This window comes from Xenopus laevis, chromosome 3S, assembly GCF_017654675.1.
Source record: "Xenopus laevis strain J_2021 chromosome 3S, Xenopus_laevis_v10.1, whole genome shotgun sequence".
Lineage (NCBI taxonomy): Eukaryota > Metazoa > Chordata > Amphibia > Anura > Pipidae > Xenopus > Xenopus laevis.
In genome coordinates, this window is record NC_054376.1 from 57,261,320 (window position 1) to 57,405,498 (window position 144,179).

A 144,179-nucleotide genomic window follows, 5' to 3' on the forward strand; every position below is an offset into this window, starting at 1 on the left:
TTTTCTGACCCAACCTCTTATAGTACTTGGAAGAATATAGTGTTTTGGATAAAGCACATGGCAATTCATGTTCCTTTTTGTGCATAGCGAGCACTTGTAATTGTAAATGAAATTACTATTGCCAATATTTCACAGGCAATTCTCTGTGTACATTCAAGGGAGCATATTTTAGAGATTCATAAGGTTGCTCTGTGACACTTGGGTACATTACCATGGATATTATGCCGTGACTGGTGGTGTTGTGCAAGAAACTGTAAGGACACAAGATATAGGAACACAGCAAAATGGAGCGATAACCTGGTTTGAAAATGCTAGAGGCTCCTATGGGGTGCCATTTGTCCCAAATACATGCTGTATACAAAACTATCCCTAATACACAGAATGAATGTCTCTCATGTTATATAAGTATTTATGACCATACACAGAGAAAAAAAATATACAAAATACTTATTTCTACTAAAGAATGAAAACAAAATCTGGTTAGTGCACAAAAGGATGTCATTATATCACAAACTCCATTCTGTACAGTTTAACAAGCAATCTGTCTCACAAATGTATAACCTCCATGTAACGGACACACTTATGTGCAAAGTTACTTACAGAATGAATTATGTAAAAACAAAGTTGGACATAATATATCATAATGTAACTAACTAGTGCTTGTCAAGCTAGATTTGACTGACAAAATAGATATCTGTTACAGAAAGCAAGATTTTATAGTACAGGATCCATTCTTTCCACAAAATGACAGTTTTGTTTCACAAAACAGATAAAATAACCATTCTGTGAAGCAACACTGTCAGTCACATTCCTGAACCAATAAGAACAAAGCTGAGGGACCTCAGGTTGAGCTGTAAAAAGAGGGACTGTCCCTCTGAAAAAGGGGATCAGTCCCAAGTCTCTGGCTAAAGCTATTATGTAGTAGTTGAACTATAGCTAAGCTCATTATTAAGAGACTACTACAAGCTAATTGGTGCAAGATTACAGCTAGGAGGAGACATTGGAGTCTAACTATCATATACAAAACTTATAACTGACTCTGAGAGTCAGGCAAAGCAGCCAGACAAGCACAGTAACTTCTGGTACATTTAATACAATATCGCAGGTGGATGTGGCCTGTCCCATTATTGCTCTCAGCTTAGACAGGAAGAGGAACAGGCGTTAGTCATAAGATAATGGCAAAACAGCAGGATTGCCCTTAACCAAAATGGCCACACAAGCAGGTTACTACAATAAGAATAGCCATATCACCTAAAATTATCATATTTATATAAGTTTTGCATACTTTTCTTTCTCTACAATCATTATAAGTGCAGCATTATATTTCTCTCTGTTTATTACTATGCAGCACAGGGGACATTAGAGGGTGCCCTCTATAGCAGGCCAGATACTTTGCCTTAGCCATGTGGAGCAGAGCTGGCCACTTCTCATCTTGTTTGTATATGGCAATAAGCTTTGTTCTTATTGGTTCAGGAATGTGACTGACAGTGTTGCTTCACAGAATGGTTATTTTATCTGTTTTGTGAAACAAAACTGTCATTTTGTGGAAAGAATGAATCCTGTACTATAAAATCTTGCTTTCTGTCACACATATCTATTTTGTCAGTCAAATCTAGCTTGACAAGCACTAGTTAGTTACACTATTATATATTATGTCCAACTTTGTTTTTACATATTTCATTCTGTAAGTAACTCTGCACATAAGTGTGTCTGTTACATGGAGGTTATACATTTGTGCGACAGATTGCTTGTTAAACTGTACAGAATGGAGTTTGTGATATAATGACATCCTTTTGTGCACTAACCAGATTTTGTTTTCATTCTTTAATAGAAATAAGTCTTTTGTATATTTTTTTTCTCTGTGTATGGTCCTAAATACTTATATAACATGAGAGACATTCATTCTGTGTATTAGGGATAGTTTTGTATACAGAATGTATTTGGGACAAACAGCACCCCATAGGCTCCAGGATTTCTGCATCAATAGGTGTAGCTTCATTCAGAAATGCGGGGCAATAAAGAATGAACACTATATGGAAGTACAAATAGTGCCCTGTGTGTGAGCAAACACCTGACTGCAAGGAAATGTGAACAAACGCAACTGCAGCATTGGATGTAAATGACCCTCTAGTCTGTTTAAAAATGTTTGTGCAATCAGTTAAAGCTACAGGAACAGGGAAAGTGTGTATTATTTTGATGAAAAATCTTCAAGAAGTAATTGGTGAGCAAAAACTTACCAATATGTGGGAAATATTATGCCACCGTTTTTTGCTTTCTCTTTTTTTTTTTTTGCTTTTTCCCTGACTCTAATGGTATCTAGTTTTAAAATTAAATTTTTCGGTCATTATTTTACTAAACATTGCAGATTTTATTTTATGCTCACGCCCCCCAAAATATGGCCTTGAATCAAGTGTGTCAAGTTCACTAATGGACAAGTAAGACTATTATTTCAGCTACACATAAAATACAGGAATCTACCAGTTTACCTGCACACCCCTTGGAAACATGTGTTTGTTCATTAGTGACATATTTCTACATGGAGCAAGTACATGCATCACTGCTTCCTTATTTCAACACTTCAACACAAGAAGGAAGAATTATTCATAATCTCTCTAAGACACAAGTGGTTGCCACTGGTTAAATATTTCCAAAGGCAACTGGTAAATATGCCTACATGGTTTTCTGGATAACCATTTCATCATATCCTTAACAGGAAGATAGACTAAACATCAGTGCTCTCTTACCGAACCAACATTCTCATGGCTTTGCTCGACTGTAAAAGAACCCGGTGCAATCTCGTCCAGAACTGTACACTTTTGGCTTTGATTGGGCTTTTTGGTGTTATGATAACAAAATATATCTCCAATCAATGTGATATTGCGGATATGCAAGATGAATCAGGCAGTTCCAGGAGCCTGTCCTGCAAGGATCATTTATACAAACAAATCAACTTGAGAACAAATAACTCAGGTAAGGCAAATTGCACCAGAATTACTAGGGGTGATTTGAAAGCTATTGATGAAGGATTAAAACTTAATAAGGAGGTCAGTAATGCTCGTGTTAATGAAAGCAGTTACATAAATATGACTAAAGACTGCAGTTACTTTAAGAAAATAAGAAAATATATGCAATTTCCCATGAGCAAAGAAGAAGAGAACTTCCCTATTGCCTATTCAATGGTTATACATGATAAGATTGAGATGTTTGAAAGGCTACTACGAACAATTTATGCCCCTCAGAACATCTACTGTGTTCATGTGGATGAAAAATCTCCAGCTGTATTTAAGGAGGCAGTGAACTCTATTACCTCCTGCTTTGATAATGTATTTATTGCATCCAAGTTGGTCAGGGTGGTCTATGCTGCTTGGCCAAGAGTCCAAGCAGACCTGAACTGTATGGAGGATTTGCTGCAGAGCAAAGTACTGTGGAAATACCTTTTAAATACTTGTGGCACAGACTTTCCATTAAAGACCAATGCTGATATTGTGAGAACTCTGAAATCATTAAATGGAAAAAACAGTATGGAGTCTGAGAAACCATCATCATTTAAACAGACACGTTGGGCGTTTCATTATGAAGTGGGAGATTCTATATCCAAGACAGAAATTAAGAAATCCCCACCAGAGATTGGCAGTCCAATGTTTACAGGGAATGCATATATTGTCGTTTGCCGAAATTTTGTTGAACATATTTTTGAGAATCCAAAAGCTCTGACCTTGATAGAGTGGGCCAAGGACACATATAGTCCGGATGAACATTTATGGGCTACTCTTAATAGAATGCCTGGAGTACCAGGCTCCTCTCCATACAATGATAAATATGAAAAATCAGATATGAATGCTTTTGCCAGAATGGTAAAATGGCAGTTCCTGGAAGGGGACATTGCAGATGGAGCACCCTATCCCCCATGCACAGGAACACACAGGAGGGCAGTTTGTGTGTATGGCACTGGGGATCTATATTGGTTGCTGGAACAGCATCATGTCTTGGCCAACAAGTTTGATCCTAATGTCGACAACATCGCTCTTCAGTGCCTTGAAGAATATTTACGATACAAAACTGTTTATGGAAAAGAACTTTAATGTAAGCGACGCATTGGAGAGAAAATGATCAACCCACATGGCAGACAAAAAATTTATTTTATTCATGAACTGCAAATAATTTCAGGACAAAGACAATATATACTCTAAGCCCTGACCAAAGAGTGAGACTGTCCATCTTTACTCTGATAACAAGTATATTAAATATATATATATATAAATATATGTGTGTGTGTGTGTGTGTGTGTCACTATGGATATAAAATCTTCACTATATTTAATCTCAAGACCTATGAGTATGATTTCTTTCCTTCCAGGTATATCTCTATCTATCTATCAATCTATCTCTCTCTCTCTCTCTCTCTCTCTCTCTCTCTCTCTCTCTCTCTCTCTCTCTCTCTCTCTCTCTCTCTCTCTCTATCTATCATCTATCTATCGTATTTATCTAAGCAAATTATTCGATTTTTTTTAAACTGTAAAACAGTACCATGTACTTGATGGTAACTATGCTGCATAGATCCATATAAGTAACATGATCCTATTTGGTTTATTTAATGTTTAACTGTTGTTTTATAGCAGATTTAAATTATGGTTATACAAATTATGGAAATATCCTCTATCCAGAAGTCACAAGGTCCTGGTCCCAAGGAATATGGTTAATAGATCTTATAAATGAACTAAAAGTGAAAAACTGATTCTATGTTCATAATTCATTAACATTTCTGACAACTGTTTTCAAAGTCAAGTGATGCTACAGTGCCTTTTTTCCTCTTTTGTTATGTATATTTTTTGTATAGGTTTTAATAACCATTTATGTTATATTAACTCCAGGTCACTGAATATGAACATAAAGAAGCTCCAGACTTGACATTCCTTGGTAGTTATGCCTCCTGAAATCAGCAGTGCAGCCGCTCATGTTAAATATTAAAGAATCAGTAACACCAAAAATGAAAGTGTTTTGAAGGAATGACAATAAAATTTACTATTGCCCTTCACTGGTAAAGCTGGTGTGTTTGATTCAGAACCACAACTATAGTTTATCTAAACAAGCTAGTATGTATCCATGGGGGCAGCCATTCAAACACAGGATACACAGCACATTATAGATTAGTTCTATAGAGTTACTGCTCCTTTAAGGTACAAGATAGTACTAAACATTTTCACAGACTTTCATGTGGATTACTGAAGTTCAAACTATTACTAATTGTTGTTTGTTTGACAGATTTAAGTTAGCATTTATGTGTGTGTGTGTGTTTTAGTACTTTCACTAAAACTGGGGACTGTTGTTAAAATGGGGTAAGAAGCCAGTGGTCCATCCCCTTCTTGCTAATATTTATATAATAAAGTCTGTATCAGTGCATTTTGTGGCATTTCACTTAAAGGGGTTGTTTTTCAGTTCAGCTGTAGTTCACAAGAATTACTTTCTATTTTCTATTTGTCATTATTTTTCTAATATTGAAGTGTAAAGTTTAATTTGTCACCTTCTAAAACAGCTCTGGGAGGGGGTTGCCCATTCTTTTACTGTTCTAAATTGATACATTTAGTTGATACATTTGTTATCTTTGTCCCTGCTGAGCAGAAGCCTTGAGTTTCATTAAGGGTAAGGTCACACTGTGAGATTCGGGGAGATTTAGTCACCCGGCGACTAATCGCCTCTTTTTTGAGGCTACTTATCTCCCCAAACTGCTTCCCCCTGCTACAATGAAAAAATGCCTGCGGCAGGGCACTCGCGGCACCTTGTTTTTCTGAAGTTGCCCAAAGTTTCCTCATGAGGCGGTGATTCGGAAAACGAATTGCCGCAAGTGTCATGCCACAGGCGTTTTTTTGATTATAGCAGGCAGAAGACAGGGGGAAGCAGTTTGGGAGATTATTCGCAACAAAGAGGAGGCAATTAGTCACCGGGCGACTAAATCCCCCTGAATCTCACAGTGTGACCTTACCCTAAAGGTTGCTGTTAGACTTGATACAATAGTTGCTGATATTCCTTAGATACTGCTGAGACATGTAGCAACCAATTGTCTCAACTAAATGTAGCAAATTGTAACATTTCAGAATTTGCACCTGGATCACTGAGCTGCCAGACTCAAACACTAGAGACAAAAACATTCAAATTTAGACTTCAATTTTGGAAAAAATGGAAAGTAATTGAAAAAGTCCTTATTTGTGAGGAAAAATCTGAAAACAACTGAAAAATGTTTTGAAGGTTGAGACAACAAACCCTTTAACAGTTCACTTAAGGGAAAATCTATCACATATTACAATGCAAATTTTGCAAGATTACTAGCCAATCAATCTAAGCAATGTTTTTTCCAATAGCAAACCAACTATCAGACTGTTTGATAGACTAAGTCAATCCATTTGATCAAACTAGGTGTTTACCTTTGTAGGGTAGGGGATTTATTATCACAGACTTGCAATCAAACAAGAGAAAGCTGTGGCCAATGTTTTAAATTCATTTTATTGATATTAAGGGGCAGATTTATCAAGTGAAAATTCAAATTTTCTAATTCGAAATTTTTGAGTTTTTTTTACCAAAACAGTCAAATTTGACTAGGAAATTTATTAAAATTCAGTTTTTTTTATAATCCGAATTTGATTTTCTAAATTTATCATACACTGGCCATTTAAGAACTCAAATTCGAATCTTTGCCACCTTAAATCTGCAGAATTGCTGTTTTAACCTATGGAGGATGTCCTGGGATCAATTTGGAGTTGTTTGCAGCCTTCTTGACATTCAAGTTTTTTTTTGGAAAAAATTCGAATCAAATTAGTTTGCTGGTCGATCCTATTCACCCGAGTACCGAAAAATTAAATTTTTCGGCAGTTGGTCGAATTTTGAGTTCATGGGAGTTCAGATGAGTTTAAAATAACTCCAATGATCCTTGATAAATCTGCCCGAGTATCAATATTTATGAAATCTATTGGTGTGATTTGCATGCTGACCGATCAAAATTCTAGTTTACTTTGTACATCAACAGTACTTATCTGAGTGCAATTTTCTCATGGGCTTATCTGACATGCTATAATAATCTGATTTACCGAACCATTGCCCAATCCAACAGAAGATCAATTACTATTGTTGAAAGTGATGGTGTCGTTTTAATCCACAATTTTGAGGATTTAATTCTAAAATACAGATTACAGGATTATTTATAAACATCAATGCACAAAGAATGATGAAGAGATTTCAGTAATGACCTAATGAATTACCTAATTACAGCAGAATGATGGGATGGAAGTTGTCAGATCAACCATTTCAGTTAGGATAACTATAAGGGCATGTACATGTACAGACTTGTGATTTATTACATTTTATAGACAGGAGTGGAGATAAAGACCTGTTTCCCCAGGCTGTTAGAGATGGGCAACTGCACTCACACTGGAACCCTTCCTATATGACGGGAGGCAACTCATTGCAGGATCATACAGAGTGAACTGACTTTCTACTGTTTGCCATATAATGGGAATCATGGGATAATGGGGAAGGTGATTGTTCAAGGAAAATGTTAATTATTCATTTGTCTACTCGTTCTAATAAAGCAGGATATTACATTTGATTTCTCTTTTTTATGTATTTATTTAGATTTTTTAGGTCTTCTGAAGAAAGGTACTGTGTGTATTTACTTGGTTGTGAAACTCTATTTGATGCTATTGTTACACTTCACTGGTTCTCTGAGTGTTTCTAAATGAACAAATATCCCCCAATATTTGTCTATAATTTTCTCTAATATACATATAAGGAGTAAAAGTATATTTTCTCCAGAGAAAACAAACCCAGCCTTGACAGTCTACCCTCAAAGTTAAAATCCTCAATCCCTTTTATCAGTTTAGTTGCACTTCTCTGCACTTGCTTTATCTTATTCATATCCTTCTTAGGGACTGGAGCCCAAAACTGCACTGCAGGAATCTATAAAGAGGCAGGATTATGTTTTCATCCCTTGAGTTAATGCCCTTTATTATGCAAGAATGCACTTTATTTGCTTTAGTAGTCACTGACTGTGCCTTGCACACTTTGTTATCCAAAAACATCTGTACATCTCAATTAATGATTCCCTCAACATACTACAATTTCGTATATAACCTAAGTGCATAACCATGCATTTATCAGCACTGAATCTCATTTGATAGTTTGCAAATCTCCTCTGCAAAAAAGCAATATATAACTCATACTCTGAGGCCCATTTATCAAAGTCCCAATTTAACTCAATATTTTTTGAAAACAACTCCTACCAAATCCACACAGGTTTTTTCACCTTTTTTATTAATACACTTTCCCGAAATGTTTGTTTGCGGGGAAAAAATCGTACGAGGCCTTTGGGTTTGTGCTTTTATATGTCATGTAACTCCTCAGTGAAATAATGTCCTTATATTTTACAATAAGGATTACTTTATTCACTATATACAGTATTTCGCATGACTAACACAGACTGAAAACACTGACATACAGGACTATCTGACCTCTTGGCTTGGATTTGGATTGGTTTTATTGTTTATATTTGGGTTACTCTTCCTCGTCACTTTCAGATTGTTTTTATTGTTCCCCAGTGTGCTGCAAAATACTGTATGTTGGCACTTTATAAATAAACAATAGAAATATTAACATTGTAACATCCTTAACTGAAATAACACAAGTAAGAAATGCAGATATGGTAAGACAAGACATGTCTCTTTTTTTCATAGATTTTCCTTTATTATACAACTAAAAGACAAGAGGCAAACTAAGGAGCACTAACAAGGGCAAAACTGTGCCCTATAGGGGCTCATACACAGAGCACTTCACTTGTACCCATGACAGATGCAAGCTGGGCTTTCTGTTTTGTGGAAGACAAACAAATTTAAGATGCAGAGTGCAACTCAGGTAATGAAAGCATGATGTGCAAATGAAGTCTTTGCTGAAGGACACATACACTCCTGCAATATGCAGCATTTGCGAGTTTTACCAGCCTCAAGCAGACATTAAGTACAAGGCACGGACTAAATATCACTTTATTTCTGATTGCACCACAAGATTAATGCAATTGATTGTAACAAGAGATAGGCAGTAGCTAATACAGTGCAAGAAAAAATTGCTACTTTACAGCGAGCTGAGATAGACTAGAAATTACTGGAGCAAATACAGGATAAAGAGAAACAACATGAATGTACTGTCAAAGTTATAAAAAATTCCGATGGGATAAGAGAGACTATTTGAACAATATGGTTTACCTTTGGCAAACAGAAAGCCCCCATTTCAGCAACTATAAGCAACCAATAAGTATACAAAGAAGGACATATACACGCCACAAACTATTTTAAAACATGGTAAATCAGTACACTTTACCATGCTTGGGGATATAAATACATACGTTACAGATGGGTTTAGCAAACAATTAAAGGATTTAGTGGATGTTGGTTATGAAAATGGGGTTCTAAGTAAATCTGAGTATGGATTTTTGAATTGTGCCAATCCAGTAATCCCCATTTTTCATGTCCTCCCCAAAATCCACAAATCACTGGTCGATGTGAAGGGTCGACCGATTGTAGCCAGCATCGGTGCCCTGAACAAGGTCTTTTCTAGCTACATAGACATTGTTGATCCCCTTGTTCGAGAAACTCTCTACTTTCTTGAGGGATACAACAATGTGCATTAATAAGATGGAGGGTGTGTCCTGGAAACCCACATACATATGGTTTTCAATGGACGTAATTGCTCTATATTCTTCTATCCAACATTGTCTAGGCTTACATGCATTTGACTATTGGCTTACCAATGAGAAATCTGTCCAAGAGATCCAAAATGATTTTATACTAAAATGAATTGAATTTTTGCTACATTCAAACTACTTTTACTTTGATTGGTGGTTTTTATCTCTAGAGATGTGGTGCCGCCATGGGGGCCCCATTTGCCAAGCTCTTCATGGGGTGGTGGGAGAGACACCACGTCTTTGGAGATACATATCCATACCACAGTAATATTATTCGATTTTATAGATATACTGATGACTGTATTGGAATATGGGATGGGGATGAACGGACAATAAAATTATTTATTGGGTACTGTAATGTAGTAATGTAAGGAATACAGTTTACTTTTGAAACACATGGAAAATCTATACCCTTTTTTAGATATTATCGACACATTATCGCTTTTTATCAGTGAACCAGAATAGCATTGAAACTACACTATACCATAAACCCATACCACGGAACACTTTACTACACGCCACAAGAAATCCTGCGTCTTACCTGAAGGGCATCCCTGTGGGACAGTTCTTGCAGCTACGCTGTATATGCTGCACGTAGGATGCCTTTCAGGAGAGAGCTATGGAACTCTGGGACAGATTCATTGATCATGGATACGATATGAAAGACATCAAATCAGCATATGATAAAGCTGTCTCTATAGACAGACTAGATTTACTACGATATAATAACAAAAACAGTAAGAAAAATAAGAACTGTAGGAAAGTAGCGACAGGATCCAGGGCATCTGATGATTCAAATTGCAGTTTAGTACAGTGTATACAAGAGATGCCTTATATACAGTGATGGGCGAATCTGTCGCGTTTCGCTTCGCCGAATAATTCGCGAATTTCCAGCGAAATTCGCGAAACGGCGAAAAATTCGCAAAACGAGACGCGCGGCCCGATTTTGTCGCGCGTCGAAATATTTTGTCGCGGACGCAAGTAAGTGTTTTAACGCGCGACGTTATTTTTGACGCGCAGTGCAATTTCATGAAGCCCATCTTCTATGGGTGTTTTGTTTGTATAACCTTTTTTCACCTTTGGCCCTACAAATAAAAATTTTCCCCTTAGTTTCAAGCTTTGTAGTCTGTGATGATAAATGAACATGGTATCTTTTGCTTTGTGTCTGAATGTGCTGAATTGGATTGGACTCAATGGGAAGACCAATACACATGCGTGTTTCACTTAGTATACTGCTACACACATGCCCTGCATTGTTAGAGGACTCCTATCTTGAAAAAATGGCTCCCATTTTGCAAGTTTCTTAAACTTTTAACGTTTGTGGATTTTTTCACATTACCTCTGGTCAACTGGTAATGGTATCTACTACTACTCTATATCTCTGTTTAACCAAAAAGTACCATCTGTACTTCATATATCTAATAGTAGATTGCTAACACAAGTACAACTAATAAATCTGAACAGATAGTATCTGGATGCTTTGTATCGCAGATAAAAATGAATAAACCATATGTTTATGTGAATGAACCTTATATTTACATCATGTAATTGTAATGATTCTGAAATACTATGTAATGTAATTTTAATGACTCCGATTAAGAATAGTCATCGTTGTGTTATTAGAATCCAAACAATTTCAAGTACCATGTGAGTATTAGTTTAGTCAAATGAAAAATGAACTCAAAATATAGAGATATAAAAAAACTTTTAATTTACAACATAGCACAACGGTGCTGCAATATAAAATAAATAAATTAAAGTGGAGGAGGAGGAGGAGGAGGAACTACCCTCTGCCCGGACTCAACCATGTCCCTGACCTCTCCCAGCTCCTGCCGCATGGCATTAACCTGGTGGACCAGGTTGACCAGGGTGACCAGGAGCTCAGTCTGGTCATAGTAGGCATGTTCTGTTTGTGTGCCTACACTGAGCCCCTGGTCCGGTGGTGGTGCCGCCTGGTGAGGTGGTGGTGCCACCTGGTGAGGTGGTGGTGCCGCCTGGTGAGGTGGTGGTGCCGCCTGGTGAGGTGGTGGTGCCACCTGGTGAGGTGGTGGTGCCGCCTGGTGAGGTGGTGGTGCCGCCTGGACAGGTGGCAGTGCTGCCTGGTCCGGTGGTGGAGGCAGTGCTGCCTCATCAGGTGGAGGCGGTGCTGCCTGGTCAGGTGGTGGTGGTGGTGGTGGTACTTCCCCATCATCATCGGGATCATCTTGGATCCATTCAGCTGGCAATGAATAAATTTCAGTTTGAGTAACACAGCAATTGCATTTGTACAGTATAAATTATACAGGATAAGGTGTCATGTTGTAACTACAGGAAAATTAACTTTATTGTAGTTAAGAAGGGAAACCTATTTATTCCGTTTAAATAAATCTACCTTTATGTGAAGTAAAATTCTTATTAGCCTTGTCACAGGCCTAAACAAATACACATTTGCTCCAAAATACCAAAATAAATAGGAATCAAGTGCAGGGCAAGATTTACATAGTAGGCACCCCTAGGCCCACTGCCATTTGTCGCCCCTGTCCCCTCCCCTTTATTCGGGCAAATTTTTATCATCTGGACAGGAGCAATGGGGATTGCTGCATGGGAAACTATTGTATCTCCTGTGCATCCCCAGTGTTTCTGAACCAATATGGGTGTGGTTGGGCAGCATGCCGCCACCCTAAAATCTTCCAGCCCTAGGCCCGGGCCTTGGTGGCCTTTCCACAGATCCGAGCCTGATCAAGTGGCTTTATTGTAGTTAAGAAGGGAAACCTATTTATTACGTTTAAATAAATCTACCTTTATGTGAAGTAAAATTCTTATTAGCCTTGTCACAGGCCTAAACAAATACACATTTGCTCCAAAATACCAAAATAAATAGGAATCAAGTGGCTTCATTGTAGTTAAGAAGGGAAACCCATGTATTCCATTTAAATAAATCTATTATAATCTGTTTAAATAATCTCCATTTGACAGCTCATTTACTTGTTATCTAACTTGTCTGCAATTATGTCAGTCAGTCAAAGTCAACTGTTCCAATCCTAATTACAGCATTCACTTAAATACATTTTTGCTGTAAAATAGCAAATCATTATAAGATGTTTTCTTTTTAAATAACTCTACCTTCAACCTCCACGCGCAGCTCTTCCACAAATGCGCTGTGGCGTCTTTTGAGATCGCTCCAGATCCTCTGGAGCTCCCGCAAACTGAGTCGCAGGCGGTACTCCCTCCGCAGCCTGCGCCTCAGCCGTTCCATTATGCTCCTTCGGAGCGCCTGGATTCCTCTCACTCCAGGAGGGATATTGTCGTATCCCTCCTGGTGCAGGTACCTGACAAAGTACCTAAGCTGATCCCGATCCATTGTGCCAGGTCCTGCCATTTTCAAAATGCACTCCTACAACTGTAAGCACGGGCGGGGCTATTTATAGTGGCGACGCCCGTTTTTGACGCGCGCACGACGCGCGTCACATGACGCGCGCACGACGCGCGCATGCGCAAACACAGTTTTGCTATGACGCGCGTCGCATCTCGACGCGCGGCGCCGAATCTCGTCGCGCGGCGCCGAATCTCGTCGCCCGGCGCCGAATCTCGTCGCGTCGGCGCCGAAATTGTTAAATTGACTACTGTAACACTCAAATACATTGATTTTTTTAAATAAATTATATTAAGTCACACTATATTTGGTAATTAGGCACTATTAGAAGTAACATTATTCCCCTAGCAATCATGTATTGATTTAAATAAGAGACTGGAATATGAATAGGAGAGGCCTAAATGGAGTAGCAATGACTAACAATACATTTGTAGCCTGACATAGTATTTGCTTTTTAGTTGGGGTCAACTCATTGACCCACATTTAAAAGCTGCAAAGAGTCAGAACTTTATTTGCCAGAAGAAAAAGGCAAATAATTAAAACCAAATTAAAAGTTGCTTAGAATTTGCCATACTATTGCATACTAAAAGTTACCTTAAAGGTGAACCACCCCTTTAAGGGCTTTGCACTGGATCTATGAATACGTTGTGTAAAGTGTTTCGAAACAAAGGATGGCGTTTGTTCTCTTTGAAGGTTATGAACAGCAAACTGGGACAAGACTGCTTGTGAAGTTGAAAGTTGCAAAATAGCAGATGCAGCTGAAAGTGGGATTTAAGATGGACATCATCTTGGAATGAAATTACTCTTTCCATTAAGCAAACTGTGTTGTCTCGTTTATTTAACTCAAGGACAAAAGCATTCATAGAGGACAAATTCCATCTAAATTATTGCTTACAGCATGAATTTAAGTAGAGTTTATGGCTATGTTTGCGTCACCCAGGGTTGCCAGGTTGGTTGGTTTCCAGTCAAATTTACTGGGCTGATGGTTGGGGCCTGTTTGGGCCTCTGTGTAATTTGAATGCCAGGGCCTATTTTGACTCCCAGACCAGACATGGCTTTGGGGCTACCATTAAAACATTTCCCTTACTTTTAAGCTTTGTACACAGTGAAAAATGTATATATGCCATGTTTTGCTTTGAAATCAATGGGAAGAGCAATTCGGAATTTCGCACCTATGTTTCACTCAGTTACTGCTACACACACATGCCCTCCCTGTAAACATTTTTAGAGCACTCCTATCATTTCAAATGAAAGAATAATGACTGAGGCACAGGACTTTTGGCCGCAGTCGTTTCAGGGGTAATAATAGTGTGAATACATTTGACAACCAAGCAGTAAGCATTGTTGTAATCAATTGTACTAGAGCCAGAAGAATTAAATGAGGCAGGCCTCAACCCGAACAAATTAGCCCACTAAGCAGCAAAAATAGAAGCAACATAATTAGAAGCCATGTTAGGCCTCAACCTCCAGAAGAAATTAGCCAACAATGTGGCAGTATTCAAAGGAACATTTTTAGAAGCCATGTTAGGCCTCAACCCAAAGAAATTAGCCAACAATGTGGCAGTGTTCGAAGAAACATTTTTAGAAGCCATGTTAGGCCTCAACCACCAGAAGAAATTAGCCAACTTAGCGGCAAAATTATAAGCAACCTATTTAGAAGCCATGTTAGGCCTCAACCCAAAGAAATTAGCCAACAATGTGGCAGTATTCAAAGGAACATTTTTAGAAGCCATGTTAAGCCTCAACCACCAGAAGAAATTAGCCAACTTAGCGGCAAAATTATAAGCAACCTATTTAGAAGCCATGTTAGGCCTCAACCCAAAGAAATTAGCCAACAATGTGGCAGTATTCAAAGGAACATTTTTAGAAGCCATGTTAGGCCTCAACCCAAAGAAATTAGCCAACAACGTGGCAGTGTTCGAAGAAACATTTTTAGAAGCCATGTTAGGCCTCAACCACCAGAAGAAATTAGCCAACTTAACGGCAAAATTATAAGCAACCTATTTAGAAGCCATGTTAGGCCTCAACCCAAAGAAATTAGCCAACAATGTGGCAGTATTCGAAGGAACATTTTTAGAAGCCATGTTAGGCCTCAACCCAAAGAAATTAGCCAACAACGTGGCAGTGTTCGAAGAAACATTTTTAGAAGCCATGTTAGGCCTCAACCACCAGAAGAAATTAGCCAATTTAGCGGCAAAATTATAACCAACCTATTTAGAAGCCATGTTAGGCCTCAACCCAAAGAAATTAGCCAACAATGTGGCAGTGTTCGAAGAAACATTTTTAGAAGCCATGTTAGGCCTCAACCACCAGAAGAAATTAGCCAATTTAGCGGCAAAATTATAACCAACCTATTTAGAAGCCATGTTAGGCCTCAACCCAAAGAAATTAGCCAACAACGTGGCAGTGTTCGAAGAAACATTTTTAGAAGCCATGTTAGGCCTCAACCACCAGAAGAAATTAGCCAATTTAGCGGCAAAATTATAACCAACCTATTTAGAAGCCATGTTAGGCCTCAACCCAAAGAAATTAGCCAACAATGTGGCAGTGTTCGAAGAAACATTTTTAGAAGCCATGTTACGCCTCAACCACCAGAAGAAATTAGCCAACTTAGCGGCAAAATTATAAGCAACCTATTTAGAAGCCATGTTAGGCCTCAACCCAAAGAAATTAGCCAACAATGTGGCAGTATTCAAAGGAACATTTTTAGAAGCCATGTTAGGCCTCAACCCAAAGAAATTAGCCAACAACGTGGCAGTGTTCGAAGAAACATTTTTAGAAGCCATGTTAGGCCTCAACCACCAGAAGAAATTAGCCAACTTAGCGGCAAAATTATAAGCAACCTATTTAGAAGCCATGTTAGGCCTCAACCCAAAGAAATTAGCCAACAATGTGGCAGTATTCGAAGGAACATTTTTAGAAGCCATGTTAGGCCTCAACCCAAAGAAATTAGCCAACAACGTGGCAGTGTTCGAAGAAACATTTTTAGAAGCCATGTTAGGCCTCAACCACCAGAAGAAATTAGCCAACTTAGCGGCAAAATTATAAGCAACCTATTTAGAAGCCATGTTAGGCCTCAACTACAAAAAAAGATTGCCGACAATGCAGCAGTAGTGTCAGCAACAGCAGTAGGAGCCTTGATAGACACCCACCAGACTTTTGCCAAATAACGAGGCATTAGTAGCAACAGCAGCGGCAGCAACAGTCATGTTGTAACTTTTAATCAACTCTATATTAGAGCCAGAAGAATTAAATGAGGCAGGCCTCAAACAGAAGACTTTTGCCAAATAACGAGGCATTAGTAGCAACAGCAGCGGCAGCAACAGTCATGTTGTAACTTTAAATCAACTCTATATCAGAGCCAGAAAAATTAAATGAGGCAGGCCCCAAACAGAAGACTTTTGCCAAATAACGAGGCATTAGTAGCAACAGCAGCGGCAGCAACAGTCATGTTGTAACTTTTAATCAACTCTATATTAGAGCCAGAAGAATTAAATGAGGCAGGCCTCAAACAGAAGACTTTTGCCAAATAACGAGGCATTAGTAGCAACAGCAGCGGCAGCAACAGTCATGTTGTAACTTTTAATCAACTCTATATTAGAGCCAGAAGAATTAAATGAGGCAGGCCCCAAACAGAAGACTTTTGCCAAATAACGAGGCATTAGTAGCAACAGCAGCGGCAGCAACAGTCATGTTGTAACTTTTAATCAACTCTATATTAGAGCCAGAAGAATTAAATGAGGCAGGCCCCAAACAGAAGACTTTTGCCAAATAACGAGGCATTAGTAGCAACAGCAGCGGCAGCAACAGTCATGTTGTAACTTTTAATCAACTCTATATTAGAGCCAGAAAAATTAAATGAGGCAGGCCTCAAACAGAAGACTTTTGCCAAATAACGAGGCATTAGTAGCAATAGCAGCGGCAGCAACAGTCATGTTGTAACTTTTAATCAACTCTATATTAGAGCCAGAAGAATTAAATGAGGCAGGCCTCAAAGACATTAGCCGCAAAATTGTAAGAAAAATATTTAGAAGCCATGTTAGGCCTCAACCAGAAGAAATTAGCCAACTTAGCGGCAAAATTATAAGCAACATATTTAGAAGCCATGTTAGGCCTCAACCAGAAGAAATTAGCCAACTTAGCGGCAAAATTATAAGCAACATATTTAGAAGCCATGTTAGGCCTCAACCACCAGAAGAAATTAGCCAACTTAGCGGCAAAATTATAAGCAACATATTTAGAAGCCATGTTAGGCCTCAACCAGAAGAAATTAGCCAACAATGTGGCAGTATTCGAAGAAACATATTTAGAGGCCATGTTAGGCCTCAACTACTAAAAAAATTTGCCGACAATGCAGCACAGTAGTATCTACGATAGCAGTAGGAGCTTTGATAGGCCCCCACCATAAAAAAATTTGCCGACAATGCAGCACAGCAGCAGTACTACTAGGGCTAGTAGCAGGCTACAGCAGCAGCAGCAGCAGCAGCAAGGGCAGCAGGTGCAGACAGATGGGGAATGGGCAATACTACTGAGGAGGAGAGTATGGGCAGCAATGGAGAGAGGAGGCTAAATCTGAGGAGGAGAAGGAGGAGAGGAGGCTAGTCTCTGCTGTCTGCAATGGGCACTTGGATATCCCCGCTTATCCATGCCTCATTCATTTTAATGAATGTCAGCTTATCCACGCTGCCAGTGGATAGCCGTGTCCGCTTCTCAGTGACCACCCCACCTGCGGCACTGAAGACACGCTCTGACAGGACACTGGCAGGGGGGCAAGCCAGCACCTCCAGAGCGTACTGTGCCAGTTCTGGCCACTGGTCGAGCCTCGAGACCCAATAATGCATGGGGTCATCATCAGGGCGAATGGCATCCTGCACGCTGACTGACCCCATGTAGTCAGCCACCATATGCTCCACCCGCTGCTGGTGGTGGCTTTGGGTGCTGACTGGGCCTGCTGCTGGCCGTTGAGGCTCGAAAAAGCTCTTCCACACACCCATGAGATCTCCGCCCTTGCTGCTGCTGCTGCTGCTAGGCCCCCGTCTCTGCTGGGTGTGTGGAGTAGTGGAGGCCTGAGAAGTGTCAGACTGGGGGAAGGCCTCCACTAATTTTGAGCACAGAGCCTTCCTCAATTGACCCATCCTCCTCTCTCTCTGGCTGGGTACAAGGAACTCCCCCACCTTTCCCTTGTACCGTGGGTCAAGCAAAGTAGCCACCCAATAATCCTCCCGGTCTTTGATAGAACAGACCCGGGGATCACTTCGGAGGCAAGTCTGCATATGGGCAGCCATGTAAAAGAGGTGCCCACGACCAACCTTTTCTTGACTGCCCTCCAGATGCAGCAGGTCATCTGGCTCGACCTGCCCCTGCTCTGTACCCTCCCAGCCGCGGACAATAGCTGGGGTGGTTGGGTGGCATGTGCCCTGCTCCCCATGCTGCGCAGGCACCCAGTCCTCCTCTCCCTCATCCTCCTCATCGGGCACCATTTCCTCCTCAGCCCCCTCTGCCTGCCTACGGGGCCTACTCTCCTCCTCCTCCTCCTCAGGCACGTCACCCTCCTCTAGCAGCCCATCCAACGTGCGCTTGAGGAGGAACACCAGGGGTATGACATCACTAAGACACGCATTGTCCCTGCTAACAAAGCGTGTCGCCTGCTCAAAGGGGGCAAGTACTTGGCAGAGCTGCCTCATTTGCTGCCACTGCTCTGCACTAAAGTACCCCAAATCCGCCCCCTGAGTACCCCTGGCACTGTGCTCCAGCAGGTAATTGCTGACTGCCCAGCGCTGCTCTACGAGGCGCTCCACCATGTGCAGGGTGGAATTCCAGCGCGTCGGCAGGTCACAGATGAGCCGGTGGGGTGGCAGACTATGCTGCCGCTGCATCCGTGCCAAAGACGCGCTGGCGGTGGGGGACCTGCGAAAATGGGCACATACCCTACGTACCTTCTCCAGCATGTCACCCAACCCTTGGTAGCTCTTGAGGAAGCGCTGCACCACAAGGTTGAGGACATGTGCAAAGCAAGGCACGTGGGTCAGGTGCCCTAGGTGGATGGCGGCCAGCAGGTTGCGACCGTTGTCGCAAACAATGTAACCTGCTTGGAGCTGGCGGGGAGTGAACCACCGCTGCACCTGAGTCTGGAAGGCAGCCATGAGCTCAGGTGCAGTATGACTCCTCTCGCCCAGGGAGAGGAGTTGCAGCACAGCCTGACATCGCCTGTGCTGCACTGAAGCGTAGCTGCGGGGACGCTTCAGGGGTGGCTCATCCATAGTGGAGGAGGAGGAAGTGGACATGTGGGGCTTGCCCTGTACCCCACGGGGAGGCACCTGTAGCCTGAGGGGAGCGCCCCGGCTTGCACCCTCCCCAGCACTCATGAGGGTGACCCAGTGCGCTGTGTAGGTTATGTACCTCCCCTGCCCATGCCTGCTGGTCCACGTGTCAGTGGTGCAGTGCACCCTGCCGCCAACAGCATGATCCAGCGACAGGGACACATTATCCACCACCTGCTGGTGGAGGGCAGGGACGGCCTTCCTGGCAAAATAATGGTGGCTGGGGATCCGCCAGTTAGGGGCAGCGCAAGCCATCAGCTGTCGGAAGGGGGCTGCTTCGACTAGCTGATAGGGCAGCAGCTGCACTGCCAGAAGCTTTGCCAGGCAGCCATTAAGCCTCTGCACTTGGGGGTGGCTGGGGGAGAGAGGCGTCTTGCGGGTGAGGAACTGGGGGAGGGAAACCTGGCGGGACAGGGGCCGCATTGAGGAGGAGGAGGCTGCAGAAGAGGCTGAGCTACACAGTGGCTGCCTCCGACTGTGAGCCCCAGAATCCTCTTCCCTTGCTGCAGGGTCTGGGGAGCTAGCACCTCTTCCCTGAGGAATGGGAGGAGGTGGACAGGAAGCACCACTGCCACCCGGTGCCCTGCCACTTTGGTGCTGCTCCCACGTCATCCTGTGATGACGTTTCATATGGGAACTTAAAGCTGATGTTCCCATATGTGACCCTGCCTGCCCCCTTCGAACCTTCTGCCGGCAGAGCTGGCACACTGCTACTGCCTGGTCCTCTGCATGGCACGTGAAAAAAGCCCACACTGCTGAAGTGCGGGCCACTGCCTTGCCTGCTGTGGAGGGTTGGGGATGGTCCCCACCCGTACGCCCATAGGCTTTGGACCTAGGCGCAGTGCTGCCCTGTTGCCTGCCCCCCCTAGCAGTGGTCGGTGGAGCCGGCTCTTCATCCTCATCAACAACAAACAGTTCCCCCCCTGAACTGCTGCTGTTATCCTCTGGAGCCGGCTCCCAGGGTCTGTCCCTGTCATCATCCTCCCCCAGACCAGACCCTGCCTCATACATGGCATCAATACCCACATCCAGCATGCTGGTGTCTGACCCCACACCAGCAACTTGCTGCCCTGCCATAAGGGGACCCTGCCCAATATCCCCTACTGATGTGGGCTGTGACATGACCTCCTCCTCTTCATCAGACATGAATGCCCCCCCCATTCCTGCCTGATCATCAAAAAGATCCTGGGTGTCTGGGCCCAAGTCCACCTCAGGATCAAATAAGAGGGATGGGGTGTCATCCCACACTGAGCTAGCAGGTGATGCCACCTCCTGCCGCTCACTGGTGCCCGCTGCAGACGAGGTAGCCTGGGTCAGCCAGTCTACCACTGCCTCTGCCTGCTGCGAGCGTATGGGTCGCGAAGCAGTGGCAAAAAAATCTGGCACAGTCCTACGTGTGCCAGTTGCCCCACTGCGACCCAAAGCCACCTGCTGCTGTGGCATTTGCTGCTGCTGCTGCTGTTGTTGCGGCTGCTGCTGCTGTTGTTGTTGCAGCTGCTGCTGCTGTTGCAGCTGCTGCTGTTGTTGTTGCAGCTGCTGCTGTGATGGCAGCTGCTTTGATGGCAGCTTGTGCTGCCACTGATTTACAGTGCCCAGACTGGGCATGGCACATGGGCTGGGCTGTTGTGGGGTTGGATGCCGACGGCCAGCACCACGGCCTCTTCCTCGGCCACCCCTCCCTATCCCACCCTTCTTCCCACCACCACCACCACCAGCACCCCTCCCCCCTCTCCCACGGCCCGTCATATTGGGCAACTAAACTTAAAAAAAAATAAATATATATAAGGGGGGGTTTGGATATTTCGGGGAAGGAAAGGAGAAAAAAAATAAAACCCTCAACTAAATCCCCTCAGCAGAAGTGTGCACCCACAAGGAGTACACACACCAGCACAGACAAAGACAAAGACAGTTAGCCCTAAAAAGGGCTATTGGGTGGTGAGCAGGCAAGCAGAAGAGGGAAAACAGTAAACTGAAATCCACAACCTCCACTTGCACTGACTCAGAAAAAAAAAAAGCTCTCTACACAAACTCCACTAGCTAAATCACACACAAATCTCTCACTATCCTGCTCTCTCTACCTCTACCAGAAACGCCACGAGTAATGGCCGCCTCTGCAGCTCCTTATATAGCCAGTGGGATGGCTCAGGGATGGCTCACATCTTATTGGCTGCTGTGGGTGACGTTCAGTTTGTCGCGCGTCTTTTTGTTTTGACGCGCATTAGCGGCGTCGCGGCTCGTTGCGCGACGAAAATTTCGGCGCGCGGCGAAACGAGTCGCGTGGCGAATTTTTGGCGCAATTTCGCGAAAAATTCGCCCGCGGCGAAACGCAGAAATTCGCCGCGAATTTAACCATGGCGAATTTATTCGCCCATCCCTACTTATATATACAACGCAGTGTCTGTAGACATTGGGGCATATTGTTACAAGATCTGGTTTTAAAAGAGACCTTAGGCCAATTTGCTTCTTTTGTTTTTAGGAAAGGGAAATCGCTAGCATCTTGGCTCTCTCCTAGTTTATATCAATCCAAGGAATGTAATTCGGATTCAACCTGGTTACGGTACAAATGCACCTACAAATGTGGTCATAACAGATGCAAGGCATGCAATGTACTCAATGTCTCTTCAGTACATACACGGGCAAGGATTACATTATCAAACAATATTTTAATTGCCGCTCGAAGGTGGGTTGTTTACCTGGCTACCTGCACATGCAGAGCCCAGTATGTGGGCAAAACTACATGATGTGTGGGGGTCAGATTTTTGGAACATTTGTCGGCTGTTGAAAGGGGTGACACTAAATCAGCCATTGCTAAACATATAATAGAACAACACAATAAGGTATCTAGGGTGACTTTTCAAATAACGGACAGCCCAAGATACAATGGGGCAAATTCACTAATCGCCGAAGCGCCTAACGCTAGCGGCAATTCGCTAGCGTTGGGCATTTTCGTTAATTCGCAAATTCACTAACGAACGCTGGCGTAAATTCGCTAGTATTACTTCGCACCCTTACGCCTGGCGAATTTTCGCTACGGACGTAACTACGCAAATTCACTAACGCAGTGTACTAACGCAGTGTACTGAACGCTACCTTTTACGCTAGACTTCCTTCGCCACCTCAGACCAGGCGAAGCGCAATAGAGTAGATAGGGATTGCTTTAAAAAAAGTTCAAATTTTTTCTAAGTCCCAAAAAATGCTGGCGTTTTTTCTATATTATGGATGATAGGCTGAAAAAGATCGAAAAAATTTTTGGGGCTCCCCTCCTTCCCCCCTACATTTCCTAACTCATGGCAACTTAACTATACAGTGGGCACATGTGTAGGGCAAAAAAAAATTTTTATTTGATGTTTTGAAGGTTTCCCAGGCATTTGTAGTGATACTACGTATTCCTCCATTGAAATTTGAATTTGGCGCCGTATGCAAATTAACCATCGCTAGCGTTACTTCGCTTTGCTTAGCGAATCAACGCTAGTGCAACTTCGCAACCTTACGCTACCCCTGTGCGCAACTTCGGATTTTAGTGAATTTGCGGAGCGCTGGCGAAACTACGCCTGGCGAAGTGCGGCGAAGTCCGTGTCCTGAGCATTTGCCTCGGCCACTGTAGTATATTTGAGCCAGAGAGGGCTTAAGCTCTATAGTTTATCTGAGGCCTCAGGATTCCAGCGTAAGGTAAGTTGGAGAGGGGAGTGGTCAGAGAGGGATTGGGGTAGGTACCGGATTTGGTCAATTACAGGTAAGAGCTGCTGAGATACGAGGGCCAGATCTATCCTTGACAAGGTTTTGTGCTTTGGGGAGTGGCAGGAGAAGGTTCTTTGAAGTGGGTTTTTCCACCTCCAAGGGTGTAAGGCTTCTGCCCATGTGGTGAGCTTAGTAAAGGTGTGAGGGTCAGGGCTAAGTTTATCCAAAGATGGATTCAAGCAACAGTTAAAATCACCCAAAATACAAAGGGGGCTAGGTGGGAATTCAGAAAGTTTAGACACAATTAAATCTAGGATTGACCATTAGAATGGGTTGTTGGCAATAAGGTCTAAATGGAGTTTCAGTAGTTCAAATGGCATGCCTTTACGAACTATTATGGAGACCCCCCTCAAATGAGATGAAAAGGTAGCGTGAAAGTGCCATCCTACCCATGGTTTCTTAAATGCGAGAATTTTTAGCCCAGTGAGGTGTGTCTCCTGGAGGAGAAGAATAGAGGGAGATATTATCTCTTGAGATAATTAAACATTAAACTCCCTTTAAATTTGGAGTTGAAGCCCCTCACATTCCAAGAAAGCATCGATATATTAGCCATAGTGTAAAGTTGTAGGTATATGCCAAGCCAGAGGAAGTGTACGTCAAAGAGAAAAACATATAAATTACATCATGCTTAGCTACCATGCCTGCCAAAATAGAGTACATAGTCTGTGAAATACATTTATACACAAACCCAACATATATACATCCCCAACCCTCTCTACTCACCCCCCAAACTCGGGTGAGTCTATTACCCATAACAATCTAGAACTGTAGTGAGGGGGGGTTATCCCTAGACATCTGTTGAAAAACAGTCCCTTTTCGGGGGTCTAGGGTGGTTTTTGGCCTTAGTAACTGCCTGCTGATGGGCTCCGAGCTGAAATGTTGGCCAGTTGCCCCGTAGGAAAGGCCAGGTATAGCCCACACCATATGTTTTCCGGTCCAGGCCAGGGAGGAAAAAGAATGATACCATTAGGATATGAGCAGCATTATATAGATTGTAGGTTTGTAAGCTGGTTAACAAGCCCTTTAAGTGAGTTGCATCTCCGCTTTTGCAGCGAATTAATCATTTGTTTCAAATTAATTCTTATCTGGTTCTAAATTCTTCCATTTTTTAGTCTGTGTATTCTAGTGTAATAATGAATGAATTACATACTTATATACTTATGTAAATTATCTATAGGACATTAACTGTCAATTGTATGACATTTTGAGTGGTACAAGTCCCTTATTGAATCGCTACATGTGTTTAGCATAATATATATGTTCAGCACTGCAAGGGTTATTGTCTAGCACTGCAAGGGTTACTGTTTTTAGTGGGCGTGTTATTGTCTTTTCAAATGCTCACGTGGACTAAGTGAAAATTGCTGTTGAGGAAGTGGATTCTGTCCACGAAACGCGTCAATCGTTAGTTTGTTGGCTGCTCCATTCATGCTTTTTAAGATTTTCTAAATAAAGCAATGGTTTTACATACAGGTGCTCAGTGCATAGAGTGAGTAAATTAACACTTATGCAACAGTGAATGAACATATAGAATTTCTTATGTTAAACTCAAGCCTCTGTATTTCTGTAAAAATATGTTTAGTTTTCATAACCTATGCAATATATTTTACTCATAGACTAGTGCCTTTTTAGCTTGTTGGGGACAGAGCCACCTTTTCTTGTGTTTTGCTTTACTATTTTGTTTGTACCTGTATATGCATTACTATTATTACTACATAAGTATTCTTATGTCACAGCAGAAATTCAATGGAATCATATGTTTTCTACTTATCAAATTTATTTCAGATTTTACTTTTCACTTGTATTGACATCTGCTTCTTTTGCTCTCTTCCTAGTGATTTGGAGAAAATGGTTTTGTTACTCTATTAAAGGGTGCCATTTACTGTATTTAATGATACATTGCTGTAGATGTCGATAATGTTTCCCAGAGATAATCTTGTTCCAGAAGTCATTAGTTTTCTCAGCAAACCGTTTAGCATGTGTGGTATATTCTAGTTTGTTTTTCTGTGCCTAAAGCAGAGAATGTTAATCTTCAGCAAGACAAGGTTAATACTGTAAAGACAAATATTGCACAAGCTGAAAAATGCATGCTTGCTTCCTTGTTAACATGATGTCACAAACGGCAATGGCTGTTGAAATATAACATGCAGAATAAGATAAGATGATGGAAATAATCAGCAAAGTGCTGTGAGCTCTACCAGGTTATCCTGGAAAAAAGAATAAAATGAGTGCTTAATAGCTGCCCAACTGCAAATATAACTTTAGCACACGTGTAATAAATGAGTTTTATATTCTTCAAGAGGAAGGAGTTTGGTGCTAAATAGCACAGTCACTTTTTATCCTTTCCTCAGGGGCTCATATTCTAGCCTCATGCCAACCATGCCTACAGAGCAGATGCAGTAAAGCCCTAACATCATTGCTTTAAAGCTACAGTTGAAGAAATACAATACACTAGAAATTGTTGTTGAGAACTGCTATTTATATTTCCCAGAACAGCCAATTTGTCAACAGCAGCTTGTATTACTATATGGAAAAATAAGGTATTTTGTTGATAACCAACTGAGCATTTATAGAGAACACAATAAAAGTAAGGTCTGCTTTGAAAACATGCATATTATATGTTTCAGGAAACATCAAATTGGATACAAATATCATTAGATCACACAAACTCCTGCTTTGATCAAAGTGCAAACTGGGTCCCCTGATGTGGATGAAGGCCAAGCAATTGGTTTATTACAATAACTGTTTCCACCTGAGCTACCAGGTCTGCAGATGCCTGATATAACCATCAGTAGGATTATACGCTGATGAGATTTTATATTCTGAACAATTCCATGTAATGCAGTCAGACTGGATTTTAAGAAGATTAATGGTCTGCAGTTGAGTCAACAAACAAGCAGACTGGATACAAATGAGTATAGTGTGTATTATAAAGATGGAATTATTATAGGGTAGATATATCATATAAACCAGAACAAAATGATTCAAGTAGTTATGTATCTTACTCACCTAGTAGGGATCATACTGTATATACTGACAAAGTTTCTATATAGTATGGAGAATACTTTGCTAATATTTTATTGTGTGCTACTACTTTCTTTTCTTTTATTGTTGAAACAGAATTTATTTATCATGATGAATGCTAAAGCTGCAGTATTGTTTTATTATTGTAAAAAGATGCTTTGTGATCACTGTGGATTCTGCAGACGAACCATAGTACCTAGATGGACACAGAGTAAGGAATACAATGAATGGAATCATACCTAAATTTATTTTATAATGACGAGGAGATAATTTATCAAGAGGTTATATATCTATATATATATATATATATATATATATATATATATATATATATATATATATATAGTCAAATACAAGAGTCCTCTGCACTCAACCCATTATCAATATATTTAAGACAGAGACATTTTGTGCATACTGCTACTAAAAAACGCCTTACCCTTTAAACAACACAGGGATTGTTTGTCCATATATTGCAATATATTTAAGCTGGCCAACTACGTCAAAGTCATCCCATATCTGGCAAGTCCTATGCTCAATTTTATCTGATTCATTAAGAATTCAATTGCTTAATTATACATTTTACAAAGGGACTAGGTTTTACCTGCAACTTACTAGCTGCTTTCAAAGTAAACCTCCATACTTGGCTGCCCTTTTATTAGACACCATTCGCCCACCGACAAATCTTCTCTTCTTCGAGCGACTAATCTCTCTGTAATGCCTTCCTGACGCTAGAATGTGAATCATTGGCGGGGTGGCACTTGGATCACTTCATTTTTTGAAGTCGCCTGAAGTTTCCTCGCGTCCGGGAATTTACATTCTAGCTGGCGGGAAAGCATTTTGTCGAGATTAGTTGCCTGAAGAAGATGAGATTTGTCGCTGGTCGACTAATCTCCCCAAATAGCCATGTGTGCCACCATCCTTAGAAGTAGACCAGCCAGAAGAATAATGGTGTTTTATATCAGAGAAGGCTATGGGTAACTGGTATTTACTCAACTGAAAGTGTACAAAAGATTGTGTATTGGCCAAGACTGGACCAGGTAATGTTCTAGTGCTTCAAAACTTAGGATCTAGGTTTCTTTTTTGAAGATTATTCCCTATGAAGAAAAACAGGGATGGAATTCCAGGGATAATACACAGCAAGACAGAAAGCTTTCAAATAAGAGGTGGCAGCAGGTGTGGATGGTGTGAAAAGGTGGTGGCTCTGACAGAGGAAGAGGAACGGCCAGGAATGTACAATGAGACAAGTGAGGAAACATTGAGAGGAGTAGATGAGTGAAGAACTTTGAATGTTAGCAGATGGATTGGGTATGCTATCCTTTGCTTAACAGGCAGCCATTATAGAGATTTTACCAGGGAATGAACAGGTTCCCACATTGGATAGAGTAGGGGGATTCTTAAAAATGTATTGCAAGGGAGTGAGGTGAGGGTCTGGGACACAGGTTTAAACCAATACTTTGCCAATAATGCCTCAATTTAATCTCCATACAGAATTATTTTACTGAAATGGGAGTGGGAGGACTGTTTTGTGCAGAGCCCTAACTTTAAAGGGGTTGTTTACCTTCAAACAACTAGTTGTTTTCAGATAGATCACCAGAAATAACGACTTTTTCCAATTACTTTCTATTTTCTATGGGTCACCGTTTTTCTAATATTGAAGTGTAAAGTGTATTTTTTCACCTTCTAAAGCAGTTATTGAAGGGGGGGTCACTGACCCTGTAAACTGTTCTAAATTGATACATTTAGTTGATACATTTCTTGTCTTTGTCCCTGCTGAGCAGAATCTCTGGATTTCATTACAGGCAGCTGTTAGAATTGATACAATAGTTGCTGATACTCCAGAGATGCTGCTGAGAAATGTATCAACTGAATGTTGCAAAAACAGTTTAGAGTCTGCTCCTGAATTACTGAGCTGTCAGACTTGAAAAAGACTCTGGTGAACAATCTGAAAGCAGCTGAACTGAAAAAAGTGTTTGGAAGGTGAACAACCGCTTTACCTCAACTAAGGTTAGAATGCTGATTTTGAGCCAGACCAACATCAGTGGCCAATACTCTTGTGAGTGAATGGAAGCATTTCCAATCAACTATGTTCCAGCATATTGTGGAAAAAATGTTCATATTTGTGGAGGGTGAAAAGGTGGTGGCTCTGACAGGGGAAGAAGAGACGGCCAGGAACGTACAATGAGATAAGTGAGGAAACATTGATGTTATGTTATGCTCACGAGGATCCAATCCAGGTAAAAAAAGCTTGAAGCACAAAAAGAGACTGTTCTTAGCAGAAATTCAAGTTTGGCATAAATTGTCCCAACTAACTTGAAGATAATAATGTTCTGGGTCAGTTTTAATGGTTTGACACAATAGATTGCTATAAGAAGGGGTTGGATGATCCCAACATCAGTTGCCAATACTATTGTGAGTGAATGGAAGTAAATCCCACCAACTATGTTCAGCATATTGCGGAAAACTTTCCCAGAAGAGCAGAGGTTGTTATAGCAGCAAAGGCAGAATTAACTTCATATTTGTACCCTTGGTTTGAGACCAATACACCAATAAAGCAATGCTTAAATGACATTTAGATAAGCCAGAATTAGAATTTGCAGCTGGTTCTTATCTTCTCATCAAGCTTAATAAGTCTGGGAGAGTCTCATGTTGAGAATAACATTTATTAAAATATAGTTGAGTGGGCACAAAAGACAGGGACAATGAAGAGGAATGTAATTAGAAATTCATAATTGCTTTTTACCTAAAGCTTATAAAGCAGATAATAGGTTAGTTGTGTGATCCCGAGCTCATTCTGTATCATTGGGGGGTGGTTAATATGACAGACTCTTAATTAACCTAAATTGCGTTTTAAATGTTGCCTTGCAAATGCATTTTATCCTCAGCAATGTAAAATGATAACATGGGAACAGTTGGTTTTGATAAAGTGTAAAATTACACCTATAGTATGTATGTATGTATAGAGAAGCTTTTAGAAAACCAATATTTTAATAGTAAATGGATATTAGAAAATCTCACAAGCAAACAGTTACATGTTTTTACTTTGCTGGAGTACAGTGGCGTAACAAGAGCCCACCCCTCACACGCTAAATGAAAATCTTCAGGGGCCCAGGACACATAACTTCCCCCACATGCAAGCCTCGCTTCCCCAGAGCATGCTCTCGCAGAAGAGCAGTGGGAGGGGGAAATTCAGTGCTACAGAGGAAGCCTAACCCCATGGTCTTGACCCCCTGTTCCCAGGCCCACCCATGACTGTGAAGTCTGCTTCCTCTCTAGTTATGCAACTGCTTGAGCATTAGTGTTAGTTTAATTTTTATCTTTCATATAGAATCAATGTCTTAATAGTAAGTGCAATCTCAAGAAGAGCTTGCCTCCTTATTAAAGTGGACTTAAAATGAAAATAAGTATTTAACTGTAAGGACCATCTGGGATTTGAACACTTGGGACTGGGGTTGCTGGACTTTAAGTGCATAGTCGGTGCACTTACCAAGTGAGCCACTGGAGGCTCTTGGGGCTGGTCCTGATCCTGTTATAGTGATCCTGTATCTTGTTACGTTTCCAGTTGGTCTCCTCCCTTCTTGTTACCCTCATGTGTTTTGTGTTCTCTAAGGGCTGAGTCATTGAATGTATTCTGTTCCTGACCTAAACCTTGAATGTGTTTGAATCTGAATCTGTTTGGTTTTGTTCCTGAATCTGTTCCTGGATGTTCCAAGTTCCTGAATCTTTTTCCTGTGTTTTTGTTCCAGCTTTTCATTGCCTGCCTGGTAAAGACTTTATTTTTGACCTGTTCCTATTTTGCTTCAGTTCCATTAAATCCTGTATATTTCACCATGCCTGCTTCAAGTATTTGTGGCTTCCACCACACGCACTACCAAGTGTGAATTTAACTCCTGTTGCAGCGGTTTCCCGCTGTGAACGTTACATTAACGATGAGCAGATGGTGGTATATATTGAAGACAAGTTATTAGACCCCACTCCCCCAGTAATTCTTACCCCAGACTCATCTTCTTTAAAAAAAAAAAAAAAAAAAGACAACTGTGCTAACTGTACCAACTGTTTTGTAAAGTTATTTTTCTTAAACATTGTTAATGCAACCAATCAACCATTATAAATTAACTAGAAAGAAAGAAAAATCATTTAAATAATTAAGATAAAGATCAGGAAAAAAGAAAGAGGAGAATAGATAGAAAGGATGAGGCTGAAGGGAAGAAGATCAAAGTTAATGTTACTTTGTATTACAATGTAGTGCAATGTCCAAGTATTAACTTTTTATAGAACACGATTACTGTTAGTGTCAGGGTTTAGTACCTACAAGAGTCAAATATCAAGAAATGTATCTGTACATCCTCTCAAGATATAAGTAGTTTTGTAGAATGGTAAAATTGTATCGTTGAATAGACAGCACCACACATGAGGTATGTTGTTAAAAGGCCTTTATTCCAAAAGAGCTTGGTTCAGGACAGAAAAACAGCAGCTGCTTTTTTTCTGTCCTGAACCAAGCCCTTTTGGAATAAAGGCCTTTTAAGAATATACCTCATGTGTGGTGCTGTCTATTCATTGATTTCGTTTACAGAACAGGTGGAAGTGGCCAGTTCAGACTAACACCCTTAATCTAACATACCCTAAGGGTGAGTGCTGATTTCTAATCCAGATTGGTAAATGTTATAAACAGTTTCTTTCCATTCCTCTAGGGTGGGTATATCAGGCTTATTCCATTTAAATGTACCAAGTGTCCCAGGAATAGCGACTAGTATCGTTACAGTAGGAATAGCTAGTAGCGCCCCCTTGATACTGCCTTTTGTTCTCCTTTAATTGATAATGGCAATCCCAGAACCAACACACCAATGTCCAGACAGGGCAGTGGTTTCCAAACTGTTGCACTACCCCACTCGGGGGGCCCAGACTGAAGGGCTGTTTGGGTGAAATTATGTAGGGTGTAGGGTGAATACCTATGTGCTCCCCTACTTAAGCTGGCCATAGACGTGGCCACAGGGTTTTTGAACCTCTGCATCAAAGTAAGTGCAACCAGGCCCGGTTTTGTGGAAAGGCCACATAGGCCCGGGCCTAGGGTGGCAGGATTTTAGGGGGGCGGCCTGCTGTGCCAACCACACCCACATTGGTACAAAAACACTGGGGATGCACTGGAGATACAATTATTTTTTAAATCCCCATTGCTCCAGTCCAGATGAGGAAAATTTGCACAAATAAAGGGGGGGGGGCAAGGGCCGACAAACGGCAGTGGGCCTAGGGGCGCCCACAATGTAAATCCGGCCCTGAGTGCAACTGTCAACTGAATGAATGCAACTAGTTTTTTTTGCACCTAGGGAAAGTAAAAGAGCCCTCTGATGTTACTGTAAACTAACGGATAGAAGAAGATCAAATAGCTCCAGCTAGTATCTTTTACAATGCAATGCAGTTTATTTTACACTACATGTTTGGGGCCAAGCCCTTTATCAAATGGACAATTACACCCACATTTTACTTCATCATTCTTGGCACACCAAGTCTGTAAACAACATCTATAACTTTATTTATTTCTATTAAGTATGTCAGCTAATCAGATCATGCAGCTTTGTCTTGCACGGATCACCATTTGTACTATCACCATAAACTCTTGTGATTGACTATACAATATATAGTCAATATGGGTATTCAATATGTGTATATAAAACAAAATATACTAAATTCTCAGCTTAGGGTTTTGTGGAAAAAAAAATGGCCTTCCTATAATTTTGTAGTTTTCCTCTATTAATAACATTGCCTTCAAGCTACATTTTTTACTGGCCAGGTGAAAGCCATACTCTGTTCTCCTCAGAACTTTTTTTTAAAACTCATTGAACAAACAACTCACTTATGTCCACTTAATTCCTAACAACCACCTTGTTACTCTTTAGCTGGTCTTATCCAAGTGAGTAGCACATGGAAGATAAATGGTGACCCGGTAGATAGTACTTTGAGGGCCCACTTGATAGCATGACACTCCCTTTCTACAATGTTGTAGTTTTTCTCAGATGGGGTGAGTTTTGGCTCCTCATTAACTACTTGCAACAGGACAGTTCCTAATGCAATGCCTGAGGCATCTGGTTGTAGCACAAATTATCTCAATTTCTGGGGAAATCAATTCTGGTTAATCACAAAGAAATGCTTTCAACACCTGAAATGCCTTTTAGCTTTGGGTTTCCATTTGACCCTCACAGATTTATTACCCTATGTTAAGTCATATTAATGTGGAGTTTCTTAATCATCCAAAATCTAAGTTTAAAGTTAAATGTTCCTGTCTGTGGTGTTTCAGCTCAGTAATTCAGGTGCAGATTCTGAACTGTTACAATTTAGTTGATACATTTCTCAGCAGCATTTCTTGAATATTAGCAACTATTGTAACAAGTCTAACAGTTGCATATAATGAAACCCAGAGATTCTGCTCAGCAGGGACAAAGATAAGAAATTTATCAACTAAATGTATCCATTTAGAACAGTTTACAGGGTCGGCGACCCCCCCTCCAATAACTGCTTTAGGTGAAAGGTGAAAAAATACACTTTACACTTCAATATTAGAAAAACGGTGACCCATAGAAAATAGAAAGTCATTGGAAAATGGTGATCTATCTGAAAACGAGTTGTTTGAATGTGAACCACCCCTTTAACTTCCCCATGTATATAAATCACTCCCATCCAGTGTCCTTTTAGTTTACCATGGTCTACAAAAAACCTACATGGTTAGCGTGAACTAGACTTACTAGAACTAGACCACATTGCCAGTCTATCAAAGCGTTAACACTGCAAAACTGCTGTGCAGATAATGAATGTGGCCCGGTTGCACCCTCCATTGGTTCAATAGAAACGGGTCAGTTCTCATAAGTACCTCTTTCTCCTCTTTATTTAAAGGAACAGTCTTTTTCGTTGTTTAAGGCATCTTACTATTCCTCTGTCTGGAGTGTCCTGTAAATGCATCTTGGAGTAATTCCTCCATAGCGTTGTGTCTTTCCACCAAGCATATCAACTGTTCTATTTGTTTTATGTCTCTTTGCCCAACCCAACACTGGATCTTTGCAGGAAGAGATGTGATGTACAGTATTCACCAAATGACACTCTCTCCACAATCACTGCAGGTGTTGGTTCCTCTGGGTATAGCCATTTCATTACCAGGTGACTAGGATCATACATTTTTGAATTTGCTGGCAGTTCAGTAGAAAAAGACTAATTATAAACACGCTGTAAACTCCTAGCCAGGACAGGATCTTAGCTTTCAGTTTACCATAATCCTTGGCATTCTGTTCACTAGGTCATCATAGACTATTTGTGGTTCCTCTTATAATATGATGCAACCACTTCGTCTCACTTCTCTATTGGTAGCCTTTCTCACTCTGCGGTTCTTTTGAACAATATTACCTAAGCCTTAGTATGAACTGCTTAGGTCAACTTCTGTAGAGAATTCTATACAGCTTTGTAAGCAGGTATTCATGCCTGGACCAGGGTAGCACCACCATGTGTTTTTTTTCAGCCATGACCAGAATATGTAAATGCATGCTAAAACCAAGCTTTGTATTGATTTAAACCTTCTGTAGTATATTGGATTCTTGCTGGACTTTTAACTCTCTTATTGGAGCGGGAGAACTTTAGGAAATCAGTCAGATACTCAGGGCCTATGCAGACATGCAGATCCAAGATCCCAGGGAATGTTTCCTTTTTTGTCCTGTAACTAATGTTATTGTGTATATATATATATATATATATATATATATATATATATATATATATATATATATATATATATATATATATATATATATATTTTTTAATATTTATATTAGTGAATAATGTAACACCAGTATAAGGATATTATAAGTCAAGCCAAGCAGTTCCATGACCATATAAAAGCACAAAGCTAAAGACCAAGTGCTTTTATACAGGTGGAATTCCAAGGTGACTTCCAACATCCTCATATTTTACAATAGGGCGACATTATTTATTATAATACACAAGTTTCACTTGTCATGAGAAATGACATCACTAAGCACCGTCATATATAATTTGCATATATATATGGAGAGAGTATATATATATATATAAAACAAACAAGGCAAAGTTGTGCTCCCCACTAATTTTTAAAACCATTAGGCGGGTGTGCAATGAGGCTGTGACCACAAAATACATATAGACAAATACAAGATTCCTCTGCACTCAACCCATTATCAATATATTTAAGACAGCGACATTTTGTGCATACTGCTACTAAAAAATGCCTTACCCTTTAAACAAAACAGGGATTGTTTGTCCATATATTGCAATATATTTAAACTGGCCAACTACGTCAAAGTCATCCCATATCTGGCCAGTCCTATGCAGTTGAGTGCAGAGGACCTCTTGTTTTTGTCTATATATATATATATATAAATGCTTTGGGTGTCCGCACTCGATCTCCAGTAGAACAAGGGGGAAAGATCAATGTTCATAATATGCAGTAGTAATGGATCAGCACACTCATTTTAGAAGTGAATAAAGTGTTTTTATTGGTAACACAGCATTGTTATCTGACCTTTCTCAAGGATGGTGTGTACATAATGCATCAAACTTTAAATAAATAAATTTAAAAGTTTGATACATTTTGTACCAATAAAAACACTTTATTCACTTCTAAAATGAGTGTGCTGATCCATTACTACTGTTTATATATATATATATATATATATATATATATATATATATATATATATATATATATATATATATACATACACACACACACATATAAATATATATATATATATATATATATATATATATATATATATATATATATATACACACATATATATATATATATATAAAATGGTCATCAGCATATACACTACATGCCTTTTATTTTCTAACTGACTGCAATTTACAGAAAGGTATTACACATACTTATTTTTATCTGTGGAATAAAACACTATTGTATTAAGTATTATACATGGAATATATAACTATGTATTTCAACACATAATTTTAATATTATTGATGATAATAATAATAAGAAGAAGAATGAACATTTAATAACGAAAACATTTTACTTCCTGAAGCAGACAAAATGTGAGCTACTGTAGATGGAAACACCTTATTTCACATTATTTATATTTACTCATTATAAATATAGACTCATATTTCACATTTCTCCTGCTTTGATGTCAAAATATTTTTACTGGAGCTCACTTTGATTTTAACAAGGATGTCAGCAGGATACAGAAGGCTGCCAGCACCTGGCAGTTGACAAATCTCAAATAACATAGTGAGTCAGAGAAAAATGTTTACACTTGTTTCACTACATTTAAAAGTAAGTACCAACCTCATCCTTATGGAACCATGGGTATCCTGCATATGAGTTTGTTTCTTTACTGACGATCAGTCTATCAATTATGCATTTGTCCATTCTAGTATATCAGTGGACATTTGGGTTTTCAGTTTATTCCCTGACTTGGCGATACAACCTTTGCTTAAAGGGACCCATTAATCCCTCAAGGTCACAGACACAGGGAAACTTTGGTTTATATTTTAAATAAATTTCAAATTATATAGTTGTGTTCAGAATAATAGCAGTGTGTTTAAAATAGTGAATGAAGCTCAAAATCCTTAAAATAGCGTTTATTTCCATATATACAAATGCATTGGGAACACTGCACATTCTATTCCAAATAAAAACATGTATCAATTTTGTGTTATTCCTTTACAGAAAGTGAAGAAAATATTATGCCGTTCCAAAACAAATGGTGTCTACATTCTTCTTTACAAACTCAAACATTCACTGTATCAACTGAAAAATGTTTCAAGAATTCCTTTGTATCACTGAACTAATATTTAGTTGTATAATCAGTGTTTCTGAGAACTGCTGAACATCTGTGTTACATGGAGTCCACCAACTTCTGGCACCTGTTACATTCCACAATTTTTTTGCATATCTTGGTTTTGCTCAGAAACAGCATTTTTGTCACCCCACAAGTTTTCTATTGGATTAAGGTCCAGGGATTGGGTTGGCCACTCCAGCGTCAATCGTGTTGATCTGTAACCAAGATGTTGCTCATTTACTGGTGTGTTTGGGGTCATTGTCTTGTTAAAACTGATCCACGATCCCTGGTATGTGATAAATAGGCCCAAAATGAGAAATATCATGCATATCATGTTGCTTGGACCACCAGGCTTCTCTGTCTTCACACTGTACTATGGCTTGAATTCAGTATTCGGGGGTCATCTGACAAACTGTCTGCAGTCCCTAGACCCAAAAAGAACAATCTTGCTTTCATCAGTCCACAAAATGTTGAGCCATTTCTCTTTAGGCTAGTCAATGGGTTATTTGGCAGGTTGTAACCTCTTCAGCACATCTTTTTTTTGTGGGGGCTTCTTGCCAATAGCTTGGCTTCACATAAGAGTCTATTAATTGTAACAGTGCTCACAGGTAACTCTAGACCTTCTTTGATCTTCCTGGAGCTGATCAATGGCTGAGTCTTTGCCATTTTGGCTATTCTTCTATCCATTCAAATTGTAGTTTTCTGTTTTCTTTCACATCTTTCAGGTTTTGGTTGCTGTTAAAAGCATCTGAGATCATTTAAGCTGAGCAGACTATCATTTTCTGCACTTCTTTATATGTTTTCCCCTCTCCAATCAACTTTTTAATCAAAGTACTTTGTCCTTTTGAACAATGTCTGGAACAACACATTTTACTCAGATTTCAGAGAGAAATGCACTTCAGCCATCGGGGGGGCACAGGGGGTACAACTGTACCGGACCCATGCCTGAAGGGGGGCCCGGCTGTGCTGCAGTTTTTGAAATAGCCGGGCCCCCTTGGCATCGCCAAAGCCGTGCCGCCTCTTCGTAAGTCCTGCTGAAACACCGAAGGCCTGAACTCATGAAAAGAGCCGAACTGCCGACGATCCAAAGCCGCAAAAAGACCCGAAGTGATGAAAAGAGCCAAACTTGAAGTCCTGGAGCCACGAATTCAGTTGTACTGAACACCAATGTGTTTTTTGTTTTTTTTTTTTAAATCCTAGACACCAATGTATTATTGTAATACTTTACAGGCCCCTGCCACAAATGTTTCTTTTTCACAGAATGAATGACCTCACTAATTGAACTCCCCACTTATATTATTTGGAACAAGCCTCAATTAATGATTCAATTACACAGAATCAGCAGCATGCATGTCATGACTGTTGAGTTTGTTGGTTTTCTATTACTCTACTACACCTACTAGTAAATTATTTGCCACAAAGAGATATAATTTCTACCTAAAACAGTGATTAATCAGGTAAGTGATGTTGGACTTCTGTTATTCTGAACACAACTGTATGTTGTGAATGTGTATGATAGATGTAGCATGTGTATGATAAAAAAAAGTGAACCAAGCAAAAATGAGTTCATGATTTAAAAGGCACTAGAAGCTCTGTTCTTTAATCTGTCATTTTACCATATTATTATCCAGCATGGTAGAGGAGTTGCCCCAGATAATGACATACATAACCAGTTACTGTATAGATAGGTGGGTGGAGGGGTACTCTGTAGGCAAGGAATGGCTGTGCTGACTGCCCTAGTTATTGTTCAGGTTACAGAGTGTGTCCCCATGTCAGGTGCAGGTTTAATAATTATACAATTGGTTACAAATTGGCTGCTGCTGTGTGGTAGAGAGGTGTAAGGTCCCTGCTGTGTCAGCGTTGCGCCCTGGTCGGTGTGGTCGCAGGTGCAGTAATCAGGCAACTGATGTGCGCCTGCGCGCCGCATCGAATGCGGGCGACGGACGCCGGCGCGGAGGCGCGGGCGACGGTCGCTGGCGCCGGGGTGTGCGCGACGCAACGGACGCGCGCGACGTAGCGGACGCGCGCGACGTAACGGACGCGCGCGACGGACGCACGTAACGGACGCGGTCTGATGACGTCAGTTGGCGCCAAACTAGCGCTATTTAAACCTGCTCCAGTCTCTGCTCTGTGCCTGGTTATTAGGTTTATAACTGAAACCCTAGCGTTGATACCTTCCTGTCGATATTGTGTTTGACCCCTGCCTGTTCCTGGACTCTGATTCTTGCTTGTTGCCTAGACCTTCTGCCTGTTTACCGTTGACGATTCTCGCTGCCTGCCTTGACCCGGATATCCTGACTACGCCTTGCCTGATCCTTCTGTACCTCGTTTAGTCTCACTGGCTACTCTCCACACCCCTGCTCCCCGTTTCCAACCTCGGGTGAGTTAGCGGGTGTGTGAGGCGCTTGTGGTTCATTGTCTTCTGTTCCTACTCCTTCTACGTCTGGATCATACTGGTAAGCCTGACACTATAACCAGGCCATGGATCCAGCTGAAGGGGCTTCACCGCTTACCGTACTCATCCAACAGATGTCGGAATTGACACAAGCAGTGAGGGAGCTTCAGAGCGGATATACCCAGATGCAATCCCAGCTGAGGGCCCAACCATCCACCGCAAGCCAATCCACTGTAGCTGCTACCACTTCTGTTGGTCCCACTGAGGTACAAGTTCTCACCTCCGAAATCTCGGAACCTAAAGTTGCTTTTCCCGAAAAATTCTCTGGGGATCGGAAAGCCTTCCGTAATTTCAGGAGCAGCTGCAAACTCCTTTTTTCTCTGAAACCTCACACATACCCCGATGAGAACACACGAGTAGGGGTTATTATTACTTTTCTGTCCGGAGAACCCCAGACCTGGGCCTTTCGTTTAATGGATCGACGGAGCCCTGTATTAGCTTCTGTGGACACTTTTTTTGATGCCATGGCGATTCTCTATGACGACCCTCATAGAGTCTCCACCGCTGAAGCCGCCCTTCATGCTCTCAAACAGGGAACTCGTCCTGCGGAGGACTATACGCTTGAGTTCCGGCAATGGTCCGAAGATACGGATTGGAATCCTGCGGCCCTTAAGCACCAATATCGTTTGGGTCTTTTCCCTGAACTGAAAAACGAGCTCGCTCGTACAGGAATTCCAGACACGCTGGAGGGTCTCATCACTCTTGCCATTCAGCTCGACCAGAGACTCAGAGAGCGCAGAGAAGAGGAGAAAGCCGAAAAGGCTGGCCTGATACCTCATACCTGGGTTGTACCTACCGCCCCTCCTCCAGTCCAAGTACCTTTTCCCTTGCCTTCCTCTGCTTCAGATTCGTCCTCGGAACCGATGCAAATTGGAGCCATCAGGTCTGCCCTCACTGCGGAAGAACGCCTTCGTCGCCGCAGATTAAACCTTTGCCTCTACTGTGGCCAGGCCGGTCACTTACTAAGGAGCTGCCCAACCCGTCCTACGGGTAAAGACTTTTTTAGTAAAGACTTAAAATGTTGTAACAAACCAGTACCTTTACTGACAGTCTCTCTCTTTCTGCAGTGGGGAAGTCAAACAGCAAAACTCCAAGCCATCCTTGATTCCGGAGCAAGTGGCTGTTTCATGGACAGTACGATCGTTTCCCAACTCCAGATTCCTCTCCAACCTAAGAAGAATCCCATTTCCCTTCGGGTGGCTGATGGTTCCTTAATTACTTCGGGCCCAGTGGTGCAAGAAACCATTCCTCTTTTTGTTTCCCTCAATAAAAAGCATTCGGAAATGATGAATTTAGATGTGGTCACGTCTCCTCTTTTTCCTGTCATTTTGGGGTTGCCATGGTTACAAAAACATAATCCATCCATCAATTGGGCCACAGGGGAAATAACCTTTCTTTCGCAATTTTGTCAATCTAAATGTAGATTCGAAAGTTATCCTTCTTCTAGTCAAGTTTGTTCGTTATCCTCCTCATCCGAAGTTCTTCAAATTCTTCCTCAAAGCTATCGGGAGTTCGCAGATGTGTTCAACAAGAAAGGTGCCGATTCTCTACCCCCTCATCGCATCTATGATTGCCCAATTAATCTTTTGCCCGGTTCCCAAGTACCCTTTGGTCGTATTTACCCGTTGTCCGAACCAGAACTAGCTGAACTTCGCTCATATCTTGATGAAAATTTGGCCAAAGGTTTTATTCGTCAATCTTCTTCTCCAGCCGGGGCAGGGATATTCTTTGTCGAAAAGAAAGATCACTCATTAAGACCCTGTATTGATTATAGAGACTTGAACAAAATAACGATCAAAAACCGATATCCTCTTCCTTTAATTCCAGAGTTATTCCAACGCTTAACGGAGGCCAAGATTTTTCTAAGTTGGATCTGAGGGGAGCATATAACCTGGTCAGGATACGTGAGGGAGATGAGTGGAAGACGGCGTTTCTTACTCGCTACGGCCACTTCGAATATCTGGTGATGCCGTTCGGCCTTTGCAACGCTCCCGCAACATTCCAGCATTTTGTCAATGACATTTTTCGGGACTTTCTTGACATTTTTGTTATAATTTATCTGGATGACATTTTAATTTTTTCTAGTTCCTTAGATGAACACAGGATCCATATGAGGAGGGTTCTTGCTCGCCTTCGCACTCACCAACTCTATGCCAAAATTGAAAAGTGCATTTTTGAGCAGTCCTCTGTTGAATTTCTAGGATTCTTTATTTCTCCTCTAGGCATCCAGATGGATTCAAAGAAGATCTCGGCAATCCTCGACTGGCCAGCTCCCACATCCAGGAAGGCAGTTCAACGCTTTATTGGTTTCGCAAACTTCTACAGGAAGTTTATTAGAGGTTTCTCTCAGACTATTCTACCAATAACAGAGCTGACTCGCATGAATAAGAAATTTTTTTGGTCCTCTCAAGCCCAAGTATCTTTCGAAAACTTAAAGAAACTTTTCACATCAGCTCCTATCCTTTGTCATCCTGATTTATCCTTACCATTTGTTCTGGAAGTCGATGCCTCTGAAGTTGCGGTGGGCGCTGTTTTGTCCCAAAGATCTGGGATCCAAGAGGAGCTCCATCCAGTAGCTTTTTTTTCCCGTAAAATGGCAAAATGTGAATGCAATTACGATGTGGCCGATCGGGAACTACTCGCTATTAAACTGGCACTGGAGGAGTGGCGGTATCTTCTGGAAGGTTCCAAGCACCCTATTCTTATCTTCACCGACCACAGAAACTTGGAGTACCTTCGTTCCGCCAAGAGACTGAGACCAAGACAAGCGAGGTGGGCTCTTTTCTTCATGAGGTTTAATTTCCACCTTACCTATCGGCCTGGATCTAAGAATACTAAAGCCGACGCCTTATCCCGTATGTTTACCCTCGATGACGAAATACCTTCTTCTCCTGAAACCATCCTGAAATCCAACAATTTCCTTTTACTACAGCCGACCCTTCTTAAACAGATCCAGAACGCTTCCAAGTCCATCATGGAACCAGCCCTCGTTCCTAAGGGAGGATTTCTTCTTCTAAAGGACAAGATTTTTGTTCCTGAGGAGATGCGGTTGGAGGTTCTTAAAAGTATACACGACTCCAAATTGGCCGGACATCCAGGGGTCAAGAAGACTATTATCGCAGCTAAAAGATCGTTCTCTTGGCCAGGATTAGCCAAAGATTGCTTCCAATTCGTTTCTTCATGTGAAATTTGTGCCAGATCTAAAGACTCTCATTCTAAACCCTTTGGCCTTCTTCAACCCCTTCCTGTCCCTTCCCGTCCCTGGAGCTCTGTTTCGTTGGACTTTATCTCGGAATTACCACAGTCTGATGGATGTTCTACCATAGTGGTATTTATTGACCGTTTGACCAAGATGGCTCATTTCAAGTCCTTGCCCAAGCTCCCTTCCGCTTCCGAAACTGCAGACGTTTTTATCAAGGAAGTTGTTAGGCTCCATGGTCTTCCGCAGGAGGTGATATCGGATCGAGGCCCACAATTCACATCTCAGTTCTGGAAAACCTTGTGTGGCGCCCTTCAAATTTCTGTTTCCCTTTCTTCAGCCTTTCATCCTCAATCCAACGGCCAGACGGAACGAACCAACCAGACTTTAGAACAATATCTGAGGTGCTACTCTTCTCATCTTCAAGACAACTGGGCAAACCTTCTACCTCTTGCTGAATTCGCTTACAATAATGCTCACCATTCATCCATTAACCAGTCTCCTTTCTTTGCTAATTATGGTCTCCACCCTTTAACCTTTCCTTCTTCTATAGTGGCTGATATTCTGGTTCCCGCAGTTCAAGACCGCCTCAACTTCCTAACAGACAATTTTCGGAAACTGCAAGAGAACATGTCCAAGGCCCAGAAGAATTTCAAGTTATACGCTGATCGGAGACGGAATAAAGACCCAGAGTTCAAGGTGGGTGATCGAGTCTGGTTGTCTACTATTAATCTTAAGTTATCTTCTCCCAGCAGGAAGCTCGGCCAACGTTTCCTGGGTCCTTTTTCTATTGTTCGTCAAATTAATCCTGTGGCCTTTCAGTTAAAGCTTCCTGCTTCTTGGCGTATTCATCCGGTGTTCCATTCGGCTCTCCTGAAATCTGCTTCCACCTTCCAGTTTCCAGGTCGTACGACTCCTCCTCCTCTCCCAGTTCTAGTGGATAATCAAGAGGAATTCGAGGTCGAAAAAATTCTGGACTCTCGTATTAGAGGCAGGCAAGTACAATACTTGGTGGGATGGAAGGGCTATGGCCCTGAAGAGAATTCCTGGGAGCCAGTCAAGAACATTCACGCTCCAGATCTGTTGAAAAAATTTCACGAAGAGCATCCTAACAAGACCGCTGGTTGTCGTGTCCTGAGGCCACTCCTTGATGGGGGGCAATGTAAGGTCCCTGCTGTGTCAGCGTTGCGCCCTGGTCGGTGTGGTCGCAGGTGCAGTAATCAGGCAACTGATGTGCGCCTGCGCGCCGCATCGAATGCGGGCGACGGACGCCGGCGCGGAGGCGCGGGCGACGGTCGCTGGCGCCGGGGTGTGCGCGACGCAACGGACGCGCGCGACGTAGCGGACGCGCGCGACGTAACGGACGCGCGCGACGGACGCACGTAACGGACGCGGTCTGATGACGTCAGTTGGCGCCAAACTAGCGCTATTTAAACCTGCTCCAGTCTCTGCTCTGTGCCTGGTTATTAGGTTTATAACTGAAACCCTAGCGTTGATACCTTCCTGTCGATATTGTGTTTGACCCCTGCCTGTTCCTGGACTCTGATTCTTGCTTGTTGCCTAGACCTTCTGCCTGTTTACCGTTGACGATTCTCGCTGCCTGCCTTGACCCGGATATCCTGACTACGCCTTGCCTGATCCTTCTGTACCTCGTTTAGTCTCACTGGCTACTCTCCACACCCCTGCTCCCCGTTTCCAACCTCGGGTGAGTTAGCGGGTGTGTGAGGCGCTTGTGGTTCATTGTCTTCTGTTCCTACTCCTTCTACGTCTGGATCATACTGGTAAGCCTGACAGAGAGGGATGTTTTGGAAAAGTGTAAAAAAAAAACAATTAAAGCTTTGTCTATATCCAAATAATGACATAAAGCAGTTACAGGGTAACTGGTGCTTACAGAATTGAAAAGAAAAGTACTACGTAACTTACATGCACTCAATCCCACTGGTACAAAACCTGCTCTTTTTACAGGATGTTTTTAACCTTTTGCTGCCATCTAGTGGTCTCATGCTGCCAGCTAAGGTTTGTGGGTTTAAGGTATATTTTTCTCCACAATCTTTGAGCAGCTGATGGGGTTGCTCCAAATAAAACTGGTAATGCCCATTTACCATTTATGGGAAAATGCTCCAAAATGGGCTCAAAGCACCTGTAGCATTGCATACATTTATGCGTGCTGCATATCAGGATACCCTTAAAGGAGAACTAAACCCTAAAAATCAATATGGCTAAAAATCCCATATTGTATATAATGAATACAGTATATATTGAATTTATTGCACCAGCCTAAAATTTCTGCTTGTCAATAGCAGCAATGAACCAGGACTTCAAACTTGTCACAGGGGGTCACCATCTTGGAAAGTGGCTGCAACACTCACATGCTCAGTGGGCTCCAGGGCCGGATTTATATAGTGGGCACCCCTAGGCCCACTGCCATTCGTCACCCCTATCCCCTCCTCTTCATTCCTGCACATGCACTAATTTTCATCATCTGGTCAGGAGCAATGGGGATTGGCGCACCGGAAATTTAAAAAACTATTGTATCCCATGAGCATCCCGAGAGCTTCCAAACCAATGTGGATGTGGTTGGGCAGCATGCCGCTCCCCTAAAATCCTGCAGCCCTAAGCTGAAGCCTTTACACAAATCCAGGCCTGGTGGGCTCTGAGCAGCTGATGAGAAGCTAACCTTAGTGGTCGTTCCAGATTACCAAGCAGAAAATTAGGTTGGCCCGTAATACAGTATAAGCTGATGCTACGAGGCTGATTATTAAATTCTGATGCTAGTTGCACTGGTTTCTGTGCTGCCATGTAGTAATTATCTGTATTAATTACTAATCAGCCTTGTATTGTGACATTTCTATTCTATGTGTACTGTATATTGTGAGTTGGACCCTAAGCTCAGTGACAGCAGCACAGAGCATGTGCAGTGAATCAGCAGAAAAGAAGATGGGGAGCTACTGGGGCGTCTTCAGAGACACAGATCTTTACTGCTAAAGGGTTGGGGTTGCCTTGGCTGGTACAGAAGCCCAAAACATAATGTACAACATATCTAGCCTACTTCTTTAGTTAAGCTTTAGTTCTCCTTTAAACCCCACTAGCTTTTGCAGCATTCAGACAAAGAAGTAGCAGAAGTCAAACACACAGAAAACCCTGTACTTATCAGCTGCCTATGGTACCTGTGAAGTATAGGGCTGTACAGTGCCTGACTGCTCTAAACTTGTACTGTATTCTTACTCTGGCACAAGTTGTACAGACTATTGTCACACATGCTAATTCTTCGGTCCTAAAGGGTGCAGTTGTGAGACCCTTACAGCTCTTGAACATAAGACAATGGTAAATGAACCCTAATACTTTTGATCACTGATGCTGTGCAGCTATGCCCCTTTATACCCAATTCAAACTCTCCATTTCTCTCTGGTTTCTAACTACCGGGTGCGAGCACAGAGGCTGATGTGCGGTAGCCCCCCTGACCCATGAACTAAAGTTCATTGGACGCCAGTAAGGCAGCAGCAGGTGGACAGCCAACTGCAACAAGGGGTGTCTGGTGTACACAAGGCTTGGTGGGATGATTTTTGGTGGGGTGGGCCAGTTGGTCTTTGGTATGTCACTGCGGATTTCTATTTACAATGTGAGTTTGTGTGTGTAAATTAAAAACACTCTAACATAGGGAAAACAAATCATAATATAAATCTACACATTTTCATCTTAAAAGGCACCTAAGATACATCTCTGTTGTTGCAAGTACAGTAAATAGGATTTGCGTTGAAAATGTATTCTACCTAGGCTTTCAATTAAAAAATACATATACTACATACATATATATTATTTCCTTTATAAAGCATTAACAGATCGTTTTATTTTCCTTAATAACCTTACCCCTGTAAATCAGGAGAAATAACGTTTGTCCTGCTTAGTTCAAGAAAAGAAAAACTTCTGCTAAATTTGGCTCAGCATGAGTTGAAAACTAGTTATAGTCCCCCTGCAGGCACTATGTAGCAATTGTATGTAGTAATTAAACCCCTAAATGTATGGTTTAAAGATACATTTATCTTTTGTTAAATAAAAGATTATTAGACATTTACCTTTTGTTAAATAAAAGTTTATTAGACATGTTGAAAAAAAGAAAAAAAAAAAGGCAACTTCACATTTAGTATTAAAAAACAAAACAAAAACGCTTATATAGGAAGCTTTGTGCGCTACATGTACATAGAAAAAGAAATCTTTTGAATCTTGAGTGAATGCTGTAGGATAGCTTCTTTTGGCTGTATCACTGAAATAAATAAACAGTCTTGTCCATGATTTTCTTGTAAAGGCCAGTGACCAACAGAAACCATTTGGAGAAATGTTCGGTTTCTCTTACTCTGCAGTGTTTGAACCGGTGTCTATAAAAAATAATTCAATTGAACAGATGAAATTGTCATAATAAAGAAAGGTATTCACAACTGCAACTTTCCCCATTGACGTTGCACATATTTATAAACATTAATATATTTATCACAAGTTACACCTCCCACGTGTTATAACTTCCAAGGAATTACACTGAAACAGGACAAAATGGCGGTACTCTAAAGGAAAGATCACTGCCTGGCTTGTCTTTTTAAGTGAATGGCATCCTGGCTGGGAAAAAACTATATGGCAAGTGTAACAAATTAACACCTGCCAGTATTTTAGGCTTTTCTTATCCAGAATCAAAGGTGCCATTATTCTATAAAATAAATAAATATATATTAAATAAAAAGATAAAACTGACTTACTTTTTCCATCACAAGCGACAATTTTAACTTTATCCACCTTCACTAGGTCAGTGACCTCTCTGAACTCAACGTCGTTCAACACAAAGGTCCAGACGTTATCACAAAACCTATAGGTATTTAAGGATCCCTACAAAATAAAGTAAATGTCAGTTCTAATTTTCTTTTCATTACAGAAGCAATCACCAGACTCATAGAACCTCTCCCTGTAAATGTTTGAAGTAGCCAGCAGGAGGTATAATGAAACTAAAGCTGCCATACATGATCAGTTGGCTTGGCCACTCTGCCCCATTTGGCCACCACTTCTCCACAAAAGCTCATGTGTGTATTGTGTCTTGTTGCCTTTTGAGTCCCTAGCTGTATTTAGGAACATCAACTACTAGAAGGTTATTTATTAAAGTCCGAATGCAAAAAACTCAAAAATTCTATTTTCTTTTACTATAAAATCCGATTTTTAGTGGAAAAAATAAACTTGAATTTTTCATGATTTATTATACTCCAAGGATGGAAAAAGTCAGAATCCAAAAATACTCCATCTCCAAGCTGTCGGGGTACTGTATAAGTCAATGGCAAAGGTCCCATTTCACAGATATCATGGTCTGCGCTGAGTTTCGGCCAAAAATCCGAAAAAAACAGGGGTTTCAATAGATTACACAAAAAAAAGCCTTTTGGGGCATAAAACCTGTTTTTTTTCCCCACAAAAACCCAAATTTTTTTCTGAACCAATTTTATAGAGCTTTTTTCGAACCAATTTATAGTTTTTTTGCAAACATTAGTTTTTATTTGCCGAACCGATTTTATCGATTTTTTTTCTAAACTGATTTTATCGAAACTTTTTCCAAACCAATTCAATGGAGTTTTTTCAGTGATAATTAATGTAAAATTGTGGATTCTAGTTTGGGCTTTTTTTTTTTTACTTAAAAAAATCAGATTTTGAAATATGAACGCCTTACTGTTTATGCATGCTCATTTTAATTATGTCCTGGTGGAAAAGGAGGGAGAGGAGACAAATAACCAACTTTTACCTCTGTCTTAGGCCACATATCCTGGGACAAATATTGGCATGGCAGTTATTGTATGGAGAAAGTGCTAAGTGACCTTTCTGTGGCTTAAGCTCCCCATAGACGCAACGATTCTTCTTGCCGAATGACCGATTTTAGGGAAGTCCGACCAATCCTTCAAAATTATCGTGCGGTTAGTGGGATTCAAACGATCGTACATCTTACGATTTTTCCGCCAGGTCAAAAAATCTTTGTCGGTCTCAGTCAGGGGTGCTTCGCCAATGAGGCGAGTTGAGGCTGTTGCCTCAGGCGGCAGCACCCCACCAGGTACCAGGGGCAGCAAAAATGCTGCTCCTGGTACTTTAAGAGCGAATTTCCGGGGGAGGGGGGGCAGCAGCAACTGCTGCTGCCTCAGGCGGCGGAGGGGCCAGGATCGCCCCTGGTCCCAGTGCAATCTATCTATGTTTGCAGGGCCAAGCAGGCAGCTCCCCTTTGTTTTCCTGGCAAATTGGTCTTTTTAGTTGATGGTAAATTCGTACGATCGTATGATTGTTCTGAGAAGATCGTGGTCTCACGATCAGGATCTGATCTTTTAAAAATCTCAACATCTATGGCCAGCTTAAGTGTCCTTGCTTTTAATAACACCAATTAGGACCACTCCAACTCACCACCACTTGCTTTTAATAACTTGTAAAGAAGGCTTACAGAATACATATAAAACAGAAGACAGACAGAAAAGATATAACTAAAAACAAGCTGAATGTATAAACCCCTTAGTAGATAACACTATAAATTCTCTTATTTGTTGACCTCTGTATTGTCATTGTGTTTTGCCTTCAGGTTGCCACTCAACCCATAAACTTGGGTCCTCACAGAGGGAACAGGCTCGAGTCACAGGCTAGAAATCTAATTGTGTGTTTGTGTGAATGTGAAAAAGGTAATGATTGTAAACTGGTTCCTACATGGGGTTCAACAAAGCTGCAGAATATGTTGACACTAAAAATACATAATATCTTTAAAGCTCTGGACTGTAAGTGAAATTTAAAGAGGACGAAGAGTCGAAATATGCCGCTGTTCCCCTTGTTGTGAGGAAAGCTGTTGTAAAAGTGCTTGGACTGCCAGTCAATATTAAAGCAATAAGGAAATATATAAAAAGAAAACACAATTACTGATCATCCAGCAGCCATCCTGAGACAACAGCAACCTAAAAGCAATGTGTGAAAATGTTCTGATGGGTGTACAATGCAAAGCTGTGTGTTTTATCATACAGAACTCACCCATCACACCCTTTAACCCAGTCTACTCTGAAATGTCCTGTATCTGAATTTCCAACAAGCATCTTGTCCGAAGAGCTTTCAACACTTTAAGACGGAGGCCAACCCATGAACAATGTCAGTCAAATCTCTACTGCTGCACTTGTGTTTTAGATAAGTTTAGCATATAACCCTTACCCTGAAGTTGACTCTGTTTCTGACCCGTTGTGCCAATGCTGAATTAATAGCCTTGTCAAACTGTAGCAAAACCTGAAGGGCTAGTTGAGGGTTGATCTGCTGAGACTGGAAATAAAAAATATTGACAGGTGGTTAAAAAAAAAAAAGAGAGAGAAGTATTTCTGAAAAAAGCATAAAGAAATAATGACAACTCCTAAGGCAAAAGACTATTTTTGTTAAGAAATTATTCACTAGAATTTCATAATATTTTAAGAATATGAAAACTAAATAATGGGGTCAAGAAGTTTGGAACTGCCCTGCTTTTTATACAGCTTTATTAATTTAAACCTATGAATGCAGCTCTGCATCATTCTGAGCTACTAAATGACTCTCTCTTTGTCAAATTTCACAAAATAGAACTCTATATAAAAAAACCCTATATAAATTAATATATAATTAAACAAAAAACTATATTTGGTAAAGTATTTGAAAAAATAAAAATCCAATAACATGTCTGCATGTGGCAAAATTAAGTGAATCCTTAGGATTATAATAATTTGAAGGTGAAATTAGAGTCTAGTGTTTTCCATCAATGGGATGGCAGGTGTGAGTGAGAGACCCTTTTTTATTTAAAAGTCTGATCAAACATATTTGTGGATGTGTATATGAATAAAGGAGGTGTCTGGGGACCTCAAAAAAAGAATAGTTGATGCCCATCATACTAGAAATGATTACAAGACTCTCTCTTTGTGGTGGAGTCCGAGTGTTTGGACTCCACCAATCAGACAGGTTGTGTACAAATTGAGAAGTGTTTGACCATCAAACAGAACTTGAACTGCTAGTTAAGCCAACCAAAGCCATACCTGTATTAGCTCATCCAAGCTTTCCTGAAGACTATTACCTAGTGTTGTATTCCTGTACAGTTGATAAGCCATGGCTAATGGAGGTCAATGCAATTGACCATTCACAGTTGTAATTTTTAATAGGCCAATACTGTCAACACTAAAAAAACAACACAAAACACAAGAAGTACATGTTAATCATTCAAGTTATTAACATGTTGTGTAAATATAAACTTTATTACAAAGTGCAGGCACACCTCACATGCAAAGTAGCACAATTAAACTTTGCTAAAATCATAGTAACATAGTAAGTCAGGTTGAAAAAAAGACACACGTCCGTCAAGTTCAACCTTTTAACTTGTTTTTAACCTGCCTGTCAGTTGATCCAGAGGAAGGCAAAAAAAAACCCATCTGAAGCCTCTCCAATTTGCCTCAGAGGGGGAAAAATTCCTTCCTGACTCCAAAATGGCAATCGGACCAGTCCCTGGATCATATTGTACTATGAGCTATCTCCCATAACCCTGTATTCCCTCACTTGCTAAAAAGCCATCCAACCCAATCTTTTTTTTTTCCTGTGCCTATGTTTGTTCAAAATGCAGATAATACTATAAACATGGAGTATGAATACATGCTTTCAAAGAACGAGGCTGTTGTCACAAGGTTAACAAGGACAAATGTTATAAAGACCTATTCTGAGATTATAAGCTCTTTTGTGCAGGGTCGTCTTTACCTCGTGTCAGTTACTGGTTGGGTTTTTGTATGTTCAATGTACATAACCAAGCCCGGACTGGCAATCTGTGGGTTCTGGCAAATGCCAGAGGGGCTGCTGTATGGTTCCATATAAAGTTACCATATAGTGGGCTGGTAGGGGGGCTATTTGGACCTCTGTTTACTTGGAATGGCAGGGCCTATTTTGACTCCCAGTCCAGGCCTGTACATAACTATTTATTGTTTGGGGCTGCGGAATGTGTTAGTGCTTTATAAATACACTATGATAATAATATATATATAATACACAAAAGCCATGAATATCCTGTAAATTATATCCTTATAAACGGTGAGTTCTGATGTCATCAGTTATAAACGGTGAGTAGTGATGTCATTTCTGTCACATGACTCACTGAAACTTGTGTATTATAATAAATAAAGTACCCCCAGTTGTAAAATATGAGGATATTATAAGTTACCGAGGAGTTCCATGACCTGTATAAAAACACTCGGCCTTCGGCCTCGTGTTTTTATATGGTCATGAAACTCCTCGGTAACTTATAATATCCTTATATTTTACAAGAGGGGGTACTTTATTCACTATATAATACACAAAAGCCATGAATATCCTGTAAATTATATCCTTATAAACGGTGAGTAGTGATGTCATCAGTTATAAACGGTGAGTTCTGATGTCATTTCTGTCACATGACTTACTAAAATTTGTGTATTATAATATATAAAGTACCCCCAGTTGTAAAATATGAGGATATTAGAAGTTACCTCGGAGTTCCATGACCTGTATAAAAACACTCGGCCTTCGGCCTCGTGTTTTTATATGGTCATGAAACTCCTCGGTAACTTATAATATCCTTATATTTTACAAGAGGGGGTACTTTATTCACTATATCTTTTCAAATGGTCTTCATTATTTGTTTTGCATGGGTTTTTGAATCATTAGCCTGAATTCTTACCAACATGCAGTTAGAAATGGTCTCTGGTAACCAGGTTCACCGACACTGCCATATAAATCAAAGAGACCTTGAAATGTCGTCATTCCCTTTTTGCATTGTTTATATCTCTTTTCAGAGGCTTTTCTATTCATATTCCATTTTGAATTAAAAATGCTGTGGTTGTTAGGATATTTAAGCCCTAGCAACCAGACAGGCGTTTCGATTCCATGCCTGAAAGCTGCACAACCATTATATATAAATAAAAAAAAAAAAGACTAGCTGCAATGTTCTTAAAATTGTAACGTGTATATAATATTAGAATTTGAGATATATATATATATATATACATATATATATATATATATATATACACACACACACACACTAGCAGACTCCCTGTTCATTGGGGGAGATAGAAGTCTCTATAGTTCTATAGTGAAAAGCAAAGCACTGCACCTATGGAGAATGAAAGGGAAAACTGGAAGCCGCAGCAGCCCACTGTCTGCAAGTCGTAAATTCTCGAACGCCATAAATCGTAGACAAGAAGGAATAAACACGACTCATTATTAGCACGAATGACATACAGGATAAAAGGAAAACGTAGGCATGTATGGAAGCCAGTGACACCAGGCTGAACTTAATAGAAACTGTCAGTATGTAGACGCGCCATTACCTAAACATGAGAAGAACTTGCGCTTATGACCAACCTGATAACAACGCCGCGTCCCTTCTGTTTTTAAAAAATGCCACACAAACCACACCAATAAACCTCTCACATGACTTCTTACCGATACCAGCTGCTCCAACTTCCTTTTTCCGGCAACAACCTCCGGAAATGAATCTAGACTTCCGTCGCGGGTCCGGGCGCTCATTGCGTGATAGAGGACACGTGACGAAGTATGTTCAACTGTGATTTGCCGCCAACAACAATGGTTGGTGCTGTGGGAGCTTGGCAGTCAATGGATTACTGCTTCCAAATGTTATAAATAAAGCTGGAGACACTTGAATTCGCGCAGTGAAAGTTCCAAGGCTAATACCAGTGTACTACCAGCTGTCATTTTTTTTCATACCTCCCAACTGTCCTTTTTTCGGAGGGACAGTGCCTCTTTGACAGCTCAACCTGCAGTCCCTCATTTATACTGGAAAGTCCCTATTTTCTCTGCACTGAACAGCCAGAAAAAGAAACAAAGTTTCTCACTTAATTGGCTTTTAGCAGAGAACCCAGCACAGCTAACAGATGCAAATAAGATACTTTGTAACAATTTTGAGACACAAAAAAACAGTTTAGATAAAAAGAATTATTTTCAAACTTTCATAACCTGCCAAATTTTGTAAAATGAACAGTGGCAGAACTACCGGGGGAGCAGGTGGTGCGAGCGGCAACTCAGGGTCGCCCCCGGCAGCGCGGCGCGCCACTGAAATTTGCGCTGTACGGAGGCAGGCGGGGGCACGGCTGCACGTCACGCACCAGGGCCCGCCCCCTTCTAGTTACGGTACTGAAAATGAACATGGTAATTAGGAGGCATGGCCACAGAAAGGGCGTGGTAAAAAAATTTGCTGCTCTATGTGCAAAAATTTTTTTGGTCCCTTTTTTTACTTCCAAAACGTTGGGAGGTATGTTCTAACACAGCTGAGAGTGATCAAAGTATTCTCTGCTAAACTACAGCACCTAAGGTTATTCATTTAATACAGGGCAAAGTTTATCTCAGTTCCCGCAGCACGTAACCACCAAGTTGATCTTTTATTTAAAGGGTAGTATATATACACACATTTTCAACATTAGTTTAATCAATGCGCTTGTATAGAACATACATTTCCCTATTGTTTTCACATAAGAAACATCTAAAGTGATCTCCAACCAGTGGCTTGCCAGCAGGGTCAGACTGGGGAGCTAGGGGCCCACCAGGGCTACTGACCCAGGGCCTCCCTCCGGCCCCGCTGCTTCTCCGACGTGCAGCATCGCATACAGCATACGCACGCTGTGCAGGGTACCTGCGTGTGCGCACAGCACCGCGCAGTGTTTGTGCGCATGCACAAAATTAATTTTACTGCAACCCGACAAAGTGGGGTCTCGCCACGCCACTAAGAAGAGGATCTGGGCCGGCAGGGCCCACAAGAGCCCGAGGCCCACCGGGTTTTTTCCTGGTTTTCCGCGGGCCCAGTCCGACAATGCTTACCAGCATCATGTTGCTCACCAACCCCTTGGATGTTGCTCCCAGTGGCCTCAAAGCAGGTGCTTATTTTTTAATTCCAGGCTTGGAGGCAAGTTTTGTTTATATAAAAACCAGATGTACTGCCAAACAGAGCCTCCAGTTGGCCACCTGTCCTCATATGGGCTACCAAATAATTAGGGATGCACTGAATTCATTATTTTGGATTCGGCCGAACCCCGGAATCCTTTGCGGAAGATTCGGCCAAACACTGAACCGAATGGGCAGGAAGGGGAAACATTTTTTACTTCCTTGTTTTGTGACAAAAAGTCACGCGATTTCCCTCCCCGTCCCAAAATTGGCATGTGCAAATTAAGATTCAGTTCGCCCAGGCAGAAGGATTCGGCCAAATCCAAATCCTGCTGAAAAAGGCCGAACACTGGATTTGGTGCTTCCCTACCAATAATACACCACAGCACTTATTTGGCACCCCCAGGAACTTTTTTCACATTTGTGTTGCTCCCTAACTCATTTTTACATTTGAATGTAGCTCACGGGTAAAAAAGGTTGGGGAACCCTGATCTAAAGGAAACATTATTCCTTGCTCTAAACAGGGAAAACTTTGTATATGAAACTTAAGTCACATTCTACTTCCTGATCCCAATGAGCAGTCATACAAATTAGATGTCCCCAGAGAAGCCTTCTACATAAATAACCATCTCTTCCCCCAGAGACAGCTTAAGTTTTTAGATTATGAGCAGTTCATTACACAGTGGCTTCTTCTTTGACTTTTCAAATTTTGAAAAACATTTGCCCTGTATAGTGCAAGAAATAACAAACACCATAGATATTTCCTTATTAAAAGTATAGACAAACCCTAGTTATTGGACCACTATTGAAAATGCCCCTTTAAATAAGACCAGTTTGTTTGTTGGTTACTTGCTTAGTTATAAGAACAATTTTACTCCAAGTTAAGAACCTTGTTACACTGTGTCACACCCCCAAGCATGGAGGACATCTTCTCTAGAATGGTTTTAACCATTAAAGTGGCAGTTCACCTTGAGTTTTTAGTATGTTAAAGAATGGCTTCTTTATAAATTTGTCTTCATTCCAGATTTTTATAGCTTTTAATTTTTTGACCTTTTCTTCTAATTCCTTCCAGCTTTCTAATGAGGGTTACCAACCCCATCTAAAGATAAATGCTCTGTAAGGCTGCAAATGTAGTTATTGCTACTTTTTTTATTACTCATCATTCTATTCAGGCCCTCATCTATTTATATTCTAGTCTCTTATTCAAATCAATGCATGGTTGTTAGGGTAATGTTGATCCTAGCAACCAGATTGCCAAAAGTGCAAACTGGAGAGCTACTGAATACAAAGCTATATAACTCAAAAAATCAAAATCAAATGCAAACGGTCTCAGAATATCACGCTCTAAATCATACTAAAAGTTGGCTCAAATTTGAACAACTCCTTTACAGTCGTACCAGCTCAGGTGAAGAATCGTGGATTGTTATAGCAAATTCAGGCAGAAGGGCTGACAGATTTTAATGTATATTCACTTGTTGCAACCTAGCATATTGGCTGTCAGTGGATTTATAATGAAATGATTTATAATTAAAAATCTGACTCTTGCATAGATGTTGGGATGGGGCTATTATTCCTGGTCCTGGGTATTTTAGAGATGGTACAGCATTTTAGTTCACAAGTTTGTGCTTGCGAACTAAGGAAATACTTGAAAAGGGATCATTTTTATATTTGTATTGCAAATTGACACGTTGGGGCACATTTACAAAGCTCGAGTGAAGGATTCGAATTAAAAAAACTTCGAATTTCGAAGTGTTTTTTTGGCTACTTCGACCATCGAATGGGCTACTTCGACCTTCGCCTACTACTTCGAATCGAACGATTCGAACTAAAAATCGTTCGACTATTCGACCATTCGATAATCGAAGTACTGTCTCTTTAAGAAAAACTTCGACCCCCTACTTCGGCAGCTAAAAGCTACCGAAGTCAATGTTAGCATATGGGGAAGGTCCCCATAGGCTTGCCAGCGTTTTTTTGATCGAAGGATATTCCTTCGATCGTTGTATTAAAATCCTTCGAATCGTTCGATTCGAAGGATTTAATCGTTCGATCGAACGAATAATCCTTCGATCGTAGGATTAGCGCTAAATCGATATTCGAAGTCGAACGATTTTAGTTCCTAGTCGAATATCGAGGGTTAATTAACCCTTAGTAAATCTGCCCCTTATATTTGCTAAATAAGTAAAGTCACAGCACCATCCATGTATCAAAGTTTAAAAAGCATTTATTGGTATCTTGGCTCAGCTCTGAGACAAAGAACAACGTTTCAAGTTCAAACTTGAATAAAGGCCGTGTTGGGCCTGAAACATTCTTTGGCTGAACCAAAATACCAATAAAGGCTTTTTAAACTTTGATACATGGATGGAGCTGTGACTTCACTTATCAAGTATTCAAGCCAGTTGGAGTGGACAACTCTGCACAAGCACCCGTTTCTTGAAAGTTTAAAAGGTTTGGGTGAGTGCTGACTAATTGCACTATACTTGTATTTGCTACCCAGATGTCATCTGTGTTGTGTGTTGCCTTGGTGCAGTTAATATCCATTAATTCTAAAAAATGTAAAAATAACACTTCAATAGTTGGTAGAAGTGGACATTTTAGCTGGCACAGAATAAGTCATAACACATTTCCACTTTCCAAAGCATCAGAAGGTGAATGTTCCAGGACAGAAGCATACATGAACATAGGCAACAGGTGTCTCTGTAACATGACCTTACCAGCTCCACACCTACCATCTTGGGCTACATTGTGGCCCTCCAGTGTCACCTGCCTTCCGACACTAAGATGAGTCACAATTTTTGAGCTTTATTAAACACATCTCGAAAACTTTGAGTCCCAATAGCTACCAAGTTGCTTTTAATAACACAAGACCTACTCCTACCCAAAGTGAGGCTTCATTGACCAAATGTGTTTATCGGATGTGCGTCTTGAAGTGCAATCCATTATGTAATTATAATATATATAATAATATAAAATGATGTTAACTGCATTGTTATTGCATTTGGTTGTTGGAAGGTCTCTTGGCCATTACAAATGTATGAGGTATCTTGTATTTCACATACTTGAGAGGGATGATGACAAATGTCCAGTGTCATTATTATTTCATTTCAAAGTGTGACAAATTATTACCTTGTATCTTAGGCTATTACAATTGTGACCACTAATAACAATGTGAAATCACTTATTTATTTTAGTTATTTTTTTTTAATGTAGAATTTTCATTCATTTCTACATTGTTGTTGTGTTTGCCCTTAAAAAATAACGGCACAGTGACACTAGCAAAACTGTGATTTTGACTACCACTTTCACTGCGTTATACTGTACTTTTTATTTCAATGATTGTACCCAAGAACACACTGGATACAAGATGTAGTAAAGTGGAAGTTTTTGGATATGTTTTTAGTTGATATTCAAAATTGTTGTAAAAACACAAAATGTAACAAATAACCTGCAGTTTGGCATAGAAAGAAATTTTTACTCCTTTTAAATCTGGCAGAATGTGTACTTTCCAAAAATATATTGCTTTTTGGGGACAACTATTTCTTCCACAGTGCTTTGAAAAACAGGATATCACAACACTTGTGAATTTTAGATAAATACAAATCAAGAATCTCTATATAACTATAAATATATAGCACTGGCAAGATGGAGCTTTCAACATGTTTGATGTATTTGTCTTTCCCCAACCTTTTTTACCCATGAGCCAAATTCAAATGTAAATAGAGTTGGGGAACAACACAAGCATGAAAACAGTTCCTGTGGTGCCAAATAAAGCATATTATTGGCTATTTGGTGGCCGCTATGTGGACTGGCAGCCTACAGGAGGATCTGTTTGGCAGTACATCTGTTTTTCATGCAACCAAAACTTGCCTCCAAGCCTGGAATTGAAAAATAAGCACCTGCTTTGAGGCCACTGGGAGCAACATCCAAGGGGTTGGTGAGCAACAAGTTGCTCAAGAGTCACTGGTTGGGGATCACTGGTCTATAGCATACAAATATTTTAAGACTATGTATGTAGCAGAAATGTAATTACATAAAATGTAAGCAGATTAATAAATCCTCAAACACCAAAATATCGTTTTTCAAGGTAAACGATTCCCCCCATGAAATTAAAAAAGAAATGCTAAACAATCATCTGCCAGTTAATTTTAAAGTGAAATGCCTTTGGTTTTTATGTTGTTTTAACAAATGTTTTCGTTTTCAGACTAGCTACCATTTAAATTTATAAACATAAGAGCAGAGGATCATTTCTATTTATATATTTCTTTTGGGTCGAGCCAAAATCCTCATTTGAAACAGTTAAACAGTAACAGATTTTATAATCAACACTTTGGGGCCAATTTACTAATGCTCGAGCAACATGGTTTCCACATCCAAATACCTCTGTTTGCTGCCTATTGTATTTCCCCCCCCCCCCCAAGTGGGTTTTTCAAAAGAATAAAAAGCTCAGCAACTAAAATCTCCTGAGCTTTTTATCGGGGGAAAAATTATTGTCAGCAAGCCAAGGTATTAGGATGTGGAAGCTACACACAATTTTAGTATCCGAATGCTTGAGCCTAGAGTCTCAAGCATTAGTGAATTGGCTCCCATATCCTTCTGAATCATAAATAACAGTGTGTATATTGTGGTAGAAAGAACATTTCATAAAATGTTATATTTTCCTTAGTGTACAGTTTAATAACATTTATTTATAAAGAAACCAGGCTTAATAGGCTGTACACACAGATTTGGTTCACAATATTGCATTTGACAATTAGATATACTAGAGGAACAGCAACATCAAAAACAGATATAGATTTTTTCCATTACATAGCATGACACTCCTATTCTTCTAGTATGTACAATTGAACAGTCAAGTATGGCCATAGTTTACTGTAGGGGCAAATAGTGCACTTTATAAAACATTGCTCACAAAAGTAATAAAAATATATATTATCTCTGTCCTTTCCTTTTATGAATATAAATATTTCAATGAGGAACATGCATCCTCCAGCTAAGTTTTTAAGAGTGCATTCTATATACATTTAAAAAAACATGTTTTTATTTTGACATTATAAGATATATAACAAATTGAATACAATGTTCAAGATAGGTATTAAGGTAAACAAGTACACTTTAGCTATTTCTGTTCTATTGTAATCGAACCTGACATACAAACACATTTTGGTTACAGGGATCTAAGCTCCAAGGGTGCTACTCCTCACTGCTAATCATTTCCCTTTATGTATAGGAAACCACTACAAATGCTTACCCTGATAATTTGGTGCCAGAATCAAGGCTGAAGATATATCTATAAATAGCATAGAACATGTGTTGTGAATAGGCAGAAAATAAATGGGGAGCAACTGGAGACATCTTCAGAGGAACAGATCTTAACCGCAAAACAGCTGTGGTTGTGGATTCCACCCTATTTATTCATTTAGCTTTTAGTTCTCCTTTAACCATCAAAGCTGAACTTAAGAAAATAACAGTAGGACTCAAGAGCACTAGTCAAATTGGGGGATCCACAAAAGTTTAACAAAATCTATTAATAATGAAGTCTTGTTCCTTAATAATGAAGTCTTGTCCTCTACAATGACAAATGAGGCAGCTTTCTGCCGGTGCCAAAACTACTAGTATTGCTCATGGCTGCCGAGTCAACGAGAAAGGGGAATATTCTCAATTGTTCTTGAATAATTTATAGCCGTCGTGCTAAATGAACATAAACTTCATATTCTTTAAGACAACTGTATCTGTAATATAAATTAAGCTTTTATGCAAAAGTCTGTTTGGAAAGTGTAATTTAAAAGTGAAAAATACCAATATTGTCACACCAATGTCAAGAACAGGTATTTAACATTACAAACAAGGCTAAATAAAATGAATATGGTGCTTCACTTTTGTGATCAGGTCCAAAACTTGCTAGTCTACATACAGAATCCTGCACTGTTCACCAAACTAACCAGGATGTGCAAAATTCAATGTATTTATAAGTATGAAAAATCCTATTCTAAAAAAATAAAAGGATGAAAAGGCCAAATATAACACTAGTAGCTACAATAAGAGAGTTGGCAGAACAAAAGATACATAAAGGTGGCCATAGACGCCAAACGAGCGGATCTTTCCCCGATATGCCATTAACGAGCATGGCTATATCGGGGGTAATCTGATTGTTCGGCCGTAAGATCCGATTACGATGTGCAATGGGCTCCGGCAGGATCGGTCGGGTCAAAATTAAACCTGACCGATCGACCAAACGACCGATATCCGCCGGACGAAAGCTGTTGGCACTCTCCACACACGATCCGAAAATCGTACGAATCCTCGATTCGTACGATAGGATCTGTGTGTCTATGGCCAGCTTAACACCTATGGCACAACCCCTGTTGTGGAGAGACAGACAATCGCAGTGGTCAAAATGCCATTATCCTCAGATGTGTCACTGACTGGAGCCCAGTGAGCCTAAGACTTATCAATGAAAACTTCCAGGGCAGTAGATAACTTTCAGTTTATGAAAGGGCTACAACCGCAAAGAAGTTATGCTATATGATGCAGCTAAATTATAAGAAATATTGCTTATTTGCATACTGAACGGAATATATATTTTTTTGACCTAGAATGTCTAACTCCAGGTGGAATAAAAACCTAGAGAACTCCAATAACCCTTTTTAAAATTTTGTAATGAAGTATGCCTTAAATTCTTTCAAAGAAAAAACAAGTTTTTCGTTTAAGGACATAACTTTAGAAGATGTTACATGTTAAAAAAAATCACAAATGGTATGGTAAAATTAAAAGAATATTCTGTAAAATACCAGCATTTTGGTTTAGAATCTGAGGAAATGTAATCCCCCTATCCTATAGTCCTGCTGAAAATGGAAATTAGTTGCCCTTAAATTAAATCATCAGAAAATCAAGACATTTTGCTTTTTAACATGTTTTTCTCTGCATCTGAGTTTACATTCTTTAAAAAAAAAAAAAATGTATCATTCATAGATTTACTCCTGCTCTAACAATGGCTTACTTGCTACAAATGAACAGTAGTCTGTCACGTACGTATTGCTATCTAACATTCTATTGGCATTTCAGTTGTCTGATCCTAAAGCCTGAAGCACAAAATAACCATTTTTAGGAGAAAAAAAAAAAACATTAGGCACTGCAATGCATGTCAACAAGATATTCATGAGGCCATAGTTTGAAGTCAGCAACCATTAATTTGGTGTATGCTGAATGCTGTAGAAAATAATACATTTTATAAATTACTAGGACAAAAAATGTCCAACATCTATTATAATATAAGACAGAATGGCCTGCAAGACAATGATTTATTTTTCAGAATTTCACTGTTAATGGGCTATATAGATGTAGGCAGTAACCCAAAGGTTCTGAAGAAACAACTATTTACTGCTAATAATTAATGCTACTTTACTACAATGGCTATTTAATGCCACTTGCCATTTAGTGCCCCTAATATCTTTATAGTTGTCTTTACTATCTTCTGTTACCAAGCAATTTTTGCAAATCTTAATGATTTGAGATATCCTGATATTTTCTGCAGGTGACTAAAATGTATAATTGCAATTGCTTAAGTCCATGAATCTCTTTTCCTATCGCAGCAAATGTTAAGTAGTTTTTGGCACCAGGTTGAATAAATCAAACAAAACAGGACCAGCTGAATCTCAATATGGCAGAGATCATGCAGGCAGAGCCGCTTTATGCAGCAAATATGCAAAAGCAACCAAACCCTTACAATCTGCACTGTCTCCAGTCAGAGCCCCAATGCTCTACATTATATTAAAAATAAAAAGACTGTATATTTATTTTCAACAGTTTTGCCTCAGTACAGATCAGCTCCTCATGTCTAACCGAGTGAAATCTGTAGAATAACCGTTAAGGACAGGTAGTAGATAATCCATAATGATATGCCACAAACTGAAGAAATACAAATTCACTCCTTTTTCTTGCAGTATGTTTTTCAGGTGCCTTTGGCTCCATCTGCACTTACTGCCCACTGGCTTGCTCTTCAGTTTTCTTGTTTTCTTGTTCTTTATCAACTCTGCAAAAGAAAAGAGTCATAACAAGCTGATTTGTAATTCAAAAAATACAAAAGTGAAAATACGATTTCTGACATTAGTATTGCCTATAATGTAATACTATTCCTGGTTTTAGGTACATACTATTTATTATCTCAGCAATGGAAGTTTAAATACGCAGCTTAGAAGAAGTGGCATATTTAACAGTGCAATGCTGTTAATTTGATGTAATAAATAAAAATAATACAAACACAAATTGTTGTGGAGGTTAAAAAAAAAGACAGCAGCGTAATTATAGGGTGGAGCAGACCCTGCAGCTGCTGGGGGGGGGGTGGCAATGTGGGGAAAGATGGGGGTAAATGTCGAGGTTGTCACAACGATCAAGCAGAAGTTGAAAGACAGGAGCAGCACGGTTGGCACTGCACGTCTCTCTGGCTTAGAAATTCAATATACTGCATGTGTGCTGGTGTTAGCATTGGTGCAAAGGCTAAAAAGGACACAAACTATATGTCCAAAAGTATCAGGACACAATTCAAAAACAACATGCCCTCGAAACATTCACTGCTGAGTTCCAGACTATTTCTTCAAGAAACTTCAGGATAACAACTATGTTTTTTTTCTTTTTAACAGAAGCTTCACACATCACTAACATCACTATGACCAGTTGTCGCCTGGAGTGTTGTACAGGTCTCCACCATTAGACTCTGAAGCTGTGAAAAGATGTTCTCTGAAAGGATAAATCTCTTTCTCCATCTGGCAGTTTGAAGGCGAGTCTGGGATTGATGAATGCCAGGTGTACACTACCCATCTGAATATGTAATGCAGATTGTATTGCTTTGGTAGGGAAGAAAGAATGGCCTGGTAGTTAAGGGGTTAAGCTGACTGAAACAGATCTTTTTCTGTTCACCATCATCTCTCATCTGCCTACTGTCCCCATTGTTACAGACAATATCTGCGTTATATCACAAATATATTTATTATAAATGCATCTTCAATTATTAAAAATGCCTTAAATTGCAGAATATTCACTTCTGGGCAGACATCGATTTGTCTGTTGTTTACATTTAAGGCCATGCCAATTGATAACAAGAAGTCCCAGAATATATATACAGATTTAAAATAACATAAAGTGATCATAAAACTGGTCAACTGTTGTTTGTCATTGTTATGTTGGGCATTACATCACTCTTCTGATATACCCTGGTTACCAAATCATAGGTGACATAGGTACTACCCATGAGCTTCAAGCGTCCTATACGAAATACTGTGCGATCATTACTGTAATGTAAATATCAGACACATTGGTTAAAACGGACTAATCATTGTAAAACCCTAAAGGGAAAAATGCAATACCCTTATTAATAAATGCACATAAATCGTAGGACATTTCAATATATCATTTGTAATACTGCACAGTATCATAATCTATTACGTGTTCTTTAAGCACAAAAACAAATGATTGCCAAAATTACGTTAAGCCTTTAACTATAGAATGATTAAATGTTTTGTGGTATGTAGGCTGAATGGATTGTACCTTCCAGTTAATTGATGAATAGGAAAAGAAAAGTATTATTTGAATTGAATGTGGCATGCATAGTAATAGGTTTCAGAGTAGCATTACATTCACGAGCAAGAAAGCTTGTGCAGGGGACAAATTACTGGAGGCAAGAAATGCTTCCAAGTGACAAAATTTGCAGCCAGAAGTTCTCTATTGCACTGGTCAGCTTAAACATAAAAAAACACAGCAAATAGAACATTACATTGGAATTCCAATCAGTGGCAGGCTTGATGCACCACATAAGTAATACTGAAATCTGTGCAGATTGCACGGGGGGGGGGGGAAATAACTGGGTATCAAGCAGGAGGGGGCCATGCAGGACTAGCTTTTGCTTTGCTGAACCATAGCATGCTCAGAATTCAATTTAAAACAATACTATGTTAAAAATACATCTGGATTTTAATTAAACCAGCTTTCCACAGAATAACTATTTGCAAATAGAAGTCTATTCCTTAATATTGCCCATTAGCAGTTCAGTGCTATTACGTATAAGGAGTGCATGTTGATATGTACTAATGCCGAGTAGTTTAATGCAAGCCAACCAGTCAGGGAGGGATTAGTTTGTGCATAGCAAATGGAGCAATTCTGGTGCAACCCATAGAATGTGTGCCGATACCTTTTGTGTTTCTTTTTACATTTTCCTTCGTCATACCTTGGTAGGAAAGAGTTTAATTCAGAAAATCGTCACAATATTGGAAGACACACAAGAAAAATTATCATCTACATGAGGAGGCCCATTTATCAAAGGTCGAATTTTAAATTCATGTGACTGTGAGGTTATTTAAGAAAAAAATGTAATGTCTAATATAACATCGAATGGTTTCTAATCCAAAAATGTGAATAGTTTTCAATTCGTAAGAATCAAGTTTTTCTCCCGAAAAAACCCCTCAAATGTCAGGAAGGCTATTAACATCTACAAATGGCTCAACTGACCTCTGCCATTCACTTAAATGAACTCGGCAGGTTTTAGATGGAAAATATTCAAATTTACATTGGAATCGTGGGATTACAATTTGAATGTGTGAATTTTGACACTCGAAAATTCGAGTTTACTATTCGACCCTTGATAAATCTGCCCCTTAGTGTGAACATTAGACCATATTATGACACACACAGGAGAGAAACATTAAAACAAACAAAATGAAAACATATTTTTAACAGTTAGGTTTATATGGTGATCTTATAAAATGAATATCTAAGAGTAAGGCAATAGAGATCAATTTTCTTAATGTTTTGGACTGCTTTGTTATTAGTGTCACTTCATGTCATCCTTCAAGAGTAATCAAGGGATCAATTAAGACTTCATGACTGCAAAAGTGCATTAGCAAGTTTGCAGTATAGATATGACTAAGATATGAAGCACTAAAGCATTTTAAGATAACCATGGACTCACAAGGGTTAAAAAACAGGGTTTCAAATGACAATGGTATCCCAAATGGCTGTAACGGCTGTTAGACAGCATGATAAATTATGCATGTGACTAATGTAGTAATCGATTCTAGAAAACTGATTTAAACAGACTTGTCAGCTCTTTTTTTAATATGTCAAAAATTATTATTTTGGGTATTTTAAACTGTAAACACACTGTATTTTTCTGTTACTGTATTGGTTGTAGGAGTAAAATGTCACTAACGCACAACAATTGACTTAACCCTGCAAGTTCTGAACGCAACGAATAAAATCAGAACTGGCCATGCACCTTTAAAGTACTTACACGTTACTGTGCACCCCTGTGTAGGAAGTGTACCCATATTGTAAAAAGGAGGCACTCATATGCAACAATGCACAGAGATGCAAGGGAATATTTATAAGAAATCAGAATATCATGTCTCTACGTATTTATGAGTCATATTTTCTGATTTCTTAGTAAATGTATTTTATTGTGCACTTATTAAAACCTGCACACCGACTTGAAGATATGAATATAAATTACTGATAAGACTTACTAGTATCAATAATATTTGTCACTGCAGTTTATAAGCCATACCATTTCCTTGCGGAAAGGGGGACACTTTTGAATCTTGTTTCTTTTTACCAGATTATGCATATCAATGGGTATTTGGCAGAGAAATGTCACTTCTAACATTCAATGTAGCACATAGCTCAACTTGGTTTGCCTTTCGGATATTACGTACAATTGTCTCAAGCTGACTTTTAAATTGCAATAGGAAGACAAATAAATAAAGAACATTACATACTCTTTTATGCATTCCGGTATGCCGACGTACTCCATAGGAATAAGTTCTGCTAATTCAACCAAGCTAAAGACATATTTAATTTTCTGGCAGAATTTTGAGCTAAAAAACAAACAGAATATTTGTTATTGTGGTAGTTACTGTAGTAAAACAATAACTATATGAATTCAGATTGCATTTCTATTACCTAATGAAGGGCTTTGTGATAGCAAGAAGTGTTCTGATGAACCAGGAAGGGTGCACTATGATCAAGGATTTGAGATTTTTCCGTAACCTTTAATGAAGATAGAAACGCATTTGATTAGGCTTTACGAAAATTATTACAGCAGGATTTAAAAACAAACATACAACTGTTGACCTGTAAAGTCATATGATATCAAGGGGCAGATACCGTGAAAAAAACCCCCAAAAAAACATGGGATGGAGGGGAAAAAATGCAGACAAAACTTGTGCGACTTTTTTCTCGAATGCTAGTTTATTTAAGAAAAAAAAATAACAAAATATTCCTGTGCATGTTTTATTTGCAAAAAAAAAAAAAAAAAGTTGCATGCCAGTGAGTATCTCATTGTCCCATTCATTTTCAATGAGGCTGAAAATCTCGAATGTTTTAATAAACTGGGAAAATAAAGAAATTAAGCTGTTAGAGAATATTACCATTAACTTTTCTACAACCAGCTTTTACTTGCCGAGTTTTTTCTGGTGACGTTTTGCAATTCTAACTATTTGAGATTTCAGAATACACTTGCACATTTTTTCAGCGTTTTTTTCTCTTCAGAGTTTTCCCCAAATGAGAAGAAAAAACTCCAACTCCATTTTTAATAACTCGGCCTCCAAGTGTTCCGACTCAGTTTGGCTGCATGCTCAGACTTCAGCCTGATTCTAATCTTGAAATGGGATTCTGCAAACCATTATGGATTTTTGAATAGATATGTACTGCTTTCTGAGAGGCTGATCTTAGGTCAAGGCTGAAACCCTTAATTGTTTTCCAAATGGGCACACATTATAGAAGTCTAGAAGCCATCTTCAAAAACCAATTTTTTTTTGGAATTATTTCAAATAACTGTGACTGAACAGAAACAGCATAACGTGACAAGCTTATATTAAAAACTCCTGCTTAACACATACCTTCTATCAATTTGTTGATAGCATTTTCTAAGCCATCCAAGGCTAGGCATTTTTCTCCGTGTTGTGGCTCCATTTAAATAAACGATCATGTAGTTTTCTGCAACTAACATTTCCAAAGTGCCAATAACGTACCTGATGAATAAGCAGAGATACATCAGGAGGAAAAACAAAAAACAAAACAAAAGACAACAAAAAAGTAGAAAGAAGTATAAACCAAATGGGGAACAAAATCAAAGAGACATAGCAAAAAGGAAAAAAGCTGGTCACAAAGTACCAACCACACAATTCTCAATGTGGGTCCACAACCAAGGAATTATGGCAGTTGCAAATTAATGTGGCTGTAATATGATTACAAAAAATATGTAGCTAAAATCCTAGTTCAATTATGAGCCCCAAATTGCATGCATACGGGGTCACCAGGAATAGGATGTGGCCACCATTTCTTAATGATCTCATTGTTCTGTCCAACATGTGCAATTTGGTAAGTCATATGTGACCAACCATCAAAATATTTTGGTTTGTAGCTGTTAATATTTTCCATTTTAGCTGCACCTAAAAATATCTAGCAAAATTAAATCTTGTGAATTGTGTAAGCAATTTGTACAAATGAACTACTAAACAGTTGTTGCACTCCATTCTACTAAAGGATGTATCCATGTACAGCCCATGCAAAAGCAACTATCTAATGTTGTTTGCATATTAGTTACAGCAGGAGTGCCCATACATTACTAATGCGAGGTCTACTTTTAGTGATATTGTTATCTACATCCATAAAAGCATTGTTAGCATTCTGTTCCAAGGAAAATATTAATTAAAAGTTCATTTCAGAGAAAATGTATATTGTTATATTTAATAAACAAATCTATTTCTTATTTAAATAAACATAATAAATATCTAAATGAAAAGCATGAAATAGGAGGGAGATTTAGACCAGCTGTTTGTTGGCAGTGTCTTGAGATCTATAGATCACCTGCTAAAGGTCTACTGGTAGATCCCAATCTACCTTTTGGGCACCCTTGCGTTACAGGATCACTTCTAAATAATCTTGCACATGCTGATGTTGCATTTCCATGGGACGAAATATTGGGATTGTTACAACTTCCCTTTGTCCCCCTCAGATGTTTGCTCATCGGGTTTTTATACTTGAGTGATAAATCAGTCAAACTAAGTGCACTTATGCTCTGATCCATAGACTGATTCCAGGCCATGCATTTGGCAACTGTGCATTGCAATATTAAAAAAAAACTTGCTTGTTGTTTGCCTGGCTTTCTGGTTACCCCTTTGTATCTGGACTCCTGCTGCTATCTGGCTTCCTGACATACAGTCTCTCTCCATTTCAACCCCTGGCTTGATCTGACTCCTTACTTCTTGTTTGGCCAGCTTCACATGAAAGGTTTCCTTTAATCACCTTCTATTTCACGTATGTGGAAAATGATGTACCCCCTTACATTAAACAATAGGATTGTAGACGTTACTGAAGAGCTACAAAGTCATATGGCTGCAAGCCAAGTGCCTGTGCATGAGTTTTTGAACTTTAAGGAACTTTTCTGATACCCATATATTTTACAACAGTGGGTACATTTGTTTTTATATGACCGAACAACCTAAAGAAACCCGTCACTCATTAAACAGCTGCAGGTAGAACAATGAAATGCAACAATATGCACCTGTATCAGTAGGTAACCAGTCAAAGCTTCCACTGGCAAAGCTTCCCAGTATTGATGAGCCTAAGTGATTTATGTGACTATTGCACCATAGAGCACCACTTGTAACATCACTTAACACAGTTTCCAAGGAGATATATTACAGACTATTCATGGCTTGTGTAATATAATATATATTTATTTTTACTGACATTATCTCAGTTTGTTTAAAAAAAAAATTCAGGTTTTTAATAATTTTCACGGGAATTATGTGAGAGAGAAAAAAAGCATGAAAGTAAAGTCAGAAAACAGAAAAAAAGTAACAAAATTTATATAGTAAAAACGTTAATACTGATTTCAATAGGTACAGAATGTAATACTCACTTAAATAGATTGTCCATTAGGTAGCGGTAATTAGGTTGACTGCTGTCAGGCATAAAGCACACAGCAAACACTATAATTGCATTTAATCCATCTCCATAATAACCTTAAATAAAAATAATAAAGTTAGTGAAGAAAAACTCTTCACATTAAGACATTCTGCAAAGCTCTCTATCCAGATCTTTTCTTTTGTGTAATGAAATATGTTTATACAGTGGGAACAAGTATATTATTTAGTGTACCCCTATTGTAAAATATATTATACATAACACAAGGAATTTCATGACCATTTAAAGGAACAAGGCTGATGGCCGACTGCTTTTATACAGGTCATAGAACTCCAAGGTGATTTCTGATATCTACAGAAAGGACAATAAGGGGTACATTATTTATTATTATACAAACGTTTCAGTAAATCATGTGACAGATGTTACATCATGAAGTACCATTAATGAATATTATAATTACTGATGACATCACCAAGCACTGTTTATATAGTGAATAAAGTACCCCCTATTGTGAAATATAAGGATATTATAAGTCACAGAAGAGTTCCATGACCATATCACAGGTCATGGAACTCCAAGGTTACTTCTAATATCCTCATATTTTCCAACAAGGGGTACTTTATTTATTATAATACACACATTTTAGTGGGTCATGTGACAAAAATGACCACTACTCACCTTTATAACTGATGACATCACTACTCACCATTTATAAGGATATAATTTACAGGATATTCATGGCTTTTGTGTATTATATAGTGAATAAAGTACCCCCTCTTGTAAAATATAAGGATATTATAAGTTACCGAGGAGTTTCATGACCATATAAAAACACGAGGCTGAAGGCCTGTTTTTATACAGGTCATGGAACTCCGAGGTAACTTATAATATCCTTATATTTTACAAGAGGGGTACTTTATTTATTATAATACACAAGCTTCAGTGAGTCATGTGACAGAAATTACATCAGAACTCACCGTTTATAAGGATATAATTTACAGGATATTCATGGCCTTTGTGTATTATAACAATATAATGTACAGGATACTCATGCTTCTTGTGTATGTGCTACTTTTTTGATCCTACTCCTTCCCAGGAGTCAGTGTGTGCTATTTATTTGCTACGGCACGAGATAAGAGCAGTGCTTTATGCATTACAGAGATCTCTGTACATAGTTTTGAGAAATGTCCTTGTACAGATACAGTTACAAAGTGCAGCCCTCACACAAAAATCAAACATTTTTCAGTGCACTACCTCAAAGGTCAATTGTTCCACTGGTTGGAAGGTAAGTAAACATATATACTTATATAATTCTCCACTGGACTACAGTAGGCTCAATGTTTTCAAACACCCGAATCCTCATTCTTTTTACTTTTCTAATTTAATTACACTTATTCCTTAATTATTCTTAATCATCAGGGTTAGAGCACATTGTTAAAAATGTGCTTTCCCACTGTGCATTAAGGTTTGGTATTTTTTTTTTTTTGTTTTTTTTTCACAAGGTAGGACCAAGCATATACTATATACCAATTTTGTTGTGGCACAGAGTGAATGTGTTTTGCCACTGCTGATAAAATTATTACGTAACTACTATTATAAAATGAAATGACTACTTCAGTAATTACTGTATAATAATCATATAATAAAATTAGTGAGTAGTTTTATTGAGAGCAGAAGATTACATGTAAATACCTCTTCTTACCTCCATGGCTAATAACTTTTTTATATGGTTCTATTGCAGTCATATCAACCCTGTGATCTTGCTCGCCAATTCTGAACAAACGCCATCGTCTGCTTTCCTCCTTCTCCTCTGCTGCAGTGTATTCAGGTATAGAACCCTTTGGTAGCACCTCAGTAGTCTTTGGTTTTGGAAGATCATCTGTCAATATAATAAACTCTTATGAACTTACACTTATTAACCTGTTGTGCATTATTTGTCTTAATTAACCACTTTACTCTGGGAATCTGGGAACCAATGGATTGGTTAGATGTCAAGCTATTATTAATCGTTGTAAATAAGTACAATACGTTAACCTCACCGGCCAAACTGTATTATTCTTATTTCCATCCCTTTTCAGAGTGACAAATTTTAGCCAGTGACTTAATTATTTTACGGTCCCTGAACTATACATACATTAATGCTGAGTGCATATCTAGTGTCCACCTCCTTATGACCTTGGAAACGTCACCCCCCTGCACAAATAATGGTATAAAGCAAGCACTTTCCTTTAATGGCTTTACAGTTTCAGCTATACAGCTGCTGCCCACTCCACCAGGGTGTAATCATTACATTATTATCCTCCTAGATCAGTACTTTTGAAATTTTTCCAGCTTCAGTGCAGCTTTACAATCAAATATTTGGTCAAGGCCAATCTTGACTAAAGAATGTGTACAGCTTAAGGAACATATCAGTGTATCATTCATATATACAAGAATATCTTATAATAATACATATTAACCCTAACTGACCTTCAAGTTGGGCTTTCAGGTATATGTAGAAAAGCAAATGGACACTTGTTACCAATTCTCACCCAAAGTGACCCCCCCATTCCACTGCTCCGTGCCCCTTTCCACTCAGGAGAATCACAGCCTTAATTGAGTTATATCATTGAAATTAGTTTAAATAATTAAACATAATAATTAAAAAAAGTGAAGAGGTGGTCCAAAACCAATTGCTGATTCTGCAACATACTTTGGGTCCTTTGAGAAAAAGTTAAAAACCACTGTTAAAACTAATTTCCTAACATTATAAAAACGGTCATAGTCAAGCTACAGTTAATGGATAGTGACAACTAAAATGGATCATTACACACATCTCTAAGCATTTGTTCCAAGAGAGTGTGCCAATGAGAATTATTAAAGCCTCAACATAAAAATGACATCACAGCCTTGGCTGCACAGAGTAGAAAGAGCAATAAGCTTGTGTCTGAAACACAGGTATGATTTTCTCGTGTACGCAAAATAGTTGAATATCAAACATCAGGACACAAGTAGTTTGAAAACAGGAACTTTATTATATATATTATATATAATATTTATTATATATAGTATTGCTATAAAGTAAATGAAGGGTATTCTAATTGATGTAAGCAATTTCTCATGATGAGAAAGAATACTGACAACAGGGGAATATAAACCAGTATCCATGCCCATGTTTCAGGTTTCTCTTCCCATTTGATACAGTTCCCAGAGTCCTAATCAGATGGAGAGTGGTTAGTAAAACAGAACGACTACTGAATACTACTGTAAGTCATTTTGATGGTGGAAGCAGCAGAAAACATACTAATGGTGCATTGCAGCAGCCAAGCAGACAGTCAACTACCAATTAACATGTGGACATGCGCCAAATCAAAAAAGCTGAGAATATACACCAACAAAGCATTCTGGAAAGGATCATACTATATTTGCTGAGTACACTGCTTATTTGAGTTATTCATGATCTGGGAGTCTTACCATAAAGCATGGTGGACCTATCGTTATCTAGTTGTCTGAATCCAAGACTTAGCTGTTAAGAGAAACTATCATCCAGGGCAAGGAATGTCAGCAGCATCAAAAAACAAAATAACAAAAAGGAACCCTTTACCGTGTCTTTATTTAAAGTGCTAAAGTCCGACTGCTTGAATGCATTATTAATATACAGACTGTGGGTGCAGAGATGTTGTCAATGGATGCATTCAAGTGCATGAGAATAGAAGCACGCCTGATTCACAAGACCATTTGCCTTGCAATTTATTAGATCTAAAGTGAAACGTCTTGCATCAAATTAGTGTTAACTAATTCATTCATTAATTATTTTAATTGAGTTATTCAATATCTCGCCAGCAGTGAATTTAACCTTTGCCAACCACAAATCATAAAATCTACTGGGCTGTAGTCAGTAAAGGTATGGGATCTGTTATCCAGAAACACATTATCTAGAAAGCTTAGAATTACATAAAGTACATGAACTCTATTATAATCAAAACATTTTTAGATTATTCCCTTTTTCTCTGTAATAATAAAACAGTACTGTGTTCTTGATCCAAACCAAGATACAATTAATCCTTATAGGAGGCAAAACCAGTTTATAGGGCTTATTCAATATTTACTAGGGATGCTCCAAATCCACTATTTTGGATTCGTCCGAGCCCCCGAATCTGTTGTGAATGGTTCGGCCGAATACTGAACCGAATCCTAATTTGCATATGCAAATTAAAGGTGGGAAGGAGACAACATTTTTGTGACAAAAAGTCCCTTCCCATCCCTAATTTGCATATGCAAATTAGTATTCAGATTCAGTTTGGTCGGGCAGAATGATATGGCCGAATCCAAAACCTGCTGAAAAAGCAGAATCCCGAACCGAATCCTGGATTCGATGCATCCCTAATATTTACAAGATTTTCTAGTAGACTTAAGGTATGAAGATCCAAATTATGTAAAAATCCATTATCTGGAAACCCCCAGGTCCCAAGCATTCGGGATAACAGGTCCCAAACCTGTACCTCTGGCTAACCAGATTTAACTGCCCAGTAGCTGGAATAGAGTTAACTGTGATGGGCAGTCAAGTGGGCAAACACTTTGATTTGGGTCAAGATTCCCCATGGAGACAATAAATGCTGGTTTGGATAATGGCCTTAATAGGTTAATGTTAACAGGAGTCAGTTGTATATATACAAACAGCTGGTAGGCCAGTTAGATGGGTAATCAGATTATCTAATCATTGTTATTCTATTGTTTTTGACATATCGACAAGAAGCATGTGAATAAAAAAAATCTTACCTTCCCATTCAAACTCGTTGCTGTTTTCAGATGCGGTATCCAAATCATCTAAATCCAAATCTCCACTTTCATCCAAGTCCTCAGACAAAATGGAGCCCTCACTGTGATCCAGGTTCAAGCTAAGGTTGGGAGCAGCCAGTTTCTTCTTTGATTTTTTATTGCAGTTTATTTCCACTGGACTTGGAACTACAGCATAAAATAAGACATCAAGATAACTATAAACATTATTTGTTGTAAATGTACATTTTTGTTTTAGAAAAGGGGCCAAATTATTCTGAAACCCATTACAGCAGCGATGAAAAAATGTGGCTGTTTCAGGCCTGATTGCGGGGGCATAGGAGCAGGCTGTGCAGATGGGCCCCTCTCCATAAGTGGCTATTACGGTGGATTTGCGTGCGCCTGAACCGCTGGCGGGCCCCGAGGAGGTACCTGCCCTGGCGCATTCACATCCCCCCACACCCCCAGTAGTTCCGCCACTGGTAACAGTCAGGGTCCAGCACTACTTCTTTTCCCCAACCTTGTGCATTGCTGCGCTATTTAAAAGCAACCCCCTGAGATTAATGCCTAACGTGAATCACAAAAGTGCATGTAGTGAGATTAAGTACTTAAATTTCCCCAATTGTAGAAAATAAAGCAAAGCCACATGTGATTACAGTCACTGTGAAAGAAAATCATGCTGCTTTATGAGATGGAGCATGCGGTGTGTTTACTGAGTGAGACACCATTATTGGATTTCTCTTCCTCCTTTGGGAGTATTGACTCTTAATTTACAAAGCACTAAGTGATTTAGCTAAATGATATGTTTTAGGACTCCTAACCTTTTACAAATCTCCTAGTTAGGTTCCATACATTCAGTCTGTAACAGAAAGGCATCTTTGATAAGAGTTGGTGGGTGAAATGACATTAGATCCACCCTGTCAAACTGTAAAATGTTTTAATCTGGTACCATTCCTGGTAACATAAACGTATTTACTTCTTGCTATGCTGCCACCAGCTTTAAAGGGGTGGTTCACTGTCAGGATAACTTTTAGTATGTTAAAGAATGGCCTATTTCTTAGCAACTTTTCAGTTGGTCTTACCAGTGGTGTAACTAGATGTTACTGGGCCCCACAGCAAATCCATTTTAGGGCCCCCAACATACTGTATTCAGAGGTTGTCCTGTTTTACCAACACTGTATATGTTGAAATTGCTCATTAATTAGGGCCTCATGGGGCCATATGTAGCAAAGATGTGGAGATGGATTCTCCATAAACTGTTGGAAGAGCCCAATAAAAACTTGCTAGATCAGAATTGGAAAGTCTTATATTGGCCAAATGGGGCCCCCTATACCTTCTGGGCCTCCTGCAGCCTCAGGGACTGCTTCCTCTGTAGTTGCGCCCCTGGGTCTTGCGGACCTTGGCAGCAAAAAAAAACTTTTGCTCCACGAGGCTACAATTTTATTGTTATTTTTACTTTGTATTACTTATCTTTTTATATAGGCCCTCCTCTATTCATATCCCAGTCTCTCTTTCAAACCACAGACTGGTTTCTAGGTTTAATTGAAGTAGGAAGCTGCTGAAAAAAAGCTATATAACTCAAAAACCACAAATGATAAAAAATGGAGACCAATTGCAAATGGTCTCAGAATAGCACTCTCTACAACATACTAAATGTTAATTAAAAGGTGAACAACCCCTTCAAGCATCACAGCGGCAGATATTCTCCCCTGCACAAAACAGACCTGTAATGGGGTGTTTTAATTCCATTACAAACTATTTTTAGTTTGCCAAGCCCCCTCCTCATTGATGGTTTTGTGTGTGTGTGTGTGGGGGGGGGGGGGATAACAACAGGATAGCTGTGAAAAGTTATAAGAAAGTTTGTAACCATGAAGCCTGTGAGTAATGAAGGCCAAGGCAAGACTAAGAAAGCACATTTATAGTTACCAGGGAAAAGAAAGCAAGTCTGAAATCATTGTTATTTCACCTTAAATACAAGAGTAACATAAAACAGAGAGAAAGGAGCCTTAAATAAATATATATATATATATTTTGTTACTGAAATATAGTGTATTGCTATCAACTAATGAATGTGCTAGGACTACTAAATGAAATACAACAAGACTAAAATGAAATACAGCAGTAAAGCATCTTAAGGGCTTTGCTAAAGGCACAGTCTAATCAGAATAAATAGTGGTTACTTATGCCTCGAAATAAGTGCATCGTCCTATGTAAAAATAATAGAGTTTCAGGTGGGAACGTTGCTTGCATGGGCAATGAGTTTCAAATGCTGACAGCACATACTTTCTCCTGGGTAACAAGGGCATCACTGTTCTTCTCTATGGAAGGAATTCCAGATATAAACTCAACTGTTTGCTTACACACAGTAAGTAAAGAGCTGGCAGAGCCTTGAGATTTCGCAGTGCAGCAAATCTTGTACTCTCAGGACTGTCAACAGTGACATTAAGAAAAGCTTCCTACCAACCAGACCTCCACTACTTATTTAGTATGCCAATGGTCATGGTCTAGGTGATAAAAAAAAAAAAATATATAACAGAAATTAAAGGAGCAGTATACACCCTTGATCAACATGAATGCAATGAACAGGGCTTGTGCTGAACATACTTTTTGCCTATTTTAATCAGGGAAAAAACTGTTTGTTTGTTTTTTTGTTTTTCTTATCTCTTGAGCTCAGCTGAGCAAAGAGGGAAGGAAATGAAAGCTATTTAACATTTGGCCCTGGATTAGATTATTAGTGGACATATAATCCTTCTGCATAATGATAATATAATAATCTCCCTCACATGGACCAAACATGGAGTATTTTAATTTTCTTTCTTTCTCATCTGCAACTGTGATGCTCCATTCCCTTTATTTATTAAGGTCAAATTTCAAATTCATGTGAGTATTTTTTTTTTAACTTACATGAATTTGATTTTACTTGAAATTCGAATATTTATTAAAAACACTGAATATGTTAAACTCTGACTAATTTTACCGACCCGGTAAATTTGAGTTTTTTCTCGAACTCAAATGTCCAAAAGGCTGCAAACATCTTCAAATTGATCGCTGGACCTCTCCCATTGACTTATACAAGTCGGCAGGTTTTAGGTGGCGAATGGTCGAATTTGAATTCTTAAAGGGCCAGACTATGATAAATCTTAAAAAAATTATTTGAATTTTTTTAAAAAACTCGTATCGAGTTTTGATAACTCCCTAGTCAAATTTGACAGTTTTGACCAGAAAAAAATGAAAATTAGAATTTTCAATTTGACCCTTAATAAATCTGCCCCTAAATGTAATTTAAATGTAACTTTGTCTAGTTTGACCAAAACCACACATGCATATTCCAGGTAAGTCTTCCATAAATGTCATAAAGAGGTAAAATTATGGTATACAGCCATTATTCTGTATAACTAATAAGGATACAATATTAAGAATAGCTAAAACCTGATACATTATTGTAATTTTAGCATTATGGTGGTTTTAGCTGCCCTGAAAACATTACACAAATATTGCTTTATTACATTTGATACACATTATCAGATGAATTATCCCTTAGCTACAACAGTTAATGTATTGTTTAATTTTATTTTTACCAAATGTAATAAACAATACGTGGGTTGCACCACTAGATCTTTAAAAGAACATGCTAGGGAGCACATTAATCAAGTCAGTAATATCCAACATAGCAGTAAAACCAATGTCACTAGACATTTCATGGAGTGCAATAACAGTAACTTGAAATACTTTTCTATACAAGGAATAGAACAGATTAAGACAAGCGTTAGGGGAGGTGATTTTTTGACTAAACTGCGAAAAAGAGAAGTGTATTAGATTTTTTATTTACAAACTAGGCTGCCACTTGGATTCAATTTTACTTTCGATGTGACTTGCTATATATATATATATATATATATATATATATATATATATATATATATATATATATAATACTTTCCGACTATTTGTACTTTGATATTTACATTTTAAACTTATGTATACCCCTCAATATGGAATGTAAAATAGAGTGTTTCTAAATTATTGAGTTGATAGCTCTTGATCTAATTGAAAATATATACAACATATGTGTGAACCTGTGATTGGTTTTAATTTTGGTTGGGTCTATAGGAGCCGGTATTGAAGCACGGCTAAAATTAGAGCACACCAGCGATTGCCTTTGACTAAGTGCTAAGTAAGCATGAAATGCGTTAGGCTCCATGAGAGGTTTTGTTGACATTTTATAACATGTAATAAATTTGTATTTTTTAACTTTAAAGCATGTTTTTGAAGGTTTTTTTGTATTGAATGCTGTTATACCTCTATTTGGTCACTAGGGGACTCCAACATGCAAACTAACATTCACTAAGGTCTATACCAGGGATCCTCAACCTTTTAAACCCGTGAGCAACATTCAGAAGTAAAAGGAGTTGAGGAGCAACACTAGCATGAAAAATGTTCTTGTGGTGCCAAATAAGGGCTGTGATTGGCTATTTAGTAGCCCCTATGTGGATTGTCAACCTACATTGAGGCTCTGTTTGGCAGAACACTGGTTTTTATACAACCAAAATTTGCCTCCAAGCCTGGACCTGCTTTGAGGTCACTGGGAGCAACATCCAAGGGGTTGGAGAGCAACATGCTGCTCACAAGCTACTAGTTGGGGATCACTGGTCTATACCCAAGTAACTTGTGGTTTAACAAATATTGCTTTACATAGATTTGTGACATCAACACACACAAGGATGCTGTGTTCCCATATTAAAAGTACATAAAACATTTTAGTTTCAGTAAATGTCCTATTACTTTATAAGTCCTAGGGGTAATTGAACAACTATCATTCTAAATTGAAGCTTGCTTCTAGACAGGTTGTAAATGCCTGTAAATGCTAGCTGTCGATTATTTGCTATGGGTTACTAAAACTGATGCAAACATTATTGGGTTGATTTACCATTTTTGCAGGTTTGAAAACAAAAGTAAATACAGTAGAACCCCCATTTTACATCCCCTGATTTTAAGTTTTCCCTCATTTTACATTGTTGGATAATACATTTCCCTGATTTTACATTTTCCTGGATTTTACATAATTTTTTTTCTGGTCCGCTGAAATCTGATTGGTTACTTGGTTTGTTAATAAAATCTTGTACCATTACCGCCTATAACCATGACATTTCCTGCTGCTGCTGAAATACTGTAATCAGACCCTTATTTTGAGCAAGTGTTGCCCCAGGGGGCTGGGGGGTCTCAGTGTTAAGCTGGCCATAGACACAAAGATCAGATCGTACGAATCAACGTATGATCGGACTTTCCCATCTCCCGACCCTCCACTAACCATTCAGATCAAAGTCTTTACCATTCCGATCAAATAAGAACAGATCAGCCAATGTTCTGCCCCTGACAGCAATCGTACGATACTTATGTCTCACAACACTAGTGACAGTCTCCCACTGAAAATCGTACGATCGGCAATACACGCAGAGATATTATCGGCAGGCGACAGAAATTTTCTAACCTGTCCGATCGACCAAACGACCGATCTCCGACGGACGAAAAATGTTGGGACTCTCCACACATGGTCCGAAAATCGTACGAATCCACGATTCGTACGATCGGATCTTTGCGTCTATGGCCAGCTTTGGAATCAACAAGCGGTTTGTCAGCAAACAGGTGTGAGAATAGTGAACTCCTTTGGGAAATGTAAACAGTATTCTAATTCGCTTTCTCCTTGTCATCATGTGTACAGCATATAACTGAAAGTGTAAAGGTCTAACATGGAGTAACCAGGAATACACGTTTGTTCTCGGAAGTATGAAAAAGGAAGTTTATTATAAGCAATTTTATTATCTCCATTTTAGTATATACAGTAGATCTGAATGATATCATTAAAGGTTAACTATAAATGTGTTATCTTTAGGTTTGATCTGTCATAACAATGTATTGTCCCTTTAACTGGTTGAGTTCTTTGCAGCAGGAATGTTAAAAATGTAAAACAAATTTAAATAATTGACATCCCCAAAAATACCTAATTAACAATTAACTAATATACATCCCCAAAAATAATACCTAACTAAATATTATACAAGCACTACAGTTTGGGGGCATGTATATAAATTGATATATATCAATGACAATTCCCCCTTAGAGGGAATGTCGACATTATTGTGAAATTATTTTTTGCCTAATTAAAGAAAACATAATTTGAAGTAACTTTGCAATATACCTTAATTAAATTTTTTCTATAATGTTGCGGTAAGTTATTTGTATATGTATTGCTATTGAAAGCTGCGTTTGTCTGTCCCTTTCTATATTCTACCCTGATGGCTCAGACTGTTGATACAATGTAAGACAAGGCAGCTGATTAACAGACCTGTCTTTGCTGGGGAACTCAGAACTTTTGCAACATTGTTTAAAATATAACCAGCTTTTAATAGCAATAAATAACTTTAAAAGCACTTTAAATTTTTAATAAATGTATATTGAAAAGTCGCTTAGAATTATCTTTTCTCTTATTAGGCACATTTTTATTTTGGGGTTGACTTGCGATTTAAGCTGGTTTGGGGAAGCATCATTTATTGTATTTTTTACTTCACAGAGGACTTAAATTATACTAGGTTACAGTCTCTTGAACAGAAAGGACAAAATGTGTTGGGAGCATTAGAAAACTTCTTCCCCTAAATGGTTAAATAAACTTGTTATAGGGAAAAATATTACTCTTTTTAACATGAGCTCATACAGTTGGGAATATATAAAAAATGTGCATGAACGCTAACTGCCAAACACAAATAATATATATATATGATTATAAATATGTTAATATAGCTTCTGGAACTATCTATAGACACACATTTTTTTCCCAAAGACACAAATTAATGTTTCCATCAGGGTACACTAAAAAAGTAAGGGTGCATTGATTTTACAATAATGCATCGGTCCAAGTCCATTACTATATGCCACATATTTTTACAAATGCAAGTGTTTAAAAGAGTACCATTATCATTTTACCGGTATGGAAAGTCAGGAACAACAAACAGACCACAAATAATAGGTAAAGCAGGCAAGGACAGGCAGACAGCATGCAGAAAAAGCTAGGAGGAAGATACTTGCGTGGATTATGAAATGCTGAATAAGGCATACAGTAAACTGACTGATCCAGTACTGGGAAAGCCCAAGCTAAAGCAGACAGACAGAGGACACAGTCAACAGAGGAATACAAAACAGAAGACATCTGAAACACTGTAAGAGGAAGATTAAGAGGGTTAGACTGGATAGTTTAGTGCACAACTTTCCATTGGTTCCTTCCTCTGAAATTGCTCACACTGAATGTGCTTTCCCCAGATAGATGCACTGTGACACATTTCATAGCAATTTAGAATAAAGGAACGAAAAAACCTATAGAAATGTGGAAGAAGACAGGGCAACATAACATATTTTACAGAAGGGGTAACTGATTCATGGAACAGATTTCTAGCAAATAGGTTGGTTATTAAAGTTCAGGACTTTAAAAAGGTAAGTTGCAAGGCTATAGGAAGGACAAAACACAGAAAAATATACAAGCCGTCTCCAACAAACCACTCAAAGCCCCACTAAAATGGCAAGCACCTACAAAACTGAAAAAAAAAGTGCTGCTCAGTACAACATTTACCCCTTTGTTACATTATCTGCTGTAAGAGAAGACTTGTATAGAAATATAGATGCCCAGGGTGGCACAAAGGACCATTGTGTTTTTACGTTAGAGGTAAAAGTCACTGTGGAGTGCCTAACAAACTGGAACCCCAAGTGGTTTTATCAGGAACAATAGGACGTGGATCAAGGCTCTGTAATATCTGTGGTCACCTAGATTAAGGGCAGCACTGACTTGCTTGCCTTCAAAAAAACTACTGGAGAACATTTCAGAAAGAATAAAGATCTTCAAATGGCAGCTCTGGAGCCATTGCTGGAATATATACACTGCACCACAGAGAGAAGATTGACAATTATCTAAAACTTTTTTGAATCATCCAAATATGATTTTACACACAACATCATTACCTGGTCTACCGTCGCTATCACTGCCACACAAGAAATCCCCCTCGATATGGTCATCTTCAGGGAGAGGTCTATTAAATAAAAGTGTGATTTATTAAAAGCAGGGAAATACAATTATTATAATTCTCTACAATATTTGGCACAAAAACTAAGTTGTGCACATAATGTAGTTGACTGGAGACAAAAAAACATATGGAGACATACATACTTGAGATAATGCAGACATCAATGAGAACCCTATATTTTAGGTTACTCATTGGTTTTGTGTATTAAAATAATATAACCACCAAAGGTTATTTACTACCGTGGAGGAATGCAAAAATGTGCCTTTTTGTGCCACAGTCTTTTTCAAAATCACAGATGCTAGGTATGCCATGTAATCTTCACTCTACAGCGTGGGCTCCCAACCTTTATTACACGTGAGCAACATTCAAATGTAAAAAGAGTTGGGGATAATGCAAGCTCGAAAAATGTTGCTGGGTGGTGCAAAATATGGCCGTGATTGGCCTTTGGTAACCCTTATGTGGACTATCAGCCCACGGGAGACTCTGGCAGTACACCTGGTTTTTATGCAACCAAAACTTACCTAAAAACCAGGAATTAAAAAATAATCACCTGCATTGAGGCCATTGGGAGCAACATCCAAGGGATTGGTGAGCATCATGTTGCTTGTGAGTCACTGCTGTACAGTATATGGAGATTAAAACAATATGTACTGCATGCCAGTGCTGCTGACTGAGAGGCACTGGTGTGCCCCTTACTCACTTGCAAAGCCCTTGCTCAAAGCAAAGTAAGTCCACTAGCCTTACAATGCTGTTAGGTTGCAGTACAATGGAAAGAGGCAAAGTAGAATTTGTGTCCAGGACCTAACTTTGTTGTGCACTCAGAGGCCACCAAAAGTCCAGGAGAAGAATGAAGCTTCTGGGGATTCAGGATTTTAAAAAAAAAAAACACCATTGAAGTCACCATTTACTTGAAGCTGAACTGAGCTTAACAAACCACACCTATAAGGTTTATAATACAAAACCCTTGTGGAATATAGTTTTGGAGAAGAAAACATTGGTTACCATGTGTTGCAACCAAACATTGCCTTCCCCATTTGTAATAACTTACCCCAGTTATCACAGTTATCACCAACGAGTGGCTCACGAGCATATCACGTTGCTCACCAACCCCTTGCTTATGTTGCTCCCCAACTCTTTTAAAAGATTGGGGACCCCCGACATACCAGATACCCATTGCCAGTACTCCTGTCAGCAGAAAACATCACCAGCCCAGGGTTCTTCTCAGTGAGCACTACAGATCGATCCTCTTCTTCACTACCCCGGAGCCTACGCATTCACAGTAAGTAAAAAAGCTGGTGTTTTTGTTAAAGTTTGTTTTTACACTGTACTGCGCATGTGCACCCAGGAGAAGAAAGAAGGAAGAGGTGTTTGCTGAGAAGAACGCAGGGCCAGTGTAGTTTTCTGCTAACAGGAGTACCGGCCCAGGGTATCAGGTAAGTGAATACGACTACTGTGTTTATAAATCTATACATTTATACATTTCTTTATGGACTATGGAAATTGATTGATGTACAAAATTTCATATTAGCAGTAAACGGAGCAGTTGTAATGGATTTATATTGGTTGGAAGAACAAATTGTCTCTAGTTTTGGCAAATCAATTGTATACACCTGCACCATTGTATTGTGTGATAGGAAACGCCGGCTACTGCAGCTTTTTTTGTAGCAAACTGTAAGGACTGTGTTATTCAAAAGAATCTCAAGCATAATCACTGGGCCTGCTATTATATTTCACTGGTGTAATGATATGATATCGTCATATCTTTTGTTACATGGCTTACAACAGGCCAATGATGATTTAGCTCTGTGGGACACGTTTTTTGTGTGATTCTGATGACATTTCCCTTCTCTTACCTTGGAAAGTCTTCATCCTGCCATTCCTCTTTAAATTCCACACCTTCCATCCTCAGCCTGGCCTCCGTTGTGGCAACAGATTCTTGTCCCTCATAGGATTCAGCAAGCTTATCTTGGCTAAGAGGAGGCAGATAAGAAACATTACTGTGAGAATTCAATAAAGCAACACAATGAAGAACGGAAGTTTGCAAAGGACAAGAAACATTACATTTTTCCTTTCCTTTTTATAAATTACAGGGTAACAGACGGAGACATGTTAAAGGGAAATTGTATATGTTTTTTAAACTCTGCTTGATTCATCTCTAGAAGTGAATATCTTGCATTTCTACAGAAATACAAATGACAAAAGGGTATGAGTTAACCTTTAAGAAGCATATACAAGTATGGGACCTGTTATCCAGAATGCTCGGGACCTGGCGTTTTCCAGATAATGGATCTTTCCGTAATTTGGATCTTCATACTTAAGTGTAAACATTAAAGAAACCCAATAGGCTGGTTTTGTTTCCAGTAAGGATTAATTATATCTTCGTTTGGATCAAGTACAAGGTACTGTTTTATTACTACAGAGAAAAAGGAACTAATTTTAAAAAATTTGGATTATTTGGATGAAATGGAGTCTATCTGTAATTCAGAGCTTTCTGGATAACAGATAAAGGATCCCATACCTGTACAGGTATTGCCTTACCCTGGCCAGCAGGAGGGCCAGCTTCCAGTCCAGAATATCATATATATAAAATAGCTATAAGAGATTGATCATAAATGTAGCCTGTAGCTTTTCCACTTTGCTAAATTGCTTTTGTTTAATACGGTTAGCTTTTCCACTCTCAGTGATCCCTACTGTCCAACAACCACTGGTGACAATGACCCCTGAGTGGACATACGTGTGATATTTGAGGGAGTCGTGTAGTAACAGGATCTGGTAAGCAGCCAATCAGCATGTAGCATTTATTGGTCTGCTGACCAGAGCAAAACTTTAAACACATGATATTACTCCATAAACTTTAAGATCGACTATTGAAAAGGACTAAGGTGAATGATGAACTATTTCTCCAAGTGTTGTGTAATGTGTTGGTGCTCCTATAGAGGATCATAAACAAAAGGATGGTAATAAAAAATTCTGATAAATCATTATTCTCCTAGGTTTAGCCTTTTGGTAAAGGATTTGTTTCTCTTTTAAGCTTTGTTGCAGTATATTTCTGCATCAACTCCAATGGGGTTATTTACTAAACTCCAATTTTTTCTACAGTTTTAAAAGGGAAAAAACATAATTTTTTGCGTAGAAAAAACAAACATGAAGTTTTCATATAAACCCCAGTGCTGTTAAAAGTCAGAATAAAAAAGTACTCCATCTCAAACCTGCTGAGCTCATGTAGAAGCCAATGGCAGATGTCCCGTTTGCAATTGGAAGACATCATGATCTTCGATGGGTTTCGTACAATAATCCAAATAATTTGTGGTTATTGGGTGATAATCCAAAAAAAAACCCCAGAGTCTTCAGACGTCAAATCCGAAATATAAAACACATACGATTTGGATTTTTTCACGATTTTATTGAATCTTTCCCTGCACCAGATTTTTTTTCCCAGTATTTATTTATTAATAAATACGGTGAATTTCCAGTATTTAATTCCGGGACTTCACATAAGCTTCGTTTATCTGGCCTCATTTTACAGTGAGCTGCTTCAGAAAGGATTAGTGAGCAAGAATTATGACTAGGAATTATGACAGAGGAATTAGACCCTGCGGCTGTAGTGGGGACCAGAAGGTATAGTGGGCCCCATGTTTTGGTAAAACAGGACAACCTCTGCATATTTGGAGGGCCCTAAAATAAATTTGCTGTGGGGCCCAATAACATCTAGTTACGCCACTGATTATGACTTCAAATATGACAAAGGTTTAGGCTTCAGCTGTAACACACAAGTTCTTCTCTTCCATTGTGTTTAATTATTTAGCAACATACATACATAGGCGTAAATGTAGACTATAAAAAGCAACACGATATATATTATTGATCACTAATTGATAACAAAGCCAATGGCCTTGAATACTTTGATACACTAATAAGAGATTAAACCTAAAAAAAACTGCACAGTTGTGTAATGTTAGTGCTTTACAAACCTGTAATTAAAAAAAGTAGGGCAGATATATTTACATAAGAATCAATGGTGTCTTGTAATCATGATTAAAAGGATTTTCCAGCTGTCATTTTTGACAAGATACTGAGCTTAATGGAAGGCTGAAAAATGAAAAACCTGCCTACTGGCTGTAATCGGTAGCAGTTTCATCGATGCCTGGAAAGCGGGATTGTGAGCAAGAAAGCAGATTAATTTGCTGGTGCAACAGCCTGACAATTATCATTTGTACCAATGAAGTTCATGACACTGGCCAAACAAATAAATGTGAAATTCAAATATGTTCCATGTGAACAAAGAGAATCTTTAACAGTACAAAATGCATATAAACGGTTAACATTGACTTCTTAACAGTAAACAGGTCGAGAAAGACATGAATAGCACACAAGCAGGTTTCAGCAGTCACTCACACTTGAGGACATCTCATCATTCCTGTGTTGTATCAAAGACCTGGTCATCTGCTCACCTACTTGACTGGGACAGTCAAAACACTGGGTGTCAGGGCAGGGATTAATGTGATTTACACATTAAAACGTGTTAAGTTTTAATATTTCAAACAACTGCTGGATTTGGAGGAACACTAACCTCCCATCTTTGCAGAAGGAAGAAGAATAGGTATAATAAACTGGGCACTGTATTGGGCATTTGCACGGTGAATATTAGCCTGGAAGGATCTCTGGGAGAGATTACTTGGGCCAATGCAGTTTTCAACAAACAAGAGAACAGGGCTGAGGTAAGCAATTAAAGTGCTGCTTGTTAGTGCTTTAAATAATATAAATTTGATGATGGTACAAAAAGTCAGCTTTGTTTATAGTCCCAGTGCAAAGCTCTGCAATGGTTAAATGCACATCACTGTGACTGCACATATGCTTAAGCTGCACAAGCCAGTTGCTTGCGTATAGAACAGCCAATTAATGTTAATAATACAGTTTGGTTGGAATACAGGTAGCAAGAAGAGACCCTATTTACATAATCATCAATTTAGTGGGGATGAAAATAACTTTCTGCCAGCAGTAAGACTATATGTGCTGTCGGAAAGCTTTTTAAAATTAGTAACAGAAACTGAATCTGCATGTGTAACTTCACCTCATTATCCCCTCAATTTACTCAAGAATCAATATGAATTTGTACAGTAATTACCAACAAGTACAAGGTACTGTTTTATTATTTACAGAGAAAACTGAATCAATAGTAAAGAAACAGATTATTTGTGTAAAATGGACTTTACGGGAGGTGGCGTTTTTTGTGTTCTGGAACTTTCTGGACAACAGGTTTATACCTAATAAATCCCACACCTGTAGTTTGTTGGAAAAAGTTTAGCTCTAATTAGTAAGTAATAATACTTCATCCCTCATTACTGCATATTTACCAACAATCCAGCTTTTCTACAGGACAAGAGTGGTATGTCCTGTTAGACAGGGCTGGGAGCAAAGCTAAATACTGATCTGGTTAGTGGATCTACTGTATGAGAAATGGAGACGTATCCAGAGTTCAACCTAGATATGTGTGTGAGCAGTTCCTGAGTGGATGAGCAGTCAGATTCAGGACTGCAGGGTATCCTGGGTCCGAAATACAGCAAAATATCATTATTCCAGGGTTCTCCCCAGGCCATTTTAGCGGGGTATATCGCCTGACTCAGCTACACCTCCACATTGCGTGGAGAGGAGGGAAATTTCTATTAAAAGCCAGTAGGACTGGGTGCTGTGTTTGCTAAAGTACAGAGTCCTCTGTTCTCCCCAGGCTGCTTTGGCTGGGCACATCACTTGACTCTATTTCCCTGCTTGCCCCTTACTTCACAAACAAAGTTAAAGTTTAAATACTGAAGCTGGAAGAACTATGCGCTGTGTTTGCTAAATTGCATGATCCTATCGGCATTTGTAAGAAAAACAGTTATTTTATTGCAGGGGGATTCAGGGAGACACATTTATTTATTTTTCTCCCCCACCAAGCCCAATTTTTTTTCCTGGGGAGGACACTGCTAATATTAATTCTCCCTACATAGCATTACATTAACAGTTTAAAGTTCCCACTGAATTCTTGTCCATAGCTATTAGCCAATAGTCAGTTATGCACAAGGGAAATTAAACATAAAAAAAAACAACCTTCAGTCTCAAAAAAGGAAAGAGAACAGCAAGTGGGAAAAGGGCTAAACAATGAACTGGAGCTTCAAAAGCACTTTATCAGCTGTGCAGCTGTACAACAGGAAACCAGCATAGGAAAACAACTATACATGCTTCACTTGTCTAAAGGAAGCAGAAAGACTGCCTGACTACTGACCTATAAAGCTACAACTCTACATTTCTTCACCACAATGACTTACGTAAATAGAGCTGCAACAGGCCTTAGACCTAAGTTCTGTTACTGGAAACACATTTCTCTGTGCCACTCCTATGTGCGTTAGGCTTGCCTAGTATACAGGAAGTTCTCAAGTTACCTACACCCGACATACAACTCACACTTACAGATGGGGACTATTACAGTAACATACTATGATTTGCTTGACTTTTATTAGCATTTTGCTTTATTAAACCAGCTGTGCCCCAATCCCCTCTGGTGTGTGTTGTCTACTGCAGAACACAGAAAGGTAAAAATAAATACTATGTCAAGACAGACATCTGTCTAAGTTGCATTTAATAAGTAAATGTATATATTTCAACTTACATACAAATTCAACTTAAAGGAGCATTCAACCCTAAAGTTAAAACCCCCATCCCCCTTACCCTACATAGACCCCCCCCTCCTTCCCCCCAGCCTAAAGGTGGCCATACAAGGGCCGATAAAAGCTGATCGGATGGAACTAAAAATCCCGTCAGATCGCAGCCGCATGTTTGTTGATGCGGTCCCGCGATCCGACCGCCCGTTTCCATTCATTAGGAACCGATCGTTGGGCCCTAGGGCCCACGATCGGATCAGCAGGATATTGCCTACCTCAAGGTGGGCATATCGGGAGAGAGATCCGCAAGTTTAGCGACATTGCCAAACGAGCGGATCTCTCCGTGTATGGCCACCTTTAGTGTTACCCCGGGTAAATGTCCCTAACGTTTTACTTACCCCTCAGTGCAGATTCAGGCATCGGAGTTCAGAGGTGCCATCTTCTTCTCTTCGGAAATCTTCAGAATGAGACCAGGGTGGCGGTGCATGCGCAGTTGGAGCAATTTTCTGTTTCAAGACAACTCTGCATGCACCAAAACTCACAAAAGATGGCGCCCGTGAACTCTGATGCCTGAATCTGCACCGAGGGGTAAGTAAAACGTTAGGGGCATTTCGCCCCTGGATGGAAGAGATACTGTAGCACTGGCTCCAGCAGTTGTAAGTTGAGTAAAAACCATACCATAGACACACATACTACATTGGCCAATTATTAATGCTCCTTGATTAGCACAGAAAAGCAAAGCCCTGTCCTGGTATTTCAAAGGGGTCTATATGTGAGTGTGATTCGCCTAGTTTGCAGAAATTTGTGCTTAATTCCCTACAATATGTTTGCTCAGGAGTCTAGCCTGCTTGTGTAAAGAAGGACAGGTGCGGAGGGCGTGACCAAGATGGCGCAGTGAGCAGACGTGCTTGCCTAGAGCTCCGCGCACCGCTCCTTTAAACCCGGCTATCTACCCGACTGACAGTCTCCCAAGAGAGGTAAAACTGCCCGCACGTACCCGCACCACGATGCGGAGGAATACTCCGAAGCCAAAACCGGAGGCGGCGTCACGATTGGAGCGATTTGCCCGCGATCCGGTTCAGCCACCGTCCCCCAAGCCGCCTAGTCCGCCATCTTCCCCTCTAGGCCCTGAGCCCGACCAGCAGGCTGCGCCCACTGAACCCACGCTGGGAGAGGTACTGGCCGCCATTATGGAGAGCCGTGCATCCAGCACGGCGCAGTTTGAGGAGCTCAGGGTTGACATCTCCCTGCTGCGCCAGGACTTGCAGAAGGAGAGAGACCGCACCAAGGCCTTGGAAGATAGCCAATTCAATACCAGGGGGCTACTGTGTCTTTGTATCCGGATTTCTCTCCTGTCATCCAGAAGCAACGGGCTGAATTTACAGGTATCAAAAGGCGCCTAAGAGAAGCACAGCTAAAGTACAGTATGCAATATCCTGCGCGCCTGCGCATCCAGGATGGTGACCATGTGCTCTTCTTCTCCAAACCTGGGGAGGTCGATGACTGGCTTAACAGAAGGGGCCCTCGCCGATCCCCAAGCAGGAATGATTGACTGCAGCAAGCCTCGCCTCCAGGTCCTTCTGAGCTGCCTTGAACCGCAGGAAGCCTCTAGAATTTCACCCCATTCACACCTGGGTGACAACCTTTTTGGCAATGCCTTTTTTTTTTTTTTTTTTTTTTCTCTTCTCGGTGGATTTCATATTGAGGATAGTCCTTTCCACACCTGATCCCTATTACTGGTTCCCCAACTAAGCTAATGGGCCACTACCTCGCCCCAGGGTTGGAATGTGACCTCTTGACTATACTCTGCCATTTCGACTGCACCGCCTTATACTATGGAACTTCCTTCCCACTTTCTGCCATAGGTGTGACATGGCCCCTTGGTTAAGCACTGACGTCCGGCCCCCGGTTGAGGGTGTTTTTTTCTTTTTTTTTTTCCCCTCCATATATTTTCCTCTCTTGGGTTAATATCTCTGCCCCCATGATGGGGGCCACGCTTGTATTCTGTCACAGGGTAACTGTTCAGCACACCAGTGCGGGCCTCAGCCTTAGGCAATCGTTAGGACTTGTTGCCACCCTAGATCCCGCAGGAGGGACTGTTTTTTAGCAGATATCTAGGGACTGAGCCCTGTTTAGGTTCTTAAGTGTTATGGGTACTAGACTCGCTCAAGTTTGGGGGGTGAGTAGGGTGGGTTGGGTATATGTTATTGTTGGGTTTATGTTTCAATATGTTTTGCAGACTACTCAATGTGTGTTGACTGATGTCATATGTGTACAAAATGTGCTCGCTATGTTTTTCCATTGGCTTTGTGTTACGGGATGGACACTTCGTTTGGCCTGGCATATACCTATTTCTGTGAGTTATGGCTAGTTTCTCAATCCTTTCGTGGAATGTGCGAGGCCTCAATTCTAAATTTAAGAGGAGCCTTATGTTCAACTATCTGAAAAAATACCCCCCGTCCATCCTTCTTCTCCAGGAGACGCACCTTACTGGGCAAAAAATTTTGGCATTAAAAAAGCCATGGGTGGGTTGGCATTTCCACTCTACATTCTCCTCGCACTCGAGGGGGGTCTCTATCTTAATCAGGAAAAGTTTACCTTTTGAGCTCTTGAAGCTCCACCTAGACCACTATGGCAGATTCCTAATACTCCATGGCCTTATTGCCAACAAACCCATCCTCTTAGTTAACATATATGTGCCGCCGCCATTCGCAGTGTCGATCCTGGACTTAATGGTGACTAAGCTTTCTGCATTCCCCCCAGCCCTCTCTGTATCCTTGGGGATTTTAATTGCTGTTTAAATCCTTCTTTGGACAAACTAGGCCCCGACCCCCGCACTATGACTAATCTCACCTCCTGGGCAGAGGCCCTGCACCTAACTGACCCCTGGAGATGGAAACACCCCTCTCAAAGAGAATTCTCTTGTCACTCCCCAACCCACAAGACCTTTTCGAGAATTGATCTGGCCCTTGTCTCTATGGAACTCTTGCCCGTTATTGACCAAGTCAAGTATTTACCTCAGGCCCTCTCAGACCACTCCCCGTTACAACTCACCCTACGGTGGAACCCTGCGGCCACTGATAGGCTGTGGCGGCTGAGCCCTCTTTGGCTCAAACACAATACTGTGGCCGATGCTAATGCTCGAGCTTATGGGGATTATTGGACCTGTAATGCGGGTTCTGCCTCCCAGCAAACATTATGGGATGCTTCCAAAGCAGTTATGCGTGGTGCTCTCACGGGGGCCATATCACAAGCTAGAAATGCTACCCTAGAACGAGTCTCTGCTGCGGAATATGATCTCCAGCAAGCTCTCTCTATACACACCCAGGACCCTACCCCTGCTAATTACACTGATCTGTTGAAGGCTCAAAATACCCTTTCTCAGGCCTCTATTTCCCTCACCAGGAAAGCCCTTCTCTATCAGAATCAACGCATTTTTGACCAAAGCGACAAAAATAGTAAACTCCTGGCGTTTCTGGCCAAGCAACACTCTGCACCCTCGGCGGTCTCACGCATCGTACTAGACGATGGCTCAGTGGTCACGGAACCTAGGCTTATAACACAAGAATTCGCTACCTTTTACCAAAATCTCTACACCACCACGGCACTGTATTCCAAAGCCCAACTCCAGCATTTCTTGGATTCCATCCCCATACCATCGCTCTCCCCTAACGATCAAGCTTTTCTAGATGCACCTATTACTCCCCAAGAGGTTAGGGAGGCCATTGCCTCACTACCCCCTAATAAGACGCCAGGACCGGATGGCCTCCCTCCCGACTGGTACAGGGCCCTCTCTGATCAAATAGTTCCCAAATACCTTGACACTCTCCAGTCGGCTTTTGATAGTAACTCATTGCCCCCCTCATTCAATGAAGCCCTCATAGTAGTTATCCCCAAACCAGGTAAGGACACTACCCGATGCTCTTCCTACCGCCCTATTTCCCTACTCAATACAGATGCCAAAATCTTAGCTAAAATACTTTCCTCCCGCCTTCAACGGGTGGTCCCAGACCTGATCCACCCTGACCAATCTGGCTTTATGCCAGGGCGCTCCACCAACATTAACCTTCGCAGACTGTTTACCAACTTACAAATCACTCATGTGGAGACAGGCACCAGAGTTGTAGCCTCCTTAGACTCTGCTAAGGCTTTTGATTCGGTGGAGTGGGACTTCTTGTGGGAGGTTTTGGCCCGATTTGGGTTCGGCCCCCGATGTTTAACTTGGATTAAGCTCCTTTACAGGAATCCCACGGCGCGAGTTAGAGTCAATGGCCTTATATCGCCCTCTTTTACATTGACGAGAGGTACGAGACAGGGTTGCCCCCTTTCCCCAGCCCTATTTGCCCTTGCGATTGAACCTCTGGCGATATTGATCAGACAGTCCCCTCGGATAAAAGGCTTAACCTTCGGCACTATACAAGAAAAAATCTCTCTATTTGCTGATGATCTTCTCATTTACCTGGCCGACCCTAATGACTCCCTTACCGCCCTTTTAGACCTGGTCAACCGATTTGGCTCTTTCTCTGGTTTGCGGGTGAATTGGGATAAGTCTGTTCTATTCCCCATTGACCCTGACCAGCCTCGACCTTTGACAGCCAGGACCCCCCTAGAGTGGGCCACTCAGTTCAAATACCTTGGCGTGACAATCCAGGCAGATGTTTCCAAGTATGTCTCCCTCAACTTGGACCCCCTCCTTACTAATCTGACCACCACGCTGAACCGTTGGACGAAGTTACCTTTATCTCTGTGGGGTAGAGTCAATCTTATTAAAATGATTTATCTTCCCAAAATCCTCTATTTGCTCCATAATGCGCCCATATATCTCCCTAAACACTACTTCAAGCGCCTTAACCAGATCATGATCCCCTTCCTTTGGAATAATAAAACACCCAGAATTGCTTGGACCCGGTTATGTGCCCCGTGTGAGGAGGGGGGCCTGGCTCTCCCCAATTTCTATCTATATTATCTGGCTTCACAACTTTATTACCTACACTGGTGCTTTCACCCAGACCCGTACAACCCAAACTCGCAGTTACAGGCTCTCCTTGTAGCCTCATGGGAAGGTCTCCGACATTTTCCATACCGTTCTCTTAGGGATTACAGTCCCCTGCCCACTACTTTGACCACCCCTCACAAAGCTTGGCAGGTAGCCCTTAAAACTTTGGGCCATGCTCCTCCGCTGCTGTCCCCACACTTACCTTTGTGGGGTAACTCATACTTACCTCACTTCAGGTACCTCCCGGATTTCATATTTTGGCCTAGCAGGGACATAAAGTGCTTAAATGATCTTCTTGATCCCCAGGTGTTTCCCACATATTGTGCTCTTCAGCGTAAGACCCACCCGACGCCACTTTTGTTATTTCAATACCTTCAGCTTCGACATGCTTTTTACTCCCAATTTGGTACCCTTGCCCCCCGACAGTCCTCCCTGGCCATAGAAGAAACCCTCCATGACCCTAGCCCTTCCAAATTGGTGTCCCGGCTATACCACCGGCTACTACTAGCTGGACCTAAACCCTTCCTGATTACTCAAGAATGGTGGACTAATAAAATTACTGGTCTTACACAGGAGGACTGGGAGGAGGCAATAGATAATGTGTACACCGGCCTTGTCTCTCTTAAAGATAAGTTGATTCAGTATAAAATTTTACACCATGTGTATATAACCCCAGTACGTCTTAAGCAAATGGGCCGAATCCCCCTTGACATTTGTCCGAGGTGTCAGCAACCAGGTGCGGACTTCTTCCACCTATTATGGGAATGTCGACTGATTTTAAGCTTCTGGACGCGAGTGGTTAACTTTCTAGCCGATAACCTTGACTTCCCGAGGGTTATCACCCCGTCCGTTTGTCTGTTGGGGGTCTTAGAAGACCTGGTCCCGGCCAAATACCCCAGACTTGCCTTTCGTATCCTCCTTTTCTACGCAAAGAAAACAGTTGCAATGCACTGGATGGGCAATCTACCACCTTCTCTTAGAGCGTGGGTGCAACTAGTTAATAATGTCTTACCCCTTTACAAACTCACCTATGAATCCAGGGGCTCGCCTACGAAATTTGACAAAATATGGGGCTCGTGGGCTGACATAGATCCAAACCTTCCTGACTGAACGGTAGCTGTGCTGACCGTCTGGGTCGTACTAGTGGTGGTTCCGCCCATCCTGTATTCCCTGTAAGGTCTTTTGGGTGTTCGATTATCCCAGAAGTCCATTATTGTCTCATAGCGATGTTTATTTTATTGTGCTTGTAGTCAACTTGCATGTCCAGCCATTTTTTGTACCTATGTATAATCTATATGAAGCGGTCTGCTTGACTGTCTGTTCTGTGTGTCTGTTTTGTGTTCAAAACGCAATAAAACTTACCTTTTAAAAAAAAGAAGGACAGGTGCAAGTGCAGGCAAACTAAGCCATACACAAATGAGCACCCTAACATAAGTGTGGGAGAATGGGATATGGGAATTTCAAACCAGAGAAAAGTTGCTAGTAAACATTTTATTTCATTCCAGTGGAAGGTATGAAAGCTAGAAGAAATGTAGAGAGGGCTATATGGAGGGAACAACAAACAATCCATAATATTACAAAACTGAAAATACTTTCCATGCATTATATTTAGGGTAAGCATTTGTTCCGAGACAATCACAATTTAAGTTTAAAGGGAATGTCAACCCCAAAAAATATTTTTTGCCTAATAAAAGAAAACAACAGTGTTTAAACTATACTATGAAACTGCTCTCAAACAATAAAGAAGTCTGCCAGACATAGGGCACCCACCCACAAATCATTTATTAATGCACTGGCAGACACAAGGTTTCAATTGCCTGCCACTCTCCTTTGTTTTGCCTGGTAAAGATATGAGATACAACATTTATCTAAAAAGCACAGCTTCAAGCACATTAGGCAGATGGCACACAGGCATTTTATCTGCTGGAGCATTTCAAGGGGAAAAAAAGTAACCAAACTGGCCTTCAACTTCACTCGGATTCAAATGTCAGCTGGTTGGCACAATTTCATGAAAAAATTGAATGCCTGGAATACAAGTATACATGTAAGGATATGATTTGGTGGTAAAGATAAAATATCTTAATTGGCACTGACATATATTTATCTTTATGACCCAAAATATTGCAGCCATGGGGCTGACTAAAACAACTAAACAAGCAAAGACAAGATTAGATAAAAAAAAAAAGAAAAGATTACTTCCAAAAGAATTCTGGCCTGTCAAATCTTGTTTTACAGGTGTGCCTCCCAGGTTTGTATCTAGTATTATATCAAATTACCTATGTGTGGTTAGCTTGCCAGCTGTTTTAATGAAGAGGGATTGAGTTTTACTCAACAACAAAAAAAACAGAGATGGTTTTGCAAAAGCTGAACTTTATGAGATTTAAAATAGAAAAGGGTTGCCTTTTTATGTGAGATTATCTCCTTGTTATTATAAACTGCCATTAATGTATGAGGGCATAGCTTGATTTGAATTGACAACAGCATATTAAAATTTGCTCATACAGAATAATCTACTGACTCATACTGTATAGGCCTCAACAGAACAGCACCCTGGGGGTGCAGTTATTTAAAGGTTGAGTAACGTAAAAGTGAGGTAACAAAGATTAAAACTTGCTGTACAGGGCTGTGTGCATAAGTAAAGCTAGATAAATGAAATTATACAGTAGGTGTAAAAGAATATTTTTACTTGGAGTGGTGTAAATAATCTGAAACAACATGTAAAACCCTATGTAAAAGTATGATGCAAGGTGATTAATTACCTAAACAAATGTTTTACACCTCTCCAATTTTAGGCTAAATCCATTTTAGTTCCCGCCAGTGTTCATAAATCCAAACACTGTCTATGGGTCACTTTTACATTTGCCAACACAAAGGTTAATGCTGCTCCTGCTCATGTGTAAATACAATTAAACAGAAAATAATCATAGCATGCAACACATTTCAATAGTTTATTGTTTGTTTTTGACCTTGCTTATACACTGGTCATATTGTTTTCTTTAATTTAATATTTGTTAGGTCAGCTCCGTGTACAGAAAAATGTGAAACTGAAAGTAAAGTCAGAATCAACTTCCTATTTGTACAAGCAAAACCAATACAAATCAGCAGCTCAATGAGGAGCTTCTGTTTATTGTGTTGCTCCTTAACTCAAAGCCTAACAAAGGCTTCAGCTGGGGAAAGGAAGGTGTTTCTTTATACAGAAACTTCTCGTTTGCTTTAACAGTGCTTGTTCAAAGAGAAAGTAGAAAAAAAGAGTTAGTGCTCCTTTAAAGTCTAGTATTAAGTTTGCTAGTAGTTTTCTGTACCAGCCAACAAACTCATCTCTTTTTATTTACCTTTGGTGCAAAATTCATTAACTTGCCTGGCCTAACATATAAACTATATGGACACTCATGCAGTCTAGTACAAACCCTAACTAAATTATGTTACCTTCCTTTTTAAAATAAAATATTACACTTGTTTTAGGTTGTTGGCTTTGAAGACCTAAGTAAATGTGGGCATCTGAACTAGGTATTAAAAAACTTAATGCAAGATCATTCAGGCTTAAATGACATGCTTGTGTAAAATTCAGGTAAATGTAAACTCAGGGAAATGTATTAAACATAATATTTAGGTGGGACCACAAAACAACAATGTAAAATGAGGGAAAACTTAAAATCAGAGAATGTAAAATTGGGGTTCTACTGTATAGGATAAATGAAAAAACCCTAATTTTGTAGGCAATTAAAAGTAATATATGGTGTTGCTTTTACATTGTGCTAAAAATTAATATTATCTTTAAAAAATAGCCCATTTATTAGCGCTCCCTATAGATGTTCACTGGTCCCTATCTATGTTTCAAATGAGAGGTGGGCGTGTCCTAACAGTCCCTGGCAGAAGCACTGTAGGAGGCGGACAGCCAATCACAGCTCTGCAGTCACACAAGCTCAGACAGGATTCAGTTCCCTATCAGGTCCTGCTAGCTGCTGATTGGTTCCTGTCCTACAGAGCAGTGAGCTGAGAGCCGCTGGCTCCCCTGCATAAAATGAGTATAATGCAGTGGTGCGTTCTTGTTTTTTTTATTTTTTACACAAAATCTCCTTTAAATAATTTAATTATAAATTTACACTCAAGAATCTATGTTAGGCTATGAGATAAATTCCAAAATGGAACACATCAATAATCTGCACTGAGATTTAAAAAAGAAAAGTTGTATTTTTGTCTGATGAATTGTATGTCATTTCTGCTGGCTTCAGTATAAGCTTATATATCAATGGTCCCTTTTAAATATTGCACATGTATATTCCCTGCTGTGTTGGGCACAGGCCAGAGCTTATTATCAGATGGGAAGAGAAAAGCTAAAAATAGAGGGAGTTTGGTTGGGAGCAGTTGCAGCTCAGACTGCACAGGAGTAAGAGGAACACAGACACTTTGTTACAGGCAGATCTGGGACGTCATTGACTTGCCTGTCTCATCAGATATCTACTGTATAACTCATTCAGAGGCTACTATATAGCTCATCACGAGGTTTCCGTCTTTAGCCAAAGCTATAACAGATCAGAGCTATCCCTCAGCCTTCCTATATATCGCCTTGCAACACTAGCAACTCCCTTTGCGATCACATAGCGATAACAATGAACTCAGATCTACTCACTCCGCATTCTTCATCTCTGGGTCTTCGGTTGTCATGTCTGCTGCTGGCCCATCCCCATGAATCATGTCATCAGGTAAGTGATAGTGGGATAAATACGCAGACACTGTATAAGGAGTGGCACCGACGGACCCCCCTCCTCAAGGGATCCCTATCTTCGAACGGCCTCTACAGCTTCCCAAAAACTCCTGCCTTGTGCTGAAGGTGGCTAAGACGGCACAATGAAGTGTGGGAGTTGTGGTGAAGTAAACTGCTTTACTTAGTGGCTCGCTGCAATGTTAAAACTACATTTCCCAGAAGGGGTTGCGGCGCGCAAGAACTTCCTGGCCAGAGCGGCGCCACCTTGTGTTGACGCTTTGGACTGCGGCTGCGCGCTGCTGCTAGTGATTGTTAGAGAACCGCTCGTTTAACATTTTGCGTGCTAATGGCATCACTGAGCCACAAATAGTACGATCGTTTTTTTCTCTGCACTGAACAGTCCGAAAAAGAAACAGTTTCTCACTTAATTGGCTTTTAGCAGAGAGCCCAGAACAGCTACCAGGTGCAAATAAGATACTTTGTAACCATTTTGAGACACAAAAAAAAACAGTTGAGATAAGCAGAAATATTTTCAAACTTTCATAACCTGACAAATTTTGTAAAATTAACATGGTAATTAGGGGGTGTGGCCACAGAAAGCGCATGGTCAAAAAAATTGCTGCACTAAAAATTTTTTGTTCCTCTTTTTACTTTATGTGGGATGCTTTGGGCCCCCACATAACTTATTTATATGGGAATCCCATAACACAAGGGTGCAGTACTAATGTTTTGGCTGTGCCTAGGGTTGCCATCTTTGAAAAAATACAGGCCTTCCTATATATTTGTGTTTTTCCCTATTAATAACATTGGGATCAACCATAATTTTTACTGGCCAGGCCGATAAAATACCGACCAGATGGCAACCCTAGTAGCCACCCATATGGTATTTTACTGGCCTAGCCGGTAAAACACCTGTCGGGGCCGGGCCTGGTAATTTCTGGTAAATTTGTAATACCCTTAACAAAAGCCCCCAATCCTCTCGAAACATAATTTTTCTCTGCCAGGATGGTTCCTTAACCCGCCTTCTGGCCATTGCACGACATGACTCCAACCCCTTTTACGTCTCGGCCCGCCTCTTTTGTTCTTTCCCCCACTAGTGATGTGCGGGTCTGTAGGGTTTGCTTCTGGCCAGTATTTTACTGGCCTGGGCTGTAAAAATTATGGTTGATCCCAATGTTATTATAGGGAAAAAAGATGAATATATAGGAAGGCCGGTATTTTTTTCCAGAAAAGGTGGCAAGCAAATGATCAGCTAGCAGTTTGGTAGGTTTTGCTGGGACAAACGATTGAACTTGTTGGATGTATTTTTTCAAACACACCTACTATGATACAAACACCAATAATTTTACAGAAAAGAAGGGGTGTAACTGTATAGAAAACAGGCCCTACAACTGCTGGGGGCACAACGAGACTGATAAGCAGCTGCAATATTTGTGCATGTTTTGTCAGGGACACAATGACGTTGCTGTGGGTGGAAAAGTTCAAATAGGAGGCACAGACATAGAAAAAGCGTCTGTTAGACAATAATAATTAGCTTATATAACCTGTTACATTAATTCATTTGCTAAAAAGTCTGTCAATTCTTTAGCTTAAGTTTAAACCCTACTCTTCTGCATATCCTTGCACCCTGCTGCCAATGCTTCATACCCAAATTGCATGCGTTTTTGTATGTTATGAAAATTGTGTATGTTTTAGGTGCCCAATGTGCTAATAAGTCAGTTCATTGGGGGTCAGCAAAGTTTGCCTTAATTTTAAGCCTTTGCTTGATATGTAAGTTTCTTTGAAAGTAAAGTTTTTAAAATTTTGTAAATTGCGTATGTGCATGGGCTCAATGATGTTGCTATGGGGTCCAATAATTAGTCATTGCACTGCTGACAACATTGTCTAGGAGATGCTCATATAATTCTCAAATTTATGGTTTCCTCATGTGATAAGACCTGGCCTCTTGATCCAGTTCCTTCCAAACTGGACCTCAATCCTAGCTACTGTTTAAGCAACAGTGTAGCCCATCTACTTATTCCTTCCCTCTTGACTAGAGTCTTTTCCTCCCAATTAAAACATGACTCCTATTATGAAAAATTCTTGTCATGAGCCCTTGGATTTTGTTGACATGCATCCCATTGCTCGATTTTCCTTAAAACTACTTGAGTGTTTAGAATACAAACAACTGATACTCTCTGATCATGGCCTGTTGGACCCATTATAGTCTGGCGTTTAGCAACCAAACAGAAACTGCTCCAATGATGCTAACTAATGACCTGTTGTAAGCAAGTTAATTTTTACTAGTAATACTAGATCTCAGCAGCTTTCGACACTGTGGATGACATTCTCCTCCTTGAGTATATATATATCATCTATTCCTGTACCCCACTTTCTGTCTGGGGTTCCTTAATGCTCAGTTCTATGTCCTTTATTAATATTACTTCCTTCCTTTCTTCCTTCATTCTTTCCTAGGCAAGTTAATCAATTCATATAATTGTCAATACTACCTGTATGCATTCCATACTGAAATTTATCTTTCCTGTCCAAATCTCAGCCCAGATCACTTAACTTGGGATATTTCCTCCTTGTGAGCCATTCTACTTGAATATTCCACTACCCTAAATTAAACCTCTCAGATTTTCTTTTCCGCCATCCCACATCCATAACATTCCAGAAGTGTCTAATATAGTTAACAACCCCAGTAACACCCCTTGTCAATAGGCCAGGGCCTTTGGATTACAATTGCTTTTGCCTTGTCTTTCACTCTTGATATCCAATCAAAATCACTAAATCAAATATCACTTTCACCTAAGAAATAAATAACACAATAATCTCTGGAGATGCTACTAAAATTCAGATTCATGTTTTGTCATAATATTACAGTAATACAATTCTGTTAATTGAGCTTTCCTTCTAGAAACTCCAATCCATAAGTAATACTGTTTCAGGTGCATACATCTTAGCAACCACTCCTCTACTGCCATGCCACTCTAGCTGCTTTCAGGATAACCAGATCTTCACTAAGGTGAATGTGCAGAAATAGACTTCAGAAAGCAGATTTAAGGCTGCTATTATTAGATGTTGCCTCTGTGGTCAGATACCTTAAAGGAGAACTAAACCCTAGCCCCCCTCCACTGCCGCTCCATTGTCCCCCCTCAAGTCCCGTGTCTGCAGCAGCTATTCCTTTTAAAAGTCTGCCTGTCTCCTGACCTGCCATAAATCTGCACTGTTGCACAGCGGAGTTCAAAGGAACCATCTTCTGTCTGTCTCTGATCCTCTTCTGTTACTGTGGGGACACAGATCTTAGAGGAGCATCCACAGTCCAATCCAATCTATGTCCTGAATAAGCTTCTACTGCACATGCTCCCACACAATCTGTGTCGGCAACTGACAGAAGAGGATCAGCAATGGAAGAAACTATTGTTTATTTCTGCTTTAAGTATTGGTCTACCAGTTGCAAAAAGGATTGAAAATTATTGTCTAAAGAAAATGTCTCCTGTCTGATCTACCTATTTTTTCTTTGACTGCAGAATTCTTTACTGAAGCAGCATTAGCCTTGGTTGCAATTTTTGCAAAATTTACTGCATCTGCAACCTTGACAAGAAGGACTTGGATGAAATCTTTTGCAGCAGAAGATCGCAGGGCTGATACACCAACACAAGTATTACAGTGCACCAGTGCTACCAATGTTTACATAAAGAATTGTTACTACACAGAGAGGTAATGTTCCTTTTGACTAAAGATAAATAAGTTAGGGACCACCATGTGGGGTTTTACCTTGACGTGGTATGGTGGCTTATCAATATTATGATCATAACTTTGTAACAAAAAAACCCTGTTTCAAAATTACATGCACTTGCATATTTACTTGAATCATTTAGACAGGGCTTTAAACTTTTTTAAATTGGCCTTAGGTGTGCATCCACAATCTCCCCTAGACCAGTGCTACCAATCACTTACTTTCATTTTTAAACCTGTTGATATTTGCAGAGTCGATGCTACTGACAGCATAGATGCAATTTAATTTATCTAGCAAATGAGCCCTCATATTTTTGTAGCACTATATATCAGCCGCCAGTGGGAGTTTAGTAAATGAAATAGAGAAAAATGAAGCAACTTGAAGAAAAAAAAGCCAAACGGGAATTTCAAGACCATAATAGCCCAGGAGGGCCAGCCCCACAGTTTCCCAACCACTGCTTTAATGATTCAGGTTGTTTCAGCCACTTGCAGCCATCCCTGTTTTGACCATCTTGTTCTGCTTGCTGCCCTGATTAACACATCTAAGAACTCATTCATACCTATGTGAATTAATTGGATCCAAATCAGCTTTAATAGGTGGTTCACTGGTTCCTTAACCACTTTCAGTTTTCTTTTATTCTTATCTTTAAGAATAGCTCACAATTGAAAGCAGCTTTGACTGCCAAAACAGTACAGTGTACAGTATTTTATAACTTAAAGGTTGTAGTGGCCCTTGTTAGATTCTTTATATTGCTTCTAACCACATAGGGCATGTTTACAAGGTATATTGATACACACAAAACTTAGACTAAAAGATCATGTAGCCCATACATGTAGCCAATACAAGTATCCTGTTTACTGTATGGGTTTTTCATTGTGGAATATGCAGAAAAACACATTATCTCCTGCAGTACTACAAATGCTCCACGTGGTGGCATACTAGATTAAAATTAGAGCTGAACTGCAGCAGACATGCAGATGCTTCACAGGGTGGCAGAAGATTACTAGAAAGGAACTTGTAAATCAAGTGAAAAAAATAAAACTATTAGGCCATATGCCAAGAGCAGCTGCCCTGAAAAGATTCTTAGCAGCTTTATTAACATTAAACAAATGTAGCTAATATAAGCGAGAGCCTACATGAAAGATCTTCAGTAAGGTGAATGTGTTTATACAGTAGTTCTAATAACAGTTCAACAACTGTTCTATGTTGGTATATTAGCAGAAATCAAAGCAAATAAAAAATAGTTAAACATAAAAAACGCTGAAATTACACAATTGCATGAGTTAACAGCATTACACAAATACAATTAAACATTACAAGACTTGCATAACTTGAAAAAGTAGTTCTTATAGAAAGAAGAAAGTACCCTGCATAAGCTAATTACTGTACAGTTGGTCACAAAATTAGATCTTAGTTTCCTCTTACCTACTAAACTTTTCTAATGGTGCGATTGGTAATAATTAATTAAGAGCCCACCTGGGTAATCATCTAGTTTATACTACCGGTAGGTCACAATTAAATACCAAGATTTAAAATTAAATTAGTGATTTAAAACAGATTCTGATCATAAATACAATTATCAGTTTATTACCAACATTAATTACCTACACAAACTGTATAAACACCAATTAACTACAATTCATAAAATAAAGGGCTTGTGCTTAAGTGATGTGACCAGAAGTTTTTGAAGATTATCTTAGCTGCTTGCTTAATTTTTGTTTTTAAATTAAAGTGCAGTGCATTTATATAAATTAAATCAATTCCCAATTAATTAAGTTGATTCCTCCAAACCTAAAAAGAGGGGTCAATTCATTTTAGAATTCAGAAATTCATTAAAGTGCAGTGCCATAAATACAATTAGGATCCCATTCCGAAGTTAATTGGTAGTATACGGTTTGTGTAAGGTAATTAATTAATAAACTGATAATTGTATTTATGATCAGAATCTGTTTATATGACTAATTTAATTTTAAATCTGGGTATTTAATTGTGACCTACTGGTAGTATAAACTAGAGGATTACCCAGATGGGCTCTTAATAAATTATCACCAATCGCACCAATTAGAAGTTTAGTAGGTAAGAGGAAACTTAGATCTAATTTTGTGACCAACGGAATAGTAATTAGCTTATGCAAGGTACTTTCTTCTTTCTATAAGGAAAGGAGCCAGTAGAGACTGAATAATTATAGTCAGCCAGGGTGGGTCAGTAGCAGAAAAAATGCTATGTCAGGGCAGGCCAAATTCAGAACCAGAAAATCAGAGGAACAAAAAGGATTCAGAAGCAGGAATCAGGAACAGGAAAACAGCACCAAAAACAAGCATTCTTCGCCTACAACGTGCGAGTGCTGAGCAGGGGTTTTTATAGCCACGCTGATGGCAAGCTCTAAGCACCTGTTGCCAAACTGACCACAGGTGAACTCACTATGCCTACCTGAAAACTAAAGGTGACTAAAAGATAAACTAAGCATCCCTGTGCCTGCAGTGGCAAGTAGGCTGCATAGAATACTTTGTGTGACATCATTGTTGCAATATCACCTGACTTTGCAGGATAATTGTGTTTTTTATCCAAGTTTTTGGCTTTATAAACTCCTTTCCTTTGTAGATAAATATTATATTGAAACCTTCATTTGACTATTAGCTGACTAATAATTCCTTAATAGGGAAAAGGGGAAAAACCTTCTGCCATGGGAGATCCAGCATTGTTAACCTGCCTTACGAAAAGGAGGTCAAAGAATGAACTGTGATGGAAGGATAGCGAGCACACTTCTCAAGAGGCTTATGTATGACTACAAAAATACTTGGTTTATAGAGAATGGTAAATTAGGCGATTGTTGAATTATAAATTAGAGTTAAAAAAGCAAGGAGAGCATTTTTATTGGTGACGTTTGATGAATGATGTAATTAAAATTATATATATGAGATGCAGTAAAAAAAAATCTGAATACTATCTAAGTATATTCAGGTAGCATTTATTGGTCACCTGTTTTAAAAGCAAGACTCTCATCTGCTGCTATAGCTTGCTACCCAGTGAAAAACATTGTATCTTTATTACATCCCCAGTATATAATGTATTTTGATATTTTGTTAGTTCGGAAACGCCTGGAAAGAGCACATTTATATATCAATAAGCGTTCTGCAGCACTGTACACAAGCTTACATAATAGTTTACCCAGAGACAAATTGATACAGTAGGTTATAAATAAAGACCCTGCCTGAAAGGTCTTAAAATATAGCAGGAATACATGACACACAAGGTATCATGCAATTGCATTTTGTATTTATCTTGGTAGTTTTTAATAACAGCATCTTTTGTCCATTAATAGACCATAATAGCTGAAATATTATATGGGTATACTATATTTTCTTTATTAGAACTTGAGCTGTATCTGTGATGCTTTGTATTTTCTAACGCAGTGGCAAACACAAAGCAGAAAGTGCTAACAAACCCTCATACATTACCTAATTATTACAGAGGAAATTGAAAAAAAGGCAACGGCAAAAAATATTGTTTCTCATCTGGCAAACAAAGACTAATTTTACAACTTAATTATTCCTAGTAGTGCCATTGGGAGAGTTTTCTGTTAATCATATGTAAGTTCTCAGATTTTTCTCTGAGGTTTGAAATGTGTGTTGACTTCCAATTAAGCCTTCTCTCCCCTTCTGTAGCAGAGTTCACTAATGGGATTTAAATGTTTGTTCATCTTCTGTGGAAATACAGAAAAGGAACCCCTGACATGGATATAATATTCATATACGATGTACAGAATATACAGTATGATGACTGCAAATCTTGTTTTCCCTTTATCTTTTATTTTTTTAGTTTTGAAGGGTTACCGGTAACTCCAAATATGGTGCATTGTGTTTGTGCAGTTTTATTGCTCTTTTGCATTCTTTGTCTCTCCCACATTTCTGGATAATTATATTTTACTTTTCATTCTTCTCCACAGTTACTTTTATCACCTACAATAATTGTAAAAATCGATCATCTACACCTTATTATGAAATCAAAATATTTCACCCTCTTATCCTACAGCTTTTTAATATTACAAATAATTTTGGTGCTTTTACATTGTTCCATTTATATCAGAAAAGCATCTTTCATTTTTGAAACATTTGATGTACAGGTGCCTCAGTCCCTTAGGTCTTTACCAGCTTCTTCTTTTCCTAAACTGAAAATGTCCATATTCTTCCAGAAAAAGAGAATATTGTTTGGACCAAGCTATAGGTTATATTGCACAACTCATTTGATGGACTGGCCAGGATCAAGGCAGTAAATGAGTTGAACTTAAACAGAACACTAGATGCCTGGTCTGTAGAAAAATACAAGTAGGGGAAATCTTATGTACCTTACAATCACCATTGGTACCTATAGATTTGCTCTTTACAAGACATTAAGAAGGGACATACATTTTCTGGCATTCAACTCTTCTTAATATGGCATCTTCTTCTCTGGAATGTTGCCAGTTTGTAAATTATCCCTCCTTGTCAATGGTTAAAACAGGCAAAGCTGCAGGAGAGGGTCATGAGAGGGAAGACCAGTCTGCATCTGAATATTGGGACATTACTGAGCACAGAAAGTATAAAGATAAGACTACTGAATGATACATAGTTTACTTTTTTGTAAGCAGCTCTGAATAGTGTTGATAACAAACCTAGCAAATTCCCTGAGGTGTTATAGCTTAATGGCCTTATGTTTGTATAAAGCAACCTATAAGGCCTATCTTCATATAATAAAATTGATAAGAAAGATAGTACTTTCTCCTTAACCCCTTAAATATATTAAAGAAATTTAAGCAGCAAATCTGATTTGAGTTGGTTGAGAAAAATGTACATCAACATGTACATGGCACATTTGCAAATCTGTGTGCAGCTGCAAGTGGAATCATTGCTTTGTGATTAAAAACAATTGCGCTCCCCGCACTAGAAGAGCAGAATTTCTGGTTTAAAAACTGGCAATTTGGCTTTTAAAGTTACCAGGAGCGGCATGTTTCTGCCCCTGGTAACCAGCTGGGCGCTGCCTTCTTAGGCGGGTTTCTCAACTAGCCTCATTGGCGCATTGCCCCTGATATAGAGGTCTTCTCAGTTTAAGTAGCATATACAAAACAGGAGTTGGAATAATACATTTATTCTTATTTATTGCTAATATTTTAGTGGTACAAAAAGGTTTTCTAACACACATTTAGTAATGTTGCCTAGTAGGAATTAATACAACTCACTTTTATCTCTGTTCCAATATTCCTGATCTCTAACACCACATTTGGTATCAGCTAAACTCAGCTAAACCACCTTTTTGTCACTACTTGATATGCAAGGGTTGGTAACTATTTTAATCCTCCTTTTAAACAGCAGACGTGAAAAAATGGAATCTCTTGAAAATTACTACAGTTGGATGTCCCTGAAATAAATTTTGCGTTTGCAATTTTTTCCATGATCAAATTTTTCACTTTTCCATTCATTTTCAAGCAAAATGGGAAATGGTAACTGGCCTAAAAATTGCAGAACCCCCCCCCCCCTCCAGTTATCAACTTGCTAATGCTAAATTCTAAAGAAACACTTTCAAATTACTATTAATGTGGCATTATAGCTTTTTTTAGGGGATACATTTCAACTAATCATGGTAAAAAATAGTAAAGTTTTTTTTATAGTTTTTTAATGAAAAAAACATGTTTACTTTTAAATCTGAACTTTAATTTGTAGCATTTTAAATGATACCTTGTGGTTTTACACTGTCACAAAGAAAAAAAATAAACCAAGCTTCAGCTGTAGCTGTAAGGTGTGAATGCACAGATCTGCAAATTTGCATATTTCTTGGACCTCACGCAATTTATGTTGTTTTTTCAGAAGTTGAAAGATCATCTCGCTGTCTCATAATGTATTGAATGAAATGGCATAGTCTTCTTCAGCAAAATTCATTAATACCTTTTGAATCCAATCTTTCCAGTTCATTAAGCAATGGTGTTGCATTAAATTTTATTGCAATGCTTCAATACCACTTGTGATATTTGTTTCTACATTAGAGTAAGATCAGAATTGTAAAAAGATTTGTTTTTGGGTAAATAAGGATAAATTGCATTGTTGCCTGTTTTCCCTGGTTCCATTTTAATTTCCAGAATACATTAAATTAAACAACCCCAGCAACTGACAAGTGTTTAATGCATTAGTTATGAGGGAAGTGTAGAGGGTTATTAGAGTTGAAGGAAAATTACAGTCAATTGCAGTTTAATTAACCTAAAATAGCAATAATGAAATATCTTTATTAAAATGTAATTGGAATTTGGGAATTTTAAAGCAACTTAAGGCCACCTTTAGCTTTTAAAGAAAAACTGAATAGTATCAGCTACTGACATTCAATTAACTTGCAATAACTTACTTGTTATAGACCCATTAAATGCTTATTAACTGCCCAATTATTTTTTCATTAAGAACCATTTTTCTCTCATTCTGCTTAGTAAATTAGTAAACAAGAAGCTGTTCTATTTGCAGTGTATTAGGAGGTCAACCCTGCTATTACTGGCATAGGAAAATTTTAAAGCTTTAAAAGCACAGGCAGAAAACAAATGATTAATCTTGTTTGTTTATTTTACAATTTAAGGGTCATTATTATTTAATAATGTTATTGTATTGTATTGTTATTGTATTGTATCATTGTATGCATTGTAACCAGGCCCAGATTTGTGACGAGGCCACAAAGTCCCAGCATACCGCCCAGCGGCTTTCTGAGGAGCACTGGAGGTAAACAAATATTTATGTATGATACGTTAAATAATTTGCTTTATGCATGACAAAAGTATCTCAGGAAAAAAAATTTCAATAATTTGGACAAAAGCATAAAAAATTGGTCTTTCACTATCAATGGAATGCATATTCTATCAAAATTGCCTTATAGTCTTTTGTGTATTGAGATTAAGTTTACCTGCTGTAGGATTTGAAATGTATGTGTCTGCCCTTTGACAAACATACATCACTTTCCCACCCTTATCTATAAGAAAAGTCTCTTGGAGGCTGTCTGAGAGATATTATATATTATATTATATTTTTGATGACATGTAACCTGACTACAGCCAAACATCATTACCCCTATGACTGATTGGAGGGCAGCTGTACGTTAACAGTTTTATTTCCCTCCTGCAGCTGAGCTCCTTGACCATGCTAGCGGAGCTGACATGACCATTCAAGATCTGTTGCCAGTTCATTGGTTTTCTTGTATAAGAAGCTCTTCTTCATTCAGACCTCTTCATCTTGATCATTGCTGATGAGCTATCAATAATTTCAAGCTGGTTGAGCATTTGTCTGAAGGTTAAATAAATCCAGCTCTGCTGTTTGCATTATTTCACCCAAGCGGAAGAATTGTATTTCCTCATCACTCATTTTTTTCCCCAAGCCACTAGCTAAGAAAAGGCTTTCATGCTACAAATAGTTTTCACGTGAACTGTACACTTAGGCAACACATATATATAAGGTGAGATAGCCTTAGCAGAGCGGTGGTCTGGCTCGCTATGGCAACAGGAGGCCTGTCCAGCTGCTGCTGTGTTAGGATAAGCAAGTTGCGAGTCAGAAAGAGTGGTGGTTATTCACTTATTGCACTGTTACGGTTAAGATGGTGTTCATCTAGCTTATCATGCTGGTACAGATTCTGTGAGAAGGGCGATAAAAGTGATAACTTATAATATGTTATTATAACTTTTTGGCATACAGGGTATGATGTCACTGACATAAGATTGAGGAGGATGTAGCTTCATCTTATCAGTTCTCCAGGTCTAAGCTGGCAAAGGAAACTCTGGCAAAAGGGGTAACATTATGGAAAATTCATAAAAAATTGGAGAGTACCAATTGTTCGCTTAAGCGAAAATGCGCCTGGTGAAAGCCGCAAAACTTCATTAGCAATTTACTCTCTAGCGAATTGTCCTCTACACCTGTTAGTAACACACCTTGCCCTTTAATAAATCTGCCCCTATGCATCACTGCCTTATTCATAACCCCAAAATTTTTGCATAGAAATTCATCAAGTACATGGAAAATGTATCTTTTTCTCTTTGAAAAGAATATCATAAATTCCGTGAAGAAGGAATTTGCATTCGGAGGTAATAATTCCATGAGATTAATGTTTAAATTACTTTTTAATGCAGGTGCAATGTCCACAGCAAAAAATAATTATGCAAATCACCAAACCACAGTGTGGCAAATTCTCCCAGAATTCCAGCATAATTATGGGTGCCTTCTAAATAACGAGAACCTGAATTTGCATTTGTGTGTTGCTGTCATTGTGATGGTGAATTGCATTTTTTCTCGCTTGCCAGGTTCGTAATTTATTAGGTGCAAGCCAGAGGTGTGTTGTAGCAATATACAAAGGGAACCTTAGAAGTAACACCTCCTCGAGGCAAATTTTAACCCTTAAACTCCCTTACGTCCATGTACCCTTTACATTGCATCGTGTGTGACAAAGCAGAAGTATATCACAAATCACAAGTCTAGTTGAGCATGTTTAGATGCTATTAACTTTGTGAATATTATTTGAATCTGATGCAGCCATTCTGCAACCACAAAACTAGTGTCAGCTGAGAGATATGCAATTCATGGTGCCACCAGCATTGGCCACTGCATAGACAAAAGATTGTTCATTCTTATAAGTATTGTTTCCTAGACATCATAACTTATCACAGAAGTCTCCTGCCCATTCTTTTCCACAAAGTCAATATCTACATTGTACAGCTTGTTTGACCTTATAGGATGTCAGGCAAAAAATATCCCTTTATAGCTTTTAAATGTAACAAAAGTTATTTACTATAGGCGCATTGTATAAATTGTTTCTGAGCTTCATGTTTAGTGGGAAAGGCATGAGCCGCCTTAAATTGGCCCCAATGCCTCTTGCAAGGCAAATGGATTCTTCTTCAAGTTCATTTTATAACTAATAGAATCTGAGCAAATAATTTTTACTGTGCTTATGGGGAAGATGGCCTTAAATGTCTTTTAATATCTTAATGTATGTAGAAAGTGTTGTGGACAGCCTGCCAGTGAAACAGTGGCTGGGTAGAGAAGTCTGAACATGCAAACTGATCCAGCAATACATTGGGATAATCAAGCCAATGAAAAATAAATACAGGTATATGCTCCACCCACACTCCATGTTTCCATTAGACATATCCATATAGGAAGTAACACATTTAAATATAGTGGGCCTTTAAGGAATTCTGGCCAGGGAATTTTGTGTACACAAGCCAGCCCTGACCATTAGCCTAAATGCTTCTCAGCCCCACTAACCTGAAGGGGGTTAAACCTCATTGCATGTAGGGGTTGGCTTGCCTGCAATTGACTCCACTGGTTATTCTACTGTATTGTTTTTTTCTTTCCTTTTCTATCCATGTATATATATATATATATATATATATATATATATATATATATATATATATTCTTCAAAGTGTAAGATGTAATTAGAAGAAGAGGTGAAACGGATGCTGTAATGACTTTTAGCAAAGTTGATACACTTTGAAGTAGTGGTAGATTTCCAGTAAAGTAAAATTTCAAAAGAAACTTGTGCTAAATCTACCGTTTATCCGTGAGCCAGATTCATTAATAGATCCTTAAATATAGACTGTAGAAGTATTGCCCTAATAAAAAACCAGGGCTATGTTAGCTATTAATACAGAATGGCAGTTTAGCACCAAGCTTTGCAAGCCTATAAATCAGAAATTCAAATGTTACATATAAGCCAATATAATTTGTGGCAGTAATATTATAGTAGAGAAAAGATATACTCTAAATCCACAAAAGTGGATTAAACAATTCTTTGCATAACATCATATGTTTATATAATATGGTTGTAATTGAATTTTGTAATGAGAAAAAAGATGTCTAAGTAAATCTAAAACAACTGGACTTGCTGAGTATTTATTGAATGATTACTCAGCAAGTCCAGTTGTTTTAGATTTACCTATACTAGATATATGATGACCTGGATGAATGAAAATCTTCATAGTCATCATGTCTAAATTATTTAGAGCAACTGAGAATTACATAGATTTGTTTCACTCATAGATTTGTCTTCCACCTATCATGTGAGGCAGCTCTGACTCATTGCAGGTTGACTGCATTGGAACAAGTGACTTAAGGTCGCCATACACATAGAGATCGCCAAACGAGCAGATGTGCCCACATTGAGGTGGGCGATATCGGGATGATCTGATTGTGGGCCCTAGGGCCCAACGATTCGATCATAATTCAGGAAATATGGGCGGGACAGATCAACGAACTGATGCGGCTGCAATCCGAAAGGGTTTTTAACCTGTCAGCAGCTTTTATCGGCCTTTGTATGGTCAGCTTTAAACCTGTCAGTACACAGTAAGCCTGCGGTGGATATAGATAAGGGGATTAGTATTGCCACTCACAATTTAAAGGATCGAGTAAGTTTTTTTTTTAACAGCAAGCTACTTTCTTTGGATTCATGCAATTGCCTGGTTTGGAACTGATCAGGAACAGGGTCACCCATTGGTGGTGGTATCAGTGATGCACCTGTAGGGACCCATGGGGTTAATGTGCCCCTATGGCTTTAAATCCCTACACTTCCTGATCTCTCTAGTTGCTGGGCAAATGCCCATGTAGCCAGTTGTAATTTCCATAGTTGTATTATTGGCTAAGAGGTGTTGTGACCACTTCCTGTCACACTTTGCTATATTGAGTGAGAAGGGGTGGATCTTCCTCTTTGGCTTCTGGTTGCTGATCCAGCTGGATCTTTCCAGGGAGCCTGGGTAAACAAAGGTCTAGTAAAGCCATGTGCTCTAGAGGGACCAGTACCTCTAGAGAGAGATAAGTCAGGGAGCAGGGACCCCGTGAATGAGGCCAGCTAGAGATAGGATACTATCTGTAATAGTACTTTCTAGGAGAGTAAGATAGGTAGGCTAAAGAGACACTGACACCAGAAATTAAACTCTGTTTTACATCTGTCATAATATTGCCTTTGAAAGCTACTTGTAACTTTGCCATAAAGTATTTGCACAATGCTTTTATATTACCTGACTGATGCCCCATGTTCCTGTATGAGAGGGCTGCCATACTTGTGCAGCAGGATTCCATTAGCATTAGAAACTATAACTGACAGGCTGAGATGGGACAGTCAGGTTGGCAAAACAGTCAGGTTTATAAATTTAAACTAACAAACCTCTCAGCAAAAAACGATCAACATGATCTATAGGTAACTTTTAATGTACATTCATATTTTAAAAAGTATTTTTTTAGTGTCAGTATCACTTTAAGTAGCAAGAGTAGCTTGGCTCCAACTAGGAGGGACAGCAAGCAGGTAGCTCTCCCCTCAGGCAAGACTGGCCTGTAGTATAGGGACACAACCTAATAGGGAATTGGGGCTAGTGAGTTCCCTGATCCAACATGTGAGGATCCAGGCCACAGTGCTGAGATCGTGAGGGTGTATCTATCCAGGTGTGACACTATCACCCCAGGGAGTTCCACTGTGCTGTCTCTGAGGGACATGTAGTCATGTCATGATTATCTGCTGGGGCCTCTGGCTTGTAAGTACAAAACCTGTGGATCATTTTTCTCTGACAAATAAAAGTGTGTTCTGTTTGACTACAAGAACCTCCTGCCACCCATTTCTTCATTGGTTTATGCACAGTAACCTGTTGTAGTTGCAGTCAAGTGTAACCCATGCTCTATTTTACTAGCTGATGAATAATCCCATTGACCTGTATAGCCCAAAAATGTGTTACACACCTGTAGGGCCTTTGTCTTTACTGGGTGTTGTGTATTCTGCAATATTATCCATATAGTGTATGAAATGTAGATTCCGAAATTTACCACAGCCAGGTAAAATAATACAACCGAGGTTCCCAGAAATGAAATGATTTATTGAGATTATCCAGCCCAGAGACAACAAATGATATAGAGGTCTTTCAAAATGTGCCCACATGTTATACTTCTTTCCTCTCTCCCTCTTCTTCTCTCTCTGCTTTCCTTCTCTGTCTTTTAACTCAGCCAAAACCATGCAGAAAGGTTCTTAATGGAAAACTTTACCCCAAACAATGTAGGTCTCTATAAAAAGATATTGCATAAAACAGCTCATATGTAAAACCCTGCTTCATGTAAATAAACCATTTTTATAATAATATACTTTTTTAGTAGTATTTGCCATTGGGTAATCATAAATAGAAAATTGGCATTTTAAAAAATAAGGGCCGCCCCCTGTGATCGTACGATTCACTATGCATACAAACACACCAACAAACCATACTTGTTAGGTCACATGAGCCAATTAACAGACAGAGTTGTGTCTTTTGCTTCCACACTTCTTCCTGTTACAGTTAGAGCTGCAGTATTTCTGGTCAGGTGATCTCTTCCTGTTACAGTTAGAGCTGCAGTTATTCTGGTCAGTTGATCTCTGAGGCAGCACACAGACCATCACAAAATGGGGGTTCAAGGCAAGAGATGTAAAGGGGCAATATTTACTTAAATAAAGATTCTTTAATATGCCACTTAATTGATATAAACTATATGTTGCTTAAGTATTCATTTTGGGAATATAGTTTTCCTTTAAAGCTTTATTAGTAAATGAATAAAACAAATTATAGATCTATAATAATGTTTTGATGACCTTTTATTTTCACAAGAACTAAGAGGTACGGTGCCTTCTATCTATATGTGTCTATCTACATCTGAGATCTTGATCTTTTTTTACTTATTAGATTTTGTCACTATATTAAAAGTGCTGTGGTGCATGCAGTATATAAGTAAATAAAGAGTGCCTGTGTAAAATAATGATAAATTCTACATCAATGCATCCCTCTTGTTAAGTGCATTTATAAAAAAAATCCCTAGAAGGGAGGGCAAACATATTCCTCCATCATTTACAGGGTTTCTATACAGGTATAGGACCGGTTGTCCAGAATGCTCGGGTCCTGGGGATTTCGGATAACGGATCTTCCTGTAATTTTGATCTTCATACCTTAAGTCTACTTGAAATTCATACAAACATTAAATAAATAAAAGAGGCTGCTACCAATAAGGATTCATAATATCTTAGTTTGGATCAAGTACAAGGTACAGTTATTTTTACGGAGAAAAAGGAAATCGTTTTTAAAAATGTGAATTATTGGATAAAATTAAGTCTATGGGAGACTGCCTTTCCGTAATTCGAAGCATTCTGGATAACTGGTTTCCGTTTAACGGATCCCATACCTCATATCAGATTTTTCATGTGATAACTTTTCTATATCTTTGTAACTATAAGGTTTTTAAAATGCTACATGGACATGTTCTCACAAAGTTAAATCTCTAGTTTTTCAGTTCTGTACATAATAAATGTAGTCTGTTGTAACAAACAAGAGGTTAATCTCTTAGTCCTTGTCTTAAATTACATTATTGAAAATGCAGGCATTTTATGACTATTGCAAAGATAAAAGATCTACTGGTGTTCATCCTAATTTTCCCAACACGCTGCATGACTATGTTTATATCATACATTAGAGCACGTTAAAATGAATAAACAATTTAAGTGTAGTGGGAAGAAAAGTAAAACAGTTGTGTAAACAATTGCAGATGTACTTCACAATGTGTCACATAAATATTGGACTATCAAACAAGAAATGTAAGTTATGCCACATGCACTGTAATTGAAAATTTTTATTATACATTAGCGAAGTCACCCATTTGTCTAATCATAATCAGTTCCAATAAAATCTCATTTAGGAAAGTTGAATGAGGTTCAGGGTGGATGGTTCTGAGAACTTCTAAGCAGTGAACTCTTATCTATTTATAAAGGAAAATGAAGATAAAGTTTCAGTTGGCTTTTCTCATCGAATTACCTTTATTTTTTTTCAATGTATTAATGAACTTCAAATTGTATTTTAAGACATGATTAATGCCACTATTCTTTTAATATTTTCAACAAGTATTGTGCCAGATGTTCTCTGAAACACTGTTTCTGTTTACTGTTATGCAAATAAAGCTTGTAGACATTTGTACCTCTTTGTTTTGTTGTTGCCCATCTTCAAGCATATAAAGAGAGATCTAACTAATGACCAATAGGCTCTGTCGTAAAATTTGGTTTGGATGTAATCCTTATCTTAAAAACCCATGTCTCCAATCACTGGCATGTGGAATTGTCTGACTGCTTAAATCCCATGGGGCCCTTCACTGCTAAAGTAACAATGCTAGCAACCCCTGCAATTAACCCTTGTAACACATCCACTTGCTTTTAAATTGGATGTTCACCTTAGAGTCCTGCAGCGGGTCAGGTACCCACGGATACCCTGGGGAATGAGGAGAGGATTTTCAGGTGCAGGTATACCTGCGGGTCGGGTTGCGAGTCTCATATAAATTTCTTATCTTATGTAATGTTGTCTATGTTTTATTCCTTTTAAAGTTTTACAAAACGTGTCTCTGCCCCCGGCCACTTTTAATGACGTCACTTCTGGTTGCAGCACCGTCACTTCCTGTTTGATGGTGCTTGGCAGGTTGCGGGTCGTGTTGCGGATAAGGCAGTTGCGGGTCCGGTTCGAGTAGCAGATCAAAGTGGGTAAATATGCGGGTTGGGGTTCGGGCCGCTGGTTCCGGTTGGGTCCAGGTCTTCAAAATTGGTTCCGCGCAGGACTCTAGTTCACCTTTAAATGAACTTTTTGTATGATGTAGAAAGTGCTATTCTGAGGTAATTTGCCATTGGTTTCCATTTTTTATTTTTTTTCATGTTTTTGGTTTTTAGGTTTTTATTCAGCAGCTCTCCATTTTGCAATTTCAGCATTCTGGTTGTTAGGGTCCAAATTACCCTAGTACCCATGCACAGATTGAATAAGAGACTGGGTTATGAATAGAACAGGGCTGGAATAGAGAGATGAGTAATAAAAAGTAGCAATAACAATAAATTTGTAGCGTTAAAGTGCATTTGTATTTTGATGGGTTCAGTGCCTTCCACCCCATTTGAAATATGGAAAGTGTCAGAAGAAGGTGGCAAATTCAAAAAATGAAGGCCAATTGAAAAGTTGCTTAGAACTAGCTATTCTATAACATACTAAAAGTTCAGTTAAAAGTGAACCACCCCTTTAAATAAGAACTAAGCTCAGTAAGTGACAGAAGCACAGAGCAGTGAATCAGCAGAAAAGAAGATGAGGAGCTACTGCTAAAGGGCTGTCTTGGGCTTTCTTTTGTTAAGCTTTAGTTCTCCTTTAATATCTGTGCTATTGTAAGAACTAATATTCCCCCCCCTCAGTGATTTTACCTTTCCTTCTTTAATTTTTTACGCATACATTAGTACTTTCATTCTATATTCCATGTTCCATGAAGTACATATAGTTCCTTATACTAAGCTTTCATTGTTTGAGTTACACAGAAGATTTTCAGACTTAGGGGCAAGTTTACTAACCAGCAAAAAGTAGTTAGCGACAGCTTTGCAGCCAACGCAACACTTCGCTAGCGTTACTTCGGCAATCTGAGCAAATCAAAGTGCAGCACCGCTAGCGTTCAATTCTGTCAATCGCAACTTCGCTAAAGGTCTTAAAATTGAAAGTTGAATGGACCTCTTTATATTACATGCTGCATCTAATATATTACATTTACACTGATAACTACACATGCCAAGGGAACCCTAATAAAGTCAATTTAGTTGTTATAATGCCCTACACAAAAGCCCAGTGTAAAATAATGTTCCCATATGTTATAAAATGGTTACACAAAAAAAAATAATTTAAACATTTTTTCAGCCTATCACCCTGAAAAAAGGAAAATACACCAGCATTTGTTGTACTTAGAAGTTTTTCCTTTCAAAATATATGATGTAAGTAACAGAAGATTGAAAAAGATCTATGCAAGCACTTTGCCTGGTGTGAGCTGGCGAAGGCAAGTCTGGCGAAAGAGGTAACGTTCTGTAAAACACGCATTTTAGTGAATTTTCAGAGTAACGTCCATTCGCCAGTGCGAATCACCGATAGCGAAGTGACACCTGTGGGCGATAGTAAATCGGCGAAGTCCCTGAAATCGGTAACACTGGCGAATCGACGTCAGCGTTAGTCATTCACCCTTTAGTAATTCTGCCCTATAGCCTCAAACCAGTGGCAGATTAATACTATGTGAGGCCCAAGGCTACACTTTCCACAGGGGCTCTAGAATGTTAAAAGTTACAGTATGCCTTGGCACATTAATATTGATGACAACAAAATAAAAAGAGTATAAATCCTTATTTTTATGCATTTTAAAATTAATTGTTCAGTGTGCTGTGACTACAGTACATTTGTCAAATTGCATTCATGCCACTAGCTGTTACCATCTGAGCATAGTGCTTTCCTCCAGCATGGCTTCATCTGCTAATACTCAATCACTAGGGAATTGCTCGATTTCCAGGCCAATGGATTTAAAATCCTAGCTATATCTCATACATTGACACTAGATGTCAGCGAAGGGTAATTGTTGTCTTAGCTTAGAACTGAGCTTGGTACAGCGACTCGAGGCAACATGAGGATCAGGTTTTATAGCGAAGGTGAAGCATAGTTTAATACAAGCAGCTGACATATATTACAATAAAAAAGGATATACTTGTCTAGTGTTTTTAAAGGCAGTCATAAAAAAAGAATAATGAAGCGGTTTAAAAGCTAAAAGACAGCTGTCAGACTGAATGGTCATGATAAATGTATGAACACCCACTGTGAAGAAAACCTGCTCTCTGGAGACCACCATCCTAAAAATTAATTACCACAATTCAGCATCTTTAAATGTGCCACTTAATATACTGCCCCCATAATTAAATTTCCAGCCCTGTGACCTTGATAATAAATGAGATCAAGGTTTAATCGATTCAGATGCAAGCAGAAACTGTCCAGGGAAAGCAGCAAACCATCACGGCACAGTCAAGGTCAGGAGCGGACAGTGGAAATGGGGTTTTAGGGCAATGTTCATTCTATCCTTTTAACTAGGATGTTTATTTTGCAGCAAGGTAAATGGTAGTTCAGAAACAATGTACACAGAAGTAAATGACTTCTTTCAGTAATGCGTGGCTGATTCAAAAAGTGGACACATTCAATTGTAAAGGTTAATAAAAAGACAGAACATCATTTAGCTTCTCAAAGTGAAAAATTTCTTTAGTAGATCTTGTGCTTTTTGTGTTTTACAAAATTATGTTTAAATTTTTCTTGATTACATTTTAATGTTACTTAAAGGAGAACTAAACTAAACTAAAAAAGTAGGCTGAAAATGTCGTACATTATGTTTTGGGCTTCTGTACTAGCCCAAGGCAACCACAGCCCTTTAGCAGTAACAAACCATAAGCTTAGCTTTTCAACAGCTGCTCAGAGCCCACTGAGCATGTGAGTGTCACAGACACTTTCCAAGATGGTGACCCCCTTTTACAAGTTTGAAGTCCTGGATCATTGCTGCTATTGAGATGCTGAAACTTTAAGCTGGTACAATAAGTTCATTATATAAAATATGTAATTTTAAACCATAATCATTTTAGGGTTTAGCTCTCCTTTAAATGTTCAGTTTGGAATGGTGTGAGGATTGTGGCCGTTAAAAAATGAATATTTTGACCTAAATACTACAACTCAGTACAAAAAGATTACCATAAAAAAATTCTATTTTTTTTTTTAAATGAAGTATAGCAGCAGAGCATATGTAGTACAAGATGAACCATGTTATTTACATAAGCGACAGTGAGTGAAGATTGTATAAAAATATAAAATATAAAAACAGTGCAGTACAGTACAAAAAATAACCATATCACGGTGATGGTGAACTAAAATAAAAGAAATGGTGCAATAACAGTACACAGTATTAAAGTTCATAGTATGTACAGCTAACATGAGACCTAATAAGTACAAGAAAAACTTTATTATACATACAAAAATGTAGAAGCAATAAAGCTGTTCCACCTTGCAAATGGAGTGGAGATAGCAGGGCACATTTCCTAGTGAAAACATTCTAGTTAAGTAATAATCAGCTGTTTCTTGTGTAATGAGGGATTTATCATTAGCACTATCCACAAGTTGGAACAGAATCCTTTGAAAACTTTTAGGGTTAGGGCAGACGGGCAGATTCTGGGAGATTAGTTGCCCCAGAGACAAATTGCTTCTTCTTTGGGGCGACAATCTCCCGGAACTGCCTTCCCCTACCTTGCCTGCTTTGGGCAACTTCAGAAATGAAGTGTCGCGAGTGCCATCCTGCTGGCGATTTTTCATTATAGCCAGTGGGAAGGTAGGGGAAGGCAGTTCGGGGAGATTGTCGCAACCCGAAGAAGAGGCGATTTGTCGCTGGGGCGACTAATCTCCCAGAATCTACCCATGTCCTTATTTGGGGGATTATTGCTTGAAGTTGGATATATATAGTTTGATCATTTAATTACCGCGTGACTTCGCTGATATAGTCATTACGATTAATTATTACAATGACACCCCCTTAGCAGCAGTGCAGATGACTATATCCTGATCATTCTGTAACTGTTCTAAAGCTATGACATTAATAACTCTTCACTTTCATTTGCCTTGTGGAAGATTGCCCTATTTCGAGTGCCTGCTCAACAGATATTTGGCTTTTCTGTACCTTAAGCTTATAGATCAGTCAGATATAGCAATGTGAAGTGGTTCAGAGGATAAGTAAAGGTTTTGCAATGTGAGGGTATGAGTTCTGCTGGAGTCTCCCTGACTTATTCTTTCATTAATTGCTGTGACCAGAAGTCACATAGACACACTGAAAACTGGGTTGCAGACGGCATTCCCCCATAACAAGCAGTTGTCCAAATTCTTAGGCCTTTTAAATAGGGCAGGTAAGTGAGTTTACTGACACATGTTTTCCATGCAAGTGAATGGTCGACAGCTGTGGTTCTTTTGCACTTTTGTGATGGCTGAAATATACAAGCAGAGAATGCACCCTTTATACCATAACCTTTAAATCTAGCAATAACAAGTTCTTTAAGAATAATAATTTACAGACAAATATTCATCAACAACTAATTAGAAATCTCTTTTGAATTTCAAAAGATCAAGATGACAAGAAGTCAAAAGGCAATTTAGGGCCTCATCTCATCCCCATTGACCATATTTAAAGAGATCAGCAAGTAAGTATGACTATTAAGTTTCATCTTGTTAGTATATACCATTATAAATTTTGTTTGCTTTCATAATTAAACCGAGCGCTGTGTGAAAAGGTATTTTAAGTATGCCTAGTAGGAATAATTGATATAGATCATACTTTTGTGTGTTATACTTGTTATAATATTTGCATTTAAAAGCAAGTTGCTTTGCAAGCTTCAGGCTGCATCAATCTCTTTCCTAAGGAACACATCACACATAAATATCTCATTTTAAATAGCATAGGCTTTAAAGTCACATACCTCTTCAGTTACATTACATTATCATCACGGTTTCCAAATCATCTGAAATTTAATTAGTTTAGTGCTGCTTTAGATAAAGTAACTTAATGATTTATTTTTTGTCTTCAATCCAACAAATAAGTAAGCAACATATTTAAATAAACAGATAACAGATAAGGCATCGCCATATGTCTTGTGTCAACACTCTTATTTTTCCTACATGTTTGATCACTTTGACACTTGATTGGTTAAAAAGCCTAGAATAAACTACAGTCTACTCCTCTGCTACCTGTTGTGATATAGTCCCCATCTCATATAGTTGTACTTGATAATTTGGGGACACAAGAAGTGATGGGCAGAAAGACAGCTTCTATATGCTTCAACAAGCATTTTATTCTATGTAGCTATCTATATACAGATGTCTACATCAATCACAGGCATCTGAATATGTCTGGTGTGTTTGACTGGTCATGACGTGTGGCATACCTGTCTGGCTATGTGTAAGTACTTACTCATTTTACTGTAAGTCTTGGACATAGAGGTATCTGTCAATCTGCTTTTCTAATGTATGCACCTATGCAGCTTGCTTTCAGTCTGTAAACGTACAAATACATTGGTGAAGTGTTCCCTGGTCTACTAACCTAGATCACCCAGTAAGATTCTTGGTTACAATATACAGACTCATCTCACACTACCTCATTAAAGTAATGAATCATTTTGTACAGTTAATCAAACCATAGCATTGGGGGCAAAATTTGCTTAACCAAGTTTTTTTTTGTAACTGTACAAAATTATTCGTTACTTTAATGAGGTAGTGTGGGATGAGTCGGTATATTGTAACATGAGCAGAAGGGGTGTGTTTGCTATTGAACATACAAGAAGTAAAAGATACTGCATTGTAATATGTGTAGGAGGGTATTCTGCTGTATATGTCATTTATAGTGATGGGCGAATTTATTTGGCAGGCGGGAATTCCCGCAGAATTCCTGCAATTTGCTGCCGGCAAATAAATTTGTGAAAATGCAGTTAAAATATGCCAGTCCATTTTGTTGGACGCCGGCGAATGTGTGCCGGCGTCCAAAAAGCAGACGATGAAACGAGATGCCGGCAGTGTTTCGCAAATTTTCCTGAATTTCATGGGAAATTCGCCAATTTTTCGGCGATGTGATATGATGTGCTATAATCAAACAATTTTTCCATACTCAATTGCAAGTTCTTGCCCCAGGAAGACTGAATAGCCTATAGAATGCAATTACCAGACGTAAGGTCTCCGGTAGAATGGTGATGGCCCCATCTCTGTAGAGTAGAACTTAGAGACAAGGGATACCGAATTCTGTCCTTGGTGGCCAATGCTCCTCCAGCAGCACTGGTAACACACAGCCCATGCCTGCTCATTGAATGGCTGCTTCATTGAGCTTCCCGCACTTTCTCCAAGACAGCTCCCCCACGAGAAGCTCCTGGCAGTGCTGGCACTACAACTACTGTGGGCCCGATTGGACACAGTGCAGCACAAGGAAGCGCCATCACGCAACGCGCCATCAGCGTGACACAAGTGACGACAGCGCACCATCACAGAATAAGCTTCCAAACATCTCTTGATACACGGCTGCTCCCATAACGGGTGCAGAAATCTTTCTCATAATCTTAAAATTAAAAATTCAACCTAACTCTCAACCATGATTTGGCTTAATTTACTAAAAAAATCTGAAGTAAAATTGTACATGGGTGAAAAATCTTGACAAAATTGTGCAACTATGTAATAATAAAACAATACCTTTTATTTGATGGTAACTATGCTGCACATACCCATATTGGTGGCAAAACTAGGCTATTGGGTTTGTTTAATGGTTAAATGATTTTAGTAGATATATAAGTTTAGTGATCAAACTGAAAAATAGGGATGTCGCGGACTGTTCGCCCGCGAACTAATTCGCGCGAACATCGACCGTTCTGTCCGCCGAATGTTCGCGAACGTCACGCGACGTTCGCCAATTTGGGTTCGCCTTAGCTGGCGCTTATTTTTGCCCTCTCATCCCAGAGCAGCAGATACATGGCAGCCAATCAGGAAGCTCTCCCTCCTGGACCACCCCCACACCCCCTGGACCACTCCCCTTCCATATATAAACTGAAGCCCTGCAGCGTTTTTTCATTCTGCCTGTGTGTGCTTGGAAGAGCTAGTGTAGGGAGAGAGCTGTTTAGTGATTTGAGGGACAGTTGATAGTAACTTTGCTGGCTAGTAATCTACTTGATACTGCTCTGTATTGTAGGGACAGAACTCTGCAGGGATTTGAGGGACAGTGAGTTTAGGTTAGGTAGCTTTGCTGACTAGTAATCTACCTTCTACTGCAGTGCTCTGTATGTAGCTGCTATGGGCACTGCTTCTGATCTCATCTGCTGACTGCTGTAATAACCCAATAGTCCTTGTTAGGACTGCTTTTATTTTCTTTTTTGTTTTTTTTACTTTGCTACTGTAAGAGCCCAGTGCTATTAGTCTAGCTGTGTTGAGGAGTGGGACTGGTGTGCTGCTCCTCCTAGTAGTTCACCACTACCAGCACCAACCAGAGTCAAAATTGTTACAAAGTATCTTATTTGCACCTGTTAGCTGTTCTGAGCTCTCTGCCAAAAGCTAATTAAGTTAGAAACTGTTTTTTTTCTGGCTGTTCAGTTCAGAGAAAAGAGGGACTTTCCAGTACAAAAGAGGGACAGGGGGTTGAGTGGTCAAAAGAGGGACAGTTGGGAGGTATGCAAGTGCCACCTAGCTGTGTGAGCTTTTTCACATTCTGTCTAAATAACAATAATAATTCCGTGTCCGTAAACATCACCTGAGTGATGTTTTTAGAGCAGCAATAATATATTCCGTACCCACTACTGTATACGTTGCCCTTGCAGGCATTGTTTGCCCAGTCTTTAACCAAGTGCCACCTAGCTGTGTGAGCTTTTTCACATTCCGTGTCCAGAAACATCACCTGAGTGACGTAGTGTGATTTCTGCCCTTTACAGCACAAAACGCAGCGCTGTGTCAACAATGTATTTTTCAGATACATTTTTGCCCTTGATCCCCCTCTGGCATGCCACTGTCCAGGTCGTTGCACCCTTTAAACAACTTTAAAATCATTTTTCTGGCCAGAAATGTCTTTTCTAGCTTTTAAAATTCGCCTTCCCATTGAAGTCTATGGGGTTTGCGACGTTCGCGAACCGTTCGCATTTTTGACACAAGTTCGCGAATATGTTCGCAAACATTTTTTCTGCCGTTCGCTACATCCCTACTGAAAAACCTCTTTCTTGGAAAATCCAGGACCGAAGCATTCCACATAATAGATCTTATACCTCTGTCTTCAAAGTTTGTTCCATATGAGTGCTAACAAATGTGAGCATTTCACCACTGATGTCCACACAGCTATTGCTCTCTAGGTCTGTCTGTAAATTAGTTGCAAATCACAAAAATAGCAAGAAAAGCTATTGTGCAACTAACAAGATCTCTCATATTTATTGTGTATTAAAATGGTTTTCCAATCACAGGCTAGATCAGGTTTCTCTTTGTAAAGCACAATCTAGAATACACAGTGTTGGTGTTCAGTTCAAATACATTATGAAACTAGAGACAAAGTACAGCTAATGTAATAAATGGATGTAATATTACATATATTGGAATAATCTTGCCAAGTTGTTTCTGTTTTCATTAAAAGAAGCAGTAAAGAAGGATAGTTTAGAAAGTTTCAAGAAAGGCCAGTTGTATTTATAACAACAACTGCTACCACTTTTAAAAAAATAACAAATACAGTATGTTTTTTTTTAATAGCGAGGGTATTATTTATCATAATCCAAGAATGTCTGATAATTTTCGGTAAAATATTCCGACTAAATCCGCGCAGATTTTCCCCATTATTTATCAATCCATTTTCCCCATAATTTCCTGTGCGGGAAAAAACTCTATAAAATCTTGAAAAAAATCAAATCGTACAAAGTTTTTCAAATTTGTCTGATTTTTGGCCGAAAATCACAAGATCTTTGGATTACGTACAAAACCTATCGCAGATCAGGATATTTAGGGGATTTCTCCCATTGACTTTGACATGAACTTGTTTCTTATAGTAAAAAAAAGATTTTTTTTTTTGCATTCAGACTTTAATAAATAACCCCCAAAATGTATTCGGTTCATATTAAGCCTGGGTTCATTTTGTGCTTGGTGGGCATGGGTCTCCTTTAACCTTAACCATTCTGTTTCAATGCTGTGTTTCTATGTTTCTTGCATTCACTTTTTTAACAACTTTGATGAGTTTGTCATTATTTTGGGGATCTTTCCTACTGTGTTTAAGCAGAAATATTTTATTTTTATAGCTGATGTTTTTAAAATATATACATATTTAGGTAGAGATACAGGTTTAAACTGCCAATGCTTTAACTGTATCCTTAATTTAAAACCGTCTGCTAGACTCTAGAGGAAAATGATTTGCAAGCAGAGGACGGAGTGGACCAATTTAATACTTGCTGGAGGGGTGCAATAGTGGCAGCCTTTGATGAAATCTTTTTAGCTTGATAACATTTAGAGGTAAAAAAAACATGTGTAATTGGATAGAAACATGTTAGATTTTTATAGCTAATTGGAAAAGCAGAGATAATATTGCATTGTATCTTATTCTTTAAAGGTCTTGAGATTTCATGGGACAACTAAATTGTGCACTGAGGATATTAAGATACATAATAATCTGTGTTTCAGATTCCCAATAATTCCCATACAAATCAGACTTGTAATTTACATATATTATCTTGCCCAATTTTAATATTAATATTGGATTAGTGAAGTTTGATTTTTTTTACTGAAAAGCTGCTTATACTTAATTACTTAAGTTCATTAGCATTGAACTTTGGTCTAATAATTGTTGCCATAATTTATACTAGAGATGATTCAGCAAAACTCTGTAGCTGGTTAACACGTCCATTCCAGAGGTAAATTCCATTAAATCACTTCCAAGCTTGTAAAAAATGTCTTCTCTTCGGAAATCTTTTTAATGAGACTGGCGTGTCGGCGCATGCGCAGCTGGAGCAATTTTCTGTTTTGGGACAACTGCGCATGCATGAAACTCTCATTATGAAGATTACTGAAGCGGTTAAAGATGGCACCCGTGAAATCCAATACCTGAATCTGCACCGGCGGGTAAGTAAAACATTAGGGACATTTGCCCGGGGTAACACCTAGGTTGAGGGGAGGAGGGAGGGGGTCTATGTAGGGTAGGGGGGGTAGAGTTTTTTTAACTTTAGGGTTTTAACTTTAGGGTTGAATTCTCCAAAAACTTCAGAAGTCAGACTTCATACTGATTGTGAGGGCTTACACCTTAAGAAAAAGACAAAAGGGACTGGTAATGCAACCCTGCAATGGTTCTGCAATGTCACTAACACTACATTGTGCCTAGCTCTTTAGGCACAACAAAATGTGGTGTTCCAATATTGTGGTACAGTGTATGGTGCAGGAGGTAGCAACTACCAGGTATCCTGTTTAAACCGCCAGAAATACACCATTAAGATATTGCTAAGCCTAAAGAATGGGGTAATATACGTTCAAACGAGTTGATGGTTCCTTGATTATTGAATGATTGATTATTGATTATTGAATGATCAGATCAGGATATCAACGGGGCATCTGCCATTGAATTCTACATGAACTCTGTAGGCCTGAGTCAGAATACTTTTTTATTCGGACTTTTAACACCATCGGCATTTAATAAATCTCAAAAAAATTTAGGTTTTTTTTTCTGCTAAAAAATTGTGGTTTCCCCTTTAAAAGTCCGACCAGTAAAACTCGGCTTTAATAATTAACCCCCTTAATATTTGTTGCTCACAAAATGTAACATGTCTGGTCATTCAGTTATTTGTGGAGCAAATCTGTTTAACATGGACAGAGATTGCCTCCATTCATATTAATGGAGTTTACATTCCTCCCTGTCCGAACACCAAAGATGCGCTCTGGGAGCTGTACAGCACTATCACGGGCAGACAAAACACTCACCTAGGTGGACTGATTATCATCGCTGGAGATTTTAACCATGCAAATCTCAGGTCAGTGCTCCCTAAATCCCATCAGCATGTTGAATTTGCTACGAAAGGGCCAAACACCATCTCCCATCATGCATACTCAAAACCTTCTACAGAGGGACTATCGAGAGCATCCTGAGCAGCTGTATCACTGTCTGGGCTGTGAACTGTAATGGAGCGCAAGACCCTACAGAGGATAGTGAAGACAGCAGAGAAGATTATAGGTGTGTCTCTTCCTTCCATCACGGACATTTACACCACTCGCTACATCCGTAAAGCCACCAGCATTGTGACTAATCCAACACACCCCTCACACTCACTGTTCACACTCCTGCCATCTGGAAAAAGGTACCGAAGCATTAGGGCCCTCACTACCAGACTGTGTAACAGTTTCTTCCCCCAAACCATAAGGCTTCTGAATACTCAGGGACTGGACAGATCTCTCTCACACACACTCCATCTGACCTTACTATATACCACAACGTTACACAGCCACTGTACACCATTGTATAAATAAATAACCATTCGATACAATTGTTCTCTATGAGCACATCTGCACTTTATAATGTTCTTTATCATGTTCTTACTACTGTCATATCACAATGATACACCCATCATGTCTGACGTTTAGCATTATTTACTTAACATATTACATCTGCTGAGTGTGCACTGTCTTGTCCTGTCCCTGCACTGTGCTGTCCTGTCTTGTAGGAGTTGCATATTTTTGCACTTGTACTTTTTGTCTGTTGTCCGGTACATCTATGTTGTGTGTAGCACCATGGTCCTAGAGGAAAGTTGTTTCATTTCACTGTGTACTGTACTAACGTATATGGATGAAATGACAAGAAACTCACTCTTGACTCTTGAAAATATGAAGATTCAGGGAGGCTTAGCCTAACCAAAAGGAAACAAATTGCCATATTTACACAAGTATACAATTAGAAACTCTCCTATGGACAGCCAGATATTGTTTTAATTTGTTTTCTTTGCATTTGTTTTACTTTAAAATGTTAAGATGCAAACATGGATAAAATAATATTTTCAAGTGTAATATATGAAACTAATATGACAAGCCTTCTCTAGTATATCTCTTGTGGTGGCAGAACTGCAGTTATTGGTGTAAACAATATTCTTTGTGGTACATGATCCAACCATCTACAAAACACTGCTAGCTGTGTATCTTTGAATAAATTATTTGAATTAGCCATTCTCTGTTAATAACCCTTCGGTATATTAAAACGGGCATTGTATTTGCCAAGGACAGGTACAGTAAGCACTTCACTGCTAATTAGTAGTTCATCTGACTGAAATGCTTTGCTTCTGGCAGTTCACACAGCTGGATATTTTATGTATAAACGCATTTCAGCTGACATGCCTGACTATAACACCTTCACTTTTGTTCTTTTCCACTCTAAGCTGTCTCTGATGTTTAATTATCTGATTAGGCATACAACATAACAAAAATGTCTATTGTTTCAGCAGGCAACACAGAAGCCTGTTAAAGCAAAGGCGACAGTAATATTTCTGAGATTATACACACATATATCTATATCTATATCTATATATATATATATATATATATATATATATATATATATATATAGATATATATCTATATCTATATCTATATATAGTGAATAAAGTACCCCCTCTTGTAAAATATAAGGATATTATAAGTTACTGAGGAGTTTCATGACCATATAAAACATGAGGCCGAAGGCCGAGTGCTTTTATACAGGTCATGGAACTCCGAGGTAACTTCTAATATCCTTATATTTTGCAACTGGGGGTATTTTATTTATTATAATACACACGTTTCAGTGAGTCATGTGACAGAAATGACATCAGAACTCACCGCTTATTAATAATGACATCAGAACTCACCGTTTATAAGGATATAATTTACAAGATATTTATGGCTTTTGTGTAATATATATATATATATATATATATATATATAGTGAATAAAGTACCCCTCTTGTAAAATATATGGATATTATAAGTTACCGAGGAGTTTCATGACCATATAAAAACACGAGGCCGAAGGCCGAGTGTTTTTATACAGGTCATGGAACTCTGAGGTAACTTATAATATCCTCATATTTTACAACTGGGGGTACTTTATTAATTATAATACACAAATTTTAGTGAGTCATGTGACAGAAATTACATCACTACTCACCGTTTATAACTGATGACATCACTACTCACCGTTTATAAGGATATAATTTACAAGATATTCACGGCTTTTGTGTATTATATATATATATATATATATATATATATATATATATATATATATATATATATATATATATATATATATATATATATATATATATATATATAGTTTGTAGACAAATAATGTTTCTGCTATATTTATTGGTTTTAGTAAGGTGAATTATTTAGCTTATATTCTCCTGATTATGGTTTGTTTTTTTCAGTGTTTTTCTAAATTAATGAAATCCATCACAGACCTTTTCATTGCATAGAACTAACATTTACTAATGAATGTACTACACTTGAAAACAGGGGATTTCACAGTGATATGCACAGGGGGTTTATGCAACAAACTTGAGATGAGCAGAAACTGAGACTAATATACAGCTTGCTTCTAAGCAGCACCTATAATTTTCTGGCAGAAACAGTATAAATCTGCACGATATGCACCCCTTCAATACCTGTTTAGAAAACCCTAAAACTACCAGCTTACTGTGATTGGGCACAGGTTTCGAAACAAGCCCACTAAATGCAAAGGAGAAAGAGCTGTGTACACCCACCAAAAATATTTAGGGGCATATTTTATAACATTGGAGACAAACATCACCAGTGATGTTTCCATAGCAACCAATAAGATCTTTCCTTTTGTTTTCCAACTTGTTCTAATTTCCGGTGGAAAAAAATCACCTTTGATATTGCCCTTAAATGAAAAATGAATCATAATAGTGCTTTTCTGAGAACCTTTGCAATTTACATTATGTTATTGTTTTTAATTAATGATATTCTTTTTAAAAATGTTTTATACTTGTATATAATTTAAAATAAAAGCACCCCCTCTTTTGCCTGGACAGAACAGAGTGTAGGTTACTGATGCAAAAGGACTTCTCTGCCTAATTATATCGCTCTCTTTGATTGGAGAAATACAACTGAGCAGAGAGACACCCAGAGACACCCTTTGAATCAGTCATTTCTGATTGTTTGAGAGGTTTATGAAACAAACTAGGTGTAATCACTATCCTCATTGGGGATTGAAGAAACAGCTTTGTCTTGGCTCTTTTTGTCCCACTCTGCAAGTGCTGTTCCTCTAAGCCAGTCTGTGCACTGGCTACCTGTCCACCCTAAACACCAAGTACACCCCCAGACATAACCTTCGGTCTGCACATGACCTCCTTCTTTCATCCACAATCATTACTTCCTCTCACTCCTACATCCAGGACGTTTCACATGCTGCACCCACAGAGACCCCTACTTTTTGCTCACACCCTTACTAATTACTGGAAGTCATTTCTTACTATCACTTTTCTAACCAACAGGAACTTTACAGCCACACAGGTTCCCCTACTGTATGTCTCACGTCCTCTCCCTCTTAGAATGTAAGATCCCACAAGCAGGGTCCTCTGCCTATTGTCTCCTAACAATATCCAATTGTAACTGTGAATCAATTTTGGAAAAATGTTGTTTGTAAACGTTAACAATTTGGACTTGTATTTATATCCATATCTATATAAATTAAAAAAAAGAATTCACACTTCCTCATCCATTCTTTCCTTTACCTAGCTTCTTCTTCCTGCTGTTATGTCCCTGTTTTGTAGTTCTTTCCTTTGATTACTTTTTCTCTCCAACTGTTAGGTGTTAGTTTTCTTCGTCCTAGCTCTTCTGTAACTACGCTGATATCCAATCCCCTCTCCATTTGTCTCTGCACTTACTAAAACCATTTATGTTACTCCTTTCTTCTACTGCCTCACCTTGCTCTATTCCTTATAATGACCCAATGTAAGTATATTTTTATCTTGCATCTGTACACATCTTAGAACTTTAGCCAATCAACAATTTTCATGCTTAAAATATTTTGAGGAGATGTTATATGCAGGACTCCCTCCGTTTGTAGCTCCTGTACACACAGTTGATTTCCACCTAATGAATCGCACACCATTTCTGGCACCTTGCAATCAGAAATCAACATTCTCAGCACCAAGTTGCAGCACATGCTCTTTGCGCACTTACATGCACAATATTGCATAAATATTGCATACTGTATTGCATTTCAGCACTTTGCACTCATATTAGAAAATGCCTTAAGGTAATTTGAAACTTTATTCTTTATTTGTTTTAGTGTTCTGAATGTCTTAATGATTTTCCATTCCTCTTCCTGCTTAAAGATAACTCCTCAGGGTTAGAAGTCCCAGTGCAGCAATAACCACAGTGCCAATAACAGTGTTAATGGTAGTCCAATAGGGTAAAAGCACTTGAGAGAGAACTGCCAATTAATTTTGCATCCATCTTCTCACCCCTAATGAGAAGAGTACACAGTCATGACCCAGGAAGAACCAAAAGAGCAGGTTATTATTTTGTGGCAAAGCTGCAGAGTTAGTGAGACATGAGCTGCATTGGTCCATCCATTGATACCCCATTGTTTCATATAAATCTAACAATTTTAGCAAATGTATAAAGCAGACAAGAAAATTAGGGGCAAATTCCCTAAGTGGCGCAAATTCCAAAGCGATAGCGACTTTGGCAGGCATAAATTCAACAGGACAACGCTAATTCCCAAAGATACAAAGTTTCGTCCAGGGTGCCGAACGCTGGCGAAGTTGTGCTAACGTTACTTCGGCAAGCAAAGCGAAGTTGCGCTAGTAAAATCTGCATCTTAGTGAATTTGCGGAGTTACGTCCATTCGCCAGATCAAAAATTCATCTGACGTTAGAGTGCGAAGCAACGCTAGTGTCTGTCTCCTTCACTAGCAAAGTGGCACCTGTGCCCGTTATGGAATCGGTGTAGTTAGGAAATGACGTCACTCTGGGGAATTTTCACTAGCGTTAGTCACTTCGACCTTTAAGGAATGTGCCCCATAACCTTTTCATCCTGTAAAGCACAGGCAGACTTTATCTGGTTTGACAGGTTGATTACACAAATATGAAACTAACAAACAGCATGAATTGTTTAAGTTGGCTTAAGGCAACACACTACTAAACTGTTTAGAAAAAATACAGCTACTTACTGTTGCATACCCTACAGTTTAGGTGAATATCTATTGAAGAAGTCCCCAACTTTTTTTACCCATGAAAAAGAGTTGGGGAGCAACACAAGCATAAATGCTACATGGGGATGCTAAATACGGGGTGTGTTTGGCTATTTTCTAGCCCATATGTGGACTGGCAGCCTACAGTAGACTGTGTTTGACTGTTTGACAGTACACTTGGTTTTTATGCAACCAAAAGTTGCCCACAAGCCAGGAATTCAAAAATAAGGCCACTGAGAACCACGTTCCTCTAGGGCCATAGTGCAACACTACACAACATGTACTAGACAACAGACAAAAAGTGCAATTGCAAAAATATGCAACTCCTGCAAGACAGGACAGCACAGTGCAGGGACAGGACAACTGTATCCAAGGGCTATTCAGTGGCTGTGTAACGTTGTGGTATATAGTAAGGTCAGATGGAGTGTGTGTGAGAGAGAGATCTGTCCGGATCCTGAGTATTCAGAAGCCTTATTGCTTGGGGGAAGAAAGTGTTACACAGTCTGGTAGTGAGGGCCCTAATGCTTCAGTACCTTTTTCCAGATGGCAGGAGTGTGAACAGTAAGTGTGAGGGGTGTGTTGGATCAGCCACAATGCTGGTGGCTTTACGGATGCAGCGAGTGGTGTAAATGTCCGTGATAGAAGGAAGAGAGACACCTATGATCTTCTCTGCTGTATTCACTATCCTCTGTAGGGTCTTGTGCTCCATAGCAGTTCCCAGCCCAGACAGTGATACAGCTGCTCAGGATGCTCTCGATAGTCCCTCTGTAGAAAGTTTTGAGTATGGATGGTGGGAGATGGGATTTCCTCAGCTTGCGCAGGAAGTACAGGCGCTGTTGGGCTTTCTTGGCTAAGTAGCTGGTGTTGTGGGACCAGGTGAGGTTCTCCGCCAGGTGGACACCAAGGAATTTGGTATTTTTGTCAATCTCCACATTAGGGCCGTCGATGTACAGTGGCAGGTGGTCACTCCTAGTCTTCCTAAAGTCAATGACCATCTCCTTTGTTTTGTCTACATTGAGAGACAGGTTGTTGGCTCTGCACCAGTCTGTTAACCGCTGCACCTCCTCTCTGTATGGTGACTCGTCATTATTGCTGATGAGACCCACCACGGATGTGTCATCAGCAAACTTTATGTTGTGATATGTGTGGTACGTGGCTGCACAGTCATGCATCACCAGAGTGAACAGTAGAGGACTAAGCACACAGCCTTGAGGGGCTCCGGTGCTCAGTGTGATGGTTCTGGAGATGATGTTTCCAATCCTGACTGACTGAGGTCGGTGAGGACGTCCAGTACCCAACTGCAGAGGGAGGTGTTCAGTCCAAGCAGGTGCAGCTTTTCTATCAAATGCTGAGGAATGATAGTGTTGAATGCTGAACTGAAGACTATGAACAGCATTCGAACGTAGGTGTCTTTTTTTTTCCAGATGAGAGAGGGCCAGATGGAGGGTGGTGGCTATTGCATCGTCTGTTGATCGATTTTGACGGTATGCAAACTGTAGGGTGTCCAGCAGGGTGGCAGCAGGGTTTTGATGTGTTTCTTGACAAGCTTCTCAAAACACTTCATGATGATGGGGGTGAGTGCCACAGGACGGTAGTCATTGAGGCAGGACACTGATGACTTCTTCGGCACAAGGACAATGGTGGTGGTTTTGAAGCACTTAGTGACAGTGGAGGTGATCAGGGAGATGTTAAAGATGTCAGTGAAAACATCTGCCAGCTGATCTGCACATTCTCTTAGCACTCTTCCAGGGATATTGTCAGGTCCTGCAGCCTTCCGTGGGTTTATTCTTTCCAGAGTCATCCTCACGTTAGCGACCGTCAGACGCAGTGCCTGGTCACTAGGCACTAGTCACTCATTCTTGTGTTGTTCTGTGCTTCAAACCGTGCATAGAAGTCGTTCATCCCATCTGCAATGGAGGCGTCACTGTCACAGGCAGATGGTGTTGACCTGTAGTTTGTGATAGCCCAGATGCCCTGCGACATGCGCCGTGTGTCGCCATTCTCCTGGAAGAAGCTGTGTATTCTCTGAATGTATGTGCTTAGCTACTCTGATGGCACGGGAAAGTTTGGCTCTCACTGTTCTCAGGGCGACTTTGTCACCTTCCCTGAAAGCAGAGTCTCGGGCCCTCAGTAACACACATACCTCTCCAGTGAACCACGGCTTCTGGTTAAGGCGTGTAGTGATGCACTTGGAGACAGTGACATCATCAATGCTCTTTGTTATGTAGCTGATTACAGATGACGTATACGCATCCAAGTTGATGTAGCCGCTGTAGGTTGCAGCCTCCCTAAACATGTTCCAGTCAGTGCACTCAAAACAGTCCTGAAGAGCAGTCATGGCTCCTGCTGGCCATGTTTTCACCGCTTCAGAACCAGTTTAGAGTGCCTGAGGAGTGAGACACTGGATGGGGATCACTGGTCTATAGCAGCAACAATTTCCCTTTAAGAAATTAACATGTTAAAAACATACGCATACTATATCAATCTACAGCAGGCATGGGTAACTAGAGGCCCTTCAGGGGTTGTAAATCTGAGCTTCTGGAGAAACACTGCTAGTGAGGTGAGAGTTTCATGCAATGAAACATTATACATAATTGTAGAATACACATTTTTTTACGTATACATCATTGTCTTTTTTTATAGTTTGTATTGACTAGATAACAAGTTACAAAACAGATTACTAAGGAGGAAGAAAAAGATATCAAAAGGTCAGGGAAGAAGTGACAAAGAAACAAGGAACGTAGAACAGTCACAGGAAAAAGATACATGGGAATAAATGACGGTAAGGGAGTAATGATACAGAAGTGCCACACTAAAGTGAAAACATGTATATGTACGTAACTATAAGTATTATAGTAGTATACCATATTTTTGATTCTCTGATAAAACAGAACCCTTTAGTTGTAAAATGTTTAGTAAAGGTTTGTTTCTTTGGAAAAATTTGGGGTTTATGGGAAAAACCAATTAAAAAATTGTTAGATTCCGATTTTTGCTAAATTTTTTCGTGTTTATCCCCAATCAGATTAAATCACGAATTAAAAAATAATGTAATAAATTGTGATTTAATAAATAAGGTCCAATTGTGGATTCTAGTTTCATCAGACTTTTTTTTATTAAAATACTCAGAAAAATTTGGATTTTGATAAATATGCCCCCCCCAAGTAGTCAATTTTATCCAAAGCCAATTAACCTCAAAATGTAATATGCACTTGTATAGACAATATAACACTGACAAAACCTTGATAGTATTTGCTTCTTTGGGAGAATGCTGTAATTTAGTACAGGTATAGGATCCCTTATCTGGAAACCCGATATCCAGAAAGCTCTGAATTACGGAATGGCTGTCTCCCATAGACTCCATTTTATCCAAATAATCCAAATTTATAAAAATGATTTCCTTTTTCTCTGTAATAATAAAACCGTAGCTTGTACTTGATCCCAACTAAGATATAATTAATCCTTATTGGAAGCAAAACCAGCCTATTGGGTTTATTTAATGTTTAAATGAATTTCTAGTAGACTTAAGGCATGAAGACCCAAATTACGGAAAGATCAGTTATCCGGAAAACCCCAGGTCCCGAGCATTCTGGATAACAGGTCCCATACCTGTATTGCAAGACACAGGGTCAGATTTATAAAGATAAAACAAGATATTTTAAGTAGCCTTTCAAATTTATTTAATACATAGGACAATCTGATCAAAATCCCTATATACAAAGTATGAAATGAGTAAATAATAAAGACTCTTTACTTTTCATTTTACATATACTGTAGATATATATTTTATATGTTTAATGTAGCAAGATGGCAGTATTCATATTCAGAGTGGTACAAGATTTCTGTGAATGTCATTGACTCTTAGCTTCTTGTGTGAAGTGATGCAGGGAGGGGGAGCACATTCAGTCACGCTGCACTAGCTTAAGCGCAAGTGTTTTCATGATGTGAAAAGTACATTGTCTCTGTTGAACTCTGTCTTTTGGGAAACGCCTTGCCAGACAGCTTTTTGTAGCTATGGGTTACTGGCTTGCATGCTGATTGATGTCAGACAGGATAATTCACTGACCTCCAACAGTACAATAATTGCCCTTAGCTTGTTCATAAGTGGACTGCCAATACTATATTGACAAAATGCCACTGAGACAAAAGGATTACTCAGCCAAGGCCACCACTGTTCTTTCTTCAAGCACCGTCACATGATATAGGCAACCGACTACTTTATCAAATGGAAATTGAGCCCCATTTGCTTGTATAACAGCTTAAATACTACTTTTACTGTTGAAACATATCATGTCCATGCATGTGAGTAATTAGAATGGCTCAGAATGCAGATAGTTTTTGGTCTAAAATGAATACTTCTATCTTGTTTATTCCACCCACAGTGTTAAACTGAAGGAATGTTATTTTAGTTTAAAAACATGCTTCTATGCACAGTCAAGAGGCTCTGGAGATAAGAAAAACACCAAAAAAATTTAAGTAAACCAGAGCAATGTGAATCTTGTTTTGGTGACTTATTTTGATCATTTATTAGTACAGGTATGGGACCTGTTATCCAGAATGCTGGGGACCTTGGGTTTTTCGGCTAATGGATCTTTCCATAATTTGGATCGTCATAACTTAAATTTAAACATTATATAAACCCAATAAGGATTAGTTATATCTTATTTAGGATCAAGTACAAGCTACTGTTTTATTATTACAGAGAAAAAGGAAATCATTTTTAAAAATTTGGATTATTTGGATAAAATGGGGTCTATGGTAGAAGGCCTTTCGGTAATTTGGAGCTTTCTGGATAATGGGTTTCCGGATAATGGATCCCATACCTGTACCTTTATCAGTACTATGTACACGTGGGACTCAGATCACACATAGCATTCAGATCAAATAAATAATTGTTAGAAAACCAGTTTATGCCATGGGTTGCATTGATTTATATTGTTATGAATAAGCCTGCATGGTTTCCTTTAGTTATACAGCACCAACAATTACCCTTTCTCACACACACACACTATGGTCGATTTCCTTGTTCCTATATTTTCTATCCCTATTTTTCTGTCAATAGAAGAGGCAGTTCAAACGTTTCAATTGTGAATTGAAGTTTTCAATCTCTGTAAAAGCAATGGTAAAACAGACATCTTTTTATTGTTTGGATATTTTAACAAAACATTTTTGTTTTTGGGTTCCAAAAGCGCATTTTTGCAACAATTGTGAGCAACTGACTAATTCTTATATACAGTTCTGCTTTAACCGAAATGCGTAATGCAGCTTTTTACTGAAGTATTATTTTTACTATAAATAAATGAATCGCCTATACCGCTTTAAAACAACTGGTTGCAACATTTGCAAAAAAAATAAAAATTTGCAAAAAAAATTGGTGAAAGTAATGACTCCATATTTACCAAACAAATTAATTCCATGTCATCAATAAACATGGCCAAGGTCAAGGGTTATTTATTTAAGGTTTAAGCCAAATGGAAGAAAAATAAGGTAACCCTTTTTGCATTAATCTCTGTTATTCTCCTTTTGTATTTTAGTTAATTAGCACACTTACTGCTTGTCTTAGTACTGTGCTGCTAGGTATAGTACATCCAAACAGAGAGGAAATAAAGAGCTCAAATCAAAGTAAAATATTTCATATTTTTCAGAAGTCCACCAAAAAAAAAAAAAGATCATGTTTTCCAGCTCACAAATGTCAAATAATAAAGGGTGATATTTCTGTAATATATTCTTCCGATTTCTTATTTAGAGGACTTTGAGCAATTATCCAGAGCATTATTAATATTCCCATAATTCCTGCTGACTCATCTTGCTGCTGTGACCCGTAACAGGAAGATTACAGACACAAATTCTTATTTTCTGTCTCTGCATCACCATGAATTGTTATACCTGAGTATATATCCAAGGGGGAGAATCACATCACCCCATGCTTATTAATTCAAGCCCAAGGCAATCTCTTTGATATATCTAATACTCAGCTTTTTATTTTGTATCTTTCTTTCAGATGGGCTACTTTGATAAATATATGTATGTACATATGAACATATGTCACTACTTGTACCTAAATGACCAGATGCAAAGAATACAAAATGTAATGATGCCCTTAACATAAAAATTTTAGTAGACAGTATTAAAATGGTTCATGTGGGTAATTAACTGCTCTTAAATTCAGAGGGATAACGTAATTATTAGCTGCAATAACTATAGCCTGCAATTATTTTTTAATGTCAGTCCTTTCAATACAGACACACAGTACGTGTGATCAGAATATTATTGTCTAACCGATAATGAGGTTTTTAGTTAACATTTTTGCTATAATGGGTCAAATCATGTAATTCTTCAGTGTGGCTGCTCCCATGTCCTTTCTTGTTGAGTAAAGAATATATAATTCATGTGAGAAGGAGGCAGGTAGTATTTATATGATTCTACTTAGTTTTTGAAAAAAGTGTTAATTTTTTTGCAGATTGATTGTTTTATTTATACTTGGGTTGATTCAAGCAATGTTTTTTTATGAATAATATTAATAATTGATTCACTTACTGAAAATGAGAAACTATATTAGAAGCCGCCTGGTAGGGTAAATCCATGAGAAAATAACAATGGCCAGTGGTACCATGTGTGTGGCATTAATGCTAATTGTTATGTTCTTAATCATTATGTATAGTGTGTTGCTGATGTTAGCCACTTGGCTGAGACACTGCCGCAATATGTCTTTTTCCACCATTCATTACAGATTTACACCACTCATTAATAATATCACCATTGGGAAAAAAAACTGGTGCTAAAACCCTAAAGCTTAAACAAATGACAACTATAGAATGGGAAGGAAAGATCTGTGTCTCCAAAGATGCCCCAGTAGCTCCCCATCTTCTTTTCTACTTCACTGCAAATACTCTGTGCTGTTAGTTATTGAGCCAAGGGACTGATGCGCAATATACAGTACACATAAAATATTAATTTAACAATATAAGGCTGATTAGTAAATAATACAGATACTTGCTACATGGCAGCACAGAAACCATTGCAATTAGCATCAGAATTTAATAATCAGCCTTGTAGCATCAGCTTATATTACAGGACAACCCCATTTCTGCTTGTAAATTTGCAACAACCCCCAAGCTTAGCTTTTCAACAGCTACTTAGAGCCCTCTGAGTGTTTGAGTGTCACCTACACTTTCCAAGATGGTGACCTCCTTTGACAAGTTTAAAGTCCTGGATCATTGCTTCTACTGAAAAGCTGAAACTTTAGGCTGGTACAATAAGTTCAGTACTTAGGATGTGCCATTTTTTAACTATATTCGTTGTTAGGGATTAGTTCTCCTTTAAACAAAAAGAGGAAAAACAGGGGAAGGGGAAAATAAAAAACAGTCCTTTCATACATACCTTATTGTAAAATCATGTCATGTAACGGACCTGTGCCAAAAGTTCTATCTTTTGTAATAAATGTAATATCGATGTGCAGGTCGGCCGAAACCTGAATGCGGAGTCACAAAGTGTGTTACGGTCAAAAATGTTTCAACCCACACATCAGCAGAATGTTGCACATATCCTACACACATCCGAAATTCCTTAGACGATTTATTACTCACATCGACATAGACTTGGAGTTGAAGAAAGGGTTACAGATATAAAATGCATCTGTTTATAGAAGTTTGTATTCATAAATATGATTATTTCTGCAGTGTTCTGTTATACATACCACATTTATTTCATTAGAAATTCCATTTTTGTTTCAGAGTTTCATGGAATAAAACGGAGAAGGGCAAATAAATAATTACATATGTTATTGTGAATGTTGCTATATCTTCTTTTGATCTGGTTCAAATGGTACTAGTTATAATCATTTATTTATATTATATCATGAAGAATTTTAAAACTGTTATTTTTCTCCCTCTCTGTTTGAGTCCTAACTCTATAATTAAGCCTGGAGGGTTGTGTGAGTAACAGTTTTCAATATATATTTTTTCATGACATTAACTTGTGTTTTATGCCACCGAATGAATGGGAAAAGCACTTTAATTCTGACCATTTAAAGGGAAATTGCATGTGAACATTCAGAAAGGCCATTATTTCATGGACTACATTCACTTTTATCCAATCTGCAAATTATAATTATATTTTAAAAGCATGTGCTTTTTCTTTTATGGAACATGCTTTGAAAATTTTAGATACAATATTTGGGGGTTAATTACTAAACTCTGATTTCTCTCCGAAAATTTCTTACTATTTCTTAAAACCATTCTGACCAAACTCGTACTTTTTTACAGTATTTATCAATACGTTTTCACGAAAAAGTCTTGTGTGGGAAAAAGAACCAATAAAATCATGAAAAAATCCTTATCGTACAATTTTTTCAGATTTGTCGCAGAAAACTGCTGCAACTTTTTCGGATTTGATGCCTGAAAACCACAAAATCTTTGAATTATTGAACGAAACCCAGAACAGATCAGGATATTGTCCAAATGTAAACAGGACATCTGCCATTAACCAGGGCCGGATTTCACAACACGACCCCACACATCTTGTGTGCACGCCCCCTCCTTCCGAGGACGTATGGTTCTAGAGCCTGCTCCTTAGCACATGCACCCTCCCTGCATGCGCGAGAGCGCTCTCAAGCACAGGAGCACTGGGGAGCTTTGAGTCTCCAGCGCTCCTCAGGGATGCAGCTGGGCGGCATGCCGCCCCTAAAATTTTGCAGTCCTAGGCCCCAGGCCTGCCATTGACTTCTACATGAACTCGGCAGGTCTGAGATAGAGTACTTTTTTATTTTGACTTTTAACACCACTGGGATTTCAGAAATCACAAAAAATTCATGTTTTTTTTCTGAGAATTTTTTTTTCGACCAAAAAAAATCAGAATAGTTTGTTTTATTATTTTTTGTATTTCTCAATAGTTTTTAGGAGGTGTGCACGGGTCTATAAATAGCGGGGGGATGGTGCACAAGGCCTGGTGTGGGTTGGAAGGGGGCTGGTTGAGAATTTCTTGACCCCGCACACCACTAATGTATAGTAATTATTTTCATGTTCATACAATATAGAGGCTTTTTTTAATGCCACCAATACAAATGATTATAATACCCATGTTTAAACAAGACCTGCACCCAAAAACTGTTTTAGCATACTAAAATTATATAGCATTATAAACAATTTTTCAGTATACATTCAGTAAAAAGTATATTGTTTTAAAGTTATTTGTAAATGTAATGGAAAGAAGTCTTTGTTTATCTCTGATTCTGATTTCCGAAGCAATGTAGCAATGTAGTCTCCTTTAGGTCTTTTATTAGCCGCTTCTACTACTTTGTTTCAGAATTTAGAGCTACGAGTGCAGAAATTATGAACTTCTTCTAATATCAATTACATTTACAGATACATTAAAGACCATTGAAAATGCATAATAATCTTATATTGGAAAGATGTTTAGAATTACATTTAATTATGAAATATTCCTTTTTTTGGTGAAGAACCCCTTTAGATCTCTAACTGCAAATGGAAACATTGATGTGACCACTAGTGGCTTATTTATCGAAATTCTAATTTGTGATTAGTTACTAATGTGATTAAAGTTACTTTTTAATTTGAATAAACTTGAAATGTTACCAGACTTGAACAATTGCCTATTTATTAAAACATTTTAATCGAAAAAACTCAATTGGATAAAACTGTGATAACATAAACTTGAATTAAACAAATTCGTATTTTACTCACCATCTACAAACACAAAAAAAATGTGAAAAATTTGAATGGAAATAATTGCTCTGCCAATGTAAAAAAGGGCTGGAGCACTAGAAGGAATGCTAGAAGAGCAGCACACCTGAAGTTGCATATATATATATATATATATATATATATATATATATATATATATATATATATATATATATATATATATTATATATATATATATATATATATATATATATATATATACTGTATATATATATATAGGCATTCAGGTAACAGGTCCCATACCAGAATGCTCAGTACCTGGGGTTTTCCGGATACCAGATCTTTCCATAATTTGGATCTTCATACTGTATGGGGCACATTTACTAAGGGTCGAATTTCGAAGTTAAAAAACGTTGAAATCTGACCATCGAATTTGATACTTCGATAGTTAAAGTATTTTTTCGATCGAAAACAGCTGTTTTCGTGCAAAGTAAAAATTGTTTGATTTAATCCTTCGAATCTAACAATGCGAAGGATCGTACAAAAAAAAAAAACTTTGACTTCTAAAAACTTAGCCAAAGACTCAGAGAGGTTCTAGGAGGTTCCCTATAGGCTAAACAGCAATTCGGCAGGTTTAAGGTGGCAAAGTCGAAGTTTTTTAAAGGGACAGTACTTAGATTTTCGAATGGTCGAATTTGTGAAGTTTTTTCAATTCTAATCGAATTTTGGCCTCTTCGATGGTGGAAGTACCCAAAAATTACTTAGAAATTCAAAGTTTTTGAATTCGAAAATTCACTTCGACCCTTAGTAAATGGGCCCCTATGTCTACTAGAAAATCATGTAAATATTAAATAAACTCAAAAGGCTGTTTTTATTTCCAATAAGGAGCAATTATATCTTAGTTTGGATCAAGTACAAGGTACTGTTTTTTTATTACTAAGAAAAAAAAATATTTCTATAAATCTGGATTATTTGGATAAAATTGCGTATATAGTGAATAAAGTACCCCCTCTTGTAAAATATAAGGATATTATAAGTTACCGAGGAGTTTCATGACCATATAAAGGCACGAGGCCGAAGGCCGAGTGTTTTTATACAGGTCATGGAACTCCAAGGTAACTTCTAATATCCTCATATTTAGCAACTGCGGGTACTTTATTTATTATAATACACAAGTTTTAGGGAGTCATGTGACAGAAATGACATCAGAACTCACCGTTTATAACTGATGACATCAGAACTCACCGTTTATAAGGATATAATTTACAAGATATTCATGGCTTTTGTGTATTATATGGGTATATAGAATCCATGATGTGACCATATTTATTAATAAAAAAGCACAATGTAATTGGATTGGGGACAAACTCGATAAAACCAAGTGAAAATCCAAATTGTATGAGTTTTTTCCCGAATCGTTTGATTTTTTAGGGCTTTTTTCAGAAAACCCTGTATTTTCATATTTTTGCCTGAAAAGTCAGAAATAGTCAGATTTTCAGGCTTACTTCAGGGCAGACCACATAAACTTCCAAATACGGGACTTGTCTTACAGTTTATACAACCTCAGCAGGTCTGAGATGCCGGGTTCAGTCTTTTTCCATCCTTGGGGTATAATAAATCTCAAAAAATGTGAGTTTTTTTTCCACTAAAAAAAGAATTTTATAGGAATTTCTTTCTAGTTTTTGGCATTCGGACTTTAATAAATAACCCCCTTTATCTGCAATCAGTTTTATTGCTTTCACATATATTAATGTTATCTGGAAGTGAACACTTCACAAGCAGATTAAACATAAGTTTACTAGACAACATGCTCTTTTCCATCATCTCTGCATATTATTTCTAACTAATTAACAGAAACCTTGCAATAGTTAACCTGCAACAGCAATAAAGGCAACATATTTGCTTTAGGCATAATCCAGACTCTATTCATAAGTTTATGAAAATGTGTCATTGCTTCTGTTTGCTGCATGTCCTTTGCACTGAATTGCATTGTGCTGATCATGGGCAAGGTTTGTATGCGACAGTTTTCTGATTAAAAAATAAATAAAACAAAGCGTAACATGGTCAGATCAGCGGCTTTCATCTATTTCCACCTCCAGCAGACACAATAGTTAGACAGTCATAATCCTGTGACACACACACCTAATTTATAAAACAACAAGACAGGTAGTACTCTGAACTCCACTGCAGACTGAATAGATGTAGTAAATAAGCCTCTTAATGGTAGCCTTTCAGGCAGGAGGGCGGCATATCACAGCATGGCATTTTTATAATCTTCCTGGCATGCCTAAAGCCAAGAGCAGATAGTGGAGAATATGTTCCTGCTTCTGTCAGGTTCAGAATGCATGTAATTGTTAGACTGTGACATTGCCTGGAAGCAAGTTTAACTGTTTTATGTCCCTTCTGATCTGTAACTTTGTACTTTGGAAAAGCTATCTTCCAAATTATTCTTGATGCATCAGGACTGCTGGTGCTTTTGAAGATTTTGCTATTGTTTAGGCCGTTGCCACTTTACCATCAGTGAATAGCAGAAGCGATGGAACTAAAAGATACAGGTCCCTTCTGAATATATGAAGCATGTTTACCTAATGGATTATTATTGATGCACAATTAAGCAATGCCAGT

At 39.0% G+C, this 144,179-nt stretch overlaps 3 protein-coding genes and 1 long non-coding RNA gene across 8 annotated transcripts; 2 read left to right on the plus strand and 2 right to left on the minus strand.

Annotated features, from left to right (window-relative positions):
* Positions 1-2,019: 2,019 nt before the first annotated feature.
* XB990816.S (provisional ortholog of glucosaminyl (N-acetyl) transferase 3, mucin type S homeolog) lies at positions 2,020-4,379 on the plus strand. The gene has a single exon (XM_018254676.2). The coding sequence runs from the start codon at positions 2,760-2,762 to the stop codon at positions 4,080-4,082; it is 1,323 nt and encodes a 440-aa protein (XP_018110165.1). The 5' UTR covers positions 2,020-2,759; the 3' UTR covers positions 4,083-4,379.
* Positions 4,380-45,919: 41,540 nt separating this feature from the next.
* gtf2a2.S (general transcription factor IIA 2 S homeolog) lies at positions 45,920-52,244 on the minus strand. Of its 2 annotated transcripts, none has more exons than XM_018255510.2 (5): positions 52,088-52,244; positions 49,660-49,798; positions 48,818-48,922; positions 46,369-46,495; positions 45,920-45,996 (listed from the first exon to the last, which is right to left on the minus strand). In XM_018255510.2, the coding sequence occupies exons 2-5, from the start codon at positions 49,729-49,731 to the stop codon at positions 45,971-45,973; spliced, it is 330 nt and encodes a 109-aa protein (XP_018110999.1). In that variant the 5' UTR covers positions 49,732-49,798; positions 52,088-52,244; the 3' UTR covers positions 45,920-45,970. The 2 variants fall into 2 exon arrangements, with proteins under 2 accessions (XP_018110999.1, XP_018110998.1); XM_018255509.2 differs by having other exon boundaries at positions 52,007-52,137.
* A 7,987-nt stretch (positions 52,245-60,231) lies between these two features.
* On the minus strand, positions 60,232-97,772 carry bnip2.S (BCL2/adenovirus E1B 19kDa interacting protein 2 S homeolog). Of its 4 annotated transcripts, XM_041587678.1 has the most exons (12): positions 97,538-97,752; positions 83,127-83,243; positions 81,212-81,279; positions 80,288-80,353; positions 73,211-73,396; positions 70,155-70,331; positions 68,448-68,550; positions 66,421-66,552; positions 65,483-65,569; positions 65,299-65,397; positions 63,717-63,752; positions 60,232-61,565 (listed from the first exon to the last, which is right to left on the minus strand). In XM_041587678.1, the coding sequence occupies exons 1-12, from the start codon at positions 97,600-97,602 to the stop codon at positions 61,511-61,513; spliced, it is 1,191 nt and encodes a 396-aa protein (XP_041443612.1). In that variant the 5' UTR covers positions 97,603-97,752; the 3' UTR covers positions 60,232-61,510.
* A 108-nt stretch (positions 97,773-97,880) lies between these two features.
* Positions 97,881-109,049, plus strand: LOC121402163. The gene is made up of 4 exons (XR_005966637.1): positions 97,881-98,075; positions 101,125-101,314; positions 107,997-108,064; positions 108,464-109,049. It is a non-coding gene; the product is annotated as an uncharacterized LOC121402163 (long non-coding RNA).
* The last annotated feature ends 35,130 nt before the right edge of the window (positions 109,050-144,179 follow it).

Coding starts and splice junctions, on each gene's coding strand:
- XB990816.S (XM_018254676.2), top strand. CDS start 2,760: ATGGCTTTGCTCGACTGTAAAAGAACCCGGTGCAATCTCGTCCAGAAC.
- gtf2a2.S (XM_018255510.2), bottom strand. CDS start 49,731: ATGGCTTATCAACTGTACAGGAATACAACACTAGGTAATAGTCTTCAG. Junction 46,496..48,817: donor GAAACAGAGTCAACTTCAGG/GTAAGGGTTATA, acceptor TTTATTTTGTAG/GGATCCTTAAATACCTATAG. Junction 45,997..46,368: donor TGTCGCTTGTGATGGAAAAA/GTAAGTCAGTTT, acceptor TATTTTTTATAG/ACACCGGTTCAAACACTGCA.
- bnip2.S (XM_041587677.1), bottom strand. CDS start 97,602: ATGATTCATGGGGATGGGCCAGCAGCAGACATGACAACCGAAGACCCA. Junction 81,280..83,126: donor CAGGATGAAGACTTTCCAAG/GTAAGAGAAGGG, acceptor TTTATTTAATAG/ACCTCTCCCTGAAGATGACC. Junction 63,753..65,298: donor ATACCGGAATGCATAAAAGA/GTATGTAATGTT, acceptor TTTCCTACCAAG/GTATGACGAAGGAAAATGTA.